Source organism: Ctenopharyngodon idella, chromosome 19 (assembly GCF_019924925.1).
Source record: "Ctenopharyngodon idella isolate HZGC_01 chromosome 19, HZGC01, whole genome shotgun sequence".
Taxonomy (NCBI): Eukaryota; Metazoa; Chordata; class Actinopteri; order Cypriniformes; family Xenocyprididae; genus Ctenopharyngodon; species Ctenopharyngodon idella.
In genome coordinates, this window is record NC_067238.1 from 16,858,331 (window position 1) to 17,002,509 (window position 144,179).

Sequence of the window (144,179 nt, forward strand, 5' to 3'; positions counted from 1 at the left end):
AACTTTACCGTTTTAGCATTTCAAATCTAACTTCTTGTCATATGGTTTACTTGTGTATTTAAGATAGCAGAAGCACACTTTAAATTACACCTGGTTTTATATTACACATTTTGATAATGGCATTCAGAAATTTTATGTGTGACCTAAGTTATTTTTGGGGCCACAGCAAATCCAACTCATATTACAGGTCTGATCACCGATAAAACAGCTGAACTCATCAGACTCACCGTCACATTTGGATCTTGTACAGTTTGCCAGAGTATTAACCAGATCTATAAACCGGTCTCTAGACTCATTTGGTTCTTCAGTGTCTCTCCAGATATCTGAATTCTGACTGTCTCTTTTCCAGGTTTGTTCTTCATTACTGTAGTGAGAGATCCGTCTGTCATCATACAGACCCACTGCACTGAACTCTGGACCGGAGAATCCAGCAGGTTTGGTGAGAGCGGTGTAAACATACTGGAGAAGATGTTTCTCTGAAAAAATAATAATAATAAATCAATGCAAGACAGGAAAGATGTTTCAGGCACTTCAAAGAGATCACTAAAGTTAATATTACTGAGGAATTAAGCGAATGTAAGTACATGTGGTTTGAATAAGTCGTATGTGAGGCGCAGAGTTGCCTGAGCTGGGACAGTCCCGGTTTTAGGAATCCGTGACAGCAGAAGCATTTAAAGAATTCCCCCGTGCTATGCGAAGGCGGTGGGATCATTCTAACAAGCGTAACCTTTCCGGTCCAAGACAGAATCTTTCGGGAAAGGAAGGGGGGCAGCAGGGTGCGAATTACAGTGTTTGTAACGGGATTCCAATGAACCTAAGATAATTCAGCAGGAAAACGCCCCACAAGTCTACTGTTGCTATACTAACGAACACAACTTTTACGCGAGTCTGACTGACAGATAAATCGCGAGAGGGAGTAAAATCTTTACTCAAAATACCTGTAACTGGTATTTTAACATGGATCTGTAAGAGAACTTTAACTGCACAAAACTAAAACTGCATTAAATATGCAAAACTGATTTTCTCGCTTCTCTTGTCAATCAAAATTGGTTGCCACACAACGGGCGTTGACCACAAATTTAACAAACACTGTAACCTCGAACTTAAAATCCATTGATTAAAATAAAAATACAATTTTAAAATTAACATTTGCTCACTTACCGCACTGAACATGTGGTGTGCATAAAAAAATGTAACAGAGAAAAAATAGTCTGCGCAATTCCATATTGTTTTTTGCTTTTTCCTTTTTCAAGGAAAAGTAACTCCATCAACATCATGTTCTACAGCTCCATAAAGCAGATGTGAGCGGCGCCGCTGCCTCGCGATCTCAAACACGCGTATAGTTCAGACTTCAGAGTCAAACTACTGCGCGTTTCATTCATGTGTAACGCAGAGCCAGAAATAATCCCATTCTTCTTCAGGGATTTTGGCGGTTGTCAGTTTAATAAAGCATCACCGCCACTAACTGGACTGGAGTGTCCAGAGTACTGGACTGTGGAATGGATTATATGCATAGATATATGAGGCGCCTGACTGGACAAAAGCGAGGCGAACGCCGCGAGCGAGCGACACTGCGCGAGAGAGACCGAGTGTGTCCGAGAGCGAGCGAACCTGCGCGAGAGAGACCGAATGTGTCCGAGCATTAGTAAATTAAACATTGATCAGATTATATGCAGTCATTAAAACAATTCTACTGTAGGAGTGGAATTTAGGGACCAATTACAGTTTCAAATTTGAGATAAAAGTTTAATAGAAAGAACACAACAGCCATTTACTGTAATTCTACAATTTTAATACATTTGCAGCAATGGTTTCAGCTATAATTCCAAGTATGGGCTGATCGAACATGCTGTGTCAACTGTTTCTGCATTTATTCATGACATAAAGTTCATTCAATCCAATCATTGTGCTGTAGTATGCATATATAAGATTATAATTGCGGTATTGTGCATGAGGAAGTTGTCATTCAGTGACATGGGTCATTGGTGCTCGATTTTGTGTGCTACAACACAAAAATGCGTTTTCCTGCGACGCAACCAGAGCAGATCTGCTTCGAAGTTTGGGTGCATGTGGATTGTTTTGCTGTAATCTACCAGCACAAATGGAAAATATGTTCGTATAAGATCGCATTACAGCGGAGAATTCAAATGTCACAAAAGCGCGGCTCATTCACCTCTGCCTTCTCTGCGTCCGGACACGCGAGCCGTATAAAGTATCCGTGTTTAAAGTTTTTATAGACATATTTCACATATTCTCCTGCACCAAACATGAACCATATTTCATCAAGTCTTCTTCAAATTAATTATGTGTGCAAACTGGACACTGATACAGTGGTGTATTTTAACGTGATGACACAATTATTCTTTGTCATAGACAAAAGACTGATTTAGATCGAAAATTCAAAGAAAAATGGACAAAAAATAAAGTATGTCTCTATTCTTTCTGTGTTAAACTAAGTGTTGTTTACATGAGACTGCTCGTAAACATAATCAAAGTAGCCTATTATTAGCCCTTTTAAATATTTTTTCGCATTTCTCCCTTGTGCTTGGGAGTTTGTTGTAATTTTCTCCATGCTCATATAACAATATTCATTATTCTGTATAATGAGTGTGTTGTATGTCTGTGCTTCATTGGTTGTTCTCGACGTCCGCACCTGGCGGCCATCTTGTAACAGTCAGCTCGCTCACTCGTAACATTGTGTTTTAATGGTGCATGTACTTTTTAAATAACCATAACTTGCTCAATTTTCTACCGATTTTCAAACTGTTTGGTTTGTTATAAACGTCAGAGATGTACTTACGACACTGCATACTTATGAATAATCATAACCATGGACTTCCATATGAAAATAACATTGAACCGAACAGATAGGTGCAATGAATATACACACGCACAAGGTATTTATGTTAAATCAATATATAGGCTACTAAAACTCAGTGTACAGAATGGCAACATGATATATATATATACTTTTATAATATGAATATTACTATTATAATAAAATAATTTGAATTATTACATGTTTATTTTAACTTATTCAGGATTGGGCCATTTACTAGGCTTTTCCCCTCGACATTGCACTGTGCCTACTTCAGAGATCACTGTTCCAAAAAAAAAAAAAAACATTCTATACATAAATATATATACAAAATAAACATTCTATATATATATATATATATATATATATATATATATACAAAATAAACATTCTATATATATATATATATATATTATAAAGCAGTCATTTTAAATGTCTATTCAATTCTAACATATGTATTTATTTTATTGTCATCACACATGGATCTGCTTTTTTCCCCCTTTTTATAACAGGACGTTTTCTATGCTATAATTTCTATAATAAAGTACATATGTGATATCTTATTAAAAAAATACCTTCAAACAAACAATATAATTCTTAATCTCAGTGAATAAAGATTACTTATTAAATGAAAATATTGAAAAAATGATTTCACCACCACCAAATAGGTGGCGATGTGTACTAAGTAGGCTATGTAAACCGCCAATTAAACAAAAGAAGAAGAAGGAAGTAGAATGGCGCGCTTTTTCTTAGCGTCTGTTTCCATGTTGAATCATTCGTCGCTCTGTTGAGATTGTCTTTTGTGTTAACCGGGAACATACTCTGAGTTGGCTGAACTTACTCCTGGGTTTTTGGAACCAACATACCCCGAGTAAGCAAGGTTTGGGTTAATCAACCGAGAGTTCAGGGTAGATATGTGACAGTAAGTTAACCTTGCTTTCTGGAATACACCCCAGATAGACCGTGTTCTGGTCAGTCATCTTTTCAGCAGCAAGAAATTTGTTTTTAAATCTGTATCGGCTTAATTTATGTTTAATTCTTACTTTGCAACGAAGTCTTATGAAATATGAACTATAAAAGTTGTGATTCCATTGCTTTGTTTTAAAATAAATAATAATCTGGCGAAACCAGAAAAGACCGCGTTCCCGACCGGATTCATTTCAGAGTTGCAACAGAATCAGAATCGCGGGGTTGACGTCTCGTCTTTCCAGCCAGGTGAGGAAGTTTATTTCCATTTGTTAACTTATATTTGTGATTTGTTTCATGAAATATATTCTTAAGTAGTCAGTTGTTGCTTTTTGTCAGATAACAACTGGTTTTTGGCTGGTAATCAAAAAAGTGCATCGACTGAAGTGTTGTTAGGTTTTAGCATTGGATAGTCATTACTCATTAAAGAGTTAGTTCACCCAAAAATAAAAATTCTGTCATTTATTCCTCACCCTCATGTCGTTACAAACCTGTAAGACCTTCGTTCATCTTTGGAACACAAATTAAGATATTTTTTTTTATTCCCCTTAAAAAGCAAAGTAATTACCACAAGGTATTCTTGTAGCTTCATTGAACCACTGTAGTCACGTTGACTATTTTAACAATGTCTTTACTACTTTTCTGAACCTTGAATGTGGTAATTATGTTGCTTTCTATGGGGGACAAAAAAAAACCTCGGATTTTATCACAAATATCTTAATTTGTTAAACGTGCTCAGCATATATCATAACTATTCAGTGTTTTCAATAATATAATGTTTATTTTAGGATTCATACATTTAAATACACATAAGTACTAGCAAAAAAATACATACTGATAACTATGGGAGCGATTATAAATAGGCGACGTGTTTTATTCATATCAGATACACATTATATAGGTAACCAAACTATATAGTTTACTCTATTCTTCTCGTACTTCAGCTGTCACTTACTTTCATGTTTCGGGAGAAGTGGATGAATTTGCGTAATGTAAATCTGACAGATCCGATTCTCTGAGTCTGAATTGCAGCGCAAACTAACATTGCGCGTTATAGATCAACTAACATGATCATTATAAAGGTTTTTAAATGACCATACACATATACTTAAATATATTTGAAAATTGGAATATCGAACAGTTTATGATATAGTTAACAAGTTTGTGAATATTTTGAATAAAATAGGAAAAACTAAATAAAAGCGATTTACATCTGTCATACAACACTATTGTGGCTGCGGTGTGTCATGTGACAAGCATGACACGTCGCCATGAAAATAATAATGTGATGCGTTCTAAAATAAAAGTCACCTTAAAGGGTTAGTTCACCCAAAAATGAAATTTCTGTCATTAATTACTCACCCTCATGTCGTTCCAAACCTGTAAGATCTTCAGAACACAAACTAAGATATTTTTGATGAAATCCAAGAGGTTTTTTTTTTAAATCCTCAATAGAAAGCAATTTAAAATTACCACATTCAAGGTCCAGAAAAGTAGTAAACACATCTTTAAAACAGTCAACATGACTACAGTGGTTCAACCTTAATGTTATGAAGTCTCTCTCTTGTCATTTTCCTATGCTATTTTCATTGCAGCTTCCAGGTTCTACGTCCGAACGCCGGCTCAGTATTGGCCGACTCCTGTTCACGTGAGCAGCATGACGTATGCATGTGATGCTGAACTGCGTTCGGAACACAAATTAAAATATTTTTGTTTAAATCCGATGGCTCTGTGAGGCCTGCATAGGGAGCAATGACATTTCCTCTCTCAAGATCCATAAAGGTACTAAAAACATATTTAAATCAGTTCATGTGAGTTCAGTGGTTCAATATTAATATTATAAAGCGATGAGAATATTTTTGGTGCGCCAAAAAAAAAAAAAAAAATAACGACTTATTTAGTGATGGCCGATTTCAAAACACTGTTTCAGGAAGCTTCAGAGCGTTATGAATCAGCGTGTCGAATCCGCAGTTCGGAGCGCCAAAGTCACGTGATTTCAGCAGTTTGGCGGTTTGACACATGATCCGAATCATGATTCGACACGCTGATTCATTATGCTCCGAATCTTCCTGAAGCAGTGTTTTGAAATCGGCCATCACTAAATAATTCGTTTTTTTTTTTTTTTTTTTTTGGCGCACCAAAAATATTCTCGTCGCTTTATAATATTAATATTGAACCACTGTACTCACATGAACTGATTTAAATATGTTTTTAGTACCTTTATGGATCTTGAGAGAGGAAATGTCATTGCTCCCCATCGGATTTCAACAAAAATATCTTAATTTGTGTTCTGAAGATCAACGAAGGTCTTACGGGTGTGGAACGGCACGAGGGTGAGTAATTAATGACAGAATTTTCATTTTTGGGTAAAGTAACCCTTTAAGGTTGAGCCACTGTAGTCACGTTGACTATTTTAACTGTCTTTAACACCTTTTTGGACCTTGAATGACGTTTCGTAGCTTTCTAAAAAAAAAAAAAAAAACCTTGGATTTCATCAAAAATATCTTGATTTGTGTTCCAAAGATAAACGAAGATCTTATGGGTTTGGAATGACATGAGGGTAATTAATGACAGAAATTTCATTTTTGGGTGAACTAACCCTTTAAAAAAAACTCACGTTGGGGGCTCAGCTAGAATATTTTAAACTCACGTGCGAAAGGGTTAAAGGCATGACTAAAAAAAACATGTTTGATCCAACTTTTATTTTTTAAAGTGACTAATATTTTGCAAGAACTATTTAAATATTTGACCTTAACAGTAGAAGATAAAGATAAAAACTTATCATGGAATTGTTTCTAATTGACTCGTTGAGCAAAACACTTAAAGCTGGCGAATTGTAAGGTGTGATGATGATCTGCTAAATGAGCAACGGCAGCACAATTCACACCTTCATATAGCGAAGCCGCTCCCACAGCCGTTCATGAGAGTTTAAATGCTGGGGAATATTCCCATCTTCCCACAGGAGAAACTATTTTAAAGATGGAGTTTGAGGAAGAACCCTGCAGAATGAGAGATGAAGATACAGAGCAGCAAACAGGTTGGTGTTTTCCTTCATTCTCTTAATTTCTGAGGAACAATAAGATGAAAACAGATTCAGATACTGGTATGCTCATTAGTTTTGCTAAATACAAGCGCACTTTTATTTCTGTTTGTTCTCATATTGCTTTCTTTAATTTTGTGAATTTTATGTTGATTTTAGACTTAATGAAAGTGAATGAAGACAAACGGCATCAGACTCAAAATGAAAATGAAAATGCTGCCATTTCCTAGACTGACACACAAAAACAAGCTCCAACAACTGGTTTCAAATGGCCTTTTGCTTGCTCAGAATGTGGAACGACTTCATGCGTAAAAACAACTTAAAGAATCACATGAAAATTCACACTGAAGAAAATATGTTCTCGTGCAATCAGTGTGGAAAGACTTTCACTCTGATAGGACACTTAAATGTGCACATGAGAACTCACCCTGAGGAAGGAACTGTTACCTGCTCTAAGTGCGGAAAGAGATTCATGAATAAAGCAAACTTCAATATGCACATGAAATCTCACGCTGAAGAAAATATGTTCAAGTGCACGCAGTGTGAAAAGAGCTTCAGATCCAAAAGTCATTTCAAAATGCATCTGCTCACTCACAACAAGGTGAAGTCGTTCAGATGTGATGTGTGTGATAAAACATTTAATGTGGAGTTATACTTAAAGAGACATTTATATATTCATTCTGGTGTGAAGCCTCACATTTGTTCCTTTTGTGGAAAGAGGTTTTCAGATCGACATGCTTTAACAGTGCATGAGCGTTTTCATTCCGGTGTGAAACCTCATTTGTGCTTTGACTGTGGGAAGACCTTCACTACATTGAGAGACTTAAAAATACATGAGAGAATTCATAATGGAGAGAAACCGTACAAGTGCTCAAACTGTGAAAAGAGTTTCGCTCAGATAACAGCCTTAAAATCTCATCAGAGAGGTCATACTGGAAAGAAGCCGCACCAGTGCTCTTCATGTGGGATGAGTTTCAGCCAAACATCTAAACTAGATGTTCATAAGAGAAAGCATTGCTCAAAGTTATCTAAGTGATGCATGCAAAATTTGTAATTGGAAGGGGGTGAAAATGCCCCTAATTTAGTGAGAATGCTTCTGTTAAAATGACAAATATGCTTTTACACATTTTATTCACTCATGGTTACCAGGTTTTAGCTTTAATTACTTAAGTTCTATCATAAAACAAAATGCTTGATGACTTATGTTATAAGTGCACTGTCAGATCATATCACAAATCTTAACATAAAAAGCAATGCCATTTTATTATATTGCCAAGGTGTACCTAGAGGGTTGGGTGAAGATTGTTGTTCAACAGTGGAGATTGTGGGAAGGACAAAATGCCCCAATTTTAGAGGATAGTAAAACTAAGTGTCTCCATCATCTCTGTCTGGTTGTTGAGAGGTGATGTGCTATTATTAGGCCTAATATTAATGTCATCCGTTGTATCTATAGCCATTGTGTTACATCAAGAAAAAAAAGCATCTTGTGTATTTTGACTGACACATTTACAACAGTTGAAATTAAATGGTTTGAACATTGTATCCATAGTTATTAATTAAGCCTCCAGTATTAATTCATTCTTTTGAAATAAAACGTGGGATATATATATATAAATTCCCTTCATTGTTGATTAAAAAGTGCATTTTACTCTCCTTATAATGAGTCTATATTTGAGAATATTATTTCGGAATGGGAATCGGATATTGAGACATGTTTTAGTTTTAAGTAATTGAAATGTTGACTGGTCCTTAACTAGTTGTTTTTTCAATGAACATGTCATTAGATAATTATTTTTTTGTTTCCCTGACAATATTTGGGTAGATTTTAGCCTAATCGGGGGTTTAACACTGTAGGAAACATGTTTACAACAGTGTTTTCAATATGAACTTTCTGAACTGTGGTATGGTTTACATTCATGAACTGTTTGGAGAAACGTGAAATAAAAATGATGTCCTATTTATTGTCTCCATTGAGCAGATTTGTATGTAGTCTCAATCCTCAGAATAACGTGTTTCTATATGAATTTGACAACAGTTTGACTTGGCGCCAGTTGTTTTCATTTCAACCACATGATCTTTTTGAGCCCATCATGGTTCTCAAATCATGGAACTGTTTCTTAATGACTCTTTGAGCAAAACACTTATAGCTGGGTAATTAAGATGACTGTAAGGTGTGATGATGATCTGCTAAATGAGTCAGTGAAGCTGCTTCCACAGCCGTGAGAGAGTTTGGGGAATATTACCATCTTCTCACAGGACTCCAATTGCAACCCAGTGTAAAGATGGAGTTTGAGGAAGAATCCTGCAGAATAAAAGATGAAAACAGCAAAAATCGGTTGGCGCTTTCTTACAAAACATTATAAAACCTCAAAGCCCCCAGCAGTGAACCATTGAACGAGCGTATATGATTTTTACTTGATCTCTAATTAAAGTTTTTTAAAAATTGTATTTGTATAATTAAAAGATCATTGAGATGTTTGTATAGAAAGGAATAATGGTATTTAATAGTCTCATTGGCCTGTTTTGCTGAGCCACCCATAGAACAAACAAAAGCCATGAAAATTGACAAAAGAACACATAATAATAACAACTTAATATTTAATTATATTAGGTGGTTAGTTAATATTTGATAGATTATACTTTCAATAAATCAATCGCAATGGGTTTGTGTGCGTTAGTTTGGAGCAGTGGTTCTCAAACTTCTTAGAGAAACATCTTAGAGTAGGGTGCTATCAGTTTCAACGCAATACATTTCTAACTGTCAAAATAGTTTTATGACAATTTGTTCCATTGTATGAAATATAGGCTATTGTAAAGATGGAGTTTGAGGAAGAATCCTGCAGAATAAAAGATGAAGATACAGAGCAACAGATAGGTTGGTGTTTTCCTATAAATATACTTATAAAACTTAAACTAGTTCAGCTATGCTTTTAGGTGTTTCACATTTGTCCATGTTGATTTTAGACGCCAAGGATGTGAATGAAGATGAAGAACCTCATGATTTCAAAAATGAAGATGGAAATTAGTTTTTCCAGCTTGTTTTTCCACAAAAACAAGCTGACACAAAGGACCTTTCATCTGCTCTGAGTGTGGAAAGAGTTACACAGAGAAAAAAAAACTTAACAGAACACATGAGAATTCACACTGGCGAACACCTGTCCACATGCACTCAGTGTGGAAAGAGTTTCGTTAACAAACGAAGGTTGAATTTGCATGAGTGTTCACACTGCGAAAGAGCGTTTACATGCGATCAATGTGGAAAGAGTTACAAAAGGTTACCAAACCTAAGGTGTCACAAGAAAATTCACGCTGGAGAGAAGCCGTTCATATGCAGTTATTGTGGAAAGAGTTTTCTTCAAAAAACAAACTTAAATTTGCACATGAAAACTCACACTGCACATAAAAACTCACACTGGAGAAAACATGTTCACATGCACTCAGTGTGGAAAAAGTTTTGCAGCCAGAGATTATTCTTAGAGATCATCTGCGCTCTCACTCTGGAGTGAAGTCGTTCATCCGTGATCAGTGTGATAAAACATTTATTTTGGCATCCTACTTAAAATCACACCTTAAAGTTCATGCTGGCGTGAAGCCACACAGTTGCTCTTTTTATGATTTTAGACACTTGCACAACTTAAAAGTGCATACTTTCATACTGGTGTGAGATCTCATATGTGCTTTGAGTGTGGGAAGACCTTCATTACATCCGGTGAATTAAAAAGACACCAGAGAGTTCATACTGGAGAGAAACCGTTCCAGTGCACACACTGTGGAAAGAGTTTCGTTCAGTTACATGGCATGAAATCTCATGAGAAGATTCACACTAGAGTGAAGCCGCACCAGTGCTCTTCATGTGGGAAGAGTTTCAGTCAGTTATCTAGTCTATGGATTCATAAAAAGCATTGCTCAAAATTTAAAACAATGATGCATTGAGAAAAATATAAAAACGTCTTTCTTGCATTAAAATCAATAAAATCTCAAAATATTTTGAGACTGAGAAATAAGTTCGTTCCTTTTTATTTCATGAACACATTTACTTAAGTGCATATGAAATCATGGGGTTACAAATGTTTTTTTCCTCAATTTATATATAATCAGGCATTTCAGATGTAATTTATGGGTAATATCAGCCCTGTGTTCATGCTTACAGGTACATAAAATATTGTAATGTTTTGGAATACAAAGTACAAAATGTGTTAATAAAATATTTACAATTAAATGTTGGTAAACTGTCATTTTTATCATGTCTAAGGGGATACTGAGGAAGTATAGCACAATTCATGATTTGGAGTTCTGCATTAACATGGTTGCAAACCATTTTTAATACTGATGCTATGTGTAATAGTTGTACACTATTATTTGAGGAAAAAAATAGCTTGGATCACCTCTGTGTATAATAAGGTAACAGATAAAATATATATACTAATTTACGTAGGTTAGATAGTTGAATATGGTGGTGACCCCGTAGAAATCCATAATCAGGACCCCAAGCGATCAAATTGGCTCAAATTACTTTTAATAGGTACTTTCTTCCTACAAAATCAAGCTGTTTTAACTACATTATAATGACCATTAATGTCTGGATTTGGTAGCTTATGTAATAGCATAGCTTACAGATACCCGATTAGCCTGATAGCTTAGTTTATACATGCATTTTCGCTTACCCTATATGTATTCACAATTATCTTCAATGTAATTGGGTTAAATTAAGTGTTAAATGTCCAAATATTTTAGTTATAAATAAAACTAATGTTAATTTTTTTACTTAATTAGGGTATTATTATTATTATTTATTAATTAACATTCAATCCAGCACAAATTTGTTCTATTATGCACTATATAGTGAGCTTTATGTATTTTAAATTAGAATAATCATTAACTGAGAACTGATTTCCAGGGAGAACCGATTTGTAAAGACACCGCCAACAGGGGGCGCTCGTGCAACGTAAACAATGACGTACATCCGGTCCTAGGAGACGAAGAGAAGCGAGGGAGGGAAGAGAAAATAAACACAGCAGTTCATTCTGCTCTAAATCTGTGATGTTTTTCAGACTGTGGGTGTTTATGTTATTATCTATTAGGAAAAATCTTAATCCAAACGACTAACGAGTCAATTCATTTAGTGAATCACTCAGAAATTAATCGAAAAGAACCGAATTAGGCTCGTTAAACAATAAGCTCGTTACTGACTGGGTTTGTGAAGATAATGCGTTGTGTTAGCAGTTGAAATTAGTCGGTTAAATTGTTTCTAAATGACTAATTGAGCAAAATATTTGCAACTGGATAATTGAGAGATTGTAATTCTGGTGATCAAGATCAACTACTGACATACTATTGTAAGGATGGAGTTTGAGGAAGAACCCTGCAGAATTAAAGATGAAGATACAGAGGAACAAACAGGTTGGTGCTTTCCTTCATTCTTTTAATAACTGCTGAGGAATTTTACGATGAAATCTGACATCTAAAATACTTTTCATATTTGTGCATTTAAAATGTTGATTTCAGACTTGATGGAAGTGAATGGAAACAAACCTCATTATTTCAAAAATGAAGATGAAAATGCAGTCGTTTTAAAGACTGAAGAGGACCAAGCTGCAAAATCTCAAGTCCAAGAATCGTTCACCTGCTCCGAGTGTGGAAAGAGTTACACATGTAAACCAGCCCTAAACAGACACCTGATAATTCACACTGGCGTAAAACCGTTTACATGCACTCAGTGTGGAAAGAGTTTCACTTACAAACCAGACCTTAAGAGACACGAGAGAATTCACACTGGAGAAAGTCTGCTCACATGCACTCAGTGTGGAAAGACTTTCATTCGTAAAGAAAACTTAGTTAAACACATGAGATTTCACACTGGAGAAAAGCTGTTCACCTGTACTGAGTGTGGAAACAGTTTCATATATAAAAATCAATTAAATGCGCACATGAGAATTCACACGGGAGAAAAACCGTTCACATGCGCTCAGTGCGGAAAGAGTTTCGGATTCAAAAGCACTCTTCAAAAACACCTGCACACTCACTCTGGAGTGAGGTTGTTCAGCTGTGATCAGTGTGATAAAACATTTGTTTTGGCAGTGCATTTAAAAGCACACCTTAAAGTTCATGCTGGTGTGAAACCTTACGCTTGTTTTTTTTGTGAAATGAGTTTTTTAGAACCACACTTATTAAAAAAGCATGAGCGCGTACATACTGGTGTGAGACCTTATGTATGCTCTTATTGTGGGAAGAGCTACACTTCATCCAGTGCCTTAAATTCACATCAGAAAGTTCATACCGGAGAGAGACCGTACGAGTGTTCATACTGTGGAAAGCGTTTCTTTTACCCACAAATCTTGACAGAACATGAGAGGGTCCATACTGGAGAGAAACCGTACAAGTGCTCGTACTGTAGAAAGTGTTTTGCTCAGTCAGGAAACCTGAAAAAACACGAGAGAGTTCATACTGGAAGTAAGCCGTATCAGTGCTCGTCATGTGGGAAGAGTTTCAATCAAATATCTCATCTAAAGAACCATAAGCAAAAGTGTTGTCCAGAGCTGCCGGCATCACAAATAATACATTCACAAGACATTCAGGTTAAGCAAAAGCTGGAATTTGTTTCCATAGATTGATTTCATTTAAGAAGGAAATTTGCTAAAATTAGTATTAAGCTTTGATCATTTGACAAAGCATTTGGCAGCGTCATTGTACGTACATGTGCATTCCCTCTTCCTGTATCAATATAATGAATTTTCCATAGTTTTCTTTAAAACAAATCTATTGTGTTTATTATTATGAGAGCTGTAACGCAGCCATTCATGCAGCTCTAAATCTGACTGCGAGTGATTTTTTTATTATTATTATTATTTAGGAAGAATTTATATTTAAACAAAAGTTGATTCATTTCGGTGAATCAAAAACACAAACCATTTGGAGTGGTTACATTTTTTTGTGTGTTTTGAAGTTCAGCTATTTTCATTAATTGTGTGCATATGAGGCATTTGTGAAACAATGATAGTCTAATCATAATTCAAACAACTTTAGCTATTCAGTCATGATGCATTTAGAAACTGAGGACTTTTGCATTGAAATCACTCCGAACAATGTGAAAACATAAAAATAAAAAATGTGATTGTAATGAATATTACTGTAGTTTACTTTATTAAATCAAAGGTTTAATATTGTATTTAATGTTGCTAATCTATTTGTACAAGTAACAGCTCATAATTTTTAAAATGACACCGGATGTTTTCTACGTGTGATTAAAGAGGCGATTCCTCTCATAATTTAGACTCTGACACGCCAACATCACTGAGAGAAAATGAAATTGTTCAGGAAAAGTGAAGTGTTCTGTGTCTGACAATTCAGCAATGTGTACTTGTTTTACAGACGCTATCTAGTAGTTTTGAAATAAGGGTATGTAAGTTCTTATGTGGTTATATTTTGACAAACAATGTGGTCAAAATGTAATAAACTCAAACTCATCATGTTTTAAGCAGATTTTGTGTCGTCTCGATCCTCTGCATAAATTGCATGAGCTTCTCTATAAAGATATGGCAATAGATGTTTAATTATCATTAAAGCCAGACAATTTCATCATTAAATATTTGTTTTTACTATCTAGTGACCTTTAATTTGCAGAAAGAGAAACTGGGGGAGTGACTTTATTCTGTTGAATGTGTCAGTGCCACTTTGCTCACATCTGATTGGTCCAGTCTTGGATTGCGATCTCTTACCCAGAACAAAACCTGCCCCGGAGCAGGTTCTTGGTCCATTCTTATTTAGTATAGAGTGCAACAATACCCGCCCCTTTTTCAGTGACGCTGGTTTTGTTTCTCAGTACTTTTTTCATTTATTTTTCCCATAGGGATTTTAAAATAGTCTTCGTTAAAGAGTTATAACCCATAAACCAAGCCAATCAACTACAAGGTGAATCACAACACTACAAACTTTGTTTTTGAAAATCGGACAAAAAGACAGGTACAAGACTGTAACAGTTTTAGTGAGGGAAGAAACTACAATGAAGCATTGTGAACAGCATAATCAAATTAAAAAGCATGGAAAAAAATATAAAAATACTCTTTTACTAATGTAAAATATATATATACCAATATGTACACTGTAGTTTCTAACAGAAATGAACACTAGAGGCAGTTAAACAGCAAGCACTTTTAATCGTTTTCACACACAATTATGATTACAGGGCCAGATTATGGATTTATAAAGACTTGTTTTCACGCAGCTCCTTGCACAATTATGTTATGACCTCAAAACAGTTTTTACCGGTATCTGGTTTATGCTGGTCCTTAGCTGGTTTGAGCTGGTTTATGCTGGTCAAGTACTGGTCCTTAGCAACTAGCTCCAGCTCAGAACCAGCTTAAACCAGCTCAAACCAGCTTCCATGCTTCAAAACATACCTAACCAGCATATGCTGTTTTTCTCAACAGGGAGGTTTAGGGTTTAGTGTAGGTGCACGTTATTAAACGTGATGGAGCATTAAGCTTTTAGCGCCACTCACTGGACATTTCAGTTCAGAACTGCAGTGATACGTACAACATAATAAAATGTTGCCATATTCACGTTCATCTGTTCCCGAAAAAACTATACACGCTTTTAGTGTCACTTACTGGGCATTTCACTTTAAAACTGTAGTGAAACATGCACGACGCAACATATTTCGTATTTTGCAAAAATGTTGACACAGGTATGTTTTTCTAATGAGCCTGGGCTGATATATATATATATATGTGTGTGTGTGTGTGTGTGTACCGGTCAAAAGTTTGAAAACAAGTCATCTTCTGCTCACCAAGGTTGCATTTATTTGATCAAATATACAGTAAAAACGGTAATATTGTGAAATATTATTACCATTTCAAATATGAATTGGCGTTCTGATGTAGAACTTGGAAGCGCTGCACCGTCTATACAACATAAACAGCATAGGAGACTGACAAGGAAGAGAAGAAGTTTTTGACTAAAGTCATTATTTTTGTTTTGTTTTTGCACACTAAAGTATTCTCGTTGCTTCATAAAATTACGGTTGAATCACTGTAGTCATGTTGACAATTTTAACAATGTCTTTACTACTTTTCTGGATCTTGAATGTGGTAATTATGTTGCTTTCTCTTGGGAATCAGAAACCTCTTGGATTTCATCAAAAATATCTTAATTTGAGTTCCAAAGATGAATGAAGGTCTTACGGGTGTGGAACGACATGAGGGTGAATAATTAATGACAGAAACTCCAAAGTGATCATTTTTCTAATGTAATGCATCGTAAGTGTAGAAATGGCAGCATTATTTGTCCAAGGGGAAAGATAATTAAAAGGAAGAGAGGGCCAAAACCAAACATGCTATCAATTAAACAAAGTGAAAGAAATGCAAGATTACATTTATTGAACTAACAGAAATTTGTTCCAACAAAAAAAAGACATTTTGCCAAACAAGCACTACTCCCCCAAACAATAAAAGCATCAGCTACATCTAAATTTCTATTCTGGCACATTCGATCACGTTTACACAGCAGTTCCCACTGAAGAAATTAGCACATTTCTGGCATCTTCTGCTATGTCATTCAGAGCTCTTTTCAGCATGCTTGAGACTGTAATATAGGACATTCCTCCTGCCACCACAGTGCCAAGAATGGGTATGAGGCTAGCAACATACTCAACTGCATTTTCAGCCACAACCACAGATGCAGCACCCAGTAAAGATAAAATTGAAGCTTTGTTTATCCCAAAACGCAGAGGTGACTTCATCTGACTCTTCATTTCCTCAATGGTCTTCCCCGACTTATCACAGAGCTTCTGTAGGGATGGATCATCCAGACCAAAAGCATTGTAGTACAATTCAATCTCTTTTTTGACAAGGACTAAATCCACAGCATATGAAAGACCGGGAAGAGGAACTGTAGCCACCAAAGCAGACAGCAAGGCTACTTTTCCAATATTTGCTTCTAGAGCTTTCTTCTTTTTCTCATTAATCTCCAGTGTAATATTTGGCAAAGCCAATATCAACACACGTCTTTTATGCTGTGGAAGCTCTTTCTCCATCCTCTCCTGCAGCAGATTTAAATCATACTTGCCGAGCTCAAAGTTAGAGATCAGGAACACGACAGGATCCTCTATACCGATCTTTTTCAGACCTAGACAGAAACAATAAAGGGCATAAATAAGTGATAAATAATTATAATAATAACAATTATTATATCTAATAAACAGGCTAATATGTATCATTATCAGTTGAATCCTTATTATAATTGTTGTTTTTACATTAGTAAACTATCATTCAATGCAACAATTTTAAACACAACATCTTTATCTTTTTGTTGTTCAAATCATTGTCATAAACTGAATAACTAACCATTTTCACAATCCTTTCGAATTATATCCAGTGTTTTTTCCTGGTCAAAGTTCTTCTTTCTCTTCTCAGCATCAATGCTTGCGTCAATCTTTGAACGAACAAAATAAAACTTTTTTCCCATTCTCATGATCTCTTTGGCCAGCTGAGTGTGACATTCTCTGAACCGATCCAAAGCAATGATGATGAAAAAATCATAGCGTTCAAACTCAACCAGATCAAGATACTCATCAGCTTTGAAGTTTGGTGTTCCAATGCCAGGAAGATCCCACACTTTCACATTTTTGTATTTAGGGTGAAGGTAAACTTGAGGCTTTATAGTGGTTTCTACTGGGCCAGTTTCAGCAGAGCCCTCTTCTTCATCCCCTAAACCCCTGAACGCATTGACAAATGAGGACTTTCCAGAACCTGACTCTCCTGTCACACCAATGTTAAGTTCTACAAGATCTTGCTTTTTGAGGTACTCTTTGATTGTCTGTACTGCTGATGGAAGATCCTGAGTAGATATGGATTCTTTAATATCCTCCAGGTCCTCCTGAGTTATCACATCATATTCTTCAAGAAAATCCATCTAGAAAAGAACCGTCAATTTCAATATTGTTATAAAAAGAAACTGTTGAAAATATGTTGCTTAAGAAGTCAGAAGTCCCTTTCTGTGTGTTGGTCCATTTTAGCTGAAACTTAAAGTCCCATTTAAACTGCTGGAAGGTCAAATGGGCCATCAACTATAAAGAGTTTTAATTTGCTGCATAATTTGCCTCATATCTTAGCATTTCTCCATACAGATCCTGTCAACATGATTCATTAAACCATACTTTTAGATGTTCAATATAGTTCGATATACAAATCATACACTTATTTTAAGTTTCGTAAAAAATGACCTTCACACTTTTCAGGGGAATTGTGCTTATGCAATGTAAACATAGACATCACAAGACAGATCCTAAATGCAAATAAATAAATACATAATTAATAGGTGTGGTTTGAAAACTAAACTGTAAAGTGTTACACAGACATTTTTTCAATCTCACCTTTATGTTTCAGAGCACGAGACAGGAAGAATTTAGCCCGAGAATAGAGGAGCTGTTGTTTCCTTCACCAATGTGGAACTCACTGTTGTAAAGAAAAGTTTTAAGTTTGAGTTTAAGTTTATTAAAAATATAAAACATAACAAGTAGGAAAAATTAACATTTATTAAAGACTAAGGAAAACAAGAGTTTTAAGAAGAGATTTAAAAACTGATAAAGAAGGAGTTGTTCTAAGATGGACAGGCAAACTATTTCACAATCTCGGCCCCACAACCAAGAAGGCTCTATCTCCTTTGTGTTTAAACTTTGAGCAAGGGACTGTCAGTAAATTAAGATGACCAAAGATTAGATTATTAAAGGGATAGTTCACCCAAAAATGAAAATTATCCCATGATCATGGGATAATTTTCATTTTTGGGTGAACTATCCCTTTAAATACTAGCACATTAAAATCAGAGTTAAAGTGGGATGAATAGTAGCGTGACTGTGTTTGAGCTTCAGCAGATGAAAAGGTTAATTCAGGGAGAGACAAAGTAAATACAATTGGCTTATGGTCCGATAACAACGAGTCATATATTACAAGCTCAGAGATAAAGAACCCATGGGTAAACACAAGGTCCAAAGTAATTAATTCATCAGGCATTTTCAATGTTACATTTGATTGCTAAAAAAGCTTCTAAAATGGATTTTACATTACAACATTGAAGGAGACTTTACAGGATATAAATAAATGTATACTACTTTTTTTTTTATTTTGCTGCCTCACGCTAAATGTTGTATGAGGATAGCCCAAAAATTACCAACCATTCCATTTCACAACAAGAAATATATTCCTGTCAAAAGTTTTTAAAAGTTCTATAAACATTTGAAAGATAAGTGAAACAGTAAAAATACATGGAGTCAAGTAGTCTATATCTTTCTTACCAAATTCTTCGGAGCAATCGACACAGCAAGAAGACACTGACAGCATATGATCTGAAATGAAGCCTGAAACTGCACAGACCTATTAACTTTCCACTGGACAAAAAACAAAAGCAGAGCGAGATCCACCCAAAAAATAAATACTTTCACTTTCCCTGCCAAATCACCATAGTAACAAGAGTCAGAGGGACATAACAAAGAAAACAAGGCAAAAAAAAACAAGGCAGGCAAAACAGGAACTGAATCACAATGAAAATGAAAACCAAAACAGAGCATAAATGCGCCAGGGGGGTGTTGATAGACCCGTTTAACTGCAGTCTAAATGTACTGAGAAGATTTTGGTTCTGGTTGCAATGGCATGATAATTCATGTAGATTTCTGTTATTTTATAATGGCTCAGTGTTTATAAATCCAAAGCAAATGAAAGACCAAGAACAAAAACTGTAGCCACACAATCAGACAGGAAGGCTATTACAATATAATATTTATGGCACAAAAAGTCACATATAACATTGTAAAATGTAATAATTTCAATTCAAGTAACTGTGTCATTAAATAAATGTAATAGCAGTGGAAATATAATTAATCTAACAACAGAACCACCCAATTAAGTATTCATAGATTCAATTAATATTCAATTAAATGTCTCTAAAAGTTGTTCATATGTAAATCATAATCATTTTGAATGCTTTCAGTAATGTCAATGTTGTGCGTTTCAGGGTGTTTGGAAATGTTTGGATGAACCCCACTTGATAAAATGGAAGCAAATATTCATGAAATCAAATGGCATAAAAACGTTCACCAAATCTCCTTAGCCCTTAATAAATGATTAAAAATAAATAATCACTTAATTTAAAGCTGCAGTCCGTAACTTTTTTGGGTTAAAAATTACCTAAAATCAATTTTTGATTAAGAACATAACCAGCCAGTGTTCAGAACAATCTCACCATAGCCCGATTCACAACGGTAAGCTTGTACTGGTGGGTTTCTTCATTGTGTCACGTCTGTTTACATAAACTAGAGTCCCAACTAGTAGGCTACATCGCATGTGAGGCGAATCATTTATAGCCTTTTCTCACAGCAGCTGCAATAATTAAAATGATCATTTTAATGGCGGATTGTAATCCAGAAAGGTCCAAATGACAATCATCAGTGACAACTGGAGATTCATCCGTAGTCAAAAGCAAAAGATGTCGGACTGCGGAGTTGCTACAGAAATTGAAATCTACAAGTAACGCTAATACACATAGTCACGCAATGCTGATATTGTTAACATTAACAATTTGAGAACAAAGTATAACAATAATAATAATTTGCATGGTTTGACGTGATATGAGCTAAGCGATTGCTAGATTTAATCACCATTGGCAGTGCGATCTACGGTAATGCTTTTTTTCCTCAGTTGGTCAGAACAAAAGTGGCAGATTTGATACTTACTTGTTCAGATGACATTTTCCCGGGGAGAATTCTTACTTTGTTCATACTTCCAAGATGCAGAATCTGTGATTCTGAAGTACAGTATACACACCGATGTGGTGATTGACAACAAACATTAGATTCATCCGCGCTGAGGAGCCGTGCAGAGGCACAACCCACGTAAAGATGATAATTCCGCAAATAGCTGCAATTGCAGGTTTCAAACAGAGATGGCGACAAAGAGTCAAAACTTGCAGACCGCAGCTTTAAAATAAAATTACATCATTAAAGTTCCTATTTGACTGATCCGAGTAACATTTTCTAAAATATTTTTCATCAGAATTAAAGCACCACTTCAAGGACAAGGAAAGGGAATAGGAAAGTAGATGAAATGCTAAAAGTTAAAACTAAGTAATTACAAATAAACATTTTGTTTAAAATAAAATAACTATTTATATTTATATTATTTATAAACTTTATTTTAGTATTTTTGGCTGATTAGAGTATTTAAACCTGTTCTACTTATTTATGAAAAGCAGTACAGTGAGAATAAAGTGTGTCAGGGCTTTTGTCAAACACAGACACAACCACAAAGGACATGATAGCGACTGTACACACCACAAGTTAATCTCAAAAGAAAAAAAAAAAAAAAAATGTCACCATAGTAATAAGACTAAGAGACTTCAAGAATGTTTGAACACTTGCATCCAAATACACACATGAAAATCTTTATTTTAGACTCATCAGCAATAATAATAATAATAATAATAATAATAATAATAATAATAATAGTAATAATAATGAAAAATGCAAAATAAAATAATGTGATTGTAATGTAAGGGAAACCCAGACTCAAGGATAAAGTTTGAACCCAGATGCAGGTATTTATTCATAACCTTATATTCACAGGTGAGTAAGAACAATGACAGTACTGCAGAGAAACTGGATGACTGAATAACTGATCTTTGTATCTTTCACCAGGTTTAGAGAAGTACATTGATGAGCCAACATACAAACAGCAACTTAACCAGCACTCATATATATATATATATATATATATGTGCTGGTTCACATCAAAAGAACACAACCTGTGTGCTCAAGCAGACTGATTTACTGTGTTCTCTCATTAATTTGGCTGTGAAAGAGCTCTGTGTAGTGGAGTAAAACACACTGATATCCACTAACAGTGTCCGTTCAGTCAGCGCTGGGAGCTGGAATCGGTCTGAGTGTCCGGTGAAGATCCCGTTATGTGTGACAGCAACTCAACCTGTATGTGAGGAGCGCAACTGCGTTTCCAGTAAATGTCCAGCAGGCGGCGCTCTCGTTCTTAGACTCTGGGCTCCAGTCTGTGAGACAGTTCAAACGGTGTCTGCTGATTGTCAATGATGTGAAGGTAATGGACACTCAAAATCAATGGAGTTAAAAAAAATTATAGAAAAAAAGATCGCAAAAAAACCAAGTAGGTGGCTGTATTCTATAAGAATGTAACCTTCCATTAAACAAAAGAAGAAGAAAAAGTATGGTGCTTCTTAGCATCGGTTTGCATGGTGACTCCTGCATTGTGTTCACTGCAAAAGAAAAAAGAAGAAGAAAGTGATATGTGAACCCATACTTGGAATATGTCCTCTGCATTTAACCCATCCAGTTAGTGCACACACATTATGAGTAGCGAGTAGTGAACACACACACGATGCAAACCGTGGACACACACACCGGGAGCAGTGGGCTAAAGTGCACCTTAGTCATTTCCTGCTGGTATTGAGACTCAATCCTGCAACTTTCGGGATGGACATCCCCAGTGGAGCCCACGGGACTAGTGACTATGGTGGAGCTGGGGAATCAGAAGACCGAGGCAGAGCTGGAGGAGGTGGGCAGGGCAATGACGCAGACTTGAAGGACCAAGGTGAAACTGGGGGATTGGAAGACTGAGGCGGTCCCAGTGGGACTAAGGATGACGGTGGAGCCAGAGAGATGGAGGAGGTCCATGTTGTAGCCGGGTTATCCACAGACTGTAGTGGAGCCAGATGGACAAGGGACACCAGTGAAGCCGGAAAGCTGACAGGCCAAAGTGGTTGCGCAGGTGGAGCTGAAGGGCTGAGGACAGTCTGCAGAACAGGAGGATGAGGAGGTGTCAGAAAAACTGATGAAGAAACAGTGGAGGAGGTGGATCCAGGGATCTGGTCAGATCCAAAGAATAATCCATGCTGGACAGAACCAGCGGAGGAGGGGTTAGGGAACTGGATGAAACCAGAAAGTAATTTATGTTGGTCAGAACCAGTAGAGGAGGAGGGGCCGAGGAACTGGACTGAAGCAGTGGAGGAGCAGGGGCCAGGAAACGTTTTAAAACATAAAAGTTTTATGCGCATACTCAAAGTCTTATTCTCTGTTTTTAGTCTGTCTCTGTGGCAGAATTACAGCACCACATACTGATCTGGCATGTATACTACATCGTTTTGAGTCGGTTTCAGTGGTTTCGTGTGTATGCAGATATTTCTTGAGACTAGGGAAAAAAAAAAAAAGATCGGATAGGTGTGGATGCGGCCTGAGTCTTTCCTTTAACGTCATTCCAGCTTCTATGGATATGTTCATGGTGAGAGCCAGGTTTAGTTATTCAAAAATAAAACTAAAGATTAAGTTTTTTTTGTTTCTAAAAACCTTGAGACTAAAAAAAGGAAAAGTATCAAAAGAATAAAACAATTTCTCAAAGAGGTAGAAGTAGGGCTGGACGATTATGGCCTAAAATCAAAACCTCGATTAATTGAACATTTTACCTCGAATACGATTATTTTGTTTCTGTTTTGTTTTTGCCCTCATAGTTCACTGACAAGGTTTGTACTGTAAATTTGATTGACTATTAAAAGGTGGGATATTTTTTGAAAGAGTGATCTGACATAACAGCTCACTTTCAGCAGTTATTTTTTCTATGGTTCATAACATTTCTTACAGCTTTCTGGTTGTTGTAAATCAGATAAAGATAAATTAACACAGTACCAGTACGTAATGAGAGCGATTACGTGTGAATTAGTCATACCGTCTCTCTATTAATTGTGAAGCTGTGGGTTGTAAATAGTTCCATCAAAAGTAGAAAAATATATGCTATAATAAGTTGAGTTTCTAAGCTACTTTAGCGATAAATCACTGACAACAAGTTTCTGCGTTCCTCTCTGTGCGCGCGATCTTCACGTTTTGGTGCCTTTTTAAACAGCGTTGCTTTGAAAATCTCATTCGATACTGAGGACAGGCTTCTCTCCAGTGTGAATTTTCATGTGACGCTCAAGGCTATTCTTCACTCTGAAACTCTTTCCACACTGAGAGCAGGCGAAAGGCTTCTCTCCTGTGTGAATTCCCATGTGAATTTTAAGCTGACCCTGTTGTATGAAACTCTTTCCACACTGAGAGCAGGCGAAAGGTTTCTCTCCAGTGTGAATCCTCATGTGATTCTCAAAGTTTGGTCTGGTTCTGAAACCCTTTCCACACTGAGAGCAGGTGAAAGGCTTCTCTCCAGTGTGAATTTTCATGTGACTCTCAAAGCTTTGTTTGATTATGAAACACTTTCCACACTGAGAGCAGGTAAAAGGCTTCTCTCCAGTGTGAGTTCTCATGTGAATCTCAAGGCTTTGTTTCACTGTGAAACCCTTTCCACACTGAGAGCAGGTGAAAGGCTTCTCTCCAGTGTGATGTTTCATGTGAATCTCAAGGTTTTGTTTCGCTCTGAAACCCTTTCCACACTGAGAGCAGGTAAAAGGCTTCTCTCCAGTGTGAGTTCTCAAGTGACTCACAAGGTTTTGTTTGATTATGAAACCCTTTCCACATTGAGAGCAGGTGAAAGGCTTCTCTCCAGTGTGAATTCTCATGTGAATCTCAAGGCTTTGTTTTGTTGTCAAACTCTTTCCACACTGAGAGCAGGTGAAAGGCTTTTGTCCAGCGTGAATTCTCATGTGAATCTCAAGGTTTAGTTTCATTGTGAAACTCTTTCCACACTGAGGGCAGGTGAAAGGCTTCTCTTCAGTGTGAGTTCTCATGTGAATCTCAATGTTTTGTTTCATTGTGAAACACTTTCCACAATGGGAACAGGTGAAAGGCTTCTGTCCAGTGTGAAGTCTCATGTGAATCTCAAGGTTGTGTTTCATTGTGAAACACTTTCCACACTGAGAACAGATGAAAGGCTTCTGTTCAGTTTTAATGTGCTGCTTAAGGTTTGCTTGTTGATTGAACCACATCCCAACTTGATGGCAAGTGATGGCATCTTCTTTTAGTTTCTTCCAATCTAAAATGAACATTAAAAGGTAAATGTTAAAAATCAATTGAAGGACAATAAAGGTGAGATTAAGTTAAGTTGTGCACCCCAATGACAGAATGCAACAGGTCTTTTTTATCTTTGACATACTACAGATTATATCGGTCATTCTCATGTTATTGGTAACAGTTATACAAAGATATTTTTAGATGCAATTTGTTATATCATTTCCTCTATTAGACACAGTTATACATGTTAAAGAAACTTGCATAGGCAGTGACTTCCTTTCCTCCAAATCTGATAGCTGCATTTTAAATCAAAAGATAAAATAAAATGACCATAATAAAGAAGTAAAAATAAAGATCCTATGGTTTGTGAAGAAATATTTTTTTTTGAATAATAATTCCGATCTTTTTTTATCAAATCAGACTAGAACTAGGGATTGTCACAAGTACCCAAGTACCTATAAACTTACATGTGGTTTACATTTAATTATGGGGCCCTCTAAAATACTCAATTCTGATTGGCCAATCAATCAGAAAATCCAGCGCTACATTCACATCACTCGAATTGTATCACACCTCGGACTCGTGCTTTCATTTCATATGAATGCAATTGGCGCCATCCTGTGTCTGAGTTATTAATTATTGCGGTGAAAATAGTGTACTTCAGTGTATTGATATTACTGTAGCATTGCTCCAGTGTTTGTCTTGTTTCTTAAGATAACATAGGTAAAATTATAAAATAATTTTAACTCAAATCAGTATTTCATGTGCACATATTTATTAATTTGGTTATAGCTGTGTAATAGGCCGGATGATTTACAGTCAGTCAGTCAGAGAAGCAATGAGAAATACTTTGAAATAATGAATGAGCTACTGGTCTGTAATAACTAAAACTGAGAAAGAATATTTAAGAGATCTAAAGCTTTTAAATCTTTAACTATACTGTCGTCATATTTACGAGTACTTCAGACTCTTAAGTCTAAATAAATAACATACTACATCAGTTTAACACACTTAAGCAGCTAGTAGTGACAATAAAGACAGTTACTTTTCTGTCCGTTCTTATTTGAATTTTTTTAATTTTCTAGAATTCCTTGTCTTCTGTTTATCTGATATCATAATCCATTGTGCCATTGCTAGGGCTGGGCAAAAGAAAATAGAATTTTTGATTTAATGTCTTCATTTGAACAATCTTGTTTGTGGGACTCCTCTTCAATAGCAAACTGAAGTCAAAAGACTCAGAACTGGATGATATACCTGTTACCAGATGAAGATGAACAAGGAGAGTTCAAAAAGGTTTTTAATGCAAACAAACTCAGGTAATCAAAGACAAAGTAACAACATGTCTACACGCACACACAAACATGAACAACAATAGACCAAACACAGAGTGAAGGTGAGGAACTTAAATACACAGTGATAATGAACTAAATGATGAGCAGCAGTGGAGGATTAGTGTCTAAAGCCCGGAACCAGCAAGCCGACGGTCGACCTTCGGGCAATTTTCTCAGTGTGTTCCGCACCGTCGGCTGAAGTTGGGATGAATCGGCATCGGAGCTCGTCGGTCAGTCGGGCCATCTGATCATTCTGATTGGCTGTTCAGCTACTGCCACCTGCTGGTACGGAAAGGCATTTCTTCTTACGCAGGCGCAGAACGGCTACTTGGCCGTTGAGCGTCGGTTTAGTGTGTCAGGGCAACTTTGGACCCAGACGCTGCCGACATGAGCCAACCCCGAAGTTTGCTTTCATCGCCACTAGTTCGTCGGTGTCGGCTTGGTGTGTTCCGGGCTTAAGGGAACTGATGAGTGGTAGAAAACAAAAGACAAAGAGACATGTGACCGATGAAAACAAACTGAAAGAGCAAGAAAGTGAAACTAAATATGAATGAGTCCAGATAACCATGACAGAACGCCCCCTCCCAGTAGGCGCGATGGCGATGATGAAGGGCGTCCAGCAGCACACACCCAGAGCGGTGGAGACGAGGGAGGGAGGAGCCAAGGCGGCATGGAGGCTGGCGACAACTGGGAGACGACCGACGGAGGAGGAGCCGATGGATCCCAGGGAGCAGATAGAGAGACGATGAAAGCCTATCACAGGAAGTCTGAGTGATGCTGCGGTGACGATAGTCTAAAGAGGAGCTAGACTGCCAGAGGACTGAGGCATACCTGCAGGTGTGATGGAGGACCAAGCCATACCCGATGGAAAGGAGGAGCCCACTGCAGCCGTAGAGGTGGAGGAACAGAGCCTAGCGGAAGATCCGCAAGTCCATGGTGGAGGTGAAGTGACAACTGATGAAGGGGGAGCAGGTGGGATGAGGGAACCCGGTAGAGTTGAAAGGCTGAGGGTGTCTGATGGAGCCGAAGGTGGGAGGAGACAAGGCGGAGCTGACAGGTTGAGGAGCCAAGACTAAGCGAGGTGATCAGAGGCCGGAGGCGGAGCCACAAGATCCACTAACTCACTGACGTCACAGCATGGTCTCACAGGAGATGTCGAAGAGCTGCAAACTTCCAGCAGAGGCAGGGGTGAAGGACTGGCTGAGCAGGATGGTGACAGAGGCAGTTGGAGATTCGAGGAGATCGAAGGTAGAGTATATTCCATAGTGCTTTGTAAAAACAGCAATAAGGATTCCAAACAAACAGACAAATCAGAATCAAAAGAGTTCTTTGTGGTGCCTGGAAAAAGTGGCGAAGGTTCCGAAGAAATAACCAAATTACAGTCCATAGTGCTGTCTAAGGACAGTGATGAAGAACATTATACGTGGTGGGAGACAATACCTCCGTACTCTATGTCTACCAGTATACCCTCGGCCACAGATGTTGCAGGCTCACGGCCCTGGTCAGACTCACTGGGGGGCTTCTCTTGTCGTCAATTTCTAGCCTCCTAGTGATGTGAGATATGAGCAGGAGTCTTCACAGGGTGATTATTTTGACTTTATTTTGTATTTGAGCTGCGCGGCTTGGACGCGGCATCCGTCAAAAATAGACTTGGCGCCTATCTTTAGCGAAGCGGCGCGGCAAAGCCTGTGAGCCGCTTCTGGGACGCTTCTGAAACGTGCCGTGGCGCGACTGGTGTAAACACAAGCATTGACTACAGTGGCCTCGGATCAGCTTCGGTAGCCGCGTCTCAGCCGTAACGCGCCGCAGACGCGTGCAATGTAAATAAGGAGTAAGTCCTGTCATTTTAAGCATCAAGCGCAAGAACCCTGGAACTCACACGTACACAGAGATGCACAGACAGCACATGAACGTCGAATCAGTTCTCTTTCTCTAACTGTACGCATACGTATACTTGGGCTTGAGAGAATCATACCAAAACTGTAAGCAGAAGAAAGACGGAACAGTACATATCTGATTTTTTCGGGAATTTTTTGCTCTTCGTACACACGTGACTTAGACATTTTTAACAGTTTATTTATTTTATACACATACAGATTGGTTCTAAACGGTCAATCAATTTTGCAGTTTTTGACACTGTTGTTTTTGCTTGCAAATCACTGTTCACAAGATTGCAATGCTTTTGGTCGTATTTCAGTGCCAAAAATATAAGCATGTGTAAGTTAGAAGAATACAGATTTGAGTTAGCATGAAGCTACAGTTTCAAAACATGAATTGCATTCACAAAAAACAGTAAATAATGTTTTATTTCTTATGCTTGAAACGTGATTTACACCTTTACAAAGCTTCTCACATTTAATTTACGCTTGCAATCTTAAGTACACTTTTACAGATCTTACCCTGCTCATGCAAATCTTTTTGGTATCATTTCATCTTCATGAACAACAATGAACAGATTGATTCTTTGTAAATGTAGATAATTAACTTACCCTGTTTAATATTCGTCCGATCTTGCCCTGGTGAAGACTGGCATTTTTTCGTCTTCACATCTGGTGTTTGTGTCGTCTGGATGTTTTCATGCTGCTCCATCTTTATCATCACCAGGGAATTTTTGATGCAGCTTATGGCAAAGATCACTCCATGTGTGCTTCTCAAACTCTAGTGAGGCAGCTGTGTCCTTCCTAGTCCAGTCCTGCGGAGGCTTGTAGGTTACAGTCATCCTCATCGGAATTAAACGTTAGGAGACGCTGTAGTAAAGCGTTTCTCAAAGGAGCCGTTCTTCTACTTCTTCTATATGTAATGGCGGTTGGCAAACCAGCTTTGGTGCATTTCCGCCACCTACTGGGGTGGAGTGTGAAGCGTTGATGAACAAGGGAAAGAAAAAGAGAAAAAAAAATTAAAATTATTCTAATCAAACGTGTTTTCTTAAGATATTCTAATAAAGAAGTAATCACTTTTGAATTATTGTTCAGCAAGTTTATTAATGTTAACCTTTTTATTCCTACAGCCTTCTTTTCTATGAGCTGAGATCTTTCTTCATTAAAACCAGCACATTTTAAAAGAACATGTTCAACTGTTTCTGGATACATAATAAAATACATAAAGCAAATCGGCCTGTGAACGCTTTATATAGGTAGGTCTAAATCGGAGTGATCACTTATATCAATGCTATATACTTCGTCATATCGTCCAGCCCTAAAACTTGTATAGTTTTTGTCAGTGTTTATTTAAAATCACCCAATTATGCAGAATATAAGATGGTAAATATTTAATTGATGTCAACACAATATATAACAATACAGTAGGGTATGATTTTACCCCAAAATCCAACATTTTGACACAAAATGATAACTGCAAAACGTTTCTTTGCCTGGAGCCCAGCTGTTTCTACACTGTAAAAAAAAAAATCTGTAGTTTTTACAAAATAATTTTGGCAGCTGTGGTTGCCAGAATAATTTTGTAAAAAAATACAGGAAAACTGTAAACACATTTACAGAACAAAATGTACATTTTACAGTATAAAACTGTATTTTAAGAAAATTTGAATGTAAACCAATAAATTCAACAATGCACACTACTACTAAAATCTGTTTTTTACCTTTAACATATACTGACAACCACCATAATAATGCAGGTGGTAAAAGAGAAAGCCACATGAAGAATCAGAGTTCATCACAATAGCTTTTCCACAAGCTGAAATATAGACTAATATAAGAAGGTGCACAGAGTCATTCATGCAAACGCAAAACATCATCATGGTAACCCACAATACTTAAATAATGCAATAAACATTCATTAAACAACAGAAGATGTAACACAAAACCCTAATGTACATAACTGATAACAAAAACTATTAAGAAACATGATTATTTAAACAAAATACTTTCAAATGTGGAGTGTCACACAGGGAGTTGTGAGAACATCAGTTTACAGATTTTGACTGTAAATTATACATTGATTTTGTTTTTTTTTTACGTATGTAAATTGTAAAATTTACAGCATTTTTCTGTGAAAATTGCATAAATGTCTGGTTAGAGCTTTTACAGTTTTTCCCTTTATATAATACGGGAACTTAAGGTTAACCTATTTACAATTTTTTTCTGTAGCGTTTTTACAATATTTACCGTTAAAATCACATTCATTTTTTACAGTGTATGAATTGCAGCGACCTATTTGCTTCTTTTTTCTGTAGCTTTCGGCAGTCTGTAAAAATATACCTCAGATTTTGTGTCAAAGCTATTTGTACAGTCAGTCGCAAAGCTTTTTCCCGTTTTGGATATGTTTTGTATGTTTTGCGCGGCATTCACGCTGAAAACCAATGCTGCCACTCAGTGGGCGTAACCGCAGTCATAACGGTCGACGGTGACGTCACGTGCATACCCTCTATTTTAAAAAGTGATTGGTTCAAGCTGTGTCCAATATGAAGTCGAGAAATTATCGTGTCATGACTTCTTTTGCCACAAACTTTTCTCACATTTCCTAGTCTTCTCTTTCCTTCCCGTGTCCACAACTCTTGCCATCTATTCTTAATTATCTTTTTAATTAAGCCCTTCATTTCAGCTTTCCCCAGAGGGACATTAAAGGGGGGGGGTATCACACACAGTTTCTGCCAATCTCATGTTACTCTTGAGTACCTATAGAGTAGTATAGCATCCTTCATATCTCCAAAATGTCTTTAGTTTAATCATATTTATAAAAGATACATACGCTGTACTGAGTATTTCCGAAAACAGCCAAGCGCCTGGAGGCGTGTCCTGTGAGCGGAAGCTAGTCACGAGTCCGCGCAGCTTTTGTGTAGAGATCGTCTACAAGCTATCAATTGTCAGCTAAACAACTGTATTTAAACACACAATACACCATTGCATTATCCCTGGATAACTTTTGAATCACTATAGTGAATATAGCGTACAGTGAATGATGAATAATGAATTTATGAATTCACTACGTTCGTGTTGTTTATGCACTTACACGCCGATTGTCAACAAAACAGACATTTGAAGCAGTTTTACTCACCACCTGCGGTTCTGACTCATGACCGGGATCATTATTGCTGTGACCGCTCCATCTTTCAGTTTCAAACTATCTGTAAATCCAGCGTGGAACTGGGCCTTGTTTATAAAACCATAAGCGCCGATCCTGAGGGCTCGAGCAGCCACGGAAAAACATGAGATATTCTCCATTCATTTTAACCAATAAAAAAGTGATTGCAACTATCAGTTTCTATGGTTATTTTAATAGAGCGCATCAATGTAATGCTTGAGAACAAATCTCTCAGCTACACTGGACACTGGGTTCTTTGGGAAGCAAGGTTATCTTTCCCTCACAACCAAAAACACACTTCTTTGGTGACATTGTTGATTTCGTGCAGTCCTGTGACCTGTGCAGCGCTGCTGATGACTTCCGTAAACCCGAACACGCATTGATGGGCGTGCTCTTGCGCTCTCGCTCAGGTACACGTGTGCGCGCCCTTCCGGGAGAAGTGCCTGTACAAGGAATTCCGCCCCCGTTTACGTCACTCAGGCCGATACTCGGAAAAAAAAAAGGATTTGGAAGAGAATTTTTGGAACAGAAATACTCTGTCATACGTCCAACTCATGTTTTGAAACTTTGGCCATGTTTAGCATGAGAATCCAACTCTTTAACAGTGTAAATAAGTCAGAATACATGAAATAGCATTATACCCCCCTTTAACATTTATTCCTGTATACTTTAAAGGGGGCATCGGATGCAAAATTCACTTTTACATGGTGTTTAAACATAAATGTGTGTTGGCAGTGTGTCTACACAACCACCCTATAATGATAAAAATCCACCCAGTGTGTTTTTTTTAATCCCCATAAATCATAAGCACTTTGTCAGATCAAGCCTTTCTCAGATTCTTGGCAAAGTGACGTCATTTTGCACAGGCCCCGCCCACGACTGTTGACGGACACTGCCGTTTAAGCATAGACCCGCCCTGAGTGAGCTGTCAACAGACAGTCCGCCATTGTTTCGACGCCGGAGCAGGTGTAGACAAGAATGTCTCCTAAGCGACTGAGGTGTTTTGTTGTTGGCTGTAAGAATGAACATAGCAGTCATTATTTACTCCCAACATCTGAGCCACTGAAGACGCAGTGGATTAACTTTGTTTTTGAAGGGAATGCGCCCCCGGGTCTACCTAAATGTGTTTATGTTTGCGCAAATCACTTTACACCAGACAGCTTTCTGAACGAGGGACAGTACAAGGCAGGTTTTGCTAAAAAGTTGTTTCTGAAGAATGGATCGGTACCATCCATACGTGATCCAGCTTCACCTCCAAAAGAAGTGAGTATAATTTTTATTTATTTATTTTTAACTGCTCGTGCTCAAATGCAGCCAGTTGCTTCAGTCAGCGATTACGGTCGGTGTTTAAATCCCGTGTCTTAAGTATTTAAAATTGGTCCAGTCAAAGGAAACAGTCTTTGTGTCGAGTTCAGTCTTAGAATGTTTCGGCTAGTCATTAAGTTAAGAGTTAAACTGAGCTAACAGTCTCAGAGAACATTGTTATGTGGTCGTTTCCATTTATAACCTTCTCATTGTAATTCATAACCGGTTGTTTATAATGAACAATGCATTAAGGTGATAGTCTTTTAACAAACTGTGTAAGGGTTTATAAAGGTGTTGGTTAAAGGTGCAATATGTAATAATTTTGCAGTAAAATATCCAAAAACCACTAGGCCAGTGTTATATATTTTGTTCACTTTAGTACTTACAATATCCCAAATGCTTGCAACTATTTGTAAATCGTGAGAAAATTGCAATTTTAACCAAAACTCCGGGACGTGTGAGGAGTCGCCTGTCAATTGCGTCATACCTGCGTTACCCTCGGTTTCCGGTTTAATTTTCTAGAAACCATGGAAACACCAAAGACGCTTTAATATTTACATGTTTTAATAGGCAAGAGAACAACTGTTTTGATATATTGATAGACAGAAAACAAATTATTGTTATATAGCTCAACACGTTTAGTCTTATAGTTTAAATCTAATTTTCCTGATTTTTTGCGAGTATCATGCTTTACCATGCCTCAGGAAAAAAACACTATTTTGCGCAGTAGCTAACATAGCATAATCAGATGTAGCTTTATTTTTAGTAACAGTAATACAGCATTTTATCCATCATACAATACGTTTTAAAATTAATTGCATGCCATTTATCAACACAACCCATCCAGCATTTATAAATATGATATTCTAAAATCGATCTATCTTACTGCAGTGTGCAACAATGTCTCACCGCAGCAACCGAGCGAATGCACAGAGTAACATTAACATTTTCAACACACTCAAATATATCTAATATGATAAACAGAGCTGTGTTACCTCATACTCATGACCGGAAAAGCAGAAGCGGCGCCGGCGACTGTGGCATAATAAAAGTTCCACTGCTCGTGAGGTGTGTGTTGCGCAATCGCTCCAGCAGCCTCGTTCAGCTCCCACAACACTCGTTCCTGCTCTGCTTCATACTACAGTAACGTTAATAATCGCATTCATCAACATGATTTCTTCCCGAGTCCTATCCCAATTCTTTTGCACCATCCGTTGAGGTGAAGACCACATGTCCCAAGATTCCGCGCTCAAACTTGGCGTCATCAAGCTACGCCTTTGTTTTGAATAGGCCTCTAGCAGGCAGAAAATATTACATATTGCACCTTTAATAACTAATAAGTAATCTACAAATGTATTTTAAATCGTTTTTGAAGAGTTATAATTTTATTAACATTAACACTCCCATTGATGTTTTTCAATATTAGAATGACGAGTTAAGTTATATTACCCGATCACTTACCTAATTGCTCTTGTTTAGACAAGCGCATATGAAGAATTGGCTATGGTGCATCATGTGGCCTGCCAGACGGACACACCACAACTGTGCACAGCTGGCACCCAGCTGTCAATAAAAACTCTACGTCCTCACTACAAAAGCTCAGGTTTGATGATCCAGATCCTATATAGTGTGAAGTCATTTATTCTGTTTCTGTGGTATTTCCAAGTTGTAATTGCTATTCTTTTTTTTTATTTATATTATTCCACAATATCAAAATGTCTATTATTATGTTACATAGGCACACAAACAACTATGTCATGGCCTGATATTGGTCTTGGCTCATCACAACCACTGCTGTCATCAACACCAATAAAGAGGCCAATTAAGAGACCACGCTTGGAGCTGGAGGAGGAAGAGGAGGACCCTTTTGGAGGCAGCTCAAGTGCGAATGTCGAACAGCCATCGGATTCTATATATGATCCTGCAGACTCTGTCACAACTTTGACTGAGCCAACAGATGTGACGTGAGTGACAAAACTATTATAAACATTTTACATTAATTTAAATTGCTTTTCCTCAAAATATTTCAGATGTTATGTGGAATTTTGTCATTTTTCTATGAAATCTTTATTATTCTAATAGAATGGAATCTTCCAAGCCGGCTCATAAGACAGCAACATATATTGTTTATGAAAACTGCCTTCTGGAGCTCTTTGAGCAGTGCCCTGTGTGTCAGCGTGTTTCAGATGTGAGGACAAGACGGGTTGGCACATTCCTCTCTGTGGAACAACGGTGCCCACACTGTGAGTTCTTTAGAAAATGGAATAGTCAGCCAATTCTTGGAAGCACTCCTGCAGGGAACCTCCAGCTTTCGGTTGCAGTTTATGCCACTGGTGCATCTTTCTTCAAACTTGAAAAGGTAGGCGATAAAGATTTCACTGTTTAGACAATAATTAAGTATACCATTTAATATCACTAAGAACTACACTGCACATGGAGAAATGAACATAATGTCCCTGAACCCATACTGAAACAAAGAGTCCTCTTTTTCTGACCTAAGATCTTCCGAGCAATGCAACTAAAGATTATGCACTATGACACATTTCGACAACATGCCCGGAGGTACATAGAACCGGCAATTGTACATAGCTGGAAGACGGCACAGGATGGCATGTTGCAGCAGCTCAGCCAACAACAGAACATTGTCCTAGGAGGTGACTTGAGGGCTGGCTCACCAGGTACAAAATACTGACTGTCTCAGTTTAGAGATTACTGTTAAAGCAAGACATCATATAAGGACAAATAGACTGTAAGACAAATTAAACATAACACATTTATCTCTAAAGGTCATTCTGCCAAGTTTGGAAGTTACTCTGTGATGGACCTAAGGACCAGCAATATTATTGATCTGCAGCTAGTTCAGGTGAGTCTTAAAATACAGACTGTTACACACTTTCTTTGAAATAAATTCTTTTAAATATTGACATCCTGTTGTAACTCGTTTCAGAGCAACTGAATATACACACCTAAGCAATGAAAAAAAGATTATCCACATTACTCTTTCTGGAGGGTCAATAAGAGGGTTAACTAGAAAAATTGTCAAAGGGAAAATGCAGAGATAAAAATGATCTGCAATTCAAACAATGTAAATGTAAAGAAACAAAATTCACAATTTTTCTTTACTGTATACTCCTCAGCTAACGTAACAGGAATTGTCAACCATGCTCATATCTGCCCTTTCTTTTATAATCAGAGTAATGAAGTCGGAGGTAGCAACTATATGGAGAAAGAGGGTCTGAAGAGGAGCCTTGATCTCTTGAGGGCACATGGTGTGACTTTCGATAGTATTGTCACAGACCGGCACCCTCAAGTACAGGAATTTCTGCGGGAGGCCAACATCACACACTATTACGATGTATGGCACATCGAAAAAGGTATTAGCTCCTGTGTGTGGAGGTGGGGTTTATGTGCTGGTTCATGACTTAAATAGTATGACAGAGTGGTTGTTCTATAATAAAAGCATCAAAATTTAATAAATCAACATTATGAATTCATGCCTTTTGACAAGAAATGTCCTTTTATATTATTTTGTATTCAACACATACTGTATTTCTGTGCATGTGTGTATTATTAGGACTGTCCAAGAAACTGCTGAAGATTTCTCAGAGCAAAGATTGTGAGAAACTGCAAAAGTGGCTTCGCAGTATCAAAAACCATATATATTGGACAGCAGCTTCTTCGTCGTCAGCGCAAGAGCGAGTGGCAAAGTGGACTTCAATTCTTAATCACGTACAAGACATTCACACGCATGAAGATCCTGTTTTTCCACAGTGTTTACATCCACGACGCACTTCAAGGGACAAGAGGCAAGTGGTTGAGAGCTGGTGCGTTCGACCTATTTGCACTGTCAATTTAAATCTGGTGTATATGTACATATGACAGATGTTTTTTTTTTTTTAGCTTAAAATATAATTTACAATTTTTCACCTTTTCTCACCAGGAACACCTGCCTTCTGTAGATTAGAGAAGGTGCTCACAAACAAGAGGATTCTGAAGGATGTTCAGAAGCTGAGCCCTCACCATCAGACCTCATCACTGGAAGCATTCCATAGCGTAATTCTACGTTTCGCGCCCAAGAATGTTGTCTTTAGTTTTCTTGGAATGTTATGCAGGTAACTCTATAGTAATAATTTAGAAAGGAATGTGTAAGTATTTCCAAACACACACAATGACATAAGTGTGACCTAACATATGTTTAACCATTATTTTCCCTCTAAAGACTCTACCTAGCAGCCCTACATTTTAATGAAAATGCTGGGCGCCCCCAAGCAACAACAGCAGCTGGTGGACCGCAATTTAAAGTCAACTTTCCAAAGTACAAGAAAGGACAATGCACTGCAAAGCCAGTGAAAGCAGATCCAACCTTCCGTGAGTTTAAGAAGCTTTTATTTAAAATTCTAAATAAACATTGTACATACAGGCATTATACCACAAGCTGAACATAAATATCTGTTATTTTAAATTACTTTTGTAAAAAAATAAACCTTCTGCAGCAAATAATATAAATACAGTAACATAACAAACGTGCAACAATGCTATAGCATTATAAAATAAAAAGGAATTAAATTTTTTTTCAGACTATGTGGAAAACCTGTTGGACCTTATCTTTGAGAAAGTTGTTATGGACCCAACACCATATGTGGATGAAGTGCTGCAGATCTGCAGATCTCCAGTTTCAGAAACCAGACAAGCTGGATGTGATAGCCAGCTATGTCTCAAGGTTTAATCAAGGGCAGGTCTGAACCCCACATACCTTCCATGAACATCAGGGAACTTTGCCCTTATTCGTAGCACCACAGAGGAGGGCAGCACCACCCTAATTCTCCAGCCCAGAAAGCCCCAACACTAGCTGACAAACATTCTGTAGGCCAAAAACCTGTAAAGGCTGAGACAAACACACACACACACACATATAGATATATATATATATATATTCTAATGAATGTCATTTAGTATAATTTTTACATTGATATTTGTATGCATTTGCTATTTGTCTACTGACAATCAGTTTTACAGTTTTTATTTTAAAAATAACTTTAAAAATCACTGTGGTAGTCAGTACAGCAATTTTTCAGACAGTGAAGGTTTGTACAAACAGTGTTGTGTCCTTATGTTACCTTCAATGGTATGTTATGCACCACAAAAAAACACACTGTACAGTTACCCAAAACGAGCAGTAATTTATGTTTCACTCCTACATTGCATTAAAAAAACAACTTACGTCTCTATTCCCCTTAGACCTAAAGGCCCATAGTCTGCCCTGTAGATGTTAAATGCATTCTGTAGGGAGAATACATTTAAACTAACAGGTTCTGGACCTGGATGCTCAACCATACATCGTGGTGGACTTTCCAGCTGTTGTATTCTTCTTAAAACCTTGAAAATGTGAAAAGGTAAATGACCTGACATATTGAAAAGATGACTGCATAACAGCAATTCAGTTCATGAAGAAATTACAGTACCTGTGGTATCTCCCTACAGCATATATTCTTGGGTTCTGTAGGCAATTGGGCACAATTTCCACAAAGACACCTGTAACAGGAAGAACTTTTAGTGACAATGCAGCTGTCCGCAAAATTAAAACTGTTATTTATTGTTTATTTATTAAATGGTGGTAAACATACATACAACAAATTATGAGGTGTCCTTCTAGCCCTGCAAGACCCATTTTTTTTCAGCCATGACCTAACATTTATATTACATCTAAAATCGTACCTAGCACTGCATAGGCACGCATTACTTAGAAGTTTAAATTATTCGAAAAACATGTTTTTCATGACCATTCATGACCATCGTGTTCGTGTTGCGCACAGTACGCTAACATTACCCTGCCAGTACATTAAAAGATAAAGTAAAGTGACATAGTCAACCAACCATTCAGAAACGTTCTGTTCAAGCCTTAATTGCTGAAGTTCTTCGGGGACCTCCTCTTGTTCCGGGTCTGACTCCGGCTCAAATAGATACGGTTGTACCGATGTGTCTTCAGATCCTCCCGCTGCCTGTCTTGTGTCGACACGCCCCACAGAAAGAAGGGGTGGGGCGAACAGTAGCTCATTATCATTTAAATTGCCATGCACCGAAACGGGTCGCTGTGAACAGAGCTGTTTTTTATAAGGTATGGTTTTTACACAACCATTGAAAATTTTTACCAAAGTAGGTTACAGACTTTTCAGGAATACCCTAAAAAAATCATAATAACTTATGGAAAATGGGCATCCGATGTCCCCTTTAAGATCCACAGGAACACTTCATAATTACAGACAGGTGTGTTGGATCATTTTCAGATCTGAACTCTGCAGGTAGGTAGATCTCCAGGAACAGGATTGGGCACAAAAGGATTCCTGGACTTTGGGAATGTTCAGAAGTTCTATATGGGAATTCCCAAAGTCGGGTCATTTAGAAAAGATATAGCAACCTGAGTCAGAACAGTGTGAATGTGTTTGGTGGTTGTAGCTTAAAATGGTTTGTCGGATCTTTGTCTCTGTGATCTCACACATTTCAATACTAGTAACTTAATAAAGGCTGTGTGACTATTAGGAATGATATTAGGATGATCAAAATGTAAAAGATGGTCTAGCTCACAGTAGGTCAGGGGAGCCAGAGACCACCAAGGCGGAGATGACAGAGGAGAAGACCACGGCAGAGCCGAAGGAGATAAAGACCACCATGGTGAAGCTGGTGGAAGAAGTGACCACTGTGGAACTGGCATAGTGGAAAAGCACGAAAGCAGAGCCTGAGTGATGGACATCCACGGCAGAGTCAGAGGGGCCACTGACCATGGTGGAGCTGGGGAATCGGAAGATTGAGGCAGAGCTGGAGGTCCAAGACGGAGCTGGAGGAACAGAGGACCAGGCGATACCCCTAGTCAAGGCCAATATGACATGCTGAGATAGCGGACGTATAAACCTTCACTGTAGAAAAGGCTCTGCCATTATCCAGAAGGTCCTGTAGGAAACATAGTGCAACCGAAACCGAAAGTACCTATCGGAGCACCATCCCTCAAACACCCTACATTTGTGTCGCCCTCTGCTTGCTGCGGACATGGCGCACAAACGAGCAGATCGTCCAGATAAGATGAATCTCTGACCCCTGCATTCCTTAACTGCATCAGAGCCCCTTCCACACATTTACTGAATACCCACGGATTTTCATATAGTCGTATGCTGTGCCCTGATAAGCAAACCTCAGATATTTCCTGTGAAAATATGCATCCTGGAGATCTACCAAGGTGAACCAAAGTTCTGAGCGAGAGCATTTTCAGTTTGTATTTTCTGAGGTGTTTGGTGAGGACCCGTAAATCCAAGATGGGGTGGAGACCTCCACCTCTTTTGGGAATCATAAAATAATGGGAGTAAAAACACTTGTGGATTTCTTCCATTGGAATCACTCTTATCACTCCTTTTCTCATTAAGGAGGATATTTCTTCCTCCAAAACTTAAGCCGATTCCCCCTGGGCCACTGAAATGACATTGAAAACAGGGGGCTTTACAATGAATTGAAGTCTGTATCTCCTGTCTATAGTGGTTAAAACCCAGGGATGACTGCGCATACATGCCAGTTCACTGCCTGATCTTTTTTTCCACTTTTATCCCACTCTGCACCCTTGGCCCTTGGCCTGTATGCATCAGAGAAAATTATTTTTGATGGGGTGCTTGTGAACTTCTGTCTTTCCTTCCTCAGAACAAACCGTATACTTTGGGCTTGAATCATACCAAAACTGCAAGCGGAAGAAAGACGGAACATATCTGATTATTTCAAGTCACTTTTGCACAAGTCATTTGTAACAGTTTATTTTATACACATACAGATTGGTTCTATGCGGTCAATCAATTTTGCAGTTTTTAACACTGTTGTTTTTGCTTGCAAATCGCTGTTCACAAGATTGCAATGCTTTTGGTCATATTTCAGTGCCAAAAATGTAGACTGAGCGCTGAAAAATGATAGTTAGAAGAATACAGAGTTGAGTTAGCATGAAGCTAACGTTACAGTTTCAGAACTCATGAATTGCAGCCACAAAAAAGTTAATAATGCAAATCTTTTTTTCTTATGCTTGAAACGTGATTTACACCTTTACAAAACTTATCACATTTAATTTACGTTTGCAATCTTATGCACACTTTTACAAATCTATTCTTATTTCATGCAAATCTTTTTGGTATCATTTTATATTCATGAACAACAATGCACAGATTGATTCTTTGTAAGTGTAGATAATTAACTTACTCTGTTTAATATTCGTCCGATCTTGCCCTGGTGAAGACTGGCAGGTTTTCGTCTTCACATCTGGTGTTTGTGTCGTCTGGATGTTTTGTTTTTCAACATGTAATTAATTTCCCACCTTTATTCATAAAATTACCCTAAAGATTATTTCGTTTGTAGCCTATATGTTGTCGAATATGGATTTATGACGCGACTACTCTGGTTGAGGACCAGAATGTCTCAAAATCAGTTGTGTTTTAAAATGAGGAGACATCCTCACATTTTCTTTTATTTATCAAATGTAAATTTATGTCCCTGTTGCACTTAATTTTCCTGGTTAAGTATATTTATAGCATAATAACATTACTTAAAAAAGAGAGACCTAAATACAATTCTGTTTTCTATTTTTACAGTAGCTATAATGTTCTATTTATTAAAATCAAATACAAACTTAATCAAGTTACTGTTTTTTATGCATTTTTACATTTATTCCAAAATATTAGCTAAAGGCAGTAACAATTAATTATTTGTAAATTAATGTTCAGCTTTTCTTTTTAATATTCAGCTTATTTTCAGCAGTCATCAAGCTTGTACACACTGCTCACAGACACGAAAATGTACCTTTAATTTCCCCAAGTATGGCAAGCCATTTTAACATTTAATCCTTAAAACGTACTAGTTTTCATGCTACTAGTGTTTATTTTTTAGATACTAGTATCTATTTCATTAGGTACTTATTATTCATTAGCTACTAGAGCTTATTCTTTAGTACATTTTTAAAGATACTAGTACTTATTCATTAGATAAAAGTTCTTATAATAGTGGCTAGTATTTAATTACACTTTACTTGTTAAGAACAATTAGAACTAGTACTTGCTAACATGTTTATAAAAGATACTTCAGTGTTCTAATTTATGACCGATCAGACACAATTATTCTTTATTTTTAATGAATAGTCCAACAGACCCCTCACTCTACAATAAAATGAGGTGCCAAGGTATCTGGGAACATCCCCCAATAGGCAGAACAGGCCTCTGGTTACTATGACAACAAAGACAAATCAGCAAGATAAGATGGTTTTTGCGAACCAAAGGAATGTAGGGAGTCAATGCAATGTATTGTCTTTTGTATTGTATACTGTGTTTAATGTACTGTGTGTGTGTGTGTGATAAGGATTAAATTTTTAAAAAATTGTTACATAAATTATTACGATAATTAATTGATTTACGACAGCATGTAATGTTACATAAATCTTTTATTGACATTTGCCTTTGAACATTATTGTAAAAATGCAGGTTATAGAAAAGACGTGTGGTTTCTATAGCAACAGACTGTAAATATATTGCTTTGAATCTGTCTTTTTTAACATTAAGTCTTATATTCAGAGCATATCTATATTTACATTTGCAGATTACAACAACACCCCATAATATTCATTATCAGTGGCTTTCTGTACTGCTTTTGACAACGACAGGTCAGTCCCGTTTCCTCCCTATTGAAATTAATTTGTAGACTCTCATCATTACAGGATCAGCCACAATCCACAGGACCCGGAGCCTGAGGTTTCGGCTTTAGAACAGCAAACCTCAAAATAATTAATTTAACCGAGAGAATCTTACAAAAACTGTCAAAAAAGATCCAAAGGCCAAGTTAAGACTGTTTTAATATCTAGTCTGACCAAATAGTAATTAGTTAAGGCTAATCAGTATTACTTGCTTTGCCAATTCAAATTTGTAAAATCTACTTTTTAATGTAACTGACTTAAAGTTATGACCAGTCTTGAGGAAAAAATTAGATGACTAACTTAGACTAGTCTAAACAGTTTATGCAACCCACCACAGGTCATATTTCTACGGAGCCCCGCACATGACATGCAGGGAAAAAGTAAATCGTGTGCATGATTTACTAATTCGTTCCGTCGATGTATAAATCGTGCGCACGTTTTAGCACATCAAGGGAACGAAATAGTAAATCGTGCGCATGTTTTAGCGAATCAAGGGAGCGAAATAGTAAATTGTGCACACGTTTTAGCGAATTGAGGGAATAAAATAGTAAATCGTGTGCACGATTTAGCAAATCGAGGGAGCAAAATAGTAAATAGTGCGCACGTTTTAGCGAATCGAGGGAGCGAAATAGTAAATCGTGCGCATGTTTTAGCGAATCGAGGGAGCGAAATAGTAAATTGTGCACGTTTTAGCGAATTGAGGGAATAAAATAGTAAATCATGTGCACGATTTAGCAAATCGAGGGAGCAAAATAGTAAATAGTGTGCACGTTTTAGCGAATCGAGGGAGCGAAATAGTAAATCGTGCGCATGTTTTAGCGAATCGAGGGAGCAAAATAGTAAATCGTGCGCACGTTTTAGGGAATCGAGGGAACGAAATAGTAAATCGTGTGCACGTTTTAGCGAATCGAGGGAGCAAAATAGTAAATTGTGCGCACGTTTTAGCGAATCGAGGGAGCGAAATAGTAAATCGTGCGCCTGTTTTAGCGAATCGAGGGAGCGAAATAGTAAATTGTGCACGTTTTAGCGAATTGAGGGAATAAAATAGTAAATCGTGTGCACGTTTTAGCGAATCGAGGGAGCGAAATAGTAAATCGTGCGCACGATTAGGAAATCGAGGGAGCAAAATAGTAAATAGTGCGCACGTTTTAGCGAATCGAGGGAGCAAAATAGTAAATAGTGCGCACGTTTTAGCGAATCGAGGGAGCGAAATAGTAAATCGTGCGCACGATTAGGAAATCGAGGGAGCAAAATAGTAAATAGTGCGCACGTTTTAGCGAATCGAGGGAGCAAAATAGTAAATAGTGCGCACGTTTTAGCGAATCGAGGGAGCAAAATAGTAAATTGTGCACACGTTTTAGCGAATTGAGGGAATAAAATAGTAAATCGTGTGCACGATTTAGCAAATCGAGGGAGCAAAATAGTAAATAGTGCGCACGTTTTAGCGAATCGAGGGAGCGAAATAGTAAATTGTGCACACGTTTTAGCGAATTGAGGGAATAAAATAGTAAATCATGTGCACGATTAGGAAATCGAGGGAGCAAAATAGTAAATAGTGCGCATTTTTTAGCGAATCGAGGGAGCGAAATAGTAAATCGTGCGCATGTTTTAGCGAATCGAGGGAGCGAAATAGTAAATCGTGTGCACGTTTTAGCGAATCGAGGGAGCAAAATAGTAAATCGTGCGCACGTTTTAGCGAATCGAGGGAGCGAAATAGTATATCATGCGCACGTTTTAGCGAATCGAGGGAATAAAATAGTAAATCGTGCACGTTTTAGTGAATCGAGGGAACGAAATTGTAAATCATGGGCATGTTTTAGCGAATCGAGGGAACGAAATTGTAAATCGTGAGCATGATTTACTTTTTTTCCATGCATGTCATGTGCGGGGCTCTGAATATTTCACCCCAAAGTTGAACAAAAAAGAAAAAACATATGAAACTAGATTATATATTCACATAAATATGATTCATGCTATTTTGTGATCACATAAATAAAATTAAATAGGTTTTAATGACCTAATTTTAAAAAGATTTCTCACATTGTGACATTATTTTCATGACAATTAAGAACATTTAAACAAAACAAAATAAATAAAAATTAAACAGACCCCTTTAAATTTGTTTACTGCAAATAATAATAATAATTATAATTAAAATGTATTTAAATAGTGAAGCATACATCATGGTAGTATTTGTTGTGAAATAAAATAAAGGATGTTTTTCATTTCTTATTTATTACTTGGGGTGAAATGTGTGACCCTGACATTTTTTGTAAGATTCACCAAACCATCAGACAGGCAATTATTTTTTATCACCATCTCTATCTGTGAATGACACATAGTGTTCTGTGCCTGGAAACATCCCTTCAAACACAAAATAACACAAGTGCTATAGATATAGATATACATATATTAAAAGCTCTGTGTTGTCAATCACAGGACATTCAGGTGAGATGTTTGCACTTCTGTGTCTGTGAACAAATGTGGCAGTGTGGAAACAGATGGAGTTCAGAGGGCACAGCGAGCCGAATTACACTGTACAAATACTGTAGAAAATCAGCCGTCTGTGGCCTAAAAACTCTGACTCTTTCCTGAGCTGTTCATTTAGAAATCTATAATTCCCTTTAAAATTTTAACCAATTGTGGTAAAGAAAATCAAGTGATGTAATCAACTCAGATTTTGACATCAAATCCCATTTAAGAAGTAGTTTTGTTCTGTGCTGGATCACATCACATCAGAGCGGGGTTCACTGCTGCAGCTAAGGCTTTTATAAAACATTTCACAATATTAAAATGTTCTCATATTGCATTGCTCTCCCATAATAGTGCTTGGCACAGAAACGTGTGTTTGCAAATGACTCTCAACTTATTTCTTTACATTTATAAACGTATATACATTCTTACACGATAATGTACAAACAAAGATGTAAGTGCAAATACAATATGCATGCATGTCACTTTAAAATCTCTTTAAAACGGAAATGAGTTTCACACAAGAGCTTCAGAACTGCGAATATAAACAACTGTATCCAAATGCAACGGCAGAGAGCGAGTGAAGGGCAAAAACTCCACAAAACTAACATCTTCAAGAGCCTCGACCATCAAACGGTCGAAGAAATAATGACTATAAAATAATACTGTCAGGTCACTGTAACGATTACACTTAAGAAAAGCTTCAGTCACTGGCGTGTCATGGGAATGACTGGCTGCTGTCACATCCGGATTGAGATCAAACTGGAAACATTAAATAATAGGAAATAAAAACCCCCTCAACATCATAACAAGATTCTGTGTAAACTGAGTACTTGGCTCTATATGACATCATCATGACCTTTGACACCAGTTGTGTTTGTTCGTTCAGTCTGAGTTTATAATAGGGCCGGGCGATATATTTTTTGTGTGTTTAGAAAATATCACATATTTATAAAATGAACATTGTGATGATTTTATTTGGCCATTGAGTTTCTGATTTCGACTTCAGTAGCAGTAAAAAGTTTGATTCTTTTCCAGGAATCAGTTCAAACTTAAATGAACTGATTCAAATCTCTGATTCAATGATTTGTTTGCATCAAGTCTCAGTCTTTTACATGTTAATATTGCTATTTATGTACTGTTATATTTACTGTATTTTACTACTTGCATTAAACATTTTCAATCTAACTGGCAACAATTCTATTTGGTTAAAATTACTAAAAGAAATCAGCCTTCGGAGCAAATATATAAATATTAATATATACCGAACATGTTCAAAAGGCTGAAAAAATTAAAATATATATTTTATATATTTTTGTAAATTAAAATATTAATTTTAATATACTATTATCACTATAATATCGCCCAGCCCTAACTGTCTAAGTAATAAATTCATATATAAATATGGTCCAGAATGCTGGTAGCATTACAACAAAACAATGCTGTAAAGTTTACACTTTTCCTGTGGACAGGTAAAAAGCTTTTATCGACTTATCTATTTTTGACATTAAGAAATAAACACTTTATTCACATCAAGAGAACACAACCTGTGTGCTCAAGCAGACTGATTTACTGTGTTCTCTCATTAATTTGGCTGTGAAAGAGCTCTGTGACGCCCCCTGGTGGAGTAAATCCCACTAATATCCACTAACGGTGTCCGTTCAGTCAGTGCTGGGAGCTGGAATCGGTCTGTGTGTCCGGTGAAGATGCAGTCATGTGTGAGAGCAACTCAACCTATCCGTGAGGAGCGCAACTGCGTTTCCAGTGAACGTCCAACAGGCGGCGCTCTCGCTTTCTTAGACTCTGGGCTCCAGTCTGTGAGACAGTTCAAACAGTGTCTGCTGATTGTCAATGATGTGAAGGTAATGGACACTCGATTGCACTTCAGCACTGTCACACGGGGAAAGCTCATTTCCTGGGAAGTGGAGAAATCAATGGAGTTAATAGATTTATTCACCTCAGTTCTAATGAAGAGAGAGAGATGCTACACTGCTGCATTTCACACTAAGCTTGACCTGAGATATTAATTAGAACTTGATTTATATGGCTGCATCAATATAGACAATTTGCCGGATACAGATAGCTGATAATTAGCAGTGTCTGTAAATGCAAAAAAAAAAAAGAGAAAGAAAGTAAATGAATATTTTTTTTATGGCTGATCACAAATATGATAGCTGATAAATTTGTACTGGTTTAATAATCAAAATAATAATGATATAAAACACTAAGATCGGTCGATACTATTATATGAACTCAAATATTGTAAATATTTATTAATATACAGTCTATAACCAGAGATTACGTATGTTTGCAAAAATATGCAAAAATATGATATATATGATATATATTTATATTAATATATTACATATTATTATAATATATTTATTATATATAAATATATTAATATATTTAATATTACTTTATTAAACAAAAATAATCTGTCAAAAAAGTAGCATTGTTATATTTTAATAATAAAATATAAACTAAAATAACTAAATAATCACAGATTCATATATATATATATATATATAATTATTTTTATATATTACCTTTATTATTTGTTATTTAATTTAAAATGTAAATGCATATTTTTATGGCTGATCACCAATATGATAGCTTATAAAATTGTACTGTTTTAATATTTTATATCTTATAATAAGATGGCTGATACTATTATAACAACTCAAATACTGTATATATTTGTAATATACAGTATATAACCAGAGATTAGAAATGGTTCAAGGAACAAAATCAAGAACCAAATTCCTTTTAAATTGTTTTTAGAGTGAAAACATTAAACATTACAACATTATTTTTAAATGCTGGTAACTGATTAATAATGTTTTGTTCTAATAATTTTTTGCTAAACCAAAGATCCACTTTTTTTTTTTTTTTACAATTACTCAGAATTACACCACTAAGAGCAACTTCATACAAATACAGTTTTTGCTCAGAATGCCAAATTTACAAAAATCACTTAAAATCCCTGATATTAAGGCATAATCTGTGTTTATATTAATTAAACCTTGTGGCAATCATGTGATGCTTTCATTTTGATTTGTAAAAATCTTAAATTAGCTTTATGATTGAACACTCAATAAGAGGAAAGACTGACCTGTTTGATCAGTCTGACAGTGGCGAATGAGTCGGACGGTGTCGGCGATCATGTGCTGAAAACACAGACAGACATCAATAACACATCTGAAGAGTGACCGGTGAAGACTCTCAATCACTGACACTCACCAGCTTCTCAAAATTCACCAGATTATCATGAAATGTTTTGTTCCCCTCATGGATGAAGGTGATATCTGAAAACCAACAGAAATCACAACATTACGAGACCAAGAAACAAATCACTGGCCATGCAAAAAGAGTACTTGAGTCATCATTTCCTTTACATCAGCGGGCGGCACGTTTACCTTTAAGCAGCAGAGGCATGAAGGGTATTTTAGGCGGCTTCATTTTCTTGAAAGCATCTCTGTAGGCTTTGTGATTCATAGATGGATCCTGAGGAAGAAGTCAGACGAATCTCTTTATGTTACTCTTGAGGCACGTCGACTGATGTACATTTCATAAAGTTGACATGAAATCAAAATCTACTATATTTATGTTTGTTTTATGTTTATGCAACTGGGTTTGACTTACCGTCAACAGCTCAAGTTCAGAGAAAAGCTTCTTGAATTTTCCAGGAACTTTCTGAAGGAAAGAGAGTGACAGAAACTGAATATCTCCTCCTTGTTTAAAGTCACCATGAAATCAAAATCGACAATTCTCATTTTTTAATGGAGTATTGCAGTATTTATTATAAATTATTTATCTGTGCACATCATTAATTTTTTAATTTCTGTGCCTTGAGATCTTTAATAAAAATATCTTCCCCTCCCTCTTGCAGCAGCATCTTTCTTCTTCTTTGATGACGAGGGCGGGGCAACCTGTCACTCACATGAGATCCACCAATAGCAAACCACAACCAAAATTCCCCATAGACAAAATCAAGCCCCGCCCCACATTTTTTCTTGTTCAAAATGCCATTTCACTTGGATATACGTCACAATAGGGTAGAAAATACTATTGCAGCTTCCGTTTCATGCTGACTTTTGCATAGTAAACTCAGACCTTCACCCTGAAACTGTGTTCAGACTAGTGTTGTCAAAAGTACTGATACTTTGGTACCAAGTTGGTACTAAAAAATTGTAAAAATGTGATGATACCAGCATTTCCCCCTAGCATTTTGAGCACTGTTGAACGAATTCTTAAAGGGGACCTATAATGCTCTGGTAATGCTCTGGTGTCCCCAGAATGTGTCAGTGAAGTTTCAGCTCAAAATACCCCACAGATCATTTATTATAGCTTGTCAAATTTGCCCCTATATGGGTGTGAGCAAAAACACGCTGTTTTTGTGTGTGTCCCTTTAAATGCAAATGAGCTGCTGCTCCCGGCCCCCTTTCCAGAAGAGGGCGGAGCTTTAACAGCTCACGCTTCGGTTGCTCAACAACAACAAAGCTGGAGAATCTCACGCAGCCAAAATGAGGATTGTCAGTAACGGTGTTCGGCCTTACATTGTTCAAACCGGAGTCGGACACTGATGGAGAGACTCAGGAAGGAGTTACAACTTTTAGAATGAAACTGTACGTTTCTGAACAGTTAGTGGATAAATTTATGTAGTTGCTGTGGAGTTGATTCAACTCATCGACTAGCATGTTAATCTTTTTTAGTTGAATTGACCCTCGTTTGTGAAGCAGTCCGGTGTAAAATGACGGCATGTCAACAACACTCTACTACAACAACTCTTCCTCTTCTCTAAAGCAGCCCAACATGGCCTCACACCCTTTGTTGCGTGTTCTCGGGGGCGGAGTTTATGTAAATTTTAGGGTTAGTGATGTCACCAACACGGGAAGAAGCTCGTTGTAGTCCCTACCGGCCGTTTGTTGTAGTCCTTAAAAAGTGATTTCTGTAAAAGAAAATATCTCCCTTTGCATTGAACTTTGAGTGTTGTAACTTTGCAGATGTTGTTTATGATCAAACAGCAACATTACGCACTAACTGAAGTTAAAAAAGTGAAATCATAATCAAAAACACCTCTGATTGGCCATTGTGTTCACGTACTCAACAGATATGTCTGTGATTGGCTACAATGATCAACGCTTCAAAAACACGGGAGCGTTTGAAAGCAGGCGTATATATTAGGGATCTGCTGATAGACGCCTGCTTTCAAATGCTCCCGTGTTTTTGAAGCGTTGATCATTGTAGCCAATCACAGACATATCTGTTGAGCGGGTGAACACAATGGCCAATCAGAGGTGTTTAAGAATCCGCTCAACAGCACTCAAAATGCTAGGGGGAAATGCTGTTATTGTCACATTTTTAAAATTTCAGTACAAGTCGGTACTTTTGACAACACTAGTTCAGAACAGAGAGCAACAAGCAATAAATCCTCAGATCTCATTAACATTTATCAGCTAGTTGGTTTCTGTTTTTCTCACTGGTTAGCACTGGTTAGCCCAAACCTTATAATAATAAACATCATTGTATGTACCAGGTTAGTACAGAGTGAGAATGTGTAGAGTCATTAAAGTTGTTTTTACCTCCCATGTCTGGTTGAGGCGGCTGACGGCTGCAGTGTTTAAGCCCATGATGATGGCAAACGAGGAGTTGAGGTTCCTCTGCGCTTTACAGCTGAAACACAAACACACACACATACGAGTCAGTCGCTGCCTTCCAGCCACAGAGACTTTAAACTCCCACACAGTGATTAACCTCATCATTACCAGAAACTCTCCGACTGACTAGAGTAAAGATATTAACCACAGTCTGTTCACTGATCGGCTGATGCACGTGGCACACATGAAGGTAAAAACTGGAACTGACAAATTTTGCTTTATGGAATCAAATCATATTTGATATACATTAATTTTTTGAGTCTCTGAAGAACAGCAGGTAAATTATTTTAGGTATTTTGGTCTGATAATTGCTCTTTATAACTTTTAAATGGCATTAATTCATTCTCAAGTCAATTAGAAAATGATCTAAAACAAAGTTGGTCTAATACAAACAAACATTTAGATTGCAAAACAAAATAATTACAAAAAATGGAAATAATAATAATATAAAATATTGTATTCTTATAGTTAAATAACTATATATATTAACTAAAATATGCAAAAATATGATATATATATATATATATATATATATATGATATATTTAATATTACTTTATTAAACAAAATAATCAGTGTCTGTAATAAAAAAGCAGCATAATTATATTTTTTAAATTAAAATATAAACTAAATAAAATATTTTATATTTGTAATATATCAATATCATTTTCTTATACACAAGAATAACCCATATGTGCCACAAAAGCAATATTATCTTTTAAAAATAAATTACAAATAAAATAATAAAATATAAATATTTTTAATATATCAATATTTTTATTAAACATAAGTAATCAGTATGTCATAACATAAAGAATTATTATATTGTAATGATAAAATATTTAACATTTTAAATATATCAATATTATTTTGTCAAACAAAAATCAGTGTCATAAAATTCAGTATTATATTTTAATAATAAAATAAATATTTAATATTATTATTTTATTAAATATAAAAAAAGTCACTATATGCCATAAAACAGTATTATATTACTTAAAAAATAAATTATAAACTAAAATAATAAAAAAAGTAAATTTTTTAATATATCAATATTTTTTTAAACATGAGTAATCAGTATCTGTCATAACATTATGACAGATAATTATTATTGTAATGATAAAATATTTAACATTTATAATATAATTTTATTAAATATAAAACAGTCACTATATGTCATAAAACAGAATTATATTATTTTAATAATAAAATATAAACTAAATAATAAAAATGTTTTATATGTATATTTTACAGTTTTAATTTATTATTATTAAACATAAACATAATCAATATCCGTCATAAAAAGCAGTATTGGTTGATCAAAGCAGAACTGCATTTGTTTTCTGATTTATATCTGTGAAATAATCTGTATTTACTACTTTTAGACAGATGAGAATCCTGAACATAAAGTCGAACATTTCCACTTGTTTTCAGCTGTACATTGACTGACACTCACTGAGCAGCGATCTTGATGAACTTCTTGAGCAGCTGGACTCGTTTTCCGAGCGACGGACACAGCAGCACCTCTGACATCACCCACTGCTGCACCTCATTACAGCGCTGCAGCAGGAACTCCAGCGCCACCGTGTGTCCGCTGCTGGCCTGACGGCTGAACGTGTAGAAGATCAGCTCTTGCTGCGAGGAAGAGAGAGAGAACGTCATCACAGAGGCTTTTCATATTCCACATCCACGTCTGTTCCGATAACATCCAAATGTGTTTTAAAAGAGCAAATGTGCAATATCATTCAAAAGTTGATTTAATGATGACAGCAGTGTCTGACAGGAGCTTCACCTCATGGATGGAGTTGAAGAGATTCCAGTCGAAGTTGGTAAGAGCCACGGCCACGTCCCACGTGTTGATACCCAGCAGTCTGACAGGCTTCTGTCCCAACTCAGGACATTCAGTCAGGGGCGGCTGAGAGACACAAACACCATTACAGAAGAGCATTCAGGCTTTAAACCCCAAAAGCGAACACAATTACAATGTAAAGCTGACATAGTTTGTCCTACCAGGATCTCGCTGAGGTCTCTTCGACAGGCGATCAGTCTGCCGGGTGCCACCAGAGACTCTGAATAAATACTGTCGTGCGGCTGAAGGACGCGCTTCTCTGTGACACAGAAGAGAGAGTGAATGTGTTCGTCTGTAGAAACAACAGGGTTATTTGTGGTTATGTCTGAGTCATGTGCGTATATGAACCTCCGCTGTACGTCTGGACCATCAGCATCATGTCGTCTTCAGACCTGTCCATCCGCTGAGCCACGATGTGCAGCAGCTCCTGAGCCACGACCGCAGGCTTCACCCGCATACTGAGATACGAATCACAGCTCACGTACACGCGACACATCACTGAGAAACAGACAGAGACGTTGAATGGAGGGTTTTCAGTCATTTTAATCAGTGAATCTCATGAAAACTGTCAAAAATGTGTCTGGATTCATTTCACCCCAGTCAAAAGATGAAGCAATTACATTTATATTTTAATATTTATTTATATTCCTATTATATACATATGTTATATTTAAAAAAGATTCAAATTTATTATTTAGATATTATTATTTAAATGTATTTTTCCATAAAGAAAATTTAATAAATATATTTTATGTTTATATTTTAACAAGTTTATATCTGAATTATAATTATATTCAATTACTGTTTTTTTTGTTATGTTATTTACATTCACATTATATTGCATTAAAATTATTAAAAATATATATATATTTTTTCACAGACAATTTTGTTATTTTATGACATTTGTTTTGCATTGCAACATTTTTTCAGGACAATTATCTATACTGCAATGCAAAAAAATTGTGATATACACAATTTGATATGCAAAATGATATACAAAATATAAAAATAAATATTTATATAAATAAATTAAATATATATAGGTCAAGTTTCAACATTTTTAATTGATGATTTATATATATATATATATATATATATATATATATATATATATATATATTAATATTTATTTTTATATTTTGTATATCATTTTGCTACAGAATATCTTCAGACATAGTTATAGTATACTGTATACTGAAATGCAAAAAACTGTGATATAAATAATTTGATATGCAAAATGATATACAAAATATAAAAATAAATAAAATAAATAAATTAATTAAATATATATAGGTCAAGTTTCACCCTAAAATCAAAACAAAAATTCATAAATTGTTTGTGTGTGTGTGTGTGTGTGTGTGTATATATATATATATATATTAGCAATTAATTATTAATATTTATTTTTAATATCATTTTGCAACAGAATATATATACTATTATTATTATTTGCAATTAATTATTAATATTTATTTTTAATATCATTTTGCAACATAATATATATATATATATTTTTTTTTTTTAATTAATTACTTTCCTCAGTACATTTATCCCAAAAACGTAGGTATTATATGTTTAAATATATTATTTATTTTTCAATTTAGATATAGTTGTTTAGCTTTGATTTCTGTTTCATTTGTATTTATTTTAGGCACTCCAAAAATACATTGTCAGAGACTTTCACACCTAAAATATGTGGGTGTATGTACTATATATTATATGTATGCAGAAAAACCCCTCAGAAGAGCCCACAACATGAGAGGACTGTGGTATTACCGTCTTTAGTCTCGACTGGAGACCCTCGAAGAGGAACGCAGTTCTCCTTCAGACTCAGCTGCTGGTAGAGCGCTTTATTCTGGAAGGACAAAGAACATTTGAGAACGGCCTCCTGTAACCAGGTACATCATTTTTATTTTGGGTAAATTCTTCTTTCTTTTCACAATTTCCCTCACCTTTTGGTGTGGAGAATAGTCGTCCACCGTACTGAGGGGAAAAAAGGGAGAAAGCAACTTAGAGACACATAATGAGACATTCATGGCTGTTCAAATGTGAGTCTGACAGATGCTGCAGGAGGAAGTGAACTGATAGACGGGCTGATTTAACACCTCTGTCAGCCAGTCACGAGTGAGACACGGCAGTCTGGGCAGAAAGAGAGAGACGTGTGGGCCAGCTGTCTCCTGTGAGACTCCTCTCTCGCTCTACATTTGTCTCTGTCGCCAACTACATCCATCTATCTGAAGAGTGATGCTCTAACAGGAAGTGAAAGACATTGTTGTGTCTCTGTCTCGCTGCGCTGCAGACTGTGACAGGTTTTGTTTTAACAGGGAAACAGCAGGATAAACGATCGTCTTGTAACTCATTTTAAGACACAACCGTTCTGTGGAGAATAAAACACTCACTTTCTTTTTTTTCTGTGACAAATGTGAGATGATTGGGCTCAGAAGTTGCTTTAGAGCTCAGGAGACTCAACTATCAGTTTTGTCTCAAATGTTTCTCCCAAAGTCTATTAGAAGAAATGAAAATAGACACAAATGAGCCAGTAATTGTCATACAGTTAGAGTATAGGGCTATAAAATTAGCTCAGATTGATTTTGGGTGAATTTATTGAGAACTGTTTGAGTTCATAATGAGATTTCTGACTTATGATTGCAGAATTTGCTGTTTTGGTCAATTTGAGCACAATTTGAGACACTGTTGAGATCTTTTCTGAAACTTTAAAAGAGACGTGAGATTACTGGTGTCTGAAAAGTAGGAAACTCAAACAAAAGTCTCAATTTGATGGCACTGCTCTCCAGGACAAATAATTGAGATATTAAAGATATTCATATTAACTTGATGAGAAATGTTTGAGTTCATATTGAGATCTCTGACTTTTCTATTCAAACCTGAGCACAGTTTGAGACATTATTGAGATCTCTAATGAAACTCTAGTGCAAAAAAAGACAAACAAAAGTCTCAATTTAGTCTCATTACTGTCCAGCAGACAAAACCAGATCTTAAATACTTGATGAGAAATGTTTGAGTCCATACTGACATCGCTGACTTTTATTTCCAAATATGAGCAAAGTTTGAGACATTATTGATCTCCTATGAAACTCTATTTAAAAAAAAGGCTCAAGCAAACAATTCAATTCAATCTCACTGCTGTCCAGGAGAAACAAATGAGATAATAAATAAATTCAAATGAACTTGATGAGAAAAGGCTGAGCTCATACTGATATCTTTGACTTTTATTGCCAAATCTGAGCACAGTTTGAGACAATATTGAGATCTCTTATGGAACTCTAGAGCAAAAAAGACTCGCACAAAAGTCTCAGTTTAATCTCATTACTGTCCAGGACACACAAACGAGATCTTAAACATGTTCAAATTAACTTAATGAGAAATGTTTGAGTCCATACTGAGATCTCTGACTTTTATTGGCAAATTTGAGCACAGTTTGAGACATTATTGAGATCTCCTATGTAGCTCTAGAGCAAAAAAGACTCAAACAAAAGTCTCAATTTAATCTCATTACTGTCCAGGAGACACAAACGAGATCTTAAACACATTCAAATTAACTTGATGAGAAATGTTTGAGTCCATATTGAGATTTCTGACTTTTATTTCCAAATATGAGCACAGTTTGAGACAATATTGAGATCTCTTATGAAACTCTATTGAAAAAAGGGCTCAAGCTAAGGTTTCAATTCAATCTCGTTGCTATCCAGGAGACACAATGAGATATTAAATACATTCAGATGAACTTAATGAGAAATATTTGAGATCATACTGATATCTTTGACTTTTAGTGCCAAATTTGAGCATATTTTGAGAAAATACTGAGATCTCTAATGGAACTCTACAGCAAAAAAGACTCAAACAAAAGTTTCAATTCAATCTCATCGCTGTCTATGAGAAACAAAGTAGATTTTAAATAAATTCAAATTATCTTGAGTAATGGCTAAGATCATACTGATATCTTTGTCTTTTATTGCCAAATATGGCACAGTTTGAGGCATTATTGAGATCTCTTATGAATCTCTAAATCAAACACATGAGATTATTAAAGAATATAAATTCTCAATTTAATCTCAATGCTCAGTTACATCAATGACACTACTGAGTATTTCCCTCTTTTATTCATCTCACATACGTTACGCCCAATTACCATCTGCCGCTCGGGGAGCCAATCAGATCTCTTCAAATGGGCGTGAGCACAGTGTATCTCCGCCCCTCACAGCAGTCATAATCACACCTCCGAGTTTGTCACCTCATTTAGTGGGATTACGAACATATGCCTGCCAAACCCTGAGGATGAGCGCTGCTCCACCGGGAGGAACCTGCACGCGAGATCCGGGCCGAACGGGAACGTTTCCACGCTAAGCTCAATTCACTGAGGCTAAGCTGATGAAATGACGAATGTAAGAAGCTCAAGAGAAACTCGCTTCCAGAGCCACAGGATGTGTATGTTCATCTGCATGTTCTGCTTTAGCTGTTGACATCTGTCAAAATGTCCTTACAGATAACCTGCTAAAACTGATTTATAAAGTTTTACTACTTAAAATGGCTCAATTAAAATTAAAAATGCAAAAGTGTGTGTGAGACTCACTGTCTCCTCCGCAGAAGTTTCTGGAACTCCTTCAGGTCCTTCTCCAGCGTGGGGAACTCATAAACGTCCTCCAGCACGTATCGATACAGCGTCTGCAGAACAACACAATATATGTACATTAGTGTTTTGATCGATCAGTAGATGTTTGGCATTTTTAATGATCAGAATCAGCCAATAAATAACGTTTTGAAGATTATACTTAAACAGCAGAACTGCCTACTATGATGATAAACTATATGAAATAATGACATAATGCAAAATAACAACTTCTTATAAAAAAACAAATTTTTAAAGATTTAAATATATCTATATGGCCATTGCACAGTGAATACCAGAAAATTCCAAATTATTGAAAATCTAGTATTTCGATTTTGTTTTATTTCAGCTGTATTTCAGTAAACAAAACCAATTTTTAATAGCTTATTTTTAGTTATAACACTGCCAATTGCAGGTTTAAATATATATATATACTATTATTCAAGTCTATCTGTAAATATTTTTGTATTTTTAAATATTTTATATTCAAGACTTTTAGTAGAATTTCTACCTGTATTTTACATATTTACTCAACTAAAAACATATTTCACTGACTGTCAATAAAATTATATTTATATAATATTTTAATATTTAAAATATTTTTATTCAAGTTCATCTGCAGAATTTCTACAAGTTTTATACACAATATTTACACAAATTTAAAAAAGATTTTGTATTTATATTTATGTAATATTTTAGTTTTTTAAATATTTTTTTTTATTCAAGACTATCAGTAGAATTTCTACCTATATTACACATATTTACTCAGTAAAATTATATTTATATAATATTTTAATATTTCATAAAAATTCAAGGTTGTCAATAATATATATATATATATATATATATATATACACACACACACACACACACACGTATAAGCAGAACTCTGAAGGAAAACACGTCTGAATGGCGACCGAATGTGTGTATATAAGAGGCTGTGTGTTTATGCCCAGACACTTGACCTTGCATGCCGGGCAGTAAAGGGAAGATTTATTACCCAGCATGCACTGGGAATGTACATTATAATAGTGTACATTCACTCAATGCATGCTGGATAATGTCAGTACTCAAATACAGTAAGGAAGCAATGTACTTTTACTGTTTCCATGCAGTAAAACAACAGCACCTACATCCCTATTCCTGCAAACACACACACAGAGTCTCAGCAGCATCATGTGTTCTCAGCGGTGCTGTAGCGTTTGATGGAATCTGAATGTTTTTGTGCGTGTCGTGTGTAATTGAGCCGGTAACACACGAGCGTCCGCTGTGAGCGTGTCTGACCCATCACCCCCCCACCCCAATTCTGCCTGTTACCAGGCAACTATCACCTGGGAAACGCTCCATGTAATGATTTATACGGCGACCGTGAAACAGCCTCGTCACTGCAATGACACTGCGGTTGTCATGGAAACACTGCGTGAGTGTGTGTGTGTGTGTGAGTGGGTGGAGACAAAAGCAGGTAAGAACAAGATGTGCATTTGTGCTGTGTGTGTGTGTGTGTTTGATCTCCTGAAGATGAGAGACTGAAATCTGTGAAACATCGACACACACCCAAAAACATCTACATACACATAATAAATACCTAAACACAAAAATAAACAACTACACAAACACACACTCAGTTTCAGTGAACACATGGTTAGTGCTTTTAATGACGCTTGAAAGTGTTTTCTGAAGTGTTTTCATCTGCGTGTGGCCTTCAGCAACGAGCAGAAGGGAGGAAAGATGTTTTCTGGAGCGAAAATGAGAAAAACCATTAAGCAAACTCAAGTCCTGACATGAGGCAGAGACGATCCCTGAGGAGAACCGCAAGTCTGTGAGTCACCGGAGCTAAACTAGAACTCGAACACTAAACTACCAAACACACGGAGTGAGAGTTTCACACAATCACAGATAATCACAACACATTAGATGTGGATCAATGAGATTTCACTGCAGGTCAAGGCAACAAAATGCTTCTTATAACTAAACAACTGTGGTAGCTTGTTATTGACAGCCTTGAATTTTTATGAAATATTAAAATATTATATAAATATAATTTACTGACAGTCTATGAAATATTTTTAAAGTTTGAGTAAATATGTAAAATACAGGTAGAAATTCTACTGAAATACTTGAATAAAGATATTTAAAAATACTAAAATATTATATAAATATAAAAATCTTTTTTTAATTTTGAGTAAATATTGTGTATAAAACTTGTAGAAATTTTGCAGATAGACTTGACTAAAAATATTTAAAATATTAAAATATATAAATATAATTTTACTGACGATCTATGAAATATTTTAACATTTTAATAAATATGTAAAATACATATAGAATTTTTACTGACAGTCTTGAATAAAAAATATTTAAAATATTAAAAATCATATAAATATAAAAATATTAAATATTATTATTTATTTTTTTGTAAATATGGTGTATAAAACTTGTAGAAATTTTTCAGATAGACTTGAATAAAAATATTTAAAATATTAAAATATTATATAAATATAAAAATATAAACACAAAATCATTTTTATTTTTTAGTAAATGTTGTGTATAAAACTTTTTGCAGATAAACGAATAAAAATATTTAAAATGTTAAAATATATAAATATAATTTTACTGACAGTCTATTAAATATTTTTAAATTCTGAGTAAATATGTAAAATACAGGTAGAAGTTCTACTGACAGTCTTGAATAAAAAATATTTAAAAATATAAATACAGTTTTTTTAATTTTCAGTAAATATTGTGTAGAAAACTTTACAGATAGACTTGAATAAGAATATTTAAAATATTAAAAATATTATATCAATGTAAAAATATTAAATGTGTTTTTTTTAGTAAATATTGTGTAAAAAAAATGGGAATTTTACTGACAGTCTTGAACAAAAAAAAATATTTTAAAATATTAAAGTAATTATAAAATGTATATATATTTTTTTTACATTTGAGTAAATACTGTGTAAATTACTCATAGAAAGTTTACTGATAAACTTGAATAAAAATATTTAAAAATATATAAATGTAAAATTTTGTACTATAACAGTTCATTTTTCATCTCTTAGCTTTTGTTAAATAATCAGCATCTCATTGATCATCGGACACACTGCTTTCTAGACATCGTATCTGTCTTTTGAAAACACATTAGATGACGAAAACAACACCAACAGCAGCAGAAGACAGACGGTTTACACGGTTTTTAAATCACATCCGTAATACTTCCACACAGATTCCACTCATAAATGTAATACATCCAATATAAATGTTCCCAGAACGTTTGGCTAATGTTATCACCTTCATGAAGAGTTTGACGTTCTCCTCCTCCCGCAGGAAGTCCTTGTAGAGCGTGCTCCACTGGGAGACCAGGTGCAGGACCTTCCTCTTCCTGTAGAGGGCCTCCTTCCCTTCCTCCTTCCCTCGGCAGCGCTTCGTACAGTAGGTGAGATCAGGTTAAAGACCGATAACAGAGTCTGTATGCAAACGGCATCAACTGAATGTCCACAGAAGCACTTTTGGCCTTTATGTGCGACTATATTTACAACATAGCAAGGCATGCTGCAGTGATGTTGAAGGATATTGTCCCAGCAGGGCTTGGCAGAGCTCACTGGTGGACATGAAGACCAGATACGTCAACAGGAAATCGTCCAGAAGCATTTCTGAAAGACAAATGCACAGTAAAACATAATGAACCACCACATCCAAAGAGATTAATGACGTTCCCATCATCAGCAGATATTAGCGCATGGCATGCAAAGACAATTAATCAGACATGCAGCTGATCTACATTTCCCTCTCCTGGAAGGCATGTTTAATGAAAACTTTAATGAGATTCATGAACGTGGAGCTAATTAGTGGTGTTTGATAAGGCAAGTGTCACTATTACCAGTGCTCATACTTGGGGTTAGTGATTTGAACAAACAGCTGAGTACTGAACTTTAGAGTTTCTTGTTGAGGAAATGTGTCCTGTTACTTCACAGAAATTATGTTTTTCACCTGGTGGATGATAAAATGGGCATTTGAAGGATTTGAACTTTTGAAAATGCCTGAAATCATCTGCTCTGTCTCCCAAGGACTACAAAAATCAGCTCCTAAATGTCATTATTAAAAATATATTAAAGGGGACCTATTATGCCCCTTTTACAAGATGTAATAAAAGTCTCTGGTGTGCCCAGAATGTGTCTGTGAAGTTTCAGCTCAAAATACCCCACATATCATTTATTATAGCTTGTTAAATTTGCCCCTATTTGGTGTGAGCAAAAACACGCCGTTTTTGTGTGCGTCCCTTTAAATGCAAATGAGCTGCTGCTCCCGGCCCCCTTTCCAGAAGAGGGCGGAGCTTTAACAGCTCACGCTTCGGTTGCTCAACAACAACAAAGCTGGAGAATCTCACGCAGCCAAAATGAGGATTGTCAGTAACGGTGTTCAGCCTTACATTGTTCAAACCGGAGTCGACACTGATGGAGAGACTCAGGAAGAAGTTACAACTTTTAGAATGAAACTGGACGTTTCTGAATGGTTAGTGGATAAATTTATGTAGTTGCTGTGGAGTTGATTCAACTCATCCACTAGCATGTGCCGTCATGTTAATCTTTTTTCGTTGAGTTGACCCTCGTTTGTGAAGCAGTCCGGCGTAAAATGACGGCATGTCAACAACACTCTACTACAACAACTCTTCCTCTTCTCTAAAGCAGCCCAACATGGCCTCACCCCCTTTGTTGCGTGTTTTTGGGGGCGGGGTTTATGTAAATTTTAGGGTTAGTGATGTCACCAACACAGGAAGAAGCTCATTGTAGTCCCTACCAGCTGTTTGTTGTAGTCCCTAAAAAGTGATTTCTGTAAAAGAAAATATCTCTCTTTGCATTGAACTTTGAGCGTCGTAAGTGCAGATGCTGTTTATGATCAAACAGCAACATTACACACTAAATTAAATATAAAAAAAATTGAGTAAATATTGTGTAATACTGGTAGAAATGTTACTGGCAGTCATAAATGGAAACTATTTTAAAATATTCAAACCACTAAGACTTTCTGCACTGTTTTCCTCTCTACCCACAAACCTCTTCTTCATCTCCCTTCATCCTTTCTGTTTGTCTTCTCTGCGTCTGCTGATAAATATTCATTTCCATTTTTATCATCGACTGCCTGTGCTAACAGAACGCCGGCCCACAATCCAGTGCTCCATTTTCACCTACTGCTGAGAGACAGAATCAAATAAGAGTCAGAAGAAGCAGGAGGGATGAAAGCGTCACTCAGACGAATGTGTGAATTATACAGTGACTTTCAGCGAGGTCACAGTGAAAAAAAAAAATTTCTTGATAACTTTGTCTAACACAACTTAAACTGTCCTTTGACACTTCTAGCACAGTTAGCCAACGGCTTACTATCTTGAATACATTTTTATACTAAAGACTAATGTATTTGTGATATGTAAATCTAGTGAAAAGTGATAACTGCCAGTGTTTAGATGATGTATGATGATCCTAACACAAAATGTTTTCATTCGTGGATTAAGAATATATAAATACAAAAATATAAACAAAAAAAAAACAAAAAACAAAATATTGTGTAAAACATTGGTAGAAATTTTACTAACAGCTCTAAAAAAAATATTAAAATAAAATTATTAAAATATTATAAATAACTTTTTTATAAATACTTTTTATTTTTATTTTGAGTAAATAGAGACTAAAATAAATTCAATCCACTAGGCAAAGAAAATGAACAAAAAGTTAAAAATGTCAAAATATTATACAAAATACAAAAATATACATATATTTAAAAAAAGTAAATACTGTGTAAAACACTGGTAGAAAGTTTATGGACAGTCCAAAAATAAAATATATATTACAATATTACATAAATATAAAATATTTTTAATAATATTTTTTAAATAATATATAAATATAAAAATATAAATATGAAATATTTTTTAGAAAATATTGTGTAAAACACTGACAGAAAGTTTACTAACAGCTCTAAAATAAAATTATTAAAATATTAAATAAATATGAATAATATTTTGAGTAAATATTGTGTAAAATACTGATAGAGACTCAAATAAATTCAACCCACTTAGAAAAGAAAATTAACAAAAAGTTAAAAATGTAAAAATATTATGCAAAATACAAATATATATATATATATATATATATATTTTTTTTTTAATTGTTAGTAAATATTGTGTAAAACACCGGTAGAAATTTTATTGACAGTCCAAAATAAAAATATATATTACAATATTACATAAATATAAAAATATAAATAACAAAAACTTTTTTTTTAATTTTGAGTAAATATTGTGTAAAATACAGATAGATATTAAAATAAATTCAACCCACATCCAAAAAAACAAACAAAAAAAACAACTACTGTTTTGAAAAATATTATATAAATATATATAAAAAAATAAATATAAAATATTTTTTAATTTTGAGTAAATATTGTGTAAAACACTGGTAGAAATTTTACTTACAGTCCTAAATAATTGTTTTATTTTTATTATTAAAATATTACATAAATATAAAAGTATAAATAACAAATAATTTTGAGAAAATGTTGTGTAAAATACTGCAAAAAACACTGTTGTTTGACGTTTTTAATCAAAATTTTACTGAAAAAATTACAAATGCATTTCATATAGATGATTAGATGATTAGTATACATAGCTATTTTTAATACTCCAAAGTTTTGTTTTGACTTTTTTGGAGATGGTTCAAGGTTTAATTATTGCAGTCAGACTGACTCATCACATGCTCTTATTCAAATATATCAAATATGAGTTTTCAACACCCATGAAAGCTAAAGCAACTCAAAGTTAGCTCCATGTATAATCCTAATGATTCAATTCACACCTCTTTCTTCTAAAAATACTACTGATGCCTTTGCTTCTCTGAACTGCCTGGTTTCCCGCAGGGAACGCAGTACCATGAGACCGCGCTGCACGATTTCTCATGAAGTCTCTGAACAATTATCACTGAACACTGACGCAGGTCTGAACACAAACACTGACTCAGAGCGCTGCGCTCCAGCTGGAGTTATTCTTCTCTATAATACACCGCTTGACATTTTACACCGCTTACGGCGGAGCACGACAACATTTGAAAACAATAGTCAGTCTAATATCAGTATCTGAAGGCGACCGGGCGACTATGGGAGTGCCTAATGAGAAACTACCTCGAAAATATATACGTCTGCATTGATTTGGGAGGAAGTAGTGAGACTGTTGGCATTTAAGAAAAGGTAAAAAAGCCTTTCTCTCTTCTTATGAGCGTGAGGCATATTTTAATGCTAAACACAGCTGCGAACACACCGGTAATTACCCAGGATGCACTGCACTGTGAGGCTAATTTATCGCCTATGGGTGTGTTATACATCACACAAGGGTCATTGAATTACACTCACACACACATATATTAAATATACACATGCACAAACATGCACACACACACAGAAAAACTCATTATCTAGTTTATTTTCTCTGTTTCTGTCTGTTTCCTTCCTCACTTCACATCATCCCACAGCATCTTTCTACTTATTTGGTGTCTTTAATTAAATACAAACACTAAAAACTCTCAGTGAAGATGTTTAAACTTCGTTCCTATAAAAAGTGGTTATATATATCACTCCGGATGTCTCCGAGAAGGACTTTTCCAGTCGAACACTAGACTCTAGAGTCTGTGAATTTGCATTAAGGTCATAAATGACCTCATTTGACCTTCAGAAACACACACACACACACACACGCTATCAGCCCTCCGCCTGCAACTCATGAATAATTGTGATATTGCAAGAATAAAAAGAGTAACTGTAACCAACACTCGGCGCAAATCAATCGGTTTTGCATGCAGAACTTCAAAAACATCCTCAGAAACTTGGCTTCAAATGCAGCGGTGTAACTTCACAGAGCAAAGACACCTGGAGGCACAAACTCGACACAACAGAAAGCAAAAGAAAACCCTGTCGGCATTAAGACACAAAGCATTCCAGAAACATTCATGGACAGAGTCGTTCTGACACGCCATGTTGTGAAATAACTGACAACTGGAATACTTTATGAGAGTAAATCTGACCAGTGACCAGAAAGATCACATCTAATGATCTGAGTAATATTTCTTACTTGTGCTGCTACTGTATTCAACATTAAACCAAATGTTATTTAGCCAACTAGTTTAGGTTGGTAAGAGAACGCCATAATTACACCACAAAGAGAACTGCTATAGATATTTATTCATGTAGAGATATATATATATATATATATATATATATATATATATTTATATATATCACATAGTAGCCGTGCGATATGGCTGTATATCAGCACGGCTGTGATTCAACTGTAGGTAATCACAGCATGCTGATATATAGCTATATCGCACGGTTATGAGTTTGTACAGCAGTTTGATGTCAAGAGTGTGTAAGTAAATAAGAAACAACAACAGATTGTCTTTAAAAACCCTCTTTTGTGAGGAACTACTTCCTTTCGCCACGGACTCAAATCTCAAGTTGACAGTTTAAAAGTTGAGCCCAAGCCTTTGTTACTAATTAGAACTAGTAACGAAGAAACGTTGAGTTGCTTCATTGAAACTCATTGTAATATGTAGAGTATTATGAGAGAGAGATCGCCTGAGCGAGTGTATTACCCGCATCTAACGTTAGCTGATATTCTTCAGGTCAATCTAATATTCATAATCACAAAATCAGTTTGAATGTCCACTGAGGAAAGCGATATCTTTGTCCTTTTAACATTTAAGACATTCCCATGACTGCACTAGTCAATGCATTTGTCAGTTGTGTCTCGTAAGATGTTGTTTAAAGTAAAAACAACGTCCTTGTTTCTCTGTTTCAGTCCATTTCAATATAAAAGTCTTTGCAACTGACTCACTCACTCATAAAGATGCCATCTCATGGCATTTTAATGTAACTTTTACTAAAGTCGAAATCACTAACAGACTCTTTCTCAGCACCAAAATACAGCATGTTAGTTATATAAAATATTATTTATTGAACAATAATATTTAAATTAACAACAATAGCCATTATAACAGTATAAGAAGTAAAATAGGAAATAAACACAAGCAAATAGTTCAGTCAAACGTACAAAAGCAGCGTTCTAGTTAGTACAGGATTTAATTTCAATGTAAATATAAAGTTATGAAACTTAATATAGCCCTTAAGCCAAATCTATTAGCTCTGGAACAAGTAATATATTAATAAGACCAAAGATTGCCCGTTTGATATACCCAAAACGAATTATACCTCATGTTTGAACACTGTCTACATAAAAGCCAGCGGCAAATTCCCGAAGGACTGGCTGAGACGAAGCTGTTCTCTGTGGGTACATGAGCACTGAACAGTCGCTGACGGCCTGGAGCTCACATCTCCGAACGCATCTAAACAAATTTTTAAATAGGTGCTATGTTTACATATAAATCGCATATCTGAGGTGTAAATAACTATATTCTCACCTAAAAAACTATAAAAATATGGTGGGTTTGCTCGTCCTCCATGACACTCGCTGTGAGAACGCTGACAGCAGAGTGATTATATTAATCGATAGGCCGGTCATATTATATTGAATAAATATTATATATATATATATATATATATATATATATATAACTAGTCAACTTAAAAACGTAACTACAATATGATTCAAGTAACATTCTCTTTATTAACCATCTGGTTAAAAACAATTCTATTCCAAGTGCACCACACCTGAAGTGTGTATATATATATATATATATATATATATATATATCGCATCGAAATGCTTCAAATTACGCAGGTAAAATTTTGTACACAAATGCAAATCAGAAATTCATCCAATGATGTGTTTCGAGTCACTCACCCGCCTCTTTGCCCTCCGTCGCCCCCTGGTGCTCGTCCAGACGCAGGTCACTCAGCAGGTGCTCCAGGATCTTGTGGGGCGTCCCGGAAACCACGACGTACCTGTCGGACAGAGCAGAAGAGGAAGAATCGCATGGGTACTCTTCATCGGAGGAGGAACACGTAGAACAAGAGCCACTCCACCGCTGTCTGTTTACAATATAATAATCATCCTCATCTTCATCATCATCGTCATCAATGAAACGAAAATGAGGAATATTAAACGTGGGCATTTCATCTTCATCCTCCAGACTGTTGCTGTATTCCCAATCTTCATCATCATCATCCTCTTCTGCTTGCACCAGAGTGACGGGTTTGAGTCTTGCCGTCCATTCCAGCAGGGACATGTGTGCAGAGTCATGCCCAACGGAGGTGTCCGTTTCTGGGCAGCAGGGAGGATCGATTCCCCCGTGTGCTGCTGGACAAACTTGCAGCAACCTGAAAAAAATTTCTGTGCAGCAAAAACACCATAAAAACACTCGCAGTCTAAAGCAGACAAGTGTGTTTACATGCACACACAAGTTTTAGGCTGTCAAAAGGCTGTGGTCCCTCCTCAAGCCCTGCTGACAGCGTAATGAGGAAGCAAACATCAGGAATGTAATAGGAAGAGAGAGAAAGACACTGATTGGAGGATGAAAAGTGCTTAAAGATATGTAAACAAAAGGGGAGGGGCAGATAAGGGGGCGTGGCCTCACCTCTTATCACCATCATCATCTTTGACTCCGGCTGTTTGCGGAGACGCAGGATCTGATGGGACTCGCTGGAGAACCAGCACGTCCTGACCCCTCTCCTTCAGACAGACGCGCACGACGCTTTCCCCCTGCGCCTGAGAGACCAACACAGAACACAATCACTTACTAATTCACAGCAAAAATTTAAAAAAGACACAATTAAACAGACATTAAAGGAATAATTCATTCAAATATGAACATTCTGTTATCATTAAGAACTGAATCATTTGACTCAGAAGAATGAATCATTTATGAATCATTCATTACTACTTCTCTCATGAACATGCCAAGAAAAACTAGGGCGAATATCAAGATCTTAAAATTAGACCTGTTTGGCCTAAACTTAACCTTTTATGAATCACTTTTAAATTTTACATTTTTAATTTCAAAAGACTTGGAATATAGCACACAAGTCAATGAACTACTTTTATTGTTGTTTTTATGATACTTTCTTGTCATTTCTGGACATTGGCAGCAAATTATGTTGAAAAGAGCAGTTGAGATAATCTTCATGCATTCTCATTTCATGTTTCATGAAAGAAAGAAAGTTAAACAGGTTTGGAATGACATTAAGATGACTAGTATTGAACTATTCCTCTAATTTTGTATTCTAAAAACAGTATTCATGTCAATACTAACATTTATATCTTTGCATGTGGTAAAAAAAAAAGACAAATAGCAAAATGATTCAGTCTCAAACTACGCAAACTGTAAAAACAGACTCAAACTATTCAAAAACACAGGGTGTGATCAAAACCAATCAGGTTTGCAAATATACCACAGCGTGTATTTCTGTCATCAAATCTGACAAGTTTCTGCTTGCATTTTGGGCACTCAAACTCTCTCTCTCTCTCTCTCTCTGTTTCAATTAAACAACACATCATCAGGGAGAAACGAGAGTCATTACAGTCACATTCATAAAGCAGAATCACAAAAATGGGAAGTATTTGCTAGTATTTGAAATGCATACTGTAAATAATGCAAAAATAGTATTGTGGTTGTGTGCCACTTGGAAAACCCCCAAAATCAAACACAGAATACAGCAATCATCAATACAGCCTGTTTCTGTTTTAGTCAATCCTAAATAACACAGTAATTTGAAATCAATTCTTGCGAAATGATCTATGAATTTACAAATGAATCAAACTGGTAACTCAATCAGTGTTCACTGGTGCTCTAAATAACATTTCTGTGACACATCTGACGTGTGTCCGCGCGTGTGTGTGTGTGTGTGTGCACTTTTAGACGTGTCTGGACAGCAGCGTTTGAAAAAGATGAAAGGCAGGAAAAGGATTAAGAATATCTGAAATGTCTCACATAAACACACACACACACACACCTTCCGCACAGGTGTGAATCCTAATACACACATTCAGATGCGCAGTGGTTTGTGTCTGAAATCCGGCTCTTATTAGCATTGTGGCCTGCAGGTGTAAATACTTTAGATACTATCTACTAAATACTACAAAAAACATGTTCTACTCTGAAATAAGGCTGGAAGATATATTGAATAATCACATATAATCACAATAATTTTTCTATAAAATCAAGCAGTGAATATGTGAGTCATCAGTGCACATTATGCAAAAAAATAAAACACAGGAAAAAAATTATATTTAATCATTTACATTTATATACACCAATATACCAACAACAATATTTCACTACATACACTATCGTTCAAAAGTATTGGATCGGTATGATTTTTTTTTTTTTGAAAGAAGTCTTCACCAAGGATGTTAAAAAATACAGTAAAAACAGCAAAAATTGTGAAATATTATTACAATTTAAAATAGCAGTTTTCTATGTGAATATATTGTAAAATGTAATTCCTGTGATGAAAGCTGAATTTTCAGCATCATTACTCCAGTCTTCAGTGTCACATGATCCTTCAGAAATCATTCTAATATGATGATTTACTGCTCAAGAAACATTTCTGATTATTATCAGTGTTGAAAACAGTTGTGCTGCTTCATATTTCTGTGGAAACCATGAAATAGAAAGTTCAAAAGAACAGCATTTATTTTAAATAGAAATCTTTTGTAACATTATAAACTTTCTTGTCACTTTTGATCAATGTAATGCATCCTTGCTGAATGTATTAATTTCTTTCTAAAAAAAACATTCTGACCCCAAACTTTAAAAAGGTAGTGATATTTGTACAGATTGTTACTGAAATTACTTTGTTGCTTTGCAGTCATTTCAGTTCAAATACACAAATATCAATATTAAATCAATTTTTAGCTATACACATGTTTTTGTGTCAATAAATCACAATGACTGCAAGTAAATTTAGATATGAAATCCGTCCAGGTGTCTTTAAATCTGGTGTCATCAGTATGAACATCTGCTGTTTGAGTCAGCATTAAAACATGGTTTTTATCAAACAGATGTGTGCCGGTGTGTGTGCCAAGTGTGCGTCCTCTAAAATGACTCATTCACTGACTGAGCACCTTTACAGGTGAGATCATAAGCTCCGCCCATGCGTGTGCGTCTGTCTGTCTGGGAGCAGGTGGGCGGAGTCAGACAGGTGATGACATGCTTTAATGCAGGACTTCAAAGTAGGTCATCTGAACAAACTGCCTGCAGCCACACCTGCAAGTGTGTGTGTGTGTGTACAAAGTTTAAAGTGCCCCTGTGGTGAAAATCAAGTTTTTAATGTTTGTATGTCTATGTGGTGTTTTTAATATGCTTTAAGACAAACTATGTGCAAATTCATAAGTCAACACCATTTTCTGCTTAAACCTGCAGTGATCTAAAGAGGGTTTCAAAAACGCGGTTTGAAATCGCTGGTGTTTCTTATGTCACAAACTACCTTGTAACCAATCGCTTTAGCATATCATTAACTGACCGCGCAAGGGAGTCTCAAGAAAAGACGGGTTATCCCGGTATATATTTTCTGTTGATATGAAAAATCAAGTAGATTTAGCAATATGGCGGGTGTATGATGTATATTACGATGTTATGATGAACTGTATGCCTTTCTCCACTGACGTTCTGAGTTGTTTAAAGCGTTTGTAAGGATACTGATCGTTAGAAGGCAGCTGTCTGACTCTGAGATGACGAACGGAAACATGGTTTGCATAACATTAGCTGTTTGAAAATGCAATTAACCAAAAGGCTAATCATATTAATTACCGTTATGTGTCCGATACTATTGTGCAGCATTTACCTCAGTAAGTTGACCGAGTGGATCTCTGAGCTGGCGTGAGCGAGTGGAGGCGGGGCTAATTAGCATATTCATAGATCCGTGTATACTAAATGAGGCAAGGGTGTAGAGTTACATTCAAGCTATTTTAAGGCATTAAGAATTTTTTTTACATTTAAATATGTCATTTTGGCGATCAAAGATGAGTTTAAAGGGATAAAATGATTGACTACAGGCAGACTTTAACACAATTTTGAAACAAATGAGAATATGATGTTGAAAGTAAACTAAACACTATTAGCTACTTCAAAAAGACTTTCAAATACGTCTCAACCCAACTTCCTTTCTTCAACGTCAACAAGAGAAAGAATGTTAACGGGTCAAAATCCACTGAAATGTAAGAAATATCTGTGCTCAGACACACACTGACCCCTGTAAGAAACAACAGTACAATGCTATTGACGTAACCGTCCTCGACTCAGTTGAAGCTGCCCACAGGCATCAAAACCCTGGACAAAATGTTCTGGAACATGTTCACTGAAATATACAATATCCATTAGCAATTCAAACTCAGACACACACGACGCTTCCATCCCTGAACGACCTTCAGACGAGAGTACGCTGCCTGTCTCGGGCCTCAGAGACTGTGAGTGATGATTGGTCATTTTACCCGCTCTCCCGTAGAGTGAAGGATGCTGGGCCACGGCGGGAGTCGCCTGTCAATCATCAGACCGCCGGGAAGGGAAACAGATGGATTATCTGCGCTCAGACAGACAGACGGACACGTGGGGTCCAAAACATGACCTCTGACCTCTTAATGACGGTCGTTTTTTTCGCTGTTACTTAACCGGAATTGGCATTCCAAAAAAAACTTCTGAACATTCCAAAAATACTCTCCAGTCTGACCACAAATTATTCAATCCGGAACAAACATGGAATGTTTCCCAAACCTTCCCTAAACACTCCAAAACAAGCGCAGATATCAGATAGAGTCTGCGCTGCTTCTGCCTGCAAATGTGTTTATAAAAAGCATCGCTAATAAGATTTTCCTGCAGTTATATAATTCCACGGAAAAACACCTACATTAACAAACACAAGGCCAGATGCTGCTGGGAAAAATGTTAGCGATGCAAATGATAACAAATAGTTTATCTGTGGTGGCCGTATTCCTCTCGAGCCTTTCCAAAATCAACCCGCGCCTCTCTGGGGAGTTAATGCACTAAAGAACAAGAACTGATGTACTTACGCAAGAACACAGTGAACACACATTTAAATGTCAGTTATGCACACAGATTTTGGCCATAAAAGCCTGTCTGCTCATGAAAAATGTATTTTTTTATAATCAAGCTGGCAGTGAGAGCATTACGTAACAGAAGAATGAAAGAGGTGAATGTGCTTTGGTACATTGTGAACGTCTGAATGAGTTCTCACAAGATCTGCAGGCACAAACTAATAAAATAATAAAATATGATTTCAGAGCATGTGATGAGGAATTTGGTCAGAAGATGCAACAGGAAACTACACTCTAAAAAATGCTGTGTTAAAAAATACCCAAGTTGGGTTGAAAATTGTCTAACCCAGCGATTGGGTTGTTTTAACTTAGCAGTTGGGTTTCTTTAACCCAGCGTTTGGGTTGTTTTAACCCAGCAATTGGGTTGTTTTAACCCAGAAATTTGGTTGCTTTAAACCAGCGATTGAGTTGTTTTAACCCAGCAGTTGGGTTTCTTTAACCCAGCGTTTGGGTTGTTTTAACCCAGCGACTGGGTTGTTTTAACCCAGCGGTTGTGTTTCTTTAACCCAGTGGTTGGGTTTCTTTAACCCAGCGTTTGGGTTGTGTTAAACCAGCGATTGGGTTGTTTTAACCCAGCGTTTGGGTTGTTTTAATCCAGCGATTGGGTTGTTTTAACCCAGCAGTTGGGTTTCTTTAACCCAGCGTTTGGGTTGTTTTAACCCAACGATTTGGTTGTTTTAACCCAGCGGTTTGGTTGTTTTAACCCAGCGGTTTGGTTGTTTTAACCCAGCGACTGGGTTGCTTTAACCCAGCAGTTGGGTTTCTTTAACCCAGCATTTGGGTTGTGTTAAACCAGCGATTGGGTTGTTTTAATCCAGCGATTGGGTTGTTTTAACCCAGCAGTTGGGTTTCTTTAACCCAGCGTTTGGGTTGTTTTAACCCAGCGACTGGGTTGTTTTAACCCAGCGGTTGTGTTTCTTTAACCCAGTGGTTGGGTTTCTTTAACCCAGCGTTTGGGTTGTGTTAAACCAGCGATTGGGTTGTTTTAACCCAGCGTTTGGGTTGTTTTAATCCAGCGATTGGGTTGTTTTAACCCAGCAGTTGGGTTTCTTTAACCCAGCGTTTGGGTTGTTTTAACCCAACGATTGGGTTGTTTTAACCCAGCGGTTTGGTTGTTTTAACCCAGCGGTTTGGTTGTTTTAACCCAGCGACTGGGTTGCTTTAACCCAGCAGTTGGGTTTCTTTAACCCAGCATTTGGGTTGTGTTAAACCAGCGATTGGGTTGTTTTAATCCAGCGATTGGGTTGTTTTAACCCAGCAGTTGGGTTTCTTTAACCCAGCGTTTGGGTTGTTTTAACCCAGCGACTGGGTTGTTTTAACCCAGCGGTTGTGTTTCTTTAACCCAGTGGTTGGGTTTCTTTAACCCAGCGTTTGGGTTGTGTTAAACCAGCGATTGGGTTGTTTTAACCCAGCGTTTGGGTTGTTTTAATCCAGCGATTGGGTTGTTTTAACCCAGCAGTTGGGTTTCTTTAACCCAGCGTTTGGGTTGTTTTAACCCAACGATTGGGTTGTTTTAACCCAGCGGTTTGGTTGTTTTAACCCAGCGACTGGGTTGCTTTAACCCAGCAGTTGGGTTTCTTTAACCCAGCATTTGGGTTGTGTTAAACCAGCGATTGGGTTGTTTTAATCCAGCGATTGGGTTGTTTTAACCCAGCGGTTTGGTTGTTTTAACCCAGCGATTGTTTTAACCCAGTGACTGGGTTGTTTTAACCCAGCAGTTGGGTTTCTTTAACCCAGCGTTTGGGTTGTTTTAACCCAGCGGTTTGGTTGTTTTAACCCAGCGATTGTTTTAACCCAGTGACTGGGTTGTTTTAACCCAGCAGTTGGGTTTCTTTAACCCAGCGATTGGGTTGTTTTAACCCAGCGACTGGGTTGCTTTAACCCAGCGGTTTGGTTGTTTTAACCCAGTGATTAAGTTGTTTTAACCCAGTGACTGGGTTGCTTCAACCCAGTGGTTTGGTTGTTTTAAACCAGCGATTGGGTTGTTTTAAACCAGCGATTGGGTTATTTTAACCCAGCAACTGGGTTGCCTTAACCCAGCGGTTGGGTTAAATATTTGCACAACCTGCTGGGCAGTTTTATTTAACTCAACTATTGTTTAAAAATGACTATATGTCTGGCTTAAAATGAACCCAAAATAGGTTGGAAATTAAAAATCAGACACATAATTACTAGAGGCAACAATAATAATTAAAAGGTGAACATTTATTAATATGCAATTGAATAAATGTTTATTGTTTAATTATTATTCATTAAACTTATTAATAAATGTTCATTTCCAACATATTTTGGCTTCATTTTAAGCAAGCAATACAGTAATTTTTAAACAATAGTTGAGTTAAATAAAACTACCCAGCAGGTTGTGCAAACATTTAACCCAATCGCTGGGTTTGTCCATTTTCAACCCAACTTGGGTTGTTTTTAACCCAGCATTTTTTAGAGTGTACAATGGGTCACTTATTCAGTATTGCGTAATTATGCCATCATATCTGACCACAGAATGATGAGACTGACCAATCAGAATGAAGTATTTCAGATATAATGAGGGTTCAGTGCTCACCCAGAACCGTCAGCTAAACCAAATTATATCATAACCACATCAGATAGCAACAGCAGACCTTCCCATCCTTCAGTTCCTGTTGGAAAACCCCATCCCTCATTCTCCAGGATATTACGGCATCACCTGATCCAACTCTCCATCTGCTTTCTTGTTTCTCTCGCTCTTACGTTTATATTTATGCATTTGGCAGACACTTTTATCTAGAGCAACTTGCATTGCATTCAGAATGCGCAATGATAATAATAATCAATGTTTCTTGAGCAGCAAATCAGCATATTAGAGTGATTTCTGAAGGATCATGTGACACTGAAGACTGGAGTAATGATGCTGAAGGAGGGAGGACGCGAGCAGCTGCGTTAACCTAATGACAGTGATCAAGCAGAGGTGTGTGTTTAAGCAGTGTCTCCACCTGTCCTGCGGGTCAGGGGTTGACGTTCGTTCTCACACTGGGTGGAGAACCAGTGCAGAGACCTCGCTGACGTAAAGCACTCCACAGAAAGGACAGGAAAGGCGAGAGGAAGCACTCAGTGTTCCTTTCCTGTGTTTCTGCACAGAGAGTGTGTGATAGTGCGTGTTGCTTCGTTTCCTTAATTATGCCAAAAAGTTTCACAGAAAACTCCCATATTCCTGTAAAACACAATCTTTACTCTAAACAATGCAACAGGACCAAAACACCCCAGACACACACACACACAAACTCCATTCGCAGCACAACCCTTGGTCTCTGTACAGGATCTGGGAAAGGAAATCCCATTATAACTCTGGAAATGATTTAATTACAAAAGCTGCATAAAGATCTTTTTAGGAAAAAGATGTATGGACAAATGTGTAATCCAGCCGTTCTGCGTGTCTCCAGACATCACCCTGGCTTACGTAAGGCCTCTCTGGAGCCGGTGATAAAAGCACACGGTCATGAACAGGGAAAAGAAACAATGCAACACTTCTGTCCAACCTAAACATGAGCTGGATTATGTCAATACGCTTTTTGGCATTTTTGCTGCCGACAATGTGTGTAATGGACGACTGGGAGTGCCACTTAAATATAAAACGAAGGAATCAACAGTTCAAAATTATTTTTTATTTAATATATATATATATATATATATATATAGTTAACTATATATATATAATATATATATATATATATAGTTCATTTATTAATTCAAAATTATTTTTTATTTTATATATGTGTGTGTGTGTGTGTGTGTCAAGTTATTAAATTAAAATTTTTAAAATTTAAAAATTTTTTAGATTCATCTATCTATCTATCTATATATATATAATATTAATATAATATGATTCATATATATAGCCTAAATGAATTTATGTGTAATAAATTTTGTTGAATCAAATAAAATATTTTTTTTCTAAATCTATTTTTTGTAATGTCTATTTCATGCTTTTCTCATTTAACACAATAATGACTTTATATATATATATATATATATACCTTATAATATACTTACGACTTAATACTTATAAATTTATACTTACATATAATTATTGTGTTAAATGAGAAATAACATGAAATAGACATATAATATATATAGTTAATTTATTAATTCAAAATTAATTTACACTTTTTATTTCATATATATATATATATATGTGTGTGTGTGTGTGTGTGTGTGTATCAATAGGTATTGTATTAAATCAAAATTAATTTTAAATGTATGTATATATATATATATATATATATATATATATATAATGCTAATATAATATAATTAATATATATAGCCTAAATTAATTTATGTAATAAATTCTATGTTGAATCAAATATTTTTCTCTATTTTTTTGTAATGTCTATTTCATGCTTTTCTCATTTAACACAATAATGACTTTATATATATATACCTTATACCTTATAATAAACTAAAATAAAAATACATTAAAGCTAAATAGAAATATTAAAGAAAACAAAAAATAAAACTTACAAAAATGTATAACAAAATTACTAAAACTTAAATTAAAATGGAAACTGAAAATATAAATATAAAAATACAATTCAAAATATTAATATATACTATAATTGTATATAAATAATACTAAAATAACACTAATTTAAATATTGCATTTAAAATAACTGATCAATTTATTATTTATTGTTACATTGTATGATACTGGATTTATTCATTCAGCTGGTGCCTATAGTCCTACATAGTGTGACCATGGCAACTGTACAACACTGTGGAAGAACGGCTCAATGACAGGAAGTGAGATCGGCCACACCTTCAGCGGTGTGATTTATGACCGCTAGTGACACCAGAGCACCAGTCCTGAACGGCTCAGATGTCCCACACTGGATCAGACAGAGCACTAATTAACATGGGCTGGTGTGGCCTAGACTAGTAGTGGTTGACGACCTGAAATACTTTAGGTTTAAACCCCACAGGGGTTCATCCGTCAACAACACCTTATATCAATAAGGAAAACGCTTATAAATACAACTTCTGGTCTGTACTTTCAACACGAAATGGCATTTACAATTCATTTTATTTCTTTAATATGATGCATTTCTGAGAGAAAAGGGAAATAAAAGGGGCGGGATTTGATTTCATCCATCAGGAGTTGATTGGATCGTGAAAAGTGGGCGTTTACCCAAAGATTTAGTCAGAAATACTTTCAAGATCTGTAGCCAGTTGCAACAAACCCCTCAAGTTAATAATTTGTCACTTATAATCATAATGTTACGTTTTTAAATAGTTGCATATAAAAATAAAGGCTTTTCTTAGCTCAAGGAGTTTCTTGCAACCAGGCCTTGAGCTTAAACTCCCATTACAGACAGACAAATCAAAGCTGTATCTTTTGGTAATCTAAAAGATGAATGCTCAACCCTGATGCATATGTAAAAACAGCAGAAAATGAGCTGCAAACGGTGCCGAAGTGCCCTGAGGGGTAATTCACACAGAAGTGAGCACAGTTTATGAGAGGCATTAGTCATGAGAAATGTTTAATCACTTCAGAGGGAAACGAGGTCTCTCTCCGACTCCCCAAACGCTCTGAGAGAGAGAGAGATCACAAACTGAGCTCCATCCTCACAGACAAGTCCAGCCACGCCGATGCCACGAGTGAGCTTCACGTTACGCTGTGATTTACTGAAGACTCTCAGACATGTAAAACACTCACATGAAGAGACAACAACCATCTCATTCTCTACACACTCTAAAATACAGCTTCTCCAAGGATTTATTACTGTTTGGGTTCTTGAGGTGTTATACTGTTGATTAGAGATATAAAAAGTTTTGCTGTTGGCTCTTTTCAGAAGTTCTTTGAGAATAATAATCAATTTGACTAATACTTTTTAACCAGTATCACTGTATGTTCACAGATAAACCGACTTAATTAGTGAGAAATGTGTTTCATTTAAAGTTGAACTAACTGTAAGACATAACCCCTAAAAAATGAAATAATTATTGCAATTATTTATTTTGGCAAAATAAATTTGCATGAATACAGTGCTATAAATAATACTAATAATATAACTGTACCATATTATTATTTTATTATTATTATTAATAAATATATTGCAATTATTTTATTTTGCTATATAAATGTGCATTAATTCAATGGTGTAAATAAAAAATAACATAACCGTACCATATTCATATTCACATTATTATTATTATTAATAATATTAATATTGCAAATATATTGTGATTATTTATTTTTGCAAAATACATTTGCATGAACACAATGGTGTAAATAATAATAATATGCCATATTATTAATATTATTGCAAATATATTGCGATTATTTATTTTGCAGATAAATTTGTATGAATATCATGGTGTAAATAATAATAATAATAATAATAATAATATAACTGTACCATATTATTATTATTATTATTATTATTAAATATATTGCAATATAAATTTGCATGAATAAAATAGTGTAAATAATAATCATATACCTATACCATATTCATATTCATATTATTATTGCAAATATATTGCAATTATTTATTTTTGCAAAATTTGCATGAATACACTGATGTAAATAATAATAATAATAATAATAAAATTACCTTATTATTATTATAATTATTATTATTATTATTGTTGAAAATATATTGCAAATATTTATTTTGCAAAACACATTTTTATGAATACAATGGTGTAAATACTACTACTACTACTACTACTACTAATAATAATAATAATATAACTGTACCAGATTATTATTATTAGTATTATTATTGCAAATATATTGCAATTATTTATTTTGCAAAATAAAATTAATACTATATTTATATGGTAGTCTAATTATTATTTAATTATAATGGTGCCAAAACTAAATTATTAGAGACTTTATCAGTTTATAATTATTAGAGAAATTATCAGTCAATCTCTTTAGGTTTTCTTTATGTAACATAAAATTGTTCTCCTCTGACATCAGCTTATAAAACCTTGTTTGGTTCTTTATTTTCAAGAGTGTTTTACCCATGAGCTTTAGAAAATGGGACTCTAAAAGAACTTTAAAAACAATTCAACAAGTTGATATGGTGAGTTTACACACCTGACCTGCTGTTACTATGCCAACAGACGCAGGTAAGAGAGAGCGCTGTCCTACCTGTGCGGAGCGATCCGGGAGCCGGTAGTTCTGGTTCTGAAGGAAGCGATACCCGTCCTTGGCCAGCCGCTGGACCACGTCCAACCGAGAGAAGTCATCTGGAGCTCGGAGAGCGCAGACGCCCGCCTGCTGGAGAGCCGGAGGCAAAGAAAACAGATACTTTAATCCACAACCCCACGACATCACGCACACGAGAGCCACAGCAGCCACGCTTCCAGATAAAGTCCAGACCCGTGGGTTTAATGACGGCGGGAATTACTGTGTGTGAACCAGAGGAGCAGAAGGAGTGCAGTGATCCATCCTCTCCTTCATTCTGACTGTGGGACTAAACATCTGAGTGAGTTTCCTCTGTAAGAAACTCTAAACGCATGTGAGAGTGTGTTTGAAAGAGAGAGAGGGGCGTGTCTGTGTGGCTCCGCCCATAAAGAGGCGGAGAAAGAGGAATGAAGGCATTTACAGACTTTCAGTGATGTGGTACATTCAATCATACTTTGTATCTAAGTTAATTTCCACTAGGTTTGAATTTACATCACCATTCAAAAGTTTGGGGCCAGTAAGATTTTTAAATGTCTTTGAGTCTCTTCTGCTCACCAAGGCTGCATTATTTAAAAAATACAGTAAAACAGTAATAATGTAAAATATTATTTCTATTTAAAGGGTTAGTTCATCCAAAAATGAAAATTTCTGTCATTAATTACTCACCCTCATGTCGTTCCACACCCGTAAGACCTTCGTTCATCTTCAGAATACAAATTAAGGTATTTTTGATGAAATCTCAGAGATTTCTGTCCCTCCATAGACAACTACACAACTGACACTTTGACGCTTCAAAAAGGTCATAAAGAGATCATAAAACTAATCCATATGAATTGAGCGGTTTATATTGCTTTATATGATGAACAGATTTAATTTAGGCTTTTATTCACATATAACCATTGAACTTACATCAGTTGTGGTAAACAGAAGCTCAAGCATGTTTGTTTGACGTGCGAGAACCAATGAGGTTCATTCTCGTGTTACGCAGCACGTTTGAGCTTCTGGAAGAGGTTTGTTCTCGCGTGTCAAGAAGTTTCGGTTGAGCTTCTGTTCATGTTCTCTGATCAATGTTTATATGTGAATAAAAGTCTAAATTCAGTCTGTTCATCATATAAAGCGATCGAGTCTCTTCAGAAAATTTGGACTAAACCGTTCAATTCATATGGATCAGTTTTACTCTCGAGAACGTGCGTTGGAGATTAATATTTTGTGAATAAAGTGGTAAATTATGTTTATTTTTTGTGCAAACAAAGCACTCATGTAGCTTCATGGATTACTTTAATCATCTTTTCAACTTTTCTGGGGCTTTAAAGTGTCAGTTACAGTACATAGGATGTCAATGGAGGGACAGAAATCTCTCAGATTTCATCAATAAGATCTTCAGTTGTGTTCCGAAGATGAACGAAAGTCTCATGGGTTTGGAACGACATGAGGATGAGTTATTACAGAATTTTCATATTGGGTGAACTAACAATCCAGCGTTAGCACCAGTTCTGGCAGGTCACGTCAGGCATCAGCTGACTCCCAGGTGACTCACGTCTACCTATAGGAATACGACGCTTATAACAGCAGCCATATATAAGCTCTTCAGTATTATCAGCAGCTATTGCATTCTCAGGAGCTAATTACCCTCCTCCATCCCTAGCTCCTCCTCTCTTCAGTCAGGACTGGCCTTATGATTCCCCTGAATCAAACTAATTCTTGAAATATGTGTACATGTTAAATTATTGACATTAATTGTATCTGCATAATTGGTTCTGTTCTGTTTACCCTAGGGGGGTTATTGCTGCTCTCCCTGCTCTTATCCATGCTAGGCTGCATGGATGCGCAGGGAGTTCTTGCCCAGAACAGAACCGCACCACCAATACAAACTCTATGCAATTATCAATCATATTTGACGATAGTGATCCTGACAGAAATATAAAAAATAACACTACCACTAACTAGTGAAAGCAGATATACTGAGAATGAACAATGGTATTTTTAAAGCTCTAATCCTAAAGCACACATCTGCACTATCACAAGCAGATAAAGGCTTCCCTGGCACACGAGGACAGAAGCACATCAGCACTGAATAGCGAGTGAGGGTCAGTTATCATCAGAGTCCGGCTGCCCACTGTGTTTATTTACTCAGCGCTGTGTTTGGATTGGCTGAAACAACAGCGTGTTTCCTCTGAGGTAAACCACCGTCCCACAATACCCCTGACACCATCAAAACCATCCCAGACCGGCACAGGCAGAACGAAAGCAAAACAGACACACACCACTGTAAAAACATCGAGAAAATACGGCGGACTGCCATTCAGAACAACAGAGACGGAAAAAACGCAAGCTGGTGCGCTCGTCCTCATGAATATGTCATGGTAAACTCTGTGCTTCTTTAGCCCAGTTACACCGAGGTAATAGTGAAGCTGAAATATTCATTCACAAAGATCACGTGACCAAACACACACTGCATCATACTACACAGTAATTAGGGAGAACAGCTACTTCAGAGAGGAAGTTTAAGATCTAACCAATGATAATTTGTTGTGTTAGCTAAAGGAAATCATCACTATTAGTGCTCGTACTTGAAATAAACCCAAAGCTTGAAGCCTAAAATACTATTTATTAGTATTTACTATTTATTAGTGTGAGTGCACTATTGTTGTGTTACTGAAGACAACTTTGATTTGCATTAAAGACTCAAATTTTTCCTTCACTTTTCTGTGAAAATGAAAACTCAAGAGTTCACTGCAATACTGCATAGAAGTGAAAAACTATGCATTTAAAGGCATTCAATTAATCAAAAAATATAATTAAACTATTTAATCTAATTATAATTGTTTTGTATACTAATATTGTAAAAAATAATAACTATGATACATAAACTGTACAAAATTAATACAGCAATATAATAGCTACAACAGTCTGTTTCTGTTGCATTTAAACCCAAAATAAATACAAAAAAATAGTAATTTAAAATATTTTTCTATAATAATATTCTAATATAAAATATAACAATAACATTAATATTCTTGCATAAACTGTAAAAAATTAATGCAACAATAGAAAATGAAAACTAGAATAAAATAAAAAAAAATTATATATTTTTTGAAAAATATATAAAATGATAATATCATTTAATGCATGAATTTATTAAAAATAATTAATTGAATTCATTATTGACTATTTGTTTAAAATAATAATAATAATAATAATAATAATAATAATTTTAAAAATAAAATAATTAAATACATTCATTAAAAATATTGTTTTTACATAATACTTAATATAACATTAATAATAACAAACAATTATACCCTTGTGGATCCCTGTACCAGAACTAATAGAACATGAATACATGTATTTATTAAAAAAAATAAAATTCTGAGTTCATAAAAATATTATATTTAAACTAAGTGTTTTACATAATCTTTAATATAGCAATAATCATAACAATAATATCTGTGTGTAAACTGTAAAGAAGTAATACAACAACACAATAGCCACAACATTCATCTCATGCTACCGCATAAATCGCATTACAGTACTCCTGTATCGTCCTGTAAGAGATACTGAAGGTGTCAGGAAAACCAAGTAGACTCGCATGGCAAAGCATGACACATATTGTCTTCAGCAAACGTAAAAATTGAGTTTGAGACTACAATTGAATCTATAGAGCTGACAGACGATACTAAAGACAGCAGTCAGGGAGACAAGAAAGATAAAGAGAGCTGTTATTACCTTGACTGTAATTATGGGCTAATGAGCGTCCAGGCTCTGGGTTGATGGTAACCACAGAGGAGAACTAATCAGATCTTACCCTGCTTCACTAAACACACACACACACACATATATGCAGTGCCGCCCTGAGAACTTCATTAGGTTGATATGGTGATGCAAACCGACCACAACACTCTCAACGAACGAACTTCCTTTCGGACAACAACACACATCAGACGTTACACAAGACCATTAGTGTGTTATTCTGAGTCTGTATTACCACTGAGATCAGACCGATGAATCATTCAGATCTAGAGTAAGAGGTTTCCTACGTTTGAAGATGCCGAGGGGCCTTGACTAGCACTTCCTGCTGCCCACTCCCTGTATTATATACACACACACACATGCTTTATGAAAAAAACATGATTGTGCATGTAATCTCATGTTCCTTCAAACATGGCTGCAAAAATCTAAACGAGTACATAGCCAAACGATTAAGATGCTCTCGCTGTCCCTGAACCAACAAACCGTCAATCTGTGACCATTTGAATCTCATTTCATAGGTTATTGTTGTGGATACACAACTGGTCAGTTTGGAATAATTAAGATTTTTTAATGTTTTTAAAAGATGTCTCTTCTGCTCACCAAGGCTGCATTTATGTTGCTAGCATGTTTTAGCACATTCCTAGAATGAATTAGCATGTTGCTAGCATGATTTAGCATGCTACTAGCATGTTTTAATATATATTGCTAGCACAAATTAACATGTTGCTAACATGATTTAACATACTGCTAGCGTATTTTAACACATTCCTAGCATTAAGTAGCATGTTGCTAACATGATTTAGCATGGTAAAATATTTTAACATGTTACTAGCATGAATTAACATGCTGCTAACATGTTGTAGCACATTCCTAGCATTAATTAGCATGTTGCTAACATGACTGAGCATGCTGCTGACATGTTTTAACACATTGCTAGCATTAATTAACATGTTGTTAACATGATTTAACATGCTGATAGCAAGTTTTTGTTACGGTACGTGGCTAATAACTCAAAATGGCTAATAAATTCTCAAAATAGTCCTTTATTGAAGATTCCAGCAAGGAAACACACAGGAGATCACTTAAAGAAACATAATAGCACACTCGAACACTGACGAGACAGGACAATGAAGTGAACAAAACAGGGAGTACTTATACTAGGACTAAACGAGGGAACTAATGAGTTAATTAACAAGGGCCAGGTGAATGAGATGAAACAGAGACACATGGGAAAACTGGGTCAACTGAGGATGAGCAAACAGAAGGTGAACGCAATGAAAACAACGACAAAACAGTACAAAACCCTGACAGTTTTAACATTCCTGACATGAATTTGCATGTTGTTAGCATAATTCAGCATGCTGCTATCATGTTTTAAAATATTTCTAGCATGAATAAGCATGTTGCAAACATGATTTAACATGCTGCTAGCATTTTTGATAACATGATTTAACATGCTGCTAGCATATTTTAACATGTTGCTAGCATGAATAAGTATGTTGTTAGAATGTTTTAACACATTGCTAATATTAATTAGAATGTTGTTAGCATGTTTTACCATGCTGCTAGCATGTTTTAGCACATTCCTAGCACGAATTAGCATGTTGCTAACATTTGTTAGCACAATTTCGCATTTTGCTAGCTTGTTTTAGCACATTGCTAGCATGAATTAGCATGTGTACCTAATTTAGATTTTGCAGTCTAATAGTTTTGTAATTTTCCTACACAGGTGTGACAGTTTCATGTAATAAATAATACAATAATTTAAACTCAAATCAATATTTAATGTCCCTTTAATTATTTAGCATAGCTACTTGTGCACTATCCCTTATGTACATTGTATTAAGAAAATGTATTACATTATTAATGTCACTGTCCATTTATCTGCCTGTTACTTTTTATTTATGACTTCTGGCGTGCTGTATCATGTATGTTGGTAATGCCTGTTGCATTATATATGTTTGCATGTTTAACTGAAGCATGCTAAATAAATAGCAACCAAACAAACTAATGTAATTCATCGGCTTCATTCACCTTGCTTTTGTCTTCAGTGGGTTTTGGTGCTTCTTGTGGAGAACTGTCTGATGTCTCAGAGCTTTCGTCTTCTGACACTAGAGTAAGAGCAGTACAAATACACAGACGGTTAACAGTAACACATTTGCAATGCACTGACCATCTGATAAATTATACAAATCTAGCTGTAAAATCTTACACTGTTAGCATGAATTAGCATGTTTCTAGCATAATTTGGCACGCTGCTAGCATATTTTTAACAACATGATAATTAATGTTAAAAAATGTGTTAAAACATGTTAGCAGCATGCTAGCATGTTTTAACACATGTCTAGCATCATCATGTTGCTAACATGATTTAGTCTGCTGCTAGCATACTTTACCATGTAGCTTGCATGAATTAACGTGTTTCTAGCATTCTGCTAACATGTTTTAACACATTTCTAACATTAATTAGCATGTTGCCAACATAATTTAACATTCTGCTACCATATTTTAACATGTTGCTAGCATGATTTAGAATGCTGCTAGCACATTTTAACATGTTGCTAGCATGAATTAACATGTTTCTAGCATTATTTAGCATGCTGTTAGCATGTTTTTACACATTTCTAGCATGAATTAACATGTTGCTAACACGATTTAGCTTGCTGTTAGCATACTTTAACATGTTGCTAACATTAATTAACATGTTTCTAGCATTATTTAACATGCTGCTAGCATGAATTAACGTGTTTCTAGCATTCTGCTAGCATGTTTTAACACATTTCTAGCATTAATTAACATGTTGCTAACATGATTTAACATTCTACCATATTTTAACATGTTGCTAGCATGAATTAACATGTTTCTAGCATTATCTAGCATGCTGCTAGCATGTTTTAATACATTTCTAGCATGAATTAGCATGTTTATAACATGATTTAGCATTCTGCTAAAAATATCATGAATAATTCACAATTTTCATTGATCTTTTGAAATAAAGCAGTTGCTGTACCACAAAAACACACTGTTTTAGAACTGAAAAAAATACTATTTACTGAAAATAACTACAAAAACAGCTTGTTTTAAAAATGACAAACACCTGAATAAACATGAACATCACTTTTACACACCAACAATGACTTTTTGATGTTTAGCAGCGACTGTTACAGAAGCACAGAGCATCAGAAACTATATGGACAGATAGCAAATCTTATACGTCAACAATCATAATACAGGATGATTTTTAAGGTACAACAAGAAAAAAACAGGCAGTTTAATTGTAAAGATCAGAGAGATGGTGGGAAATTGTCATTAAAAAACGGTGCAAAAATACTTGATAAAGTGGACAAAAACAGTAAGATATGATCCCTATGAATATAAAAGCAACTTACTTGATTTCTTGGCTTTTCTTGCGAGAGCAGCAGCGAGTTCATTCTGCACCTGTAGTAAAAACACATCTTTTTTGAATGTAATCCAGTTAAACCACAAGAGTACAGCGTCTTTACTTTATTTTACATGCAAATGAGCTCATCTTCACCCGCAGCCAAAACAGAACGCAGACAATCTGCCTGTATGAAGATCTCTAGAGCACATCCACAGCTGTTAAAAATACAAAAGCACAGGGAGAAGAGCTGGGAATTCACTCCAGAATCCCAAAGCAGACCGGCTCAGACAGCAGGGACACATGGGATACCGGAGGACAGCTGTGTAGATTCGCCTCCGTTTTGAGATTAATTCAACATTTAGAGTAAAGAGGGAATTACAGTACCTCTATGTTTTGTGTTACCTTTAACTGATCTTTAAGTCACACCACCTACACGCAGGTTTTTTGTGTTTAATATCTAAGTTGATATAAAATATGTTGATGAAGTTTGTATCTGCATAGCTGCTTTAAAAGTTTTTATCCAGATTTTTCATCAGAAATAAATATAGCTTATTAAAGGTGAAAATTTGTGTTCATTTGCAATGTATTGTTGGAAATGCGTTATGATGTTTATGGTTAACAGTGTATTTAATTTACTGACGAACAAAATAATTGAAAACATATTTGTGTTTTATAATTGTAAATTTTCAAATTATGAATTAAAAATAGGGACAGATATTATGTGCAAACTGGGTCAAACACTTTCACACACATTAATGCAAAAGAAATGCAAATGCACATAAATGCATGCAAAAGATACCAAAACTAATATACATAAATATATACAAATTTATTTTTCTGTAAAAAATAAATAAATAAATAAATATATATATATATATATATATATATATATATATATATATATATATATATATTAAAGAAAAATAAAAATATTTTTATATAAATAAAAATAAATACTAACTAGACATGAAGGAATATATATATATATATATATATATATATATATATATGTTACATGTTTTATGTAAAACAATATATTTATTTTATTTATAAAAAAATATATATTTTTGTTAAACAAATTAAATGTAAAAACTATGTAAAGTACTGTAATTAATTACTTTTAGGAATATTTTTTACATTTTAGTAACTATTTTTCTAGTTATGTTCAGCTAGTTATGAAGAATTTATATATATATATATATATATATATATATATTACAATTTTTACATCTTACTATATTATTTTTACAGACTTTTTTTTCTTTGTTAAAAAAAATTACAACTTAAGATTTTTTTTAATTCCATGACTTTTCCAGAATTCTGAGATTGTGATTTCCAGGTTTCCTTGTAGACCTGAATAATGTAAAAAGTAAATGTTGCACAACAGCGATGGCGGGCCGTGGCGGGACTACGCAGGTGTTTGTTGGAGAGCGAGCGGTTAGTTAAATGGATGGTTTCTCTGTCCGCTGGTGTCAGACGAGTGTCCGTGTGATGGATGAGATTCTTTCAGGCTGGAGTGGATATTTACACACACCAGGGGACTGAAGACATGGAGTCAGGGATCTGGCACATGGGTCAGCAAACACACGCACACTTACCGTAGACGTGAGTCTCTCCAGAGCCTTCATCTGGAGTATCTCACTGCAGATATCGCGCTTTCTGTCGGGGTCTTCCTCGGGTCTGCAAAAGAACACACACACTTGATAAAACACCTCTGAAGTGACAATGCATGACTGTCTCATGTGAGTCGACCTCTACGACAGTGATGTTCTGTAAGACAAGATGGCAGATGTCATGTTCAAAATAGGCCTCGTCCCAAATGGTGCACTTGATGTGTGTCCCAGGTTTCAGAAGTGCCCTCGATGCACAACTGTGGAAAGAAGCACTGATATGGATTCCAACTGACAAGCTAAGCGGCGTTCTCTCAACAAACTGTGGACGTGGAGAAAGACGTCAAGGGATTAAGGCACCATTTAGGACATGAATACTAGTGTACTGTATACCGTGCAATATAAACAGGCTTTCCATGGTGAATATTATATTGTGCATGTAAATTCAGACCCATAATTGTGTCAGAAATAAAAACAGCCATTTCGCATTTTTATCCACTTTTGAGTAAAAAAGCCTACATTTTTGGTAATACAATCACATAATAAATCAGGAAACACATTTAAAAAAAAAAAAAAAGTGGTTGATTTTGCTTTATTTGCCACTTTGTAAATAGAAGGTCAAATCAAGAGCAATGCATTATGGGAAGCAGTAACTCATGCAGTGTGCTCTGGCTGCATACTGCACTTTTTGGCAAATGTTGTATAGGTTATGTCTATGGTATTCTATGCCAACAGAAAATGCACATACTGTGCACAGTTTACATATTACATACTGAAAAAATAGTATGCCAGTTATGGTCGTATGCCATTCCATCACACACACACACATAGCTACAATCTCAAGCCCTCTCTGCTCTCTACTGCCTCCTGTTGGTGGTGCACTGCATTACACATGATGCTCCAAAACACACATGAAGCTATTTGGCATGTGATATATGAAGTTTAAAATGTATATAAGGTATGTTGGACAAAATTTAGGCAAAAATAAGCCATTTTTAGGATCAAATCCCCACCCCACACTTACACTCTTAAAAATAAAAATCTTCAAGGGTTCTTGAGTTACTATATTATTCTTTAATAATTAAAGAAAAGTTCTTGATTTTTCATTATATGTTCTCCAGATCATTGTTTTGATTTTCCTAAAGAACTAGAAAATAAAAAAGTTCTGGTAAAACTTGATTTTAAGGTGACAGAGTTACACGTTACTACATGTACTTACTATAATAATAACAGCAAATTATGCATAATTACAAGTAACTAAGCCTCACTGAAAAAAAAAAGATTTCTGCTGCTTGTTCAAATTGCTTTGAAATCAAGCATTTGCCTAGGCTGTGAACTGATACAGCTAACTTCATTACTGCTTTGTTGAAGGAGCATTTAAAGGGGACCTATAATGCCCCTTTCACAAGATAAGTCTCTGGTGTCCCCAGAATGTGTCTGTGAAGTTTCAGCTCAAAATACCCCACAGATCATTTATTATAGCTTGACAAATTTGCCCCTATTAGGGTGTGAGCAAAAAACACGCCGTTTTTGTGTGTGTCCCTTTAAATGCAAATGAGCTCCTGCTCCCTGCCCCCTTTCCAGAAGAGGGCGGAGCTTTAACAGCTCACGCTTCAGTTGCTCAACAACAACAAAGCTGGAGAATCTCACGCAGCCAAAATGAGGATTGTCAGTAACGGTGTTCAGCCTTACATTGTTCAAACCGGAGTCGACACTGATGGAGAGACTCAGAAAGAAGTTACAACTTTTAGAATGAAACTGAACGTTTCTGAATGGTTAGTGGATAAATTTATGTAGTTGCTGTGGAGTTGATTCAACTCATCGACTATGTGCCGTCATGTTAATCTTTTTTCGTTGAATTGACCCTCGTTTGTGAAGCAGTCCGGCGTAAAATGACGGCATGACAACAACACTTCAAAAGTGAAATCATAATTAACCACCCCTTTAATGCTTAGCATTTAAGATGCTAATGTGTGCTATTGCTAGCTAAAAGTTTGTTAACTAGCTAGTACAGTCTTATAATTTAGTTGTGTGACACTAAAATATATGAAATTGAATGCCTGAATCATGTCAGGGAGCCATAGAAAATTCACTTTGAGACTACTTAATTGGGTCACTTAAAATGACTTAATTCCATGATGTTGAAGTTACATGAACAAATTATGTTTAACTTAATTGATTCATGTGGGACTGATGTACAAAATTAAATCATATAAATCCAACAAACCCTAACCGTAACTCTATAGTAAGTACATGCAGTTAATTAATATTACTGTAGTTAATTAGTATTAATAATGTAACCTTAAAGTGTGTCCATCTTAAAAATAAAAATAATTTTTGCCTGCATAGGTCTCCTGAGTTACTATATGGTTCTTTAATAATTAAAGGAAATTAATTATTGATTTTTCATTATAGGTTCTTCAGATCATTGTTTGAGGTTCTTTAAAGCACCTAAACATTTTACAAAAGCCTTTATTTTTCACTAAATAGTGTTTATGCATTAGCTATATAGTTCATTACGGATTTAAAAAGTTTTATTATTTTTAGAGCAGATTGCGTATAAACCACAACATAAGCAGAATAAACTGAAAACTGCTATAATCTGGGACAAAGCAGCTGTGGAGCGGAAACCTCCAGCACATCCCTCCATATCACACAGCTAAAACTGGGCCAGTGAGTTTGAGAAGTGGGCCAAAGTTTCCCTCCTTCTCCTCCACTGTCAGTCCATTCATCACACGACTGACGCTCTTTCATCACACGATACATCTCTCCTCCTCGTCTGTCTCTGCTTCACGAGACACGATGGGTGAAGTGATTTGTAATGGCGGCGACTTCTAAATGAGTCAGGCACGAGAGTGCAATTCACACACACATATGCATGCAAACACAGACACTCAAATGCACACAGGCAGGCAAATGTAGACACAAGCACACACACACATACTGTACGCAAATGCACGCTCATTCAGCCCACAGAACCATTACTAGTTTCACCAGAGCTGAAGATAAAATTCAAATAACATGCAAATGAGCCGTGCAGCGCGAGGTGTGTGTGTAGGTGGCTGAAAGCGTAGCAGTATCCAAACAATCTTGGCTAAAAGCTGTCCTTCCTGTAGCTCCAGGGGTTTTTTATTCTGCTGAAGAGACAGTCACGACCAGCACAACACAAATCAACAGAAACCACAATCACATCCGCACAAAGCACATATTCACACAAAACCACACAAAAACTACAGCGGAAACAAAGGTCAGACTATTTTGACCATCTTTTTTACATGTTGCATCTGAAATAATAAAGGTTGCATGTGCCAAAATATCACTACAGTGTCAATAGTGTTTATTAACTGAATTGTTTTTCTTCCATAACTAGACCTAACCAGTCTAGTCAGCTGGTAAATACTGTAGCTGCACTATGAAAAATTATTTTTCAAAGTTGCAAATAAACATAATTGGAGCATTACCATTTCAGTCTTTCCACTTCAACATTTCACGTCAATTCAAAGTGTTATTTTCAGTTTCTTTGTAATTAATTGTGAAATTTAATAGCAATTTCTGAATGAAAATTGTTTTTTTTTCAGTGCACACCACTATACAACCATTCAGAAGTTTTTTTCTTTAATCTTGACAATAATTAACACCAAATGTGGCCTTTATTGTCAACCTGATTCTTTGCATATGCTTGCCAAGTTCGCATCTTAAGCGATCACATCTTAATTCATTAGACCAGTGGTGTCAAACATACGGCCCGCGGGCCGAATTCGGCAAATGACGAAGTCCAATCTGGCCCGGGGGATGATTTGAACAATAATAGAAAATAAGCTGCACTGAAACTGACATTTGGACCTTAAACCTGTTGAACCCCAGTGAAGTCCACTATATGGAAAAAAATCCTGGAATGTTTTCCTCAGAAACCTTAATTTCTTTTCGACTGAAGAAAGAAAGACATGAACAATTTGGATGACATGGGGGTGAGTAAATTATCAGGAAATTTTCATTCAGAAGTGAACTAATCCTTTAAGGCCAGTTTGTCTCTTATAGAGCAAATAAACAACAAATAAATTTGCTTCAACAAAGAAAAAAATGGGCAACCGAATCGGAATCGGCCAATTTGCTTGTAAAAACTGGAATCAGCCATGAAAAATCATAATAATCACTGTAAAAAAGCAGTTTTCACAGAACAGTGTGTTTTTCTAGTTTTCTTGCGAATTAATTTGTAGTTTGTATGGGTAATATTAATGTCGGCTAAATTTCAGTGCACTAAGGATTAAAAAGGGTAACTCGGCCCGCACACGGTTAGATTTTTTCCCATCCGGCCCTCAACCTAAGGTGAGTTTGACCCCCATGCATTAGACCGATCCAAATCGATAACTTGAATCTTTTTTGATGATTCATTAAAACAATGCTCATTCGCTGACGAACTGAACTGCACTGGTCGTGCTGTTTGTTTTTTGCGTGACAGCGCAATAAAAAGACGTGTTGTCTATTCATTTTTTGTTTTTTTGTATTATTCTGCAGTATCCAGAATTTAATCTCATCACATTCGGTTCAGACTGCTCAGTCAGAACTCGAGTAAACTAAAATTTCTCTTGCCGTGAGGCTGTAGATTCAGAAACGGCGCGGGGTATTGCAGTGCGGCAATATCAGCAAACTTGCATGAGTTTTTTCATTTGATCTCATTTGGTTGGCTTGTGTGTGAGGATCTCATTTCTGGTTTAATACACTCTCGGCTGCATGCGGCGTGATGAGAAACGCGGAGGCAAAGAGATTCTGGCTGATTGGGGTCGAAGCGCGGCTCTGTGAAGCCGAACGGGATCGAACAGCCCGGCGTCTGGTGTCACCGAGGCCAAGCCGTGTCACTTCCAATTCCGTCAGGGAGGAACAAAAATGCTGCCGTGGACACGGGACGCCATCCCATGTTCACCTTCCTGAAAATGACATCAGCTGTCTGTTCAAATTTAATCTTGCAGTTCACATCTCTCTGCGATATCAAGCTCGTCCCTTCACTGCTAACAAAACAGCCTGGCTGAATCAAATCTCACCGCAGACACACTTGAAGCGATGAAAGTATTATAGGACGGACACGTTCTCAATCCCATCATCTTTAGCAAAGACATGTTTAAGCCAATCAAATGCTTTAATCTACACGTAGCTTAGTTCAATCGAATTGAGGTTGACTCAGTGACCCAAAAAATGCCGCAGGTCTGTTCTGATCGGGTCGTGGACAACAGGGAAAAACAATGTTGAATGTAAGCTTATCTTCTTTTAAAAAGAGCCATATCTTTTGTGTTTGATGTCAAATGCCTCGAGTCCTGAAGCTAAACTGGGATTTTGGAGGTGGGGAACAGTTACCATCCACTTATACCTCTTAAAGTAATTAACTGCTCTTTTGTGATAGTACTATACAGAAATACAATACCGTTCAAAGGTTTTAGGTTGGTGAGATTTTTTTAACCTTTTTTTTTTTTTTTTAAAGAAGTCTCTTATGCCCACCAAGACTGCATTTGAAAAATACAGAAAAAATAGTAACATGAAAGGGTTAGTTCACCCAAAAATGAAAATTTTGTCATCATTTACTCACCCTCATGTCACTCCAAACCTGTAAGATTTTAGTTCATCTTCGAAGCACAAATGAAGATATTTTTAATGAAATCTGAGAGATTTCTGTCCGTCCATAGACAGCTACTCAACTGACCCTATTTTTTCGCTTCATAAAACTGAATTGAGCGTTTTAGTCCAAATTTTCTGAAGAGACTCGAGTACTTTATATGATGAACAGATTTAATTTAGGCTTTTATTCACATATAAACATTCATCAACTCACACATCAGTTGTGGTAAACAGAAGCTCAAGCATGTTTGCTTGACGTGCAAGAACCAATGAGGTTCATTCTCGTGTTACGCATCACGTTTGAGCTTCCGCAAGAACCAATGAGGTTTGTTCTCGCACATCAAGCAGGTTTGGTTCTGTTTATGTTCGCTGATCAGTGTTTATATATGAATAAAAGCCTAAATTCAGTCTGTTCATCATATAAAGCAATCGAGTCTCTTCAGAGACTTTGGACTAAACCGCTCAATTCATATGGATTAGTTTTATGATCTCTTTATGAACTTTTTGAAGTGTCAAAGTGTCAGTTGTGTAGCTGGCTATGGAGGGACAGAAATCTCTCAGATTTCATCAAAAAGATCTTCATTTGTGGTCCGAAGATGAACGAGAGTCTTACGGGTTTGGAACGACAGAATTTTCATTTTTGGGTGAACTATCCCTTTAAGAAATATTACTCCAGTCTTCAGTGTCACATGATTCTTCAGAAATCATTCTAATATGCTGATTTGCTGCTCAAGCAACATTTCTTATTATTATCAGTGTTGAAAACAGTTGCTTCATATTTTTTGTGGAAACCCTGATACATTTTTTTTAGGATTCTTTGAAAAGAAAGTTCAAAAGAACAGCATTTATTTGAAACATAAATCTTTTGTAAATGTCTTTACAGTCACTTTTGATCAATTTGATGCATCCTTGCTGAATACGAGTATATAAAGATACAAAAAAAGAGTTTAAAGAAGTAAAACGTCTAAGCAGCACAACTGTTTCAACATTGATAATAATAAGAAAGGTTTCTAAAAGAAAATCTTACTGACCCCAAACTTATGAACAGTAGTATATAACTACTATAACAAAATCAAATAAATAACATGATTAGCAAAGACGATGCCTCTGTACAAGAAAGAAATACACATCTAAAGCTCATACACCTGAGCCTATATACACACACACACACAAAACAAACACACACTCATTATATTTCCTGCTTCCTGAGGAGAATTTGTGGTTAAACAGGATTAACAGGGAAAAACCAAATCAAAAGGTCAAGAGAGCAATCAGTTTCCTGCTACATCCAAATCAAACAGATGGACACATGAAGGACAATCATGGTGACTAGTGCACTGCACAGTATATACTGCATACTATTTCTGTAAATAATGTCAAACAAACTATGATACAATACTCTACTTTATATATATTAGTGTGCTCTAGCTGAATGCTGCACATTCTGCCAAATACTGCTGAATACTGTGCATATAGAAAGTTTACATACTGCACATAATATATAGTGCATATGGCAAAATTAACATGAGTAGCATTCTGTACATATTGACTGACTGAGCACATTAACCACGACAGAGTTAGTGTAACATGCATGATGTTTGTACTTACGGGCTCACGACCCTGAACTGGACGTAGGGGACGAGCTGCAGCAGAAGACGAACACCGTTCTGCCATTCCTCCTCGTTGCGAAATTCACAGCCCTGAGCGTCACACTCCTCAAACGAGAACTGATAGTACGTGTTTGAGTCTTCAAAGACCAGCCGCTGGTCCACTGAAGGGAAGACAGAGACACGGTACACATACACTGTAAAAAATGACTTCTGAAATTGTAAATAGAACTATTATTGGAGTATGTTTTACAAGAAAATACTATTTCAGTCTTACTTTCCGTTTTTTGTAATTAATTGTTACATTGCTGTTAAAATTAAAAGCGAAAATTGTTTCTACACTAATTTTTTCAGCGTATGATGTGATTTGTGTGTGGTTGATGTAGAGCTGTTGAAGTTTGTGGTCCTAGAGAATTACAATTTTCCCAGTGGAATTTCTGAAATGGTTCCCTAAAAACCCATTATAAATTCCAGTGGGAACCCATGGCGAATTAGCCTTCTGGGTTGGCCTATAAATTTACATCATGACTGAACAACTTAATTTTATATCAAAGTTGATTCTCCACACTTTACAGTATTAGGGATACAGTAGTTATACTGCACTTTATTCCATGCATATAAGAAATTCTATACATTCTTAGAAAGAAAGGTTCTGTGGGGTTCTTTAAATGCATTGAATCAAATGATTCATTTAAATGTTAGTACATAAAAATATTAAATATTAAAGACATAAAGTGGGCCCAAATAAATGAATAAAAATGATAAAAATGCACAACAAAATGACTAAAACTTTAAAGGGTTAGTTCACCCAAAAATGAAAATAATGTCATTAATTACTCACCCTCATGTCGTTCCACACCCGTAAGACCTTCATTCATTTTCGTAACACAAATTAAGATATTTTTGATGAAATCCGATGGCTCAGCGAGGCCTGCATTCACAGCAATGACATTTCCTCTCTCAAGATCCATAAAGGTACTAAAAACATATTTAAAACAGTTCATGTGAGTTCAGTAGTTCTACCTTAAAATTGTAAAGCGACGAGAATACTTTTTTTGCGCCAAAAAAACTAAATAACGACTTTTCAACAATATAGTGATGGGCCGATTCCAAAACACTGCTTCGGAGCTTTACGAATCGAATCAGTGATTCGGATCTCCTATCAAACGGCTAAACTGCTGAAATCACGTGACTGATTTGATGTGTAAAGCTCTGAAGCAGTGTTTTGAAATTGGCCCATCACTATATTGTTGAAAAGTCGTTTTTTTTTTTTTTTTTTGCAGCACAAAAATATTCTTGTCGCTTTATAATATTAAGGTAGAACTACTGAACTCGCATGAACTGTTTTAAATGTGTTTTTAGTACCTTTATGGATCTTGAGAGAGGAAATGTCATTGCTCTCAATAGAGGCCTCACTGAGCCATCGGATTTCATCAAAAATATCTTAACTTGTGTTCTGAAGATGAACGAAGGTCTTACGGGTGTGGAATGACATGAGGGTGAGTAATAAATGACATTATTTTAATTTTTTAGGTGAACTAACCCTTTAATGAAATTTAAAATGAAAACAGAAAATAAAAAATAAAAAATATAACTCAAAATATTAGCAAAACCTATAATAGTCTATAGCACTGGTGTGTGTTACCTGAGTGCAGTATTCCCAGCTCCAGAAGCACCTGCCAGACACGGGACGCCATTAACCGGCACTGAACTGACACACACTGTTCCAGGAGCCACTGGACCAGCTCTACTCCAACATAACTCCTCCTGTACGGACACACACGTGTTACTCTCTCCCTCTACCGTACATACAGTAGTGACCAAATTAATACTTTAATATAGCAATGACACATTAAATTGATCAAAAGTGACATTTATAATATTATAATAGATTTCAGAAATGTTTTTCAGAAATGTTTCTTGAGCAGCAAATCAGCATATTAGAATGATTTCTGAAGGATCATGTGACACTGAAGACTGGAGTAATGAATAAGGGTCTTATCTGGCGAAACGATCGGCCATTTTCTAAAAAAAAATAAAAATGCATATACTTTTTAACCACAAATGCTCGTCTTGCACTGCTCTGTGATGCGCCACACATGATGTAATCACGTCGGAAAGGTCACACATGACGTAGCCGGAAGTACCGCGGAAGTACCTCATTTTCTCCTCCAACTTCAAAATCGTCCAACATTGTTGTTGTACCTTTTTTCGTAAAGGGCGTTTGACTTAGTCTTTGCACGTTCGCTTTGTAAACACTGGATCGGTACTTCCACCTACCTTTCCAACAGGATTACGTAATGCGTGGCACATCGCAGAGCAGTGCAAGACGAGCATTTGTGGTTAAAAAGTATATAATTTTTTATTTTTTTTAAGAAAATGACCAATTCACTAGATAAGACCTTTATTCCTCGTCTGGGATCATGTAGAGCCCTTTGAAGCTGCACTGAAACTGACATTTGGACCTTCAACCCGCTGAACCCCAGTGAAGTCCACTATATGGAGAAAAATCCTGGAATGTTTTACTCAAAAACACTAATTTCCTTTCGACTGAAAAAAGAAAGACAAAAATATCTTGGATGACATGGTAAATTATCAGAAAATTTGAATCCTGAAGTGAACTAATCCTTTAAAATCAACATAAAACAGTGTTTGCATCCCATTTAACTTCTGTAATGTGAAGTACAGTATTTCCAAATAAGAGGCAGGAATTGATTGGATCACGATAGGCAGAAGTGGATGAAGGGGGTTAAAAATAAAAAGACGAAAATGCAAAACACATTTTTAGATTTCATGTTGACTTCAATTAAAATCACTGTAACACTCTCATTGCTTTAATATGATATGCTGTGTAACATTATCACACTGTCACTGATTTGCATTTTCATGTCAAGCTCATTTCCATTAGCTTCATCTATTTCTCACTGCGTTCTTTAAAAGCATGTCACACGTTCACACTCCACCTTCTGATGGGACATTTTTATCCAGTCGAGTGAAGTTTGGACAGCGGCCATCCGTCAGAGCGATAATCGACAGCTGATGATTCAGCCGAACCATCCGCACACACACTATGACCCTCAAACACTCTTTTACCCTCTTTTACATTGATCCTGCGTTTGATGAACATTATTGTAACTTCACACAAGTTAAATCACACAACCACAGTACAAGATATATGACACAAATTCAACTGAGACAGCATGACGCAACGCCAAAGTCATGGATTCAATTCCCACTACTATTCAAAATGTTTAATATTTTTGAAAGAAGTCTCTTCTGCTCAACAAGACGGCATGTATTTGATCAAAAATACAGTAAAACAGTGAAATATTATTACAATTTAAAATGACTGTTTTCTATGTGAATATATTGTAAAATGTAATTTATTCCTGTGATCAAAGCTGAATTTTCAGCATCATTTCGCCAGTCTTAAGTGTCACATGATCCTTCAGAAATCATTCTAATATGATGATTTGATGATCAAGAAACATTTCTGATTATTATCAGTGTTGAAAACAGTTGTGCTGCTTCATATTTTTTGTGGAAACCCTTTTTTCAGGATTCTTTGATGAACAGAAAGTTAAAAATAACAATTTATTTGAAATATAAATCTTTTTTTTACATTATAAATGTCTTTATTGTCACTTTTGATCGATTTAACGTGTCGCTGCTGAATACAATTTCTTGAACTGCAGTGTGTATACTGCTATAATAAAGCTTTGAATAAAGTGAATTCAATGTAAAGCTGTCACCTGATGATCCGAGCGAGGTGAATCTTGTCTTTTGCTGGATACGGTCCATGAGACAGAAACGCATTTCTCAGTGCTCGTCCAGCGCAGGGAAAACTCTGGGAACACGTCTGTCACACAGAGACATTTCAGATTATAATTAAAAGTTGACGCGGTGTAACATAAATATCATAAATATAATGACATCCAAAGGAAAGAAAAATGCATAAATATAATCTCTTTAATATCTCAGCTGTTTCTCCTAGACAGCAATAAAAGAGGCTTTTTCAGATGTTTTTCCATTCTCACAAATGATCTAAGCTGCAATTCACACTAATTTTATAGCTCTATACTATAACAATTTACTCTTTTGTGTCTGTTTTTATATGTGCTATGAAATTCAATGAGGAAAGGTGCTTAAATGAATCATAATTGAAAACTTAAGCCTGTGAAAGAGCAATAATTGAGCAATGTATTTGTCCTGTGGGATTAATGTTAATGTGTTTTGTTATATAAACGTGTACGTTTTGGTGATTAAACGTAAATGTGCACATGGGGATAGCAAAAAACAGAAATCAGCAGTCAACAGTCTTTGTGAGGAAATCAGCTAAATAAACATATCAGTAACATCTAAATTGACTAGTTATATCCAAGTCACAAATATTATTTAACATCACTGAATCAACCTAAATACATTAATTTATAGGAACAAACTTCATTTTTATGGGTCAAATCAGGCAGAAATAGCTCTTTAAGTAAACAATAGCAGGTTGCCACTTTTTACAGTGATACTAAATCATATCTTAATAAAAAATGTAAAAATGGTTATGCTTAAGGTTAAGGGAGAGAAAATACCACTAGATCAGTGTAAAAGCAATTGAAATCAGCTGTAAAGTCATGATTGAAAAACAAACATGTGTGTGTGTTTAGCTTGATTATTAAGAATACAGAAGTAGAATATACAGTGCAAGACAACCTCAGCCACATTTGACCTACATCTACACAGTAACATCACCTGCTGTGTGTATGTGTGTGAATTTCTGCTGACAAGCACAGTTTGCATATCTATTCACGGATATCATAACGCTTCCTCCTAAACCTCTCGTTCCATCTGTCTCGCTCTCGACTCACTTTAATCAATACAACACTGGCCTCTCTGATCCACTCAGAAGCACCTTCAGCATTATTGATCGCGTTTAATAAGACTGTCAGAATCCATAGCGACACCTTCAGCACACAGATGCCCCGTATGAGGTCAGAGGTCACGACCCCTGGCCGCGACATTTGACCCACAGAGCAACTGACACCAAAAACACTCACTGCTTTGAGCTACAATGAAGATTCTAAATTCTAATTGGATGAAGAAAAAAAAAAACATTTAGATTATTAGTATTAATAAATGTAGCTATTTATTGAACAGTTCTTGAACTGTATTAAAGCAATAAGGCTGTGCTTTATATTCATTTTACTAAAGTATCTAAATTATAGGGACCTGGCTTTGCAATATGCTTAAGTACACCCGCTACTGAGGTAAAATCACTGTAAAACCAGGAGGGATAAAGCAACAAACTCTCATTATTATCTCATAATGCGCAAAATAATTAATTAGTTTGAGTAGGGTAAACTTAAATTAAACAAATTAGTTCAATCAAATTATTGAGTATTTAGAACTTTCATTTTCTTTTGAGTTCACAAAACTGACACATTTTAAATAATCTGAATTGTTTCATTGTTTTGAGTTTTATGAACTTGATTCTTTTAATTTACATGAACTTAAATTTAACTGAAACTAGGCTGGGATTTCTATTTCCCAGCATGCTTTGCGAATGACACTCGAAAGGGAGAGTAAATGCTAAAAATGTTATATAATGTTTTGTGTGTGTGTGTGTAAGATTAATGTTAAGAGGGAGATTTTTTGTAGTGTTTAATATTTTGCAATGTTAATTTTGCTATGTTACCATCATGGTGACAAGTGGAGCATGAGCTTGGTGGTTTGAAAACAGATATGTTAAATGTTATATTATATTGCTGTACTCATTTAACAATTACTATGCTATGCTAATGCTATCAAAACATTGTAGCTGCATCCGAAATCACGTACTGAGTAGGTACTACATTTGAATTTAAATTTACTTCACGACCGTTGAAAAGCACGTTCTTTATAGTACAAATGTGTGTAGTATGAATTAAATCCGGATGTACTATGTACATCCGCCATGTTGTTACTGTCACATGACCTACCAGCGTCAGTTATGTTCCTTCAACTCCATTCACAAATCCTCTCCCGTGGCCTCATGGGATAGTAAAGTGTCCATCGTATGCGCACTTCAGAATCTCGCCGGAAGTAGTAAGTAATCCGGGTACTTTTCGCCTAATGTTTTTCGAATACTATGAATTCAGACATACTACTCTGTTCGCATACTGTTTTTTGCATACTATATAGTAGAGAAGTATTAGATTTCGGACGCAGCACATGTTACCAATTAGCAAGTTAGCATTTACTGAATTACTTACTTAAAGCTAGCCAAGTTTCCATTACTAAAAGTATTTAAGTTGAGTTTACATGATATTTTAAGTTAAATATATGAATTAGCTTACTCAAATATTTCAAGTTAAGAGCAATCAAAATGTATGAGTACAAAAATAATGTATGAGCCAGTTCTGCTAACTTAAATTTTGAATTTATTAAAGGGTTGGGCGATTTCAAAACACTGCTTCATGAAGATTCGAAGCTTTACGAATCTTTTGTTTCGAATCAGTGGTTCGGAGCGTGTATCAAACTGCCAAAGTCATGTGAACCATTGAAATTTCGAAACGTTTCGAAACAATTACGACGTAATGAAGCCTCGTTTACTGAAATCACGTGACTTTGGCGGTTTGATACACGCTCCGAACCACTGATTCAAAACAAAAGATTCGTAAAGCTTCGTAAAACAGAATTTTCATTTTTGGGTGAACTAACCCTTTAACTGATTACCTCAATTTTTTTTTGTTATGCCAACTTATTTGGGTTTACAGTGTAACACAACTACATTGGCTAGTCGCTTGATGTCATACAAGTCCCGCCCACAGTGGAATCTCATTGGTCAAAACGCTACATTAAACATCAAAAGTTCAGAGTGGATTTTTGCTTTCAGATTTAACTGTGGCTGGTTAGGTCACATGGTAATGCTTGTTCTCTCGTGGCTTATAGACCTTCTGTAGCCCCGCCCCTTTTCAGCTCTGCGCTCGTTGTGTTCTGTCTTCCGGTTTGTGTTTCCACAGCATGAAGGTAAGATCTTACGTATTTATGAATGAACATCCGCTTCAAACATACAATGCTTATGATAACTTTCGTTAACTCTACAATAAGTGAATCCACTTCACCAGCTAATTACTCCTCAACAGCGATGACATAAAAATATACGGAAGTTCAAACACAAAATTCTGAAGATGGCTGCGCGCTTGTTTCTCTGGCACATAAGGTCTATTGCTTTAATAAATTCTGGGGTCACAGAAAGAATAGAACAGATAAAGATCATAATCTCTAGTCAGTGATAATCATCTATATTCATAACTTTTTCATTGTTATGTGACGATCTATAAAAAAGCAGAAGACCCTTTAGAGGGGCTTCTGGGGTTCGTGGCATTGTCTGGTTCGTGTGTTTGATCCCGTATCTGATGTATGTTCTTTCACACACACGCCCCATCAGCGCTGCACACGGGCGATTAGACGTCAGCTCGAGCATTTAGCAGAGCTCAAACACGGATTAAAACAGCTTCAGAGATACTAACGAGACGAGAAGGATCAAATGAGAAGATCCACAGATTAACTTCACAGAACTCACACCACCAACATCATGTGTGAGAGAGAGACGCAAAATAATTTGAAGCTATATACAAAAAAACTAGCAAAAAAAAAAAAAGCTACTATAATAGTATATAAAATATTTGAGTTCATATCGAGATCTCTGACTTCAGTCTGACACATATCTTCTGAAACTCCCAAAGGAAATTTAAGGTCTCCTTTTGCACTCCATTTAATCTCATTGCTGTCTTAGGAGAAACATTTTTCTTTCATATGGGATATGATTCAATAATATTCAGGGTGGACCCTGGAAAACTGTACCAGCTCCTCACCTGTCAGCTTTAGGATGTGGTTTCTTACCTTGGGTTTGGGTGTGACGCCGGTGCTTGGTCCCGGGATGGTGTCAGGTGACTGCTACACAATCAAAAAGAGAGAAACGAGAAGTCTCAATTCAAAAACAAATAGGTTAAACTCAACACAACCACACATGAACATTATGAACATTATGTTCTGAATCTCCTGCAGACGGTCTTTCAAACAGCAGGACATCATGCGCTGACGTGACCTTCACATGAAAAGCGCTGCAGATAGAGTCACAGAGATGCGATTTTACAAGCTAATCACATCTCAAAAGTGACATTCTGCCCTGTTTCTGGATGTCATGATGTGCCTTTGATGTTGTGTCATACAACTTGATACATCTTTGTTCATGTTTGGTTTTGACACTGCACAATGATACATCATGCAAATTGTGTGGTAACCTTTGGCTGTGCATTGAAAGGTGAATGGGGTCAAACTTTTGGGTATTTTGATATATTCTATTGTACTAAATGACTTCCACATGCGTATACCATCATGTTAACTCCATGGTACGCGAAAGAATACTGCAATATGATGTTTCATATGCAAAAAAACATGCTATTGCCATAATAGACAGCCAAAAAAACATGGTAATGTGTCCCTAAACCATTTTCGTTAATTGAAATAAAATAAATTAAATAACAAAAATAAAATAAAATAAAAATATTAGATGAAAAACTTCAAAATTAGAAATGTTCCCTTGGCAACTAACTTAAATAAAATGATAAATAATTTATAAATAGATTATAAATAAAAAGATTATAAATAATATGTTATAAATAATACAAATTACTAAAATTAAAATGGAAATAAACATAAATTAAGGCTAAATAGAAATAATAAAAAAACAAATAAAAATGACAAAAGCACATAAAATTACTAAAATTAAAAATATAAAAAATAAAAATAAATATTAAAAATAATAAAAAAATAAAAAATTATTATTATTTTTTAATAAAATATTAATAGTGCTGTCAAATCGCATCTAACATAAAAGTTTGTAAATATAAGTGTGTATACAGTATATGCATATATATATATATATATATATATATATATATATATATATACACTCTATGTTAGATGTGATTAATCAATTTGACAGCACTAAATATTAATAAAAATTATAATAGTATTTAAATAACTCTAAAATAACATTGATCCAGGGTAATTGCAATTTTGTTTGTGGATGCTTAACTTCACGACTAACAAAACTTCAGAGGCACAGTGTATGACATGAAGGACTTAATGACATTTCACTTCTACTTAATAATGCTCTCTCAGCATGACATAAGTTTATATTAAAGATGTGCAGCCTTGTGATCATGTCAGCCTGGAACGGGCTTCAGTAAAGTGACGCTCTGTTAGAAAGAAGGCTTGTTAGGTTTTATTTGGACAAACTCTCAGTGTCGGGCCTTCATTTCGAGAGATCCTTAAAAATGAGGAAGAGCCGGATCAGCGGACAGAGCTGGAACAAAGACTTTGATCCTCATTATAACGATCAGAACTTTGATCAGAATGAGTTTTATCTGTCTGGAGTGGCCCACATTCGTTCTTCTGTGTTTCTTATATTCTTTTACAAGCCGATCTTTTATCTTGTGTCTCCATTGTCCTATTATACAAGAGCAGAATACAGAAAGATAATTTAGATTGCATGGTCATTATTCTCTTCTACATGTGTGTACATTCTTATTTAAGTTAATTGTATGTAGCACAATAAATTAGTGTGAAATATTCAAAAAATATATATCTATGTAAGTGTATGGGATTCTTTAGCCTGTTTTACAATCCATCAGTCGGAAATCACAAATCTAAGTGCTTGGTAAAGTAACAGCACACCTCTCCTCAAAAAATCAAGAGATTTGAGGAATCATTCAAACACTGCAGGACAATGCACACACTTCACTCCAGTACTCAGTGTTAGAGGTTTGTTCAACCACAAATTCATCTTTCCCAACAGTTTTCACAAACACTCAAACCAGGCCGTTCAGATCAGGAAGATACAAAATACAAACGACATTACCATTCTGCTATCATGTTCAACATCAAAGAACTCTAAAAAATAGAAATAGATTCATCTGTTCATTCGGCTGAATATTGTTTGAAACTTCAGAGAATGCCTGTGATGATGGTATCGGCCGTGACGCGAGCTGACCTGCAGGTGTCCACAGACAGACTGCTATCAGCAAGCGCTTGTCTTTCTGCAGACGGGTCTCTCCAGGGGCCGTTCGTACGCTTGTTGGCTTTGTTTTGACTGTGCTCTGAAGACGGCGTGTGTATCAGATTTACTGTATTGATTTGCTGTGGGCTGCTGTTGGAGATCTGGGAGCTGAACTCTGTTTGGGTCGGATAGGAAATGGAGCAGACAGGCCACGGAGATAAGCAAAAACACGAGGTGGAAAAGGTTTTTTAGATTAAAAAAAGGCACAGAAAAAATACATTCTTGTCCTTCACGCATACCTAAAATCTTTCGATGAAATCACCTTTCTTATCCTTTGCGGCTCATAAATCACAAAATGATCCCATCTTCTCAATGTCATTTGAACAAACCCTTATCCTTAAGTATTAATCTTTTGTGCATAACTCGTCCCACACCATTTCTGCTCCAGACACAAATGATTTTTCTAAAAATGTGGAGAGGTGTGCTGTTAATTTACTAAAGACTTTTTATGCAATCACTTTGCAATGACCTACCCAGGAAAACACATAGCAACACCCAAGTAACCACTTAGCAACCACCCAGATCATCCCAGCAACCAATTAGAACACAGAGAACACCCTAGCCAACAATTAGAACACGTAGACCACCCTAGCAATCACCCAGAACATCCCAGCAACCAATTAGAACACAAACACCCCAGCAACCACCCAGGACACCCCAGCAACCAATTAGAACACCCACACCACCCCAGCAACCAATTAGAACACATAGAACACCCTAGCAACCAATTAGAACACGAGCACCCCAGCAACCACCCAGACCACCCCAGCAACCAATTAGAACACACAGAACACCCTAGCAACCAATTAGAACACACAGAACACCCTAGCAACCAATAAGAACACACAGAACACCCTAGCAACCAATTAGAACACCTAGAACACCCTAGCAACCAATTAGAACACAAACACCCCAGCAACCACCCAGGGCACCCCAGCAACCAATTAGAACACACAGAACATCCTAGCAATCAATTAGAAAACAAACACCCCAGCAACCACCCAGGACACCCCAGCAAACAAATAAGAAGACATAGAACACCCTAGCAACCAATTAAAACACTTAGAACACCCTAGCAATCAATTAGAACATGATCAACCCAACAACCAATTAGAACACACAGAACGCCCTAGCAACCAATTAGAAAACAAACACCCCAGCAACCACCCAGGACACCCCAGCAACCAATAAGAACACACAGAACACCCTAGCAACCAATTAAAACACATAGAACACCCCAGCAACCAATTAGAACACACAGAACACCTTAGCAACCAATTAGAAAACAAACACCCCAGCAACCACCCAGGACACCCCAGCAACCAATAAGAAGACATAGAACACCCCAGCAACCAATTAAAACACATAGAACACCCCAGCAACCAATAAAAACACATAGAACACCCCAGCAACCAATAAAAACACATAGAACACCCTATCAACCAATTAAAACACATAGAACACCCTAGCAACCAATTAGAACACATAGAACACTCTAGCAACCACTTAGAACACACAGAGCACCCTAGCAACCAATTAAAAAAACAAACACCCCAGCAACCACCCAGGACACCCCAGAAACCAATAAGAACACATAGAACACCCTAGCAACCAATTAAAACACATAGAACACCCTAGCAACCAATTAGAACATGATAACCCCAGCAACCAATTAGAACACACAGAACACCCTAGCAACCAATTAGAAAACAAACACCCCAGCAACCACCCAGGACACCCCAGCAACCAATAAGAACACATAGAACACCCTAGCAACCAATTAAAACACATAGAACACCCCAGCAACCAATAAAAACACATAGAACACCCTAGCAACCAATTAGAACATGATCACCCCAGCAACCAATTAGAACACATAGAACACCCTAGCAACCACTTAGAACACACAGAGCACCCTAGTAACCAATTAGAAAACAAACACCCCAGCAACCACCCAGGACACCCCAGCAACCAATAAGAACACATAGAACACCCTAGCAACCAATTAAAACACATAGAACACCCTAGCAACCAATTAGAACATGATAACCCCAGCAACCAATTAGAACACACAGAACACCCTAGCAACCAATTAGAAAATAAAAAACCCCAGTAACCACCCAGGACACCCCAACAACCAATAAGAACACATAGAACACCCTAGCAACCAATTAAAACACATAGAACACCCCAGCAACCAATAAAAACACATAGAACACCCTAGCAACCACTTAGAACATGATCACCCCAGCAACCAATCAGAACACATAGAACACCCTAGCAATCAATTAGAACACACAGAGCACCCTAGCAACCAATTAGAAAACAAACACCCCAGCAACCACCCAGGACACCCCAGCAACCAATAAGAACACATAGAACACCCTAGCAACCAATTAAAACACATATAACACCCCAGCAACCAATAAGAACACATAGAACACCCTAGCAACCAATTAAAACACATAGAACACCCCAGCAACCAATAAAAACACATAGAACACCCTAGCAACCACTTAGAACATGATCACCCCAGCAACCAATCAGAACACATAGAACACCCTAGCAATCAATTAGAACACACAGAGCACCCTAGCAACCAATTAGAAAACAAACACCCCAGCAACCACCCAGGACACCCCAGCAACCAATAAGAACACATAGAACACCCTAGCAACCAATTAAAACACATATAACACCCCAGCAACCAATAAGAACACATAGAACACCCTAGCAACCAATTAAAACACATAGAACACCCTAGCAACCAATTAGAACATGATCACCCCAGCAACCAATTAGAACACATAGAACACCCTAGCAACCACTTAGAACACCTAGAACCCTAGCAACCAATTAGAACGCGAAAACACCCCCCCAACCACTTAGACCTAGAACACCCTAGCAACCAATTAGAACACAAACACCCCAGCAACTAATTAGAACACAAACACCCTAGCAACCACCCAGGACACCCTAGCATCCACTTAGAACACCTACAACACCCTAGCACCCCCGAGGACACCCTGGCAACCACCTAGGACACCCTAGCAACCACCCTGGACATCCATGCATAGAAAACTACTGTCCTTGACTGAGCACTGCGCTGCTCTTTACTGAATGAACTGTATTTTTTAAATATATGTTTTATTCTGTATTCATGAAAAGATTTCTGTGCATTTTATTTTTCTTTCTCTTTATCATGTCTATGTAAAGCACTTTGAGTTACCACTGTGTATGAAATGTGCTATATAATAAACTTGCCTTGACAGAATACACCCCCTCCAAAAAACACCCTAGCAACCACCCAAAACACCCCAGCAACAAGCTAACAACCTAGTAACTTCCCAGAACTCTCACAAAAAAACTGAGAAACTCCCTAGCAACCCTCTAGTGCCCCCTAGCAACACCCTGACAACCACTCATAGCACGCTAGGATCGTGGTGATGAATTATGCAAACACTTCAATTTTACATTTCCTGAGGAAAATGTGCACAGTTTAGTTCTGCATCGCACAAACACTCACAAACACTTTTATTCACCCGCACTGAGAAGCAACATTCTAGAGAGAGAAATGAGGGAGAGGATTTACAAATGCATGAAGGAGAGGGACTGAAGAGGAAGACAGAGGAGAAATGGTATACAGAAGGTACGATGAAGAGAGGGAAAGAGAACAGACGGGAAACAAAACACAGGAAAGTATGCATAGAAAGCATCCTGACTCACTAGTGCTGATCCAGAGTGCAGTGAGTCTGTGTGTCATTATGTGTCAGAAATGGATTACTCTCAGATTAGAGCACACACACACACACACACACACACACACACACACCTCTCTCTTGCATGGCTTGCGGATAAATCTGTCGCTCTGGATGAGTGCACTGCAAGATGGAGACATCAAACAAGCCTTGTCTTTCTCGTTAAGATTTCATTACATCCAGAGACGCTCACACACACACATCCACTTAGCAGCATGAGGACTATGTCATTAAGTGCAGTTTTTCCATCAGAGAATTGTGGAGAATTCCACATGAGATGTCACATCACCACTGCCGCTTCTGAATCGCCCTGTTGAAGGCAGAGACGAGCGTCTGTCGCCCCATCTGAGAATAATCCAGCACATAAACCCGATTGCTCAAAGGCAGCTCTTTCATAGAGCGCAAGACTTCTCAGTGTGGAATTAATGTTTTTTTCCAAAGACATGAGACCATAGCTGACATTCTGTAATAGTACAGAGCTATGATATTAAAGATTAAAAATGAATAAAATTAGTTTGATCTTGGAAAAATTTGATTGGAAGTGTTCATGTTGAGATTTTTTGATTGCAGACACTAGACAAGACATAACTGAGATCTTTTTTTTCTCAGGAGAAACATCTGAGAAGCTCTTCATTTAATGTTATCATGGAGAAACAGCTGAGATATTACTGACATCTAACGTGATTTTTCTTTCATATAATTTGTCCTGAAAAGCACAAGAGGGTCCCTTTGAGCTCACAGCTCGAGAGCACTTGATTTTTCGAAGTTGAAAACAAAGATTATTTGAGTGTGTTTTACAAGAAGATGCTATTTTAGTCTTTTCACTTCAAAATGTCAATTTTTTTTTCAATGAAAAAAAAGTGTACTATTAAAAAAGGTTCTTCAGTGATTCTTTGTAGCAACTCAGAGAAGAACCCTGTTCAAATCTAGAACCAAAAACATTTTCTTATAGCATCTTAAGAAAAAAAAATACTATCATATAAAGTATCAAACACTGTAAAAAATGTTTTGGTTTTTTTCAAAGTTAAAGGATTAGTTCACTTCAAAATTAAAATTTCCTGATAATTTACTCACCCCCATGTCATCCAAGATGTTTATGGTTTTTTTTCTTCAGTCGAAAAGAAATTAAGGTTTTTGAGGAAAACATTCCAGGATTTTTCTACATTTATTGAACTTTAGCGGATCAACAGGTCGAAGGTCCAAATTGCAATTTCAATGCATCTTCAAAGAGCTCTACATGATCCCAGATGAGGAATAAGGGTCTTATCTAGTGAATCAATCGGTCATTTTCTAAACAAAATATGTATATACTTTTTAACCACAAATGCTCGTCTTGCACTGCTCTGTGATGCGCCACGCTTTTATTTTTTTATTAATCAAAATGGCCGATCGTTTCTCTAGATAAGACCCTTATTCCTCGTCTGGGATCATGTAGAGCTCTTTGAAGCTGCACTGAAACTGACATTTGGACCTTCAACCTGTTGAACCCCAGTGAAGTCCACTATATGGAGAAAAATCCTGGAATGTTTTCCTCAAAAACCTTAATTTCTTTTCTACTGAAGAAAGAAAGACATAAATTATAAGTGAACTAATCCTTTAATATGAGTAAATAAAATAAAGATTATTGGAGAATGTTTTACAAGAAAATACTATTTCAGTTTTTCTACTTCAAAATTTCGCTTACAGATCTTTTTGCCACACCTGCCACACCTGCCATGAAACATAGATTAATCCTTATTAAAGTTACAAAAGTTATTCAGTCAAGAACAATAAGTGATTGTTCTTTAATGTTACAAACACAGACAGCAGCAGGTAAATTAGGCTGCTGTCACTTTAAGAGCTAACGCATGGATCACATGTGTTACACATGTGTTTTCTTTTAAGTTTTACGTTGTCTTTTATGTTCATTTAAGACATAACTGACTATGCACAAAAAGATGTGAAAGAGAGCTCAATTCAGTATTAACACACAGCACTCGAGTAATGAATTGAGTTCCTTTTCGCATCTTCTTGAGCTTGAGTATTTAATTTGGCAAGGCTTAAACTTTTGTGAAGATGCAGCACTGCTCCGTCAACTGTCCCAAGCGTCATTCATGTTTCATGTTCTCACAATTTTGCATTGTTAGAATTCATAAAAATGTTACCGGCCAACTGGAGATTGGCACCGTTTCATATACTCGCCAACAACGATTTTTACTCACATTTGGAGTTTGGCGAGTGTTAATTTTAGGCCCTGGTCACTTATATTGCCAAAGAAGTTCATTAAACTTGTTTGAGTTATGCTGTCAAAACGTGGTATTTAAGTAATGTTATGTTATAATAACTTGATCGCTTTATTAATGACCACATTAGGGTTTACAGTGCATATCACAACAGAAACCTTAACCAAAAAGGTTCTCATTTGCCGTTATTGGGACTCTAAAAGGTTTTCCTATAGCATCAGCTGTTCAAGCCGTCAAGAAAGCTTTATTTTTTGCTCATTGTTCTACAGGTATTTTACAAACTGACGCTCCAGTAGCTGCTGTCAGTGCAGCACACAATGAAACAAATGTCACGAGTGTAATATTTGTTTCTCATTTAGTGCTAATGAGGCTTTCATTTTTTAATTCTCTAATCACCCTGGGGCGCATGACTTGAGTCAAATGAGCCCGAACCAAACATTCTGTTCGGAGGCGTAAGAACCCTCACGGTAAAACACATCAGAGACAGAGAGATGAAACCCTGAAGAACCAAGTGATGTTTATGCTGACTTTAAACAACAACTTAAGGTACTGAATATAACTGAAAAGCTACATTTCTGAAATGTTAGAGTTACAAAAGTCTTCATTGATCACTGTGGATTTTCCTCTCATCCTCACGATTAATCAAGCCTTATACAAATGAGAGATATTCACCCACACACACACAAACCAGCAAAACAATTCCTGTCTTCAACCCTCTGAAGCGCTGAATAGCCCCTCTGTCATGCCAGGAGTGTATAAACAGAATATATATCAGCTCTTTCCTTACAGTCCACAAAAACCTACTGTGATGGTACTATGGTATCTGATACCGTGGTTCCTAATGATCACTGTACTTGAATACCATGTTTACATGGTCACTCTTAAAAAATAAAGGTTCTAATTAGAATCATAGGCACTTGCAGTATGATGTCATAATAGAACCTTTGTAAAGTGAGAATTTTTTAAATAATAACAACAACCTTTAAAAATACAACACTATGCAATATTCCGACAATATTGCATATTTTATACAACCGCAGAACAATATTCATACAACAAATAGCCTATCAGCAATTTTCCTACAGTTCACTCTTACAAGATACAGCATGGTATTTACATGGTACACAGTGTCTAAATACCACAGTCATACCATAGCATCATGTCCAAAAAAAATCTTTTTTTTTTTTTTTGTAAACACCATCATTGACATATGCAGCCTTTAAAAAAATCTTTCTGTCATTACAACATTTACTATGGTAACCAGTTTCTGCCTGTTATTGTTTACACAGTAAAATTGTGTTAAATTGGTACGAGCCACCAATGTGAAAAGAAATTAAACAAAAATGACATCCCATATTAATTTATCATATACTTTGGCTGAAACTATGGTTTCCATGGTAACTTGTATAAGGGTGCAATATTGCAAAGAATATTAATCAAATTCAGCAAATACGAACCGCAGAACATTTTCCTTTTTCATGTTACGAAGTTACAGCCGGTGTGTGTTTGTGTACCTGTGTGTGTGTATGTGGATCTCTGTTGCCTTAGATACCACGACTGAAAAAAAAACATTACAGCCTCTCCTTCATAATCAATGACATTTGTATTAACGCATTAAAGCATTGACAAGACGCATCAATCACATTTTCTCATAACGCCAGGTTGTTCATGCATATTATAATATCAGTGATGGTGGATATGGGTGGTGTATTGATGATGAAACACATCCTTCATCATGCATTGGTAACTCACGCTTTTTTTGCGCAGGTTCAGTCCGTGTTTTAATAATCCAGGCAGATCTCTGATCTTCTGCTTGATCTGGACCTGATCCCTAGCGGTTCTGTTCCATCTCCAGCTCGATAGGAGTCCGTCCTCCGCGGTGCAGGGGATGCTGTCGGATTCCTCCATCATCATCCTTCACCTGCTCTTCACGCACACGGACACCGGAGCAACATTCCGCCGCCGCTCGATGGATCTCCAGCCGCCGCAATGAGCCGCTCAACCGAGAGAGGAGACAAGACCTGCCGTACACTGCTGCTCCACCCAGCGATCACACTCACACCCGCGCGCGCTCACGCTCACACACACACACACGACACACACGCTCACATACAAATACATTCAGCACTCACATCGCTGTCCAAATAGGACATTCAATAGTCACACTTCTGCATTAATATGAAACATGCACCTAAAAAGAAAACTTGGAATAAAATGCATTATATTTACTTTACATAAGAATCATGTAGGAACATGCCTAAAGGGAGGTTGTAGCTAACTTCTGAGGATAATCGCTTCTGAAGTTAAAACCCGTTTACCTTACTAAATGAGACATGATGAGACATGTGACACACTGAGAACTTAGGGCCAATTTTCAAATCGACATTAAACTATATTTTTCCAAACTGCTCTGTTTGTGGTCTTTATCATTTTGTCTGGAAATATGTCACCAAAACCAAGCCTTTAAGACAGAGAAATTTGGCAATGTGTGGCATTCCTCATGACCAGCTGTCAGGAATTGTACTTTTTAAATGGCAATTTTATGCGTCATTTTAACTGATAATTAAAGGGTTAGTTCACCCAAAAATGAAAATTCTGTCATTAATTACTCACCCTCATGTTGCTCCACACCCGTAAGACCTTTGTTCATCTTCAAAACACAAATTAAGATATTTTTGATGAAATCCAATAGCTGTCTAATTTAGCAACCACTTTCAAGGTCCAGAAAGGTACTAAAGACATTGTTAAAATTGTCAACGTACCTGCAGTAGTTCACCCTTAATGTTATGAGGCGAAGAGAATACTTTTTGTGCGCCAAAACACAACAAAAATAACGAATTTATTCAACAATGTCTTCTCTTCTGTGTCATTCTGCTACGTTGTTTATGTCCAGCGCTTCCAGGTTCTACGTCAGAATGGCGACTATTATTGGCCGGCTCCTATGTCAGCATCACACACATGCGTCTTAACGTGATCAGCTTCAGCCAATACTGAGCTGGTGTTCAGCCTGCACCATCTAGAGTCACCCTTTAAATGTGCATTAAGGCATGTGAGTGTCTCTCAATGATAATAGAAATATTGTAAATAAGAACCATCATTGCCTTTAATGTATATTTGAGGAATACAGGACTTGCTATTGATACACAATTGAGCAATTAAGACATGCTGCTGCTGTACAAAATAGCGTAGATTAATTACCCGTAGCAGATCTATACAGGTGGAGCTGGGGAAGGTGGGGGGTTTCTGAAAGCATGCTGCAAACTGCTACAGCAAATTCTGATCAAGTATTTGAAGGTTGAGCACGCAAGCTCATTGGCTACTGATACAGCAGGAACCAATCAGCTGTGCCCTATAGAGAATGATGTGATTGTAAGCAGATTGAGTTAAGGACCTGTCAGCCTGTGCCATCTAGAGTTTCATGACTGAACCTTGTATATATCCTATATGGTCATAAATTGGGCCATTAGCTGATGTGGGAGATAAAAGATTTTTTAATAAATTAATGAGATTATTTTGCAAATCTCAACATTTTCCACATCACAATATCATTCATGATACCTTACTTTTAGATGATCAAAAGCTGTATAATACCTGTACATATAACATTTAAAAAGTAATTGGCATGTCAGGGATTTTGTCCTGACCACCTTAGCAAATCATCAGACCAATCAAATAATTTGATGCATGTCAAGTACTGTTTAAATACAGTAGTTTGCAGTGATTGACCTATGACAACTCAGCCTTACATGACATCCCTCATGGGTTGCATTATTTTCATGTAATGCTAATTATAAATAATGTAGACAAATAATAATGAATGATATAAAAAAAGTTATTTAGTAATGAAAAAAAAAAAAAAAGTTTATCCATTAATCTTTTTATCCAACTGAAAAGGGAGGTTTTGTCCGATTTAACTTTGAGGGACAATTTTGTCAAATATACTCACATTTGCATGTGTAACCATGGTGTTTACGTGAGTAAAAGATAAATGGGCCAAATATTGTCTTCATTAAAACCTAAAAAAAACTAAGGATAAATCTGCACTAAAAGATAGCACATGTACCGGAAACATCTGTCACATCTTTCATTCTGATCTGGAACTTAAGCACTAAAAATCCATTGATCAGTGTGTTGTTGTAATTAATATTATTTTGTGCTGCAGTTTACTGATTTGGTGGCCTCAAATAACCCCCTTTTATATAATTCTTACCCTGTGTTTTCTAAGAGACACAGTCGAGCCAAAAACGATTTTTCCCAGCTGGTCTAGATCAATGAGACACTCAGAATCATTTAACCTCTTACTGACTGGCCCACAATAAATATCAGACTTCCTCTACACACACGTGTTAACAATCACGGAGAATTTTATTGCATTTGTATCATCTCTGATCTTTAGATTTGAGTTATAAATGCAGGGTTAACTATTCAATTAAATGTGTTAACATTAACAATCTTTCAGCAGAGCTTATAAATATTGTTTTGTATGGCTCATTGTTTTGTGTTTCTTTAATGTGTAATAAACTGAAACCCAGTTAAATCTTCTAAATGATCAGTGGGTCAGTTTTATATTAACTCTGCACCAAAATGACTGTATTATTACACATTCAAAAGGACACAGATCCGTCCTTAGCATCTAAGGACGCAGTCTTTCTATGACCCATATGTCTGAATAAATGAATCAGTGTGAAATCAATATCAATGTTCAGCAGTTCACATCAATAAAGCTGATTTGATTTTCAGGTCTGTGCTGTTTCTTGGGACGGTACATTACGGCATGTTAAAGTATTGATCAGGTTGTTTGTCTCTTATGACTGGTGTTCATAGTCCCTGATTCTGTACAAAACACATAGCATTTCTCCTGCATTGTGTAATGGAGTTATTGCTATAGTATGATAGATTTTGTTTTGTCAGTTACAAATATTTATTTCTATGTTGAGGCATTTTTTTTTCTGTTGAGGTCAGATCAGAAGTAGGTCTTTGATTTTACACAGGTTGTTTCGGGTGCTTTGGCATGTATTTGATGGTGGACGCCTGAGGTTGTTATCCATTAACACCCACTGCCAGCATGACACAGGTTGGCAGGCGTCCCCACTGCTCACAAATGCATGATGGGCCAGAAACAGTGCCGCCCCCTTCAGCCAGATTTATGAAAGGATTTGAAAGGTTTGCTTTAAAATTAAGCAAACCTTTCAAAATCCACAAGCACGACTTTGGAAAAAAGACGTTGTCTAATCTAAGAGGAGATTCAGCAGCAAAGCAGAGGACTGTTTCTCACTGTCGACTGTATGAAGTTGTTAAAAGCAAATGGTCGTGCTCGGCAAACCAGTATCTCTACATCTCGCATGAAAGAATAGCTGATGATCTGTCAAAATGAAAGATCACCTCTATACGGCTGAATAGAGCATATGCCTGGAGGACACGTGTGTGTGTGTGTGTGTGCGTCCCAGTGGAGTTCATTGGGTGATGTGTGTGTTGTGGGTGTGTCTCTCTGTGCTCTAATTTCAGGTGAAACACAGAGGTGTTAGATGACAAGAACCCCACATGGGAAGCTGGGCAGCACATTCAAAGCAGGTGTTCAGTCTTGAAGATCTGCAGAGGGAGACAGCGATTAAGTATCTGATGACATGGATGTAAAAAAAAAGGGATAAAAAAAGGAATATATACAGGATTCTACTGAAAATTCTATGAGAATTTGGAACATAAAGGATGACAGTGTGAAATAAAAGTTCTTTAAGAATCAAAAAAAGGAATTCTGGAAAAAATTGGAAAAAGAATTGTTACCATTGGGATATACAGTGGTGGTCAGAATTATTGGCACCCTTGGTAAATATGATCAAAGATGACTATAAAAATAAATCTGCATTGTTTATCCTTTTGATCTTTAATTCATAAAATTAGCAAAAAACTAACCTTTCATTGAAAGAAAAGAATTGAAAGTGGGGGGAAAATCACATTATGAAATAAATGTTTTTCTCCAAAACACATTGGCCACAATTATTGGAACCCTTTTATTCAATACTTTTTGCAACCTCCTTTTGCCAAGATAACAGCTCTGAGTCTTCACCTATAATGCCTGATGAGTTTGGAGAACACCTGACAAGAGATCAGAGATCATTCCTTCATGCAGAATCTCTCCAGATCCTTCAGATTCCCAGCTCCATGTTGGTGCTTCTTCTCTTCAGTTCACTCCACTCATTTTCTTTAGGGTTCAAGTCAGGGGACTGGGACGGCCATGGCAGAAGCTTCATTTTGTGCTCAGTGACACATTTTTGTGTTGGTTTTGATGTTTGTTTTGGATCATTGTCCTGATGGAAGATCCAACCACGGCCCATTATAAGATTTCTAGCAGAAGCGGACAGGTTTTGTTTTTTTATCTGTTGGTATTTGATAGAATCCATGATACCATGTATCTGAATAAGATGTCCAGGACCTCCAGCAAAAAAATAGGCCCACACCATTAAAGATCCAGCAGTATATTTAACCGTGGGCATGGGGTACTTTTTATCCATGTGTGCACCAAACCCATCTGGTGGGTTTGCTGCAAAAAAGCTCTTTTTTTAGTTTCATCTGACCATAGAAGCCGGTCCCGTTTGAAGTTCCAGTCTTGTCTGACAACTAAATATGCTGGAGATTGTTTCTAGATGAGAGCAGAGGATTTTTCTTGAAACCCTCCCAAACAACTTGTGGGGATGTAGGTGCTGTTTGATCATTTTTTTTAGGCTTTCTGAGACTCAAGACTCAACTAATCTCTGCAATTCTCCAGCTGTGATCCTTGGAGAGTCTTTGGCCACAAACTTTCCTCCTCACCGTGCATTAGGATGATTTAGACACACGTCCTCTTCCAGGCAGATTTGTAACATCTTTAGTTGATTGGAACTTCTTATTGAATTAAAGATCAAAAGGATAAACAATGCAGATTTATTTTTATAGTCATCTTTGATCATATTTACCAAGGGTGCCAATAATTCTGACCACCACTGTATGGAGATGCTCTGGATGTTGAACTTGATCTCCGGCTTTGATCTCCAGTCAAAAAGCCTCATCAAGTGTTTGACAATCCACTGCAAACTCGCAATCATATCTGATCAGGGTTATTATACTTAAACTAAAACCATGTAATAGTTAATAAAACATAAAAAACTTAAACTAATTTTATTTCAGCTTGTTGCCAAGAAATCATATCGCATTTTATTAAGTACAACAAACTGTACCAAAAATAGCTAAAATTAAACCTGAAATAAAAATTTATTTATAAAACTAGCCATTAAAAAAATGAAAACTAATTAAAAACATGACAAAATTACTAAAACTTTGAGTGAAATTAAAATGAAAAAAGGAAAATATAAAAAATAGAAACTAATTCAAACTATTAAAGGGGTCCTTGATTATGATTTCACTTTTTTAACTTTAGTTAGTGTGTAATTTTGAGCATAAACAACATCTGCAAAGTTACGACGCTCAAAGTTCAATGCAAAGGGAGAAATTTTCTTTTACAGATATCGCTTTTTAAGGACTACATTGAGCTTCTTCCTTGGTTAGTGACATCACAAACCCTAAAATTTACATAAACCCTGCCCCTGAGAACACGCAACAAAGGTTTGAACAATGTAAGGAACACCGTTACTGACAATCCTCACTTTGGCTGCGTGAGATTCTCCAGCTTTGTTGGTGTTGAGCAACCGAAGCGTGAGCTGTTAAAGCTCCGCCCTCTTCTGGACAGTGGGCCGGGAGCAGCAGCTCATTTGCATTTAAAGGGACACACACAAAAACGGCGTGTGTTTGCTCACACCCAAATTTGACAAGCTATAATAAATGATCTGTGGGGTATTTTGAGCTGAAACTTCAGACACATTCTGGGGACACCAGAGACTGATATTACATCTTGTGAAAAGGGACATTATAGGTCCCATTTAATAAAAATTCAGTGACACTAATATAACACTAGATCTGACTTCATTATGGTCTGAAACTCATCATTTGTGACCTAAAGGATCTTAATGGGAACAAAAGTGATATTATTATTATATAATTTTATTATAAAATGTTTATACTTTTATTATAAATATTATATTAAAATATAATTTATTATATTTTTTATGAAAACATTTTAGAATATTTCTCATACAATATATCTTATTATAGAATAATTTTAGAGGATTCTCATTTGATTCCGTTAGGACTTCTTGGGAAACAAATCTTTTTGGTGCTGTTTGTGGTACACAAATTACACACTTCACTTTTTGATGGCATGTGCGCATCTAATCATAAACGTATTTGTTAACAAAGTCAATGTCCCTCATGGGAGATGTATCTGCATGTTTTTCTGAGTCTGTTGTAATGTTCTGCTGCATTCAGACACAGAGTCTATTCTTAGAAAGGCTTATGATGATTAAAAATACTCTGTGCATATTCTGTGTAATCCCTCCATTGAAGTATTTACACACAGAGTCAATTTCTCTTTAGCACTGATATCATGTGATCTAATGACACGAGCTCAGTGCTCTTTAAAGTGTGATGGCCGCAGGCCCTGAGGCAGGTCCATTTAATACCACGCTGTTACACTGTATGTGTTCATACAGTATGGAAAATGCTGAAGTAAAACCCATGAATTGGTTAACTGTACATTACCTTACCATATGGGAAGATGACAAATGGACCTGAAAAAGAAACTTTGGGTTAAAATTTATATATTTGAAAAGGAAACATATATATTTTAATGTCTAGAATATATTTTGAAAATAGTTTGTCTTTGCCCATGATATTCCAGATACTTTTTAATTTGATTTTAACATTAACACAGTAAAACCAGTAATATTTTAAAATATTATTACTATTTAAAAGAACTGTTTTCTATGTGAATATATGTTAAAATATAATTTATTCCTGTGATAAAAACTGAATTTTCAGCTTCATTACTCCAGTAAGATCATGTGACACTGAAGACTGGAGTAATGATGCTGAAAATTCAGCTTTGATCACAGGAATAAATTACATTTTATATTCACATAGAAAACAGTTCTTTCAAATGGTAATAGTATTTCACAATTTTACTGGTTTTACTGTAATAAGGTGAGCAGAAGAGACTTCTCTCAAAAACTTATAAATATATGTATATATACATACACTGTGTATATAGGTTATGTTAGTACAAACTATTTCATGGAGTATACAGTTACAGTAGTAAGATGTAGTTCTGATCATGTATATCTAGTTTATATGTCACAAAATTTCATACAAAACTCTGAATATCTTTCAGTGATTTGATGTCACTAACCTTGCAAACTTTGGCAAATCCAGGAACGATATCATCCTTGAAAGATTTGCTTCGGGCAAACACAACTTTTTTTTTCCAGACAGACTGAAGAAAAACCCTGTGGGCCTTCACTCTTGGAATAAAGTCAGCCAATCGCATTAGAGCTTACTAGATTGAGAAAGTGCTCCAGTTTCATATGAAACATGCATCAAACAGTCGGAGAACGGACTGCGGGAGGCCCGTCTGATGCTGAGACTAGTGTGTGTCCACAGAGGAGTGTCTGCGTGTGAAAGTAAGACTGAATAAGAGAGTGAAGAAAGTCTTTCATCTTAAACCTTCTCCTCTCCAGTTACTGCTTGCACACACAGACAGAGATCTTCAAACACACCCTTGATTAAATATTGAAGAATGCCCATGGCTCTCTGACAGAACACAACCTCCAGAACTTCCAAAAAAGAGAGGAGATGAGTGCTGGTACCAACCCACAGAAAATGTTCCAGGTCAGCATCCTTGCCGACAACCAGACGGATTTTGCTTAGAGCTGATTTTAGAAGTAGTTAATGGTTGATGTTAGGACTATGATTGACAAGAATATTGTTCCAGGGCCAACAAAAGGTAAAATCTTGGTCAGGTTTTAAATTTTAAAATTATAATAAGCGTCATTACATTTAAAACAATCTGTAAGCTGAACTGGACATTACTGTTAAGAAATGTTTTACTGCCATCAAGTGGTTGCTTTAGAGAACTTTTGTTTATTCTGTCACAAAAGGTAAAATGTCCTGTTAAAAAAACAAACAAACAAACAAAAACAATCCATTTGGCATATAATCTAAAATGGCATACAAAACTGCACAAAAACTTTCTGTAAGTATATGCCATAAGTTACATTATATAGGCTAAGCTATATAATTTTGTTGTCACAGAAAGAAAGAAAGAAAGAAAGAAAGAAAGAAATGGGTTATTGTGGTCAATTTAATTTGAAAGTCAATTAGATATTTTTTTCAGGGAGGGAGAGTCCACCGAATTTTCTCTGTGTTTCAGATCTTAGGGGAAGCCATCAAAACCAGACAAAATCTTCCCAATCTTGACCTAAAGATTTGGCCAAAATTTGGCAAAATGGCGTATTTTCCCAACGCTGGTCTAGTGTTCTGGCTCGGCGAAGACGGCGAGTGAATATCGAGCCCAAAACGTATTTCAAGCCCAAAATTAGTCATCCTAAAGATGTTTTACACGAAAACCTTTTACACTTTTTAGATTTACAAGTTTTCTGTGACACAAAAATATGTAATGAAGTGATAATATCAATAGCCTACTTATTTTTTATCGACGTACCTGTCAAATACTGATCCCAACGGCAAGCAATCTAACGGTTGATCTGCTGTTGCTATAGTTACGGTTATGGCTTTGTTTCTATTGCGCGAGTTCTCGACCTATGAAAACGCGCGTTCTTTTTATATGTTTGATGAAACGTTTCTTATGTAAGATGTAAAAATAAACTTTTTAACACATTTATGTAGACCTACATTTTTGCTGTTTTACATCGCCGTTTTGCAGCAATTTGTAGGCCAATCCTAAACTGGGGGTTTCCTCAGGAGTTTCTAATGGGTTTTGGAAGTATGCAAAAAGTCTGTTTACATGACTTTCACAATTTGTTCTACAGCAACAAACTATATCAAACCTCAAATGTGAATTTTGAAGTCACTGTTTTTTGGTTTGTTTTGCTAATGCGTGTTGCTAAAACTTGTCTATAAGCACTACAGATGTCCGATTCTTCAAGCATCTCACATTCTTGCTAGCTGTAGTCCTCATTAAGCAGAACATATGAGTAATGTTTCCTTTATAGCCTGCTGTATTGATGACAAACAGATGTGAAATGCAGCATGCATCTTCATTTAATGCATCAGCTGCATATGAGAGAGTGACAGTGAGTTTTTGCTGTGGCTATAAATGGAAAAAAAATACTTAGCTCAGCAAAACTTAGACATTGCAGCTTGACCTTTGAACTGTTTCTACATAGCAACTGAAAAGATCATAGGCTCTTTGTCATGACAGTTTCTGTAACTCGTCATGGATGCGTTCCTACTTGATGAAGCTGGTATTTACTCAAGCCGGAAAATCTTAAGTTGCTCAGTTTAAAAGCCCTCATATAAAGCGTAATTGGTGGTCTATTTTTGGAGTATTGGGGTCTGATTCACTTCTCTCAGTGCTGTTTGTGGTGGTTACACTCTTGCCTCAAGTTACATTAGATGTCAGTGATCATCAGTGAATGGAGGTAATGAAAACCCAGAGTTTCAGAAACCAAAAAGAAAAAAAAAAAGGAAAAGAAAAAAACCCACCCACACAATCACACATTAGATGCTGAATTTCTGCGGAAAAAAAGATCTTAGCATAAATGTGAAAATATCTCTAGTGCACATCTATAGTTTCACAAGTAGGCTATTTCTGTGAAAACCCTTTTGTTTGAGCTCACAGCAACCCTTACAACATACGCCAACTCTTAAAAGAGCAAAGAATGTCTCAGATTTTGAGTAAAACAACTTAAATTCTTTTACTCAAAACTTTTACTCAATTTACACAGAATACTGGCCTTCCTAAACTTCTAAACCATCAAGACCACATAAGATAAGATAACTGCTCTTTTAGCTTAACCACCAGGACCAACTTGGTCAACCAGCACCGCCAGTTTGGTTTTGTTAGTGAATTGCACCATCATCTGGGAGGATTATGCTGCACTAAGCTAGTATTTTTAACACGACTAGGGGGAAAAAATGAGTGTAAGAGCAAAACCTCCACATCTGAAGATCGGTTTCAGTTATTATATAAACTAAATTAATATTCAGATCCTGTGCTCGATTAATTGGGTGTGTGTGTGCAATAGAAGGTCAGGAGAAAGAATTCTGATATACTGACAGTAATTCTCAGAAAAGAAACACTTTAACTTTTCATCCGTTAATGGCACAAACATTCGTGGAATCAATGCAAAGAGCCGTGTTATCTCATCAGAATCACTGATCACACCTCAACAACACCAACAACAAAAATGTGGTTTCCGTTGTAGGCCTCTTTTACTACAGGGGTAATGTTGGAAATGAACCATGAAATGACAGAAGAAACGTTCAGTGCATGATGGTACAAAAATCTACATTTCTCGTCTATTACCACCCACTGATACTTGCACCAATGATGGAAATAAGCACAGTAGATGCATTGCTAAAATGCAACCCTTTTGATGAAACTGGTGGCAATTTGGCGGAATTGGTGCATTTACAGTAATATGCATGCCATTCTTGGAAAAAGTTGTAAAGTGCAAGAAATAGTTATCCAGTTGCAGATAGGTACAAGGAATATTACCTGAGAGACAAGTAAATAAATAAAAGTATATACATCAATGTTATTGTTAACTATTAGATCATTTTCAGTAATTGACATAAAACTGAAATAAAATCAGTATTAGAGGGGGAAAAATTAAATGAAAATGAGAAATGTCAACTTTATATGAAATAAGATGAAGTAGGCTACTAAAATAAATTAAAGTACTCAAATTGAAATAAAAAAGCTATATAGAAATATTAATATAAAATAAAAATGACAAATGTACAAAACAAAATCAAATAAAATGAAAACTGAAAAAAAAAAAATATATATAAAAAATATCCCCCAAAATATTAGGGAAAAAACTATTAGACTAAGTGGATAGTTTCAAGGTTAACAAAGCAAACACTCAACCCATTTAAAATTCAACAAAAACCCAGAAACCCAGAAATAAGACTTTATTTAATAAAAGTAGGGTATATTTTTTTTGTCCCCTCTTGCTGAAGCAAAACCAGGAAACTTCCACAATTGCTTAAAATAATATCACACGCACTCAACTTTAACATCTCCTCATCTTCACACCATGACTATTTTCCCCTCCTGCTGAAGGGGATTCCTCCGTTTCACAAACCACTATCGACACGCATATTAACTGGAGGCCTGTGGTCTTCACAGCTTGAAGCCCAAACAAACTGACCACTTCACATGCAAAAAATATATTACAGAATGAGGTCAGAAAGCAGAAAGCAGAATTCAAAATGAAGAAGGAAAAGACAGACACACTCACTACCGTTTACTTTCATTTCTTTTATGCATTTGTGATTACAATAAAAGAAACTGAGAATCTGAAACTGTATTTGCAGCAGTTTGCTTGATATAAATAATAATTCAAACTCAGCTGCTGGATGACACAAATGAGATATTCCATATATCATGCATACAGCTGCAACCTTAAAAAATTGGTTTAGAAATGACAGTTTCTCTTTGAAAACAATCAGAGAGAATTAAGATAGATTCTTAAAAATAAAGATTACAAAAATGTTTTTTTTTTTTTTTTCTTAGTGTGAAGAAGATTGTAATAATCTAAAGAAAATGTTTCCACTATAAAGAACCTTTTGTGCAATGGAAAGGTTCCATGGATGGAATTTTTTGTATTTTGTTTTATAGAATATTTTACTTCATCGAAATGGTATGAAACTTGGTAAAGGTTTTGGCACTTGCTATGAATCAAAAAGGTTAAATAGTCACACTCTTGCTCCTTGTGGTTAAAAATGACTGCATTGGAAATTAATGGAAAATGAATTTCATCTAGTGAAAACTTTTGGTACTACACCCAAACAAAATCTTACTGAAAGCTTTTTTGAGATTTCAACTTCAAATTTGGAACACAACTTGTTTAGATTCATGGCTTTGTTTTTCCTCACAGTTTTAGAGTAAAATGTGTTTAGGAAAATATACACCGATCAGGCATAACATTATGACCACTGACTGGTGAAGTGAGTAACACTGATTATCTCTTCATCACGGCATCCGTTAGTGGGTGGATATATTAGGCAGCAAGTGAACATTTTGTCCTCAAAGTTGATGTGTTTGAAGCAGGAAAAATGGGCAAGCGTAAGGATTTGAGCGATTTTGACAAGGGCCAAATTGTGATGGCTAGACGACTGGGTCAGAGCATCTCCAAAACTGCAGCTCCTGTGGGGTGTTCCTGGTCTGCAGTGGTCAGTATCTATCAAAAGTGGTCCAAGGAAGGAACTGTGGTGAACCGGTGAACCAAGGCTCACTGATGCATGTGGGGAGCGAAGTCTGGCCCGTGTGGTCCGATTCAACAGCTCAAATTGCTCAAGAAGTTAATGCTGGTTCTGACAGAAAGGTGTCAGAATACACAGTGCATCACATTTTGTTGCGTATGGAGCTGCATAGCTGCAGACCAGTCAGGGTGCCCATGCTGACCCCTGTCCACCGCCGAAAGAGCCAACAGTGGGCACATGAACATCAGAACTGGACCACGGAGCAATGGAAGAAGGTGGCCTGGTCTGATGAATCACATTTTCTTTTACATCACATGGATGGCCGGGTGCGTGTGCGTCGCTTACCTGGGGAACACATGGCACCAGGATGCACTATGGGAAGAAGGCAAGCCGGTGGAGGCACTGTGATGCTTTGGGCAGTGTTCTGCTGGGAAACCTTGGGTCCTTCCATCCATGTGGATGTTACTTTGACACGTACCACCTACCTAAGCATTGTTGTAGACCATGTACACCCTTTCATGGAAACGGTATTCCCTGGTGGCTGTGGCCTCTTTCAGCAGGATAATGCGCTCTGCCACAAAGCAGGAATGGTTCAGGAATGGTTTGAGGAGCACATCAATGAGTTTGAGGTGTTGACTTGGCCTTCAAATTCCCCAGATCTCAGTCCAATCGAGCATCTGTGGGATGTGCTGAACAAACAGGTCCAATTCATGGAGGTCTCAGCTCACAACTTACAGGACTTAAAGGATCTGCTGCTAACATCTTGGTGCCAGATACCACAGCACACCTTCAGGGGTCTAGAGGAGTCCATGTCTCGACAGGTCAGGGCTGTTTTGACAGCAAAAGGGGCACCAAAACAATATTAGGAATGTGGTCATAATGTATTGCCTGATTGGTGTATATTTCACATTAAAATTGAAAATTGTATTTTTGTGCATTTTTCATAATAATAAACGTAAAATCTGGGCGAGCCTGGGAAAAAAGAGCTTGGGTGTTATATTGTTGACTGTCTTAAACTAACTTTGTGTTCTTCCATCTGCAGAGAGACGGTGAATATGACGGTGTATGAAGGTGTCAGGGTCAGCACGCCTCTCCTCAGACCTTCTGTCTGTCTGTCCAGAAACTTCAGCACAGTAAGAACACTTATCATGGTTGGGATTTATTTAGGGCTGATTCTTTAATTAGCGAAACATTTCTGTCCCCTAGCATGATTTTAAAGAATTTTAAAATAATAATGTGGTTTCTGAAAATTGAAAATGGTATTTTTGTGCATTTTTCATAATAATAAATGTAAATTTTTATAACTTTGGCAAGTTGTCACAAGGTCTGTATCTCAGTAATTAAGACGTTGTAAGTCACAAATGCTTGATTCTTCATCTAAACTGTAGTTTGTTTGTCACTTTATAGTTTCCCAAAGTTTTAAGAAAAGTCATTATATAGCTTATTACGCACAATTCAATAATAGATAATATATTAAGATATGTTGTGGAACATGGTCTATTTCTGTTGTAGACTATTTTATTTAATTTTTAAAAAATTTTACATTTCAAAAATTCTCTCATCGGTGTCAATAAACAGCAGGTTATCACTGTGACAACATGCCCCACTGTCCAGGTCTCTGTACCTATACAGAAAAAAATTTAAATCAAAATAAATAAAATCACATTAAAAGTATCAAAACCTAAGGCTTCTTCTAATCATTTTAAAAGTCACAACTTGTGGAAACCTACAAGTTTATAGGGGGAAAAATAAAAAGAAAAAATCAGAATCAGGGCAATTTTTTAAAGGCGGGTTAAAAAGTGGAAACTCCTGAAGCCTGTGTATAAAAACCACTTCAGAAGCGTTGTTCAGAAGTCTCCCGAGTTTGCTTGAAGACATCACACAAACTTTCGCAATCACAATGCCGTCAGCTCTGAGTAAGTGGAGGCGTTAGACCGATCGGACATCCTCGTGCAGACAGACACATCTTCTCACTTTCTCTCTCTCACTTTTCTCTGCAGACAAAGCGCTCTTCCTGTCTGTCATACTGGCAGTTTCCATCTGTCTCATGGTGGATGCTGTGCCTGTGTACAGCAGAATGGGGGAGTTATCTGAAACATCTGGGGATGAAGTTCAGGATGTGGATGTGAATAGTCCTCTGAAAGACCGGCAGAAATGGTATCTGATGGCAAGAGATCTGCACAAGGATGTCAAGACTCTGCGAGATGAACAGGTGCTTTTAAAAACAGAATAAAACAAAGGTGCATCATTCTTCTGACTGTCTTAAACTAATTTTGTGTTCTTCCATCTGCAGTTTGACAGAGATTTCAGAGAGACGGTGAATATGACGGCGTATGAAGGTGTCAGGATCAGCACGCCTCTCCTCAGACCTTCTGACGGCTGTCTGTCCAGAAACTTCAGCACAGTAAGAACACTTATCATGGCTGGGGTTTATTTAGGGCTGATTCTTCAATTGGGGAAACTTTTCTGTCCCATAAGCATGATTTTAAAATAATAATAATTTTAAAAATGTAGTTTCTAAAAAAGATTTAAAAGTTTAATTTGCCAGAATGTCTTTTTTTGTCACTATATAATCCAAGTATTTCCATGTGTTATTTATATAGTTTTGATGCCTATTACTATAGCTGTGGAAAATAGTTAAAATAAATTATGTTCAAATGTTTGACTGGTACTTTACACTAACTTGATGGCATTTGCAATGTTTCATTACAAAGAATCCATCATCGTTACGATCAAGCCAAGCATTTTATAGAACCGAGTTTTTCCCAAAACGTTTGTTTTGCTATAATGGGATTAAGTAGTGAAGTGGAGCACATCGTTTCTAGAACAGATATTTTCATGATTTGAGTTAGGCCATCATCTACAGAAGCAATCTAAGTTCAACGCTTCAAATTGTAGTATTTGCAAGTGCAAAGCTTATCTAACTTCCCCTACAAAAAAATAAACTGTCATTACCGTTCAACACACTTTCATGGCAATTCGTAACTTTTTTACATTTTGGCAAATCAGTGACTAATTTGTATGATCTCATTCATAAAATCTGCATATGCCACACTAATTTAATGCTTCTTTCATACGAAAAAACGTACATTTTCATTCAAAGCACATTAATGCAAAACCTTGTGAAATAGATTGGGTTGATATCGTTACACAAACTAAATGCAGTTGAAAGTTAAGACAGATCTTTTTATTCAGCACATGTAATAATTACAAAGTTCTGTCCTGAAACTCTAGATGGCACAGGCTGATAGGTCCTCAATCTGCTTGCAATCACATCACTCTCTATAGGGCACAGCTGATTAGTTCGTTATATCAGTACCCAATGAGCTCGCTGCTCAACCTTTAAGTACTTGGTTAGCACTTGCAGCATGCTTTCAGAAACCCTCCACCTTCCCCAGCTCCACCTGTATAGATCTGCTATGAGTAATTCATGTACGCAATATTGTACAGCAGCGTATCGGTGTTTGTATTGGCAGTAGCAAGTCCTGTTCTTGCTCAGCAGCACTGTAGTAGATCTATTCCACCAAGACCAAACATATCAGCTTAGTCATATCCATTTCCATGCCAAAACACTTCGAGAGTTGTCATGACAGAAATGTTTTCATTTGATTTTCTCAAATATTGGCCATAAATACACACAACTTAAGAATCTCCCCTCATGAATGTTTCAGGAAAGGTGTCTGGGGCGCATTTACAGTGTCCTGACGTGGTATAAAGAGAACTGGAACTACATCGAGAAGGAAAATCTGACCTCAACCCTGGTCAACGACATCAAACACGAGACCAAACGATTGCTGGAGGCCTTTAACAGCCAGGTAAACACACCTGAACTCAACATCTCCGATCATCGCATCCTGACCAAGAGGCTGACCTTGACGTCATTTTAAATGTCAACAAGTGATTTTTACACTTTTGAAATTAAATCAAAAATCGAATTCATAGGTTTTAGAGCATAAACATCCAAAAATTTGGTAACACTTTACAATAAGAAAATTCATTACATTTTGTTATATAATCAAATCTAGAGATTATCTAACTTTCCCTCCAAAAACTGAAAAATGTCATTATTGTTCAATACACTCTCATGGCAATTCATAACTATTTTACATTTTGGCAATTGCTGGCAATTTGTATGAATTTGTGCAATGTCATATACGATCTGCTTAAGTCACACTAATTTTAAGATTTTAGAGCATAAAGGTAATTTACTATCAAAGATTACTAATACATTTTTTAAAATGTTAAAGTTGTTGACATTTTCTAATGCAGTATGAACTAACTTAAAAGATCAATTGTATTTTTTATTAACATTAAAGATGAATAAATGCTCTGAAAATGCATTAATGTTAACAAATTAGTCATTACTTTAAGGTGTTACCAAATAATGAATTACACTTTTGCATGTTGAAGATCGAGGAAGATCAGTCAAAACAATAATTGATGAATAAATAGACTGTGAAAAGTCATGAAATGCAGATTACTCAATTCATAAGGACCCAATAATCTCTGAAGACTAGTGATAGACTGATATCAAACAGGTCATTTCAGCACTGCAGTAGCTGTGCACTCAAAACCAACCAATCGGAGCTAGTCGTACATTAGCAGTGTAAGTGGTGGCGTGACACATATTTAATGTTTATTTCTACCTCCAGCTCCAGGTGAGTGAAGGACAGATGGATCCGATCTCCAGCAGTCCTCTGCCGGTCAAATCCGCATGGATGCACAAGACAACCGTACACTCGATCTTGTTCAACTTCACCAGCGTCATGATCGACACATGCAGAGCCGTCAATTACATGAGCAAGAGGAAGGGTGGACACCGGGGAAAAGACGTGAAGAAACCCAGTGACTGGACCTCTGAGAAGAACTAATCAATGCTAATTTATTTGACTTATATATTTATTTATTGACCATTGCAAATATTTGATTCAAGGGCATGATAATTTAATATTTATGAGTCTGTACTTTTAACTTATTGAATGTCTCATTTGTACAACGCAATATTTATAAATGTAATATTTATGTGTGTGTACTTTTATTTACTCCTGTACTACTTCTGTACTTTCATTTGTACAACACTGAAAATCTGTGCGGATAAATATTTATTAAACATGTTTAGTTTATTAGAAACTGAACGGCGAGCACATCCTGAGATTGTTTACAATGACCTATTCAGATTAAAAAAAACCAAGACAATTCAATTACATTGTGTGTGTTTCTCAAGACAATGTTTTAGAAAGAAGAAGCAAATGTCTTAAAAAAACAAAAAACCAAAAAAAAAAAAAAAAAAACAGGGTGGATGAGAGAGCGAAGTATTTACATCCCAGCACAACATTCAGATCCAAGCAGTCAGTGTCCCAACATGAGTGGATGGACGATTACTCGCTGGTCTCAGATTCTTCAGTGAGTTTGGCTGTTCAGTGGGAGGATCTGATTCATCTGTAGTGGCTGTCAGGAGCGTCTTCATCCCCAAAGCAAACTGAAAGATAAACATCTTCATCAGCTCTCTGTGGTAAAACACTGTGAGCTTCACATGTTCAACTCACACAACTGACCTCAGGACTGTGGGCTCAGGCATCCCTGGATCAGCTCCACGTTTAAAACCTGAGAAATTAATAAATAAATAATAAAAAAAAAAAAAACTGTAAATAAGTCTCAATGGAAACATGGAACAGATTCAGAAGCATGAACTAGTGGTAAACCAGGTTTTTTAGTGGTTGTTGCTGATCTTTAAGAGAATATCATGGCACATAAAAAAATATATACACACACACTATATTGCCAGAAGTATTGGGACACCCCTTCAAATCATTGAATTCAGGTGTTCCAATCACTTCCATGGCCACTGTCAGGTACTGCTGCAGGAAAACAGGCGAAGGAAGACGAAGATTCTCAAAACATGTAGTTTAATGTTATCAGACAGGCAACAGGTAAAGACGATACCGGACCAAGAACTGAACTCAGGCAGGAACTTAAATACACAAAGGTAAATGACAAACAGCTGTGGAGATGATTAGTGTCCATGGTGACTGAAGAGTGGCAGGAACAGAGAAGCACATGACAATAAAAACAAACAGAACATGACAGTGACCGCGACAGCCACAGGTGTATAAAATCAAGCACCTAGGGATGCAGACTGCTTCTACAAACATTTGTGAAAGAATGGGTCGCTCTCAGGAGCTCAGTGAATTCAAGCATGGTACTGTGATAGGTTGCCACCTGTGCGATAAGTCCATTCGTGAAATTTCCTCACTACTAAATCTACTACAACTGTTAGTGGAATCATAACAAAGTGGAAGCAATTGGGAACAGCAACTCGTAAAATCACAGAGCGGGGTCAGTGCCTGCTGAGGCACACAGTGCGCAGAAGTCGCCAACTTTCTGCAGAGTCAATAGCTACAGACCTCCACACTTCGTGTGGCCTTCAGATTAGCTCAAGAACAGTGCGTAGAGAGACTCATGGAGTGTGTTTCCATGGCCAAGCAGCTGCATCCAAGCCTTACATCACCAAGTGCAATGCAAAGCGTCGGATGCGGTGGTGTAAAGCACGCCGCCACTGGACTCTAGAGCAGTGGAGACATGTTCTCTGGAGTGACGAATCACACTTCTCTGTCTGGCAATCCGATGAACGAGTCTGGGTTTGGCGGTTGCCAGGAGAACGGTACTTGCCTGACTGCATTGTGCCAAGTGTAAAGTTTGGTGGAGGGGGGATTATGGTGTGGGGTTGTTTTTTCAGGGGTTGGGCTTGACCCTTAGTTCCAGTGAAAGGAACTCTTAATGCTTCAGCATACCAAGACATTTTGGACAATTTCATGCTCCCGACTTTGTGGGAACAGTTTGGGGATGGCCCCTTCCTGTTCCAACATGACTGCGCACCAGTGCACAAAGCAAAGTCCATAAAGACATGGATGAGTGAGTTTGGTGTGGAGGAACTTGACTGGCCTGCACAGAGTCCTGATCTCAACCCGATAGAACACCTTTGGGATGAATTAGAGTGGAGACTGTGAGCCAGGCCTTCTCGCCAACATCACTGCCTGACCTCACAAATGTGCTTCTAGAAAAATGGTCAAAAATTCCCATAAAAACACTCCTAAACCTTGTGGAAAGCCTTCCCAGAAGAGTTGAGGCTGCTATAGCTGCAAAGGGTGGGCCAACTCCATATTAAACCCTACGGATTAAGAATGGGATGTCATTAAAGTACATGGGCACGTAAATGCAGGCGTCCCAAAACTTTTGGCAATATAGTGTGTGTATATATATATATATATATATATATCTCCCAACCGTTCAAGTTTGGTGCCAGTAAGTTTTTTTTTTAAAGAGATTAATAGCCTTATTCAGCAATGACACATTAAACTGACATTTATAATGATTCGAAAGATTACTGTTTCTGTTCTTTTGATCTTTCTTTTCATTAAAGAATCCTGAAAAAAATGTATCAAGGTTTCCACAAAAATATGAAGCAGCACAACTGTTTTCAACATTGATAATAATAAGAAATGTTTCTTGAGAAGAAAATCATCATATTAGAATGATTTCTGAAGGATCATGTGACACTGAAGACTGGAGTAATGATGCTGAAAATTCAGCTTTGATCACTGGAATAAATTACATTTTACAGTATTTTTAAATAGAAAACTGCTATTTTAAACTGTAATATTTCACAATATTATTGTTTTTACCGTATTTTTCATGAAACAAAATGCAGCCTTGTTGAGCAGCAGAGACAATAACAAATCTTACCAACTCCAAACTTGAATCATTTACAACTGGATGTTTTTTTTTTCTGCATTAAAGTAACTACAATTTAATTAGATTTTACATTTGCAAGATGTTGAGAAATTAAGGGGAAAATTTGTCGTAAAAAAAAAAAACAAGGATTTATTTACTTAATGCAATTTATTTTGAATTTTGGGGTGAAATATAACTATCATATTTTTAGGGGGGAAATAGCAGATGTTCTCGACAGCTTTTGTGAGATCACTGATCTACAGAGCAGGTGACACTCGATTTAATGCTGATATATGTCAAATGTACGTTAATAATGACAAATGAGACACAAAACAGCTGAAAAAAAAATATTTTACACAATATTTACTCAATTGAAAATGAAAAAAAAAAAAAAAAAAAAAACATTATACATTAGCAAGGTGGACGGTCAGTTGATTTTAGATTTGACACACTTGTTAATCAGCCATTAGATGTGGCCAATATCAGACGTTTGATCAGCATGACTAGCATGGAAACTTCTGAGGGTGTATATGACAAAAATCAAATGACCGAATGCAGGCTGATATATAGAACAATATTTGGCCATATTTTTTAAAGGATTACATTAGAGTTTGAAGACAACATCATCACTCTCGCAAGTCTGGATTCCTCAATTCTCAGGAACTTACAGAGAAGCTCGATTTGACTCGATTGGCATCATGAAACTGCCTCACATCCTTCAGAGATCCGGAGCGGACAGAGAAAAGTCCTGCGTTGCAGCGCTTACACAGGAAGTGACTCCAGCGAAAGGGCACAGAAAGCTGCAATTCTTCCTGTTTTCATTCAATATTGGTGTGACTAGCACAATAAAAGCAACATTATTGTGAGATCTCTAAGAATTTAGACGTCAGAGCTGATTCATATCAATTTCACTTATTGTGCAACACGCTTCAAACGAGCAGTATGGCAAAACAATGACAAAACTTTTGCACAAACTCTTCACAACAGTCTTTTGCTTTTTATATTTTATTACAACACGGTTCTCTCGGATAGGTGATTCTGATTGATCAATTGTGAGGTCTAATTAAAGAAGCTCACAGCTGCACATAAAATACTGCAATCCACACAACATAATGGGAGACATATCAGAGTTCAAAAGAGGACAAATTGTTGGTGCGCGTCTCGCTGGCTCATCTGTAACCAGGACAGCAAGTCTTTGTGGTGTATCGAGAGCTGTGGTATCCTGGGTAATGTCGGCATACCACCATTCAACAGGAGTAACTGTGGATGCGAGAGGAAACTGTCTGAAAGTAGGGATGCACCGATACCATTTTTTAAGGACCGAGTACGAGTACCGATACTTTTTTTCCCTAGTACTCGCCGATACCGATGCCTATACATTTATTAATTTCTCTCTCTCTCTCTCTCTCTCTCTTTTTGGTGATGTTGCAGTTTTCCAAGCACAACACAGTGAGACTAATGAATGTAGGACAGCTTCTTTATTATTACTCTAATGAAAAAAGCATTTTTATGTGCTTGTCACAAACTTAAAGAACACAAATTTCACAGTGTCCAATAACCTTCAAAGGGCATAATTACCTATATATATATATATATATATAAAAAGAAACAAATTACAAACAATACAACAAATACTACAGAGATACAAATGAAATAAACTTGTTTTTCAGATACAGTAGGTTTATTTACCATGTATACATTTATTTAACATATTTTATTGTTTTATTAACATTAATGACAAATATAGGCTATAGTCCCTTTAAGACCGAATCCATGGATACTGACACATATCCTGTTTTCACCCAAATGTTTACGTCCACTTAAGCCATAACCGACTGTATTTACGTGAGATACTCCACACAATGGACATTTTGACAACTATGTGTGCATTTGACCATTCAGGCGCAAGGAGAACCGATCGCACGCTGTCTGAGAGAGAGAGAGAGAGCGAGAGAGCGAGAGAGAGAGAGAGAGAGAGAGAGACAGAGAGAGAGAGAGAGAGCGCGCTTCTGGTTTGTGTCATTCAGTGTGATTCCGCCTATCCTGCCTTCACTAATCGATAACGAATTGTGATTGAAAGCATGCAGTTCGCAATGTGTGAGTTGTCTTCATTAATTTTGAAGTATTTCCACACCTCTAAGGCTGACATTGTTTCTGCTGCTGCCGTCGGTGTCTCCGTGCACGGAAAATTCTGTCAGTTACGTCACGTGAGGTATCGGTCTTTAGTATCGGGGGTATTTTTACTATTACAAGTACATGAGCTTGGTATCGGCCCAGTGCATCCCTATCTGAAAGTATGATGTCCAAGTACTAACCTGGCTTGTATCCAAAAACATAAACCCACAAATCACTGCAGAATTAAACACGCACCTCAACCCTCCTGTTTCCACCAAAACTGTTCATCAGGAGCTCCAGAGTTAATATATACACGGTCGGGCTGCTATAGCCAAAACTTTGGTCACTCGCACCAATGCCAAATGTCGGTTTCAATGGTGCCAACTAGGGACGTGACAGTGAGGAAATTTTCCAAATGGTTAATCGACATTCAACAGCCTCCTAATAAATGTTGATATCCCGACCCAACGCATCTTATAGTAGATTAATCAGATGTCTATTACAACTTTCATCTGCAAAAGGTTTGCGAATGCAAACGTGAGCTTGACCGAAAGTGTAACTCCGATTGTGCTTTTAAAAGTGTCACTAATATTTCAGCAATATTTTGGATTCAATTTGCACTTTCTGATCAACCAAAATGTTATTTTACAGTATGAAAAATCACTGATGATTATTGCTAAATTAATTATGAATAGAATTTAAAGGATATTTTCAGCACAAGATAAAAGCTTGGCACTGCACAGCTTGCATTGAACCGTATTTTCATCTATCTTGTCAAAGTGAAACTAGACATCACTACGTGACTTCGAGGCCATTCTCTCTCTTCTCAAGTCTTTTGATGCTTGCTGTGGAAAGCTAAACAATTGGAGCTCAGGGCGCCGCCCAAAGTGCTGCTATAACCAATCAGGAGAAAAAAGAAAAAATACATTGATCATCGTTTACATGATCGATCGTCGCTGTCACGGTCGAGTACTCGGTCACTGTTGCACATCCCTACCTCTGATTGGCCATCGTGTTCATATGCTCAACAGATATGTCTGTGATTGGCAAGTAGCCAATCAACAGTGCTCAAAATGCTAGGTGGGAATTCCGGTATCGTTACATTTTTAACATTTCAGTACCGACTTTGTACCGAAGTACCGGTACTTTTGACAACCCTAACCATAAAGGTGGGCCATGTGTCAGCATGATAATGCACCAAGCATGCCACACGAGTCTTGAAAAGTGAAACCAAAGTGTCTCGATCGCCCCCAGGTGGCTGGATGCATTATAGGTCATAAACCCCGCCCTCTCCATGTAATGTAACGGAACGTGAGACAAATTAAACAATCAAATTATACGCCACTTTTTTTTTTTTTTTTTTCAAAGATGGTTTCTGTCATTTTAGGCAGTTTTTAAATCACGCTGATGTTCTAGTGTTCGTTCTTTAAATAAGTTTGGTTTTAGTCAGTTATTTGATGCTATAAAAATGCAGGTTTTGACGTTATGATTGACAGCTGAGATTGACAGCTTCTCTGAGCGAAGTACTCACTGAAGCACCAACGAACTTTCTTCTGGATCTTCAGGAGGAGATTGGAGCTTTAACTTTAATTTCTACATTTCCAGAACTGTTTATTTCACACCGACATAATGAGTTGTTCTGCTTTATTAACCGTTTCTGTGGGAGTGTGGGCGGGACCTTGATATCGCACCTCCACTTCGAGCTTGCTACTGCGCAGACTCGAGACTCAAGATGTCAGCGCCATATTGGCACACTGGCGACTTCACTTACTACAACGGAAGAGAGTAAAGGTGCGTCGTCCATCTTTTTTTACAGTCTATGTAATGCACCAATACACACAGCAAGACTGGTGACAGACTGGTGGTTTGATGAACATGAAAGTGAAGTTAAACATCTCCCATGGCCTGCACAGTCACCAGATCTGAACATTACTGAACCATTTTGGGGTGTTTGGGAGGGGTGAATGAGAAAATGTTTTCCTCCACCAGCATCACATAGTGACCTGAACACTGTTCTGGAAGAAGAATGACTCAAAATCCCTCTGACGTCCGAGCCGTTCTCTAGAAATGCTAATGTTTAGACTTGTGAGGCTTTTCCCTGCGAGGCAGTTTAGCAGACACACAAAAGGCTACAACTTCCTTTTGCATCTCATTTTAAATGTTTCCCATCATGCCAAAAATACAGAGGCAGGCAAATTTCTGTGGAGTGTATGAATCAAGAGCAGAGTCCCTAAAGCCTCATTAACATTTCCTGATTTTAAATTTAACAGTGATGACACTGCAGGACGAAGACGCCCACTGAACCCTGCTGTACAATCGCCCGTCATATCTGCTGAAGAACATTAACTGCAGCCATAATCATGATGGAGCATCACACCATGTCAATCATAGCTGCAGGAAGTGATGCGTGTTCAGATGCTTAACGACCGCATGCATGAAAAAACTACATCAAATGATGCAGTCACCCTGTATTACAAACAAACGCATCCCAGAAGCCCTTTATCCTGACGAACTGTCCTGCAGTGACTTCGGTCAGTGACGTGAAACCTTACTTAATGACCGACATTTCCAGTAACTAGAAAGATTAATAATTAAATATATGATACGATTTAATGATAAATTAGATGCACACAGAAGTGATGAATAAAAATGACACTCATCTAGAACACAAGTTGCCCAATGACAGATACAATGCCAATACTACAGAATATATAAAAAAAATTACCTAATATTTACTAAAAAAAAAAAAAATCTGCAGAAAATGCTTATCTGCTAATGCTGATAATCTCAAAACCATCGAAATTTAAGCGATCAATTGGTTTTTCTGATATATCAGCATCGCTAATAAGCATATCAACATTACACAATGTAAACCAATAAATAATTCCAGATTTAAGGTGTGTTAAGTTTGCAAATATGCAAATATTAGTAATAATTAACAGGAGACTGTATCTGCTTTTAATTACAACTGATATCTTCAGACATGTGTACGTCAAAAGTGTCTCAAATGCTTTCAAACAGAAAAATAGCATGGAAAAACAGACATTATATATCAGCCAGGCCAATTAATAGGTCAATATAGAAATATAATAAAATCTATTCTTTTAAATTATCAGCATTGGCCCGTAATTACACCCGACTGGCCAACAGGAGTGGTATTTTTTTTAACATGTAATCACCCTAAATTTACCATCAGCTATATCAATGTAAAATGCTCATTGTCTGTTTACAAATGTTTCAATTTGCATAAATAATGTGAAAATAAGCATTTAATTTACCAACTTTTAACTGTTCATTATATATATATATATATATATATATATATATATATATATATGTACATACATATTCATACATATAAGTATATATACGTGTATATATACATATATCAACCAATGTCCACCTTTTCTCTAGATATTAATAAAAAATATTTTTTTCTAAATTATCATACTGAATAAATTGTTTTATATATTTGGTTTTCATTACTGAATAATACACTATAACTATCACAATGAAGACATCTTACAACTCAACACCACAAAGCTAGGGTTATGGTCAGGGCGTTGCTATGTGGTTGCTAGGTTGTACAGTAGTTTCTAGGGCGTTGCTAGGGTGTTGGGAGTGTTTATAGCATGTTGCTGTGGTTTTCTAGCAGACTGTGCTAGGGAGATCAGTGTTGTTTTCTTGCCTAAGTCACCGTCAAATCTTTAATCTGGTTTATAGATATGAAGCGGGTCCGTAATGTAAAGTGTAATCGCTTATAAAAGTATAATTAGACTGAAGCATCATTACTCCAGTCTTCAGTGTCACGTGATCCTTCTGAACACATTCTGATTTGCTGCTCAAGAATGATTTCTGATTATCTTCAATGTTAAAACAGTTGTAGTGCTTAATATTTTTGTGCATATATTTATAAACTCATCACACGACTAAAATGATTCATAAAACCTTGATATAAAGCATGTAAATACACAGGATTCACGCGCACAGGCAGGTGAGTGCAGTTTACTGACCCAGATAAAGCACAGTGGGGATGAAACCCCAGCGGATGATGAACTGGCCGCACTGGAACACCTGCTGCAGCCGCTGCTTGCTCTCTTTGCTCAGTTTGGTCATGATTTCGATCAGATTTGATCAATTATCGTCTCTGGATCCGATGTGGAGCAGTGAAGGGCACGGAAGAGCGCAGGAACCACGTGTATGCCGTAAAGTGTGCGGCGGTGCTCCTGTGGTAACCGTTTTGCGACAGTCGCAAAATGGCAGCCCACTGACACCTAGCGGCCACACAAAGGACATCGAGACACTAGCAGGAACAATGTAGAGATTTTACGTAATGTCTTCTGATTTATTAGTCATTTATTTATTGTAAAAATGCGTCATGAATGCTAAACTTAATATTGTATGTAAATGTATGCATTTTGACAATTTAGTTGAATACCTAATTGATGGCAGATAAACAACAGAATCCGTCAAACGTATATTATCTCTTACTACACTATATAATTATATGACATATTTACAATATTTTAGGTTTAATTGACAGAATTTATATGAAAGCAATTTACTATGAATTCAGACTGAATGTTTTGGCTCAATTGGGACTATATTATGATGAACATGTTTGAGAAAAAACACAAAGAACTAAATAATAACTGCATGAATTATAACAATTATTAAATTAAATAATAAAAACATTAACTTTCCAATCCTACAAATATAAATGAATTATGTACACACACCTCATTAACAAATAGACATTTAATTTTAATATACAATAAATTCACAGATCACTATTGCTCAATCATTTAATCTATATCCAAACTATTCAGGTGGAATAAATCTATTTTAATTAAACGATGATTAGTAAAACATTTATAGAGAATTTTTCTTACAATATAAAAATCTCAAGGCATGCTGAAATAGAAATCTTTATTTTCAGAGACTGTAACCATGTTATTTTTTTTGATAAAAGGCAAAAAAAAAAAATGACTTTAGTACAATAATATTTACAGTTCACAACAAAATATTCACATTCTCAAAATAATCTGAATACAGACACAACCACTGTTATTGATGACCCACTTCAAATTAAAAGCACAAACCATTATGACCAGAAAAATGTCTTCAAAAACATTTTCCAATGAGATGTCTTCCTAAAAAAAAAAACAACAACAACAATAAAACCAGATAAATAGATGCAACAGCACAGTGATGCACCAATGAAAAAAAAATTGCTATAATTAGTCCAAGAAAAAAAAAAAAAAAGAAAAAAAAGAAAAATCACATTGATTTATCTTTAATTCTTATATGAAGAAATGATTTCTGGCTTATAATCACACTGTTTTCTGGGTCTCTGCATTGAAAGCATGACATCAGTATGACACACGAGCAGCTGCTGAACTCCTATAATACCTGTTCTTCATCTGCCGCGTGTCACAGCATCTCTTATGGCCTTACGCATCCTCACATACAGCAACTCAAACAATAACCATATTGCTTTTCAGATACCGCATGAAAAACGCTGTAAACGAAGACGACTACTGTTTTGTTTTGGTGTCTTAATTCCACCAGATTTTCCACTCGAGCATCCAAATTCCCATGGAAACAGTGTGAAATGATGGCTTCGCTTCAAGCCCAGTGCATGCTGGGATACAAAGAGGAGGGGAACCGCTGCGAACGCACACATAAAAATCACACAAATCTTAATACGGTTCAGTATGTGTGATCTTCTCTCAAACGCTCCCAAAACAGATACAGCATTAAAAAACACACAATACAGCTCATAAATCACGTGTAAACTTCATGGATCGACTTCAGGAACAAACTGGGAAAAAAGTTAAAGTTTTTTTTAAAAACACTTACTTCAAAAATACATGACTTTGGTAATTATACACAACCGTAGGGAAAAAAACAGACAGACTTCCTGTAAGGTGCAGTTTTGTGCCACAAGATGGCAGCAGCGCCACGTCTGTATGTGTTAGAGTCGCATTACTGTAGTCAAAAACCAAAGTTTAGGGTCACAGGTCAGAGGTCACGTGGATACTAATGGTGGGCGAGCGCTGCCGATGCTGGTGGGCAGGGCTTAGGTGCTCCAAATAGGCCACACCCTCGTCTTGCAGGCCACCTTCGGGAACGTGATTGGATGTGGGACTGGACGCACGGCTGGACGGCTGGTTGCCGGTGGCGGCGGCGAACACGTTGCTGACCTGCTCGAAGGAGCGCGAGAAGACGGCGCTGGCGGTGCGCGACAGGCTGAGCGAGCCGCTCTTAGGCACTGATTGGCTGGCCGTCAGCGTCAGGCGTTTGAGTGACAGGAGCTCCAGGTTCTCGCTCATGGCGCGGACGGCCGCCTGCTTGCGCGTCAGCTGATCCATGCCCGTTGCCGCGTCCTTCTCTTTATCCTTGTCTTTCTCCTTGTCTTTGCTGGATCTTCCCGTCAGGCGACGCAAACCCTTTCCCGCCGGCTTCCCGGAGCTGTTGCTGATCACGATGGTCGGTGGGCTGCCCTGACCGCCAGACGCCTGCGTGCAGATGCCCTCGTCCACCTCCGCGATCTCCGTCAGCTCATCCGGGGAACCCAAATCCACTGCGTCTGTGGGCGGAAGAGACGAGAGCACAGATTTATCCCTCTGGAGAGCTGAGATTTAAAAAACACTTCCTAGAACTGTCCTGCATCATATTTGATGAATTAAATCCAATTGTTTCTTACTCATTTTGGGGTGATGGCAGCAAAAACTGTGCTCTATTACAAAATATTATATGCATTTTGGAGCATTTTTGCTTTTGACAACCATTTATAAAGGTGAAGAAGTCTTGTATTATCTCTTAATCACTAGAAAAATGATTCCTCTCTTCCTCTGAGTCAGGTACAACTCAAATTCTCAGCTGATTTTCACATATTTGACATTATTTTATGCATAATTCTGATTTTAATGTTAGAATTATGGCCAAACTTGACCCAGATGTTTCCTGCTGCATCTGTGGGTGTTTTACATCATCCAAACAGCGGCAGAAAATTACAGATTTTGTGAGAAAAAGCTTATTTATGAAGTTATGTAAAGCCTTTGGATGAATTTTTTCCCACTCCTTTGCAGACTGAAAGTTTATTTATACATTTTGAATACTTCTTTTTGTCATTAAAACAGAAACTCATATCTCATCTTTAATGAACTTTTTTTTTTTTAATGACAAAAGCAATCAAATCAAATATATATATATATATACACACACACATTATATATATTATATTATTATTATTATTATTTATATATATATATATATATATATATATATATATATATATATATATATATACACACACACACACACACACATATATATATATATATATACATTATATATATATATATATATATATATATATATATATATATATATATAAAAACTGTGATAAAATGTTTTTATTTATATTTTTAAATTCAGCATTATCCAATCAGGTTATATTAGGCATTTTTGCAAATCAGCAGAATATATTATTTGAAGATGCAGGGCTGTGTAAATGAAAACACTACCATATATGTTATTTTTTTTTATATTATATATATTATATTATTAATATACAGCATAAAAGGTAAATAAAGTATAAATCTCACAAAAAAAAAATCCATGTCATATTTTACCACAAAAATAAAAAGTATTTTAATTAATTTATTACAAATTAATAGTATTAATAGTATTAATTTACTATTTTTTTAATTATTATTATTAAAATAAATTATTTCATTTAACTAATTTTTATTTTTGTGGTGAATTATTACATTTATTTGTGGGATTCAACCTAAAAAAAAAAACTGGTATTCGTGAGAAAACTGCAAGGTTTTATGGGTTTAAGAAAAGCTAATTGTTCATTTAATTATAAAAATTAAAAAATTAAAATCAATAAAATCAATATAAAATACCTACTAAAAAAAGATGAAATATTTTATTTTTTAACCTGCATGTCATGTGACCATTAACCAACATCAGAGACATGCGAATGTGTTGTTAAATTATTGAAATATCAACCTTTAATCTCAGAGGGATTTAATATTTTAGTAAAAATTTTAGGTCAAAATGGTTCGGCTAGCAAAACTTTGGGAATCCCTGCTATAATGAGAAAAAACTCATTCTTAATGTAATCAAAAATGATGTAACTGTAATACAGTAATGAAAATAAATGGTATAACAAATACTACTATTATATATTGTGTTACTATTATTTCCCCCCACATTATAATATAATAGTAATGAGAATTTGGGGGTAAATATGCTTAATTTTGTGCTTAATCATGTTGAAATATGAGCTGCATAATTCTAGACAGTTTTTGTGAGATTCACCTAATAAACCAGATGAATTTTGCAATGATTCAGGTTTTGAACACATTACATGGTTTTAGAAATAGAGATGTTTAAATTTACATGAATGTTTTCAGAAAATGCATTTTTATCAATGCATCTCGTACAGTATGGTTCAGAAATCACATTTAAGATACACAGATGAGAAAACAACACCAGATCTCAAACTGCACAAATATCCTTCTATAAGAGAGTTAAAAGAGTGTTTTAGGGAAATAAAGGACCGCCTACAAGCAGGTGTTTCAGCAGAGGGAGCTGTTGGCAGGAGGGATGTTTTTAGGGAAAGGAAGGAAGTGTCCGACATCACAAACAAGAAGCTCAAACTAGAAGAGAAAGAACAGACTGACATGACAGGAAGTTCAGATGGAGTCTGACACAAAAGCTATGAAGACTGTTTTTTGTTGGGATGCACAATACATGGCAACCGTATTGGTAATGGACAAAATTATGTGCTCTTATTTCCATGAAACATCCTCTCTGAAGGTTTGCTGATGGTTATATCAGACGCATCATTTCCTGTCAGTCTTGTCTTGTTTCTCAGGCATCTAAAGGGAGGTCGTTTCCCTTGGCAACCCAGTGGATAAGTGTCGGGAAAAGAAGGTTTCGTAAATCGCTTTTCTGAAAGCAGCATCGTGAGACGGGATTTAAGCAGT

At 36.3% G+C, this 144,179-nt stretch overlaps 8 protein-coding genes and 2 long non-coding RNA genes across 17 annotated transcripts in view; 4 read left to right on the forward strand and 6 right to left on the reverse strand.

Annotated features, from left to right (window-relative positions):
- Positions 1–1,471, reverse strand: part of LOC127501467 (zinc-alpha-2-glycoprotein-like) — a 13,144-nt gene extending 11,673 nt beyond the window's left edge. The window contains exons 1-2 of one of the 2 annotated variants that reach the window (XM_051873447.1): positions 1,162–1,450; positions 228–476 (exon numbers count right to left, since the gene is read on the reverse strand). In XM_051873447.1, the coding sequence (XP_051729407.1) occupies positions 228–476; positions 1,162–1,225 (313 nt within the window). In that variant the 5' untranslated portion in view covers positions 1,226–1,450. Of the gene's footprint in view, positions 1–227; positions 477–1,161 lie in introns of both variants that reach the window. The other variant, XM_051873451.1, reaches the window with a different exon arrangement.
- Positions 1,472–3,429: 1,958 nt separating this feature from the next.
- LOC127501690 (uncharacterized) lies at positions 3,430–9,113 on the forward strand. Its single transcript, XR_007926677.1, has 4 exons — positions 3,430–4,033; positions 5,380–6,117; positions 6,747–6,821; positions 6,984–9,113. It is a non-coding gene; the product is annotated as an uncharacterized LOC127501690 (long non-coding RNA).
- A 2,683-nt stretch (positions 9,114–11,796) lies between these two features.
- On the forward strand, positions 11,797–14,303 carry LOC127501684 (gastrula zinc finger protein XlCGF8.2DB-like). Its single transcript, XM_051873833.1, has 2 exons — positions 11,797–12,224; positions 12,330–14,303. Exons 1-2 carry the CDS (start codon positions 12,167–12,169, stop codon positions 13,433–13,435), a joined length of 1,164 nt encoding a protein of 387 aa, XP_051729793.1. The 5' UTR covers positions 11,797–12,166; the 3' UTR covers positions 13,436–14,303.
- Positions 14,304–14,957: 654 nt separating this feature from the next.
- LOC127501683 (interferon-inducible GTPase 5-like) lies at positions 14,958–19,336 on the reverse strand. Its single transcript, XM_051873832.1, has 4 exons — positions 19,114–19,336; positions 18,193–18,274; positions 17,165–17,732; positions 14,958–16,946 (listed from the first exon to the last, which is right to left on the reverse strand). The coding sequence occupies exons 3-4, from the start codon at positions 17,730–17,732 to the stop codon at positions 16,318–16,320; spliced, it is 1,197 nt and encodes a 398-aa protein (XP_051729792.1). The 5' UTR covers positions 18,193–18,274; positions 19,114–19,336; the 3' UTR covers positions 14,958–16,317.
- A 2,049-nt stretch (positions 19,337–21,385) lies between these two features.
- Positions 21,386–28,931, reverse strand: LOC127501685 (gastrula zinc finger protein XlCGF8.2DB-like). The gene is made up of 2 exons (XM_051873834.1): positions 28,592–28,931; positions 21,386–24,793 (listed from the first exon to the last, which is right to left on the reverse strand). The coding sequence occupies exons 1-2, from the start codon at positions 28,698–28,700 to the stop codon at positions 23,748–23,750; spliced, it is 1,155 nt and encodes a 384-aa protein (XP_051729794.1). The 5' UTR covers positions 28,701–28,931; the 3' UTR covers positions 21,386–23,747.
- A 6,741-nt stretch (positions 28,932–35,672) lies between these two features.
- On the forward strand, positions 35,673–36,807 carry LOC127501689 (uncharacterized). The gene is made up of 4 exons (XR_007926676.1): positions 35,673–35,821; positions 36,022–36,271; positions 36,388–36,559; positions 36,667–36,807. It is a non-coding gene; the product is annotated as an uncharacterized LOC127501689 (long non-coding RNA).
- A 5,076-nt stretch (positions 36,808–41,883) lies between these two features.
- Positions 41,884–113,477, reverse strand: rapgef5a (Rap guanine nucleotide exchange factor (GEF) 5a). Of its 2 annotated transcripts, none has more exons than XM_051873825.1 (26): positions 112,762–113,477; positions 102,809–102,862; positions 98,686–98,792; positions 96,579–96,700; positions 94,935–95,097; positions 87,708–87,789; positions 86,117–86,165; positions 84,762–84,838; positions 78,942–79,067; positions 67,332–67,462; positions 66,599–66,699; positions 60,329–60,407; positions 60,046–60,190; positions 56,722–56,813; positions 54,083–54,113; positions 53,907–53,985; positions 52,479–52,628; positions 52,292–52,389; positions 52,074–52,196; positions 51,738–51,916; positions 50,208–50,298; positions 48,268–48,318; positions 48,042–48,129; positions 47,866–47,930; positions 47,738–47,792; positions 41,884–46,537 (listed from the first exon to the last, which is right to left on the reverse strand). In XM_051873825.1, exons 1-26 carry the CDS (start codon positions 112,921–112,923, stop codon positions 46,419–46,421), a joined length of 2,619 nt encoding a protein of 872 aa, XP_051729785.1. In that variant the 5' UTR covers positions 112,924–113,477; the 3' UTR covers positions 41,884–46,418. The 2 variants fall into 2 exon arrangements, with proteins under 2 accessions (XP_051729785.1, XP_051729784.1); XM_051873824.1 differs by having other exon boundaries at positions 78,942–79,070; positions 112,762–113,472.
- Positions 113,478–127,094: 13,617 nt separating this feature from the next.
- il6 (interleukin 6 (interferon, beta 2)) lies at positions 127,095–130,526 on the forward strand. The gene is made up of 5 exons (XM_051873835.1): positions 127,095–127,241; positions 127,326–127,537; positions 127,619–127,729; positions 128,997–129,140; positions 129,978–130,526. Exons 1-5 carry the CDS (start codon positions 127,226–127,228, stop codon positions 130,194–130,196), a joined length of 702 nt encoding a protein of 233 aa, XP_051729795.1. The 5' UTR covers positions 127,095–127,225; the 3' UTR covers positions 130,197–130,526.
- On the reverse strand, positions 130,411–139,431 carry tomm7 (translocase of outer mitochondrial membrane 7 homolog (yeast)). The gene is made up of 3 exons (XM_051873836.1): positions 139,185–139,431; positions 130,881–130,929; positions 130,411–130,804 (listed from the first exon to the last, which is right to left on the reverse strand). Exons 1-3 carry the CDS (start codon positions 139,285–139,287, stop codon positions 130,789–130,791), a joined length of 168 nt encoding a protein of 55 aa, XP_051729796.1. The 5' UTR covers positions 139,288–139,431; the 3' UTR covers positions 130,411–130,788.
- A 652-nt stretch (positions 139,432–140,083) lies between these two features.
- Positions 140,084–144,179, reverse strand: part of hycc1 (hyccin PI4KA lipid kinase complex subunit 1) — a 39,214-nt gene continuing 35,118 nt past the window's right edge. For 5 of the 6 annotated variants that reach the window (XM_051873827.1, XM_051873828.1, XM_051873830.1 and 2 more), the window contains exon 11: positions 140,084–141,763. In XM_051873827.1, the coding sequence (XP_051729787.1) occupies positions 141,189–141,763 (575 nt within the window). In that variant the 3' untranslated portion in view covers positions 140,084–141,188. The remainder of the gene's footprint in view (positions 141,764–144,179) is intronic. The other variant, XR_007926675.1, reaches the window with a different exon arrangement.

Excerpts from the sequence above, each read along its gene's own strand:
- LOC127501684 (XM_051873833.1), top strand. The coding sequence starts at position 12,167 with ATGGAGTTTGAGGAAGAACCCTGCAGAATTAAAGATGAAGATACAGAG. Across the intron at positions 12,225-12,329 it reads AGATACAGAGGAACAAACAG|ACTTGATGGAAGTGAATGGA; the intron begins GTTGGTGCTTTC and ends TGTTGATTTCAG.
- LOC127501683 (XM_051873832.1), bottom strand. The coding sequence starts at position 17,732 with ATGGATTTTCTTGAAGAATATGATGTGATAACTCAGGAGGACCTGGAG. Across the intron at positions 16,947-17,164 it reads TCGAAAGGATTGTGAAAATG|GTCTGAAAAAGATCGGTATA; the intron begins GTTAGTTATTCA and ends GTTTCTGTCTAG.
- LOC127501685 (XM_051873834.1), bottom strand. The coding sequence starts at position 28,700 with ATGATAAAGATGGAGCAGCATGAAAACATCCAGACGACACAAACACCA. Across the intron at positions 24,794-28,591 it reads TCGGACGAATATTAAACAGG|ATTGGAAGAAACTAAAAGAA; the intron begins GTAAGTTAATTA and ends TGTTCATTTTAG.
- rapgef5a (XM_051873824.1), bottom strand. The coding sequence starts at position 112,923 with ATGATGATGGAGGAATCCGACAGCATCCCCTGCACCGCGGAGGACGGA. Across the intron at positions 95,098-96,578 it reads GCTGGGAATACTGCACTCAG|TGGACCAGCGGCTGGTCTTT; the intron begins GTAACACACACC and ends TCTTCCCTTCAG. Across the intron at positions 66,700-67,331 it reads GATGATGATGGTGATAAGAG|GTACGTCGTGGTTTCCGGGA; the intron begins GTGAGGCCACGC and ends TCTGTCCGACAG.
- il6 (XM_051873835.1), top strand. Across the intron at positions 127,538-127,618 it reads AGACTCTGCGAGATGAACAG|TTTGACAGAGATTTCAGAGA; the intron begins GTGCTTTTAAAA and ends TTCCATCTGCAG. Across the intron at positions 127,730-128,996 it reads TGTCCAGAAACTTCAGCACA|GAAAGGTGTCTGGGGCGCAT; the intron begins GTAAGAACACTT and ends TGAATGTTTCAG.
- tomm7 (XM_051873836.1), bottom strand. The coding sequence starts at position 139,287 with ATGACCAAACTGAGCAAAGAGAGCAAGCAGCGGCTGCAGCAGGTGTTC. Across the intron at positions 130,930-139,184 it reads CCCCACTGTGCTTTATCTGG|GTTTTAAACGTGGAGCTGAT; the intron begins GTCAGTAAACTG and ends TTAATTTCTCAG.